General features: G+C 52.7%; 6 protein-coding genes across 13 annotated transcripts in view; 2 read left to right on the top strand and 4 right to left on the bottom strand.

Moving 5' to 3' along the window:
* Positions 1-6590, top strand: part of LOC311522635 (uncharacterized protein) — a gene marked incomplete at both ends in the record, with an annotated part of 12376 nt that extends 5786 nt beyond the window's left edge. The window contains 2 exons of the mRNA XM_084632093.1: positions 2888-3055; positions 6309-6590. Of these exons, the coding sequence (XP_084488219.1) occupies positions 2888-3055; positions 6309-6590 (450 nt within the window). The remainder of the gene's footprint in view (positions 1-2887; positions 3056-6308) is intronic.
* A 21359-nt stretch (positions 6591-27949) lies between these two features.
* On the top strand, positions 27950-32525 carry LOC311522708 (cytochrome c oxidase subunit 6A, mitochondrial-like). Its single transcript, XM_084632197.1, has 3 exons — positions 27950-28203; positions 29928-30070; positions 32366-32525. The coding sequence occupies exons 1-3, from the start codon at positions 27963-27965 to the stop codon at positions 32459-32461; spliced, it is 480 nt and encodes a 159-aa protein (XP_084488323.1). The 5' UTR covers positions 27950-27962; the 3' UTR covers positions 32462-32525.
* A 3548-nt stretch (positions 32526-36073) lies between these two features.
* On the bottom strand, positions 36074-57813 carry LOC311522659 (integrin alpha-D-like). The gene is made up of 32 exons (XM_084632118.1): positions 57735-57813; positions 55266-55398; positions 53708-53818; positions 53336-53450; positions 53083-53186; positions 52714-52778; positions 51749-51863; positions 51463-51593; positions 50950-51095; positions 50412-50565; positions 49456-49606; positions 49007-49080; positions 48532-48661; positions 48228-48376; positions 47187-47327; positions 46679-46885; positions 44522-44652; positions 44093-44250; positions 43803-43957; positions 43506-43637; positions 41296-41369; positions 40809-40950; positions 40565-40678; positions 40370-40449; positions 38517-38600; positions 38273-38351; positions 37923-38030; positions 37605-37688; positions 37314-37427; positions 37007-37099; positions 36719-36829; positions 36074-36551 (listed from the first exon to the last, which is right to left on the bottom strand). The coding sequence occupies exons 3-32, from the start codon at positions 53742-53744 to the stop codon at positions 36432-36434; spliced, it is 3498 nt and encodes a 1165-aa protein (XP_084488244.1). The 5' UTR covers positions 53745-53818; positions 55266-55398; positions 57735-57813; the 3' UTR covers positions 36074-36431.
* An 18767-nt stretch (positions 57814-76580) lies between these two features.
* LOC311522658 (integrin alpha-D-like) lies at positions 76581-125247 on the bottom strand. 2 transcript variants are annotated; one of them, XM_084632116.1, is made up of 32 exons: positions 125116-125247; positions 111048-112474; positions 103089-103201; positions 99400-99514; positions 99182-99285; positions 98703-98767; positions 97021-97135; positions 96448-96578; positions 96042-96187; positions 95504-95657; positions 93424-93574; positions 92975-93048; positions 92553-92682; positions 92249-92397; positions 90105-90245; positions 89585-89791; positions 87942-88072; positions 87492-87649; positions 87011-87165; positions 86737-86868; positions 85558-85631; positions 85232-85373; positions 84283-84396; positions 82867-82946; positions 79243-79326; positions 78917-78995; positions 78568-78675; positions 78251-78334; positions 77960-78073; positions 77646-77738; positions 77358-77468; positions 76581-77161 (listed from the first exon to the last, which is right to left on the bottom strand). In XM_084632116.1, the coding sequence occupies exons 3-32, from the start codon at positions 103150-103152 to the stop codon at positions 77060-77062; spliced, it is 3507 nt and encodes a 1168-aa protein (XP_084488242.1). In that variant the 5' UTR covers positions 103153-103201; positions 111048-112474; positions 125116-125247; the 3' UTR covers positions 76581-77059. The 2 variants fall into 2 exon arrangements, with proteins under 2 accessions (XP_084488242.1, XP_084488243.1); XM_084632117.1 differs by lacking the exon at positions 111048-112474 and having other exon boundaries at positions 125116-125150.
* Positions 125248-125696: 449 nt separating this feature from the next.
* LOC311522674 (uncharacterized protein) lies at positions 125697-129592 on the bottom strand. 5 transcript variants are annotated; one of them, XM_084632161.1, is made up of 3 exons: positions 129571-129592; positions 127328-127436; positions 125697-126757 (listed from the first exon to the last, which is right to left on the bottom strand). In XM_084632161.1, the coding sequence occupies exon 3, from the start codon at positions 126747-126749 to the stop codon at positions 125700-125702; it is 1050 nt and encodes a 349-aa protein (XP_084488287.1). In that variant the 5' UTR covers positions 126750-126757; positions 127328-127436; positions 129571-129592; the 3' UTR covers positions 125697-125699. The 5 variants fall into 5 exon arrangements, with proteins under 5 accessions (XP_084488287.1, XP_084488285.1, XP_084488286.1 ...); XM_084632159.1 differs by having other exon boundaries at positions 127328-127439; positions 129571-129588; XM_084632160.1 differs by lacking the exon at positions 129571-129592 and adding an exon at positions 128808-128828.
* A 1418-nt stretch (positions 129593-131010) lies between these two features.
* LOC311522704 (zinc finger protein 517-like) lies at positions 131011-134613 on the bottom strand. Of its 3 annotated transcripts, none has more exons than XM_084632192.1 (4): positions 134074-134612; positions 133312-133438; positions 132581-132685; positions 131011-131997 (listed from the first exon to the last, which is right to left on the bottom strand). In XM_084632192.1, the coding sequence occupies exons 2-4, from the start codon at positions 133343-133345 to the stop codon at positions 131402-131404; spliced, it is 735 nt and encodes a 244-aa protein (XP_084488318.1). In that variant the 5' UTR covers positions 133346-133438; positions 134074-134612; the 3' UTR covers positions 131011-131401. The 3 variants fall into 3 exon arrangements, with proteins under 3 accessions (XP_084488318.1, XP_084488317.1, XP_084488319.1); XM_084632191.1 differs by having other exon boundaries at positions 134136-134612; XM_084632193.1 differs by lacking the exon at positions 132581-132685 and having other exon boundaries at positions 134136-134613.
* Between the last annotated feature and the right edge of the window lie 5350 nt (positions 134614-139963).

Here is a 139963-nt window from a genome sequence, read left to right as displayed (position 1 = left end):
ACAAGGACAAGTGCAGAGTCCTGCACTTAGGACGGAAGAATCCAATGCACCGCTACAGACTAGGGACCGAATGGCTAGGCAGCAGTTCTGCAGAGAAGGACCTAGGGATGACAGTGGATGAGAAGCTGGATAGGAGTCAGCAGTGTGCCCTTGTTGCCAAGAAGGCCAATGGCATTTTGGGGTGTATAAGTAGGAGCATTGCCAGCAGATAGAGGGACGTGATTGTTCCCCTCTATTAGACATTGGTGAGGCTTCATCAGGAGTACTGTGTCCAGTTTTGGGCCCCACACTACAAGAAGGATGTGGAAAAATTGGAGAGAGTCCAGCGAAGGGCAACAAAAATGATTAGGGGACTGGAACGCATGACTTATGAGGAAAGGCTGAGGGAACTGGGATTGTTTAGTCTACGGAAGAGAAGAATGAGGGGGGATTTGATAGCTGCTTTCAACTACCTGAAAGATGGGTCCAAAAAGGATGGATCTAGACTGTTCTCAGTGATAGCAGATGACAGGACAAGCAGTAATGGTCTCAAGTTGCAGTGGGGGAGGTTTAGGTTGGATATTAGGAAAAACTTTTTCACTAGGAGGGTGTGAAACACTGGAATGTGTTACTTAGGGAGGTGGTGGAATCCCCTTCCTTAGAAGTTTTTAAGGGCAGGCTTGACAAAGCCCTGGCTGGGATGATTTAGTTGGGATTGGTCCTGCTCTGGGCAGGGGGTTGGACTAGATGGCCTCCAGAGGTCCCTTTCAACTCTGTTATTCTATGATTCTACGAGATGACACTGTGGATAAAATGGATACATGCAAATTCTCAAGGGACAGAATGAAGTTTTTAGATCAAATTATTGATGAGACGTGGTCAAAGTGGACCCAAAAAGTGTGCAAACAATAACCCAGGGTGAGCATAAGAATTTTAGAGACATACCTAGATCTTATGGACATGAATGACCCGTGCAGGGAAGTACCCTACCTAGCAGAAAGCCAAAATTCTTCACTCTGCTCTCTTGAGGAACAAAAAGATCCTGGTACTGTAGACCTATACAGAGCTAAGTACACTCAGAGATAAAATAAAGCTTGAGCACCTTGCCACATTTAGTTTTCCATAGCCCAAATAAACACCAGTTTCAGCCAATGCATTATCCTACGAACCTGATGTAGTCCTCCCTCAGGTACAGGCGCCAACTGTTTGCGGTACTGGTGGGTGCTCAGCCCCACCCCCCTGCCCTGGCCCTGCTCCGACTCCATGCCTGCCCCCAGTCCAACCCCTTCCCCGAATCCCCACCCCGGGCCCGCCTCTTCCTCGAGCGCTCCGCATTCCCCCTCCTCCTCCGTCCCTCCCAGCACTTGCTGCCGCAAAACAGCTGTTTTGTGTGGCAAGCGCTGGGATCTAGAGCCTCGGCGTGCTCAGGGGTGGAGGCGGAGGCGAGCTGGGGAGGAGTGGGGAGGGGAGCTGCCGGTGGGTGCAGAGCACCCACCAATTTTTCCCTGTGGGTGTTCCAGCCCCAGAGCACCCACGGAGTCGGTGCCTATGCCTTCAGTCTTCTATAAATATGGCACCCAGGGGGACATGCCTCACCAATACTCCCCAACACACCTGCAGTGTGGATCTCGCTTCCTCTAAAGGCTTAACCACATAGAGGTTTAACAGGTCTGCTACAGCCCCTGAGCTAACAGACATTGGTCAGGCAGCAGAGGCTCTTGCTTTTAGATGCAGAGGTTCCTGGATTCTGTTCCCCACTGCCAACAATCCACCCAGGAGCACTGCATTACAAGAGGCAGCTTGTAGTTGGCCCTGAGTTATATGGCTCCTGAAGATCAGGATGGGCTTCCCCAGCCAGAGGAATGCATAACAAGAAGTAGATGAATGCCCCCGAAAGTTATGATCCACTGCAAAAAGGGATGGGGAAAAGAATAAAAATTCAGATCATGTTATCAAGCCGTGTTGAGCACTTTCAGATGATCCTAACATAAATCAATATGTTGCTGAAGAGGCCCAGAGCAGCTATCCCGAAATCAACGCAAAAGCACATTCTCAAACTGCACGAGGACTACCGTGTTCTTCATGAGTCCTGCTTCCTAAATCTCAGTCTTTTGGTGCCGTGAATGCTGGTTCAGTGAGCTAGTCTTAAGTTTAAGAAAGAAGGCAGGCTGAGTGGATGAGAACCTGAAGTTCCTCCACACCAAGGAGAGCATCAGGTGGATTAAACAGCCAACTGCGGCTGGAATTGCTCTTTGCAGTTTTCCAAGCTCTGCACATACAGAACAGATGAGAACAAAACAGCAGACAGACAAAACAGGGAAAGAAATGTTAAATACTAAAAGAAAGAAGAGTAATTTTATAAGTAGCCCCACAAAACAGCACACATGGCCAGAATGGAGACCACAATCAGAGTCATCAAAGCAATTTTTCTTCAAATCACTGATTCCCCCCCCCATTTAAATATGAGCTTTTCCCCGTGACTTTGTTCTTTTTGCTTCAGGAAATATTTCACAAATATACTCCTTTAAATACATTTATAAATATTTCACTTGGTGATGACTCAGTGACACATTCATAAACCTCAGATTAGCAAGTTATTTAAAAAAAACCCAACCTTCACTTCCCATTAAGGTTATGACCATATATACTTCAACAAAGTGAGAGAAATTAAGAATTAAGCTGCTCCAGAAATCAGAGAAAGCACCATTTTTTTCTGACTGTTTTTATCACTTCCATCACTGGAATCACCACCTCCAGAATCTCCACTAGACCCAAGTTCCAAACAAGTAAAACAAACAACTCTATTAAGATGGAGTTAACGCTGACCTTAAGAGTGGTTTGTAATATGGCACAAGTTTCAAATTTCACAGCTTTGCCTCTTTTACTTCTCTGCTTTCCTGGCCTACAGGGTCACTTGAGGTTTCACTGCCCTGCTGATGTTAATGGGGAGAAATGTGGGAAGGAATGGTCCTATCCGGAAGTCCGTCGGAATGCTTTACTCACTGAAACAGAGCAACAGAACTTTGAAGAAAAACTTGCAAAGTTTGCAGCTAAATATTACCATGACTTCAAAGAGGTGAGCACGGATCCCTACTGCTCCTCTCCTCTTTCACACCTCTGCCTTTGTTTTATTCATGATGGCACCTTGTAGATAACAGTGAAGCTGAGCTGCTCCTGCTGGTGCTGTTGCGGCAGCTTCCATGTTGCGCCATGACAGTGATGCTACCGGTTACTGATCCAGGGCACCCCAAGGAGAAGACATCCTGTATCCAGCTGTTCCTCTGCCCAGCCTCACATAGCCCACATCCCTAACAGAGCAGGGGGACATTCAGCTTATTTATGCAGCTGGACATGTGCAGGAGATGGAGCTTAAAAAAAACCAGACAAGCCTTTGGGAAAGTTATCTTCATACACAGCAGACAGAGAACGGTCTATCTCCTGAAAGGTGACCTGCAGAGGAAAGCACTATTTCAAGGGCCTCTGTACATTCCCATTCATGGGATGGTGTGCCTGACAACTCAAGTTTCCAGAACCTTCTGGAAAGCTGTGTCCATTGGGCCTCCACAAATGCCTTCGATAGGTTGATAGATTTTGTCAGGCTTTGGTGTGCACTGTGCGTGCAGGGCTCTTAAGCCTAGAAAAACACCTGTGCTTACTCCCCTTCCATCTTCTTGGAGCTGGATTCATCTTTTCTGCCTTGGGGTGATCCATGCTCCAGCACAGTGCTCATTTGCCAGACGTTTACCCCTCAAGCTTCCTGGAATGGCAGCCAGGCCTGTCTTACTGGGGAAACCCTTAAGGCCAAGGCAGGCCCTCTTAAAGATAAAGATGCTGTGAAGGGCCCAGGACGACCCTTTTCAGCACCAACACCCATGTTCTTACAATGGGCTAAGCCATCACCTCCAGCCTTGGCGTCTGCACTGACCTCCAAGCAGCGTTCCAATGCAGGGCTATGGAAGTCTCCCTAATGTGGGAGTCCCAGGTATGGCCTGGTTCATCTCCCACTAACCCTGTCCACTTCTGCTAGGGTTCAGTGCCAAGCCTCCTTTTAAGGTCCTGACTTCACCAACGCACATGTCCTTCTGTAGGCAGAGCTGTCCCTCAGCCTTTCAGCACAGGTCTCTCTAGGTGTCTCGAATACGGACAGTTCCAGGAGTAGCTAGGGAGAAGGGTTTCAGAGCGGGAACCGTGTTAGTCTGTATCAGCAATAACAAATATGAGTTCTTGTGGCACCTTAGAGACTAAAAAATTTATTTGGGCATAAGCTTTTGTGGGCTAAAACCCACTTCATCAGATGCATGGAGTGAAAAATACAATAGGCAGTTTATATATATTACCCTGTTGCCAAGTCTGTCCGCATATCTATTCAAGGGACACCATCATAGGACCTAACCACATCAGCCACACCATCAGGGGCTCGTTCACCTGTGCATCTACCAATGTGATATCTGCCATCATGTGCCAGCAATGCCCCTCTGCCATGTACATTGGCCAGACTGGACAGTCTCTACACAAAAGAATAAATGGACACAAATCAGACATCAAGAATTGTAACATTCAAAAACCAGTTGGAGAACACTTCAGTCTCCCTGGACACTCAATAACAGACTTAAAAGTGGCCATTATTCTACAAAAAACCTGCAGTTTCAAGGAGAAACTGCAGAACTGGAATTAATTTGCAAACTTGACACCATCAAATTAGGCCTGAATAAAGACTGGGAGAGGCTGGGTCACTACAAAAAGTAATTTTCCCTCTGTTAATATTCACCCCTTCTTGTCAACTGTTGGGAATAGGCCACTTACACCTTGATTGACTTGGCCTTGTTAGCACTGAGCCCCCCAGCTTGGTAAGGCAACTCCTATCTTTTCATGTGCTGTAATATATATACCTGCCTTCTGTATTTTTCCACTCCATGCATCTGATGAAGTGGGTTTTAGCCCACAAAAGCTTATGCCCAAATAAATTTGTTAGTCTCCAAGGTGCCACAAGGACTCCCCATTGTTTTTAGGGAGAAGGGTGCACTCCTGTCAAGTAGGAGTTCACCACCACTGTTTATGGAGGCCAGGGATCTATTGCTTAATATACTGCAAGCCACTCTTCAGGACAGGATTGTCCTATATATCAGCCAGGAGCTTCTGGCTCCTGAGAAGGGGAGCTGGCTGACAGTAAGGAATGGCCGATGTAAGGAATGGCCGATGTAAGGAATGCAGCGTCTACACAGACACTGTGTCACCCTAGCTGCACCGACATAAGCCCTATGCCTTTTGTTGAGGTGGTTTTATTATGTCAACGTAGCAGGGGAGTTACATCAGCAGGAGGAGCATTTCAGTGTGTACACCTCCACTGTTTTGTCGACAAAAAAGTCAGCTTTTGTTGACAAAACTATATAGTATAGAAAAGGCCTAAGACTTGATGTTCTTGATATTTCTGTGGCAAATAATCAAAAACAATAAGTGTTTCTGGAGAGGAAAATACCCTTTCAGACCTTCATTATAAATCATAAAGAAGTCAAAAGGGCACTGTGGTGTGCGGGACTCACCCCTGCAGCACCTCCTGCCGGTCTCTCAGGGAATTAGCTCTTCCAGCCTTTGGAGCACCCTCTGCAGGCTGCTGGCCCCCACATCCTTCTTGAACCCCGGTGCCCCTTTTACCCAGGGTGCTTCCCCCTGATAGTTCCCCCACAGATCTCTGAGTCTCCCCTCCCTGGGGAACCCCCACCCACTATCCCCACCTCACCTCAGTCTTTGGCTACTGCCAGTCACCGCTGAGCCCCCGCACACTGAGGTGGACTGCAGTGTATAAGCCAATCATGACAGGCAAGGGGGTTTGGACCTGCTGCCTCTGCCTACCCATGGGCTTCCCCCCTGCAACCCCAGTACCCTTTTCAGCTTTACACTAGGCCTGCAGCCTGTGAGGTTTCCAGGCTGAAGCTCCCCAGCCCTGCTCCACCTTGGGTACCCTTGTCTGCTCCCCAGCAGCCAGGCCCATCTCCCTCCCCAGCTAGAGGTGACTGTCTGCTCCTGGCCCACTGCCCTCTTATAAGAGCCAGCTAAGCCCTGATTGGGGCGTGGCCACAGCTGAGCCTGCTTCCCCCCAGTCAGCCTGGGGACTGGTTGCTCCCAGCCACAGGCCTCTCCTGGGCTGTTTTAAGCCCTTTAAGGCTGGAGTGGGTGACCACCCTCCTGCAGGCACACACTCATCTTTATGGGTGATCTGTAAAATGGGAAGGAACTCCAGAAGTGATGTAAATACCATTTTGTGTCACTTTCTTTTGGAAAAGGATGGAGTAACATTCTCACTCACGTCTGAAATTTGTTTTTTCTCTAAGTGTCCCAATTGCAAAAGCTTTGTGGAACGCCGTGATCTGAAAAACCTGAGGGTGGTCTGTATCCTCTGCCATTCGCTGAAGGGGGACGTCTTTGAGTTCTGCTGGCAGTGCCTGAAGCCCTGGAAAGGTGCTGGAGCACCCTCTGAGAGGTGTGAAAATGAGGGATGCAAGCACCAGTCCCTGGAAGTCTTAGCAAACTGCAAGCTGAAGGATCTTCCAGGAAGTGAAATAAAAAAACTGTCCCTCCGTCCGTGCTTGTCCCACCTGTGGGAGACTCATTGAACACATAGAAAAGTGCGAATATATTGTATGTCCACAATGTCAAGTTGAATTTTGTTTCGCTTGCCTTGAAATTGCTCGTAACTGCCAAGCCAGCAAAGGTGGTGCCTATTTTAAATACTGTGCAAAGCCACTAGCTCCAAAACAAACACAAATTCCGGTATGGGCTCAGAAATAAGCAAAATTGTTCCAGCCACACAGGCCAGGGAGATTGGGAAAATGCCCCAGGGTCAGTACCCAGCTTCACGCAGTACTCCCGAATGCTACGTTATCCCTCCTGTCAAATTAAGCTTGATGGACAGATAAGAGATTGATAGAGAGTCAGGACAAGCCCATCCCCTCCAATGACATTTTTTCCAGGAAGGATAGTGTGTGTTGTGGGGGATATTATAGGTCTGCTACACCTGATATTTAAGCCATATGTGAAAAAAGAAAAATGCTTGTAATCTAAAATTTATATGCCATTTTTGTAGCTTGTTTATGATACTGGAGAACCCATGTAATTAACAGATACTTAGATTTTGCTGGTTCATAAATTCATAATCATAATTATATTTCCCCTCTCTACAAGGTGGCTAAGGCTGAACCAAACTTGAACAAAACCAAATACAAATGTTTTTGTTTTCATAGGCTTAGGATAAAGAGGTTCGATCTTGGCTTTTAAAGTATTTTGTCTAACTGAATGAAAAACCACTCTTTCTGTGCAGTCCTCCAACCTTCCCCACAGGGATAGGGGCTTGTGAAACTTGTCCAGCTTTTCACACACAGTACTGCAATCTAACACGCACAACCTGGGGAGTCCCTCTTGAACCCAGTATTAATCAATCTTACTCTTTTCATGGGTAAGAAAATTCAGGTTTGCCATTCATTGGGAATAGCGGGGGCTGGTTAAGACAAACCAAACATACCAAATTTCTAAATATAACCCATTGTGAAGCTGTGAATAAATTGGTCTATGTACAATGTGTTATGCTGGCCTCACTGTGGAAGTAAACTTATGGGTCTTCTTTATTCCAGTACAGCAATATTCTCTGTTCAGTGTTAGAAGAACGTGGTTCTTAGATATCCACTACTGTCACATTATAGTAGACTTTTCATAGTTAAGACTGTAGTTAGCATTTCCCTGCAAGACGGATTTTGGTTTGCTTTGAAACGCCAAAAAAAAATGTCTTGCTCTCAGAGGTTTAGCATTAAAGCTCATTGACAAATTAATTGACTCCTGTTCTGAAAATGTTGAATAAATTGAATTAGATCTTTGAGATTTTAAAATGACACTTCTAGGAAGTTTTGGTGAAATGTAATGTTTGTGCCCGTCTACTAGCAGAAAGCTATCTGCTCACAGTATGCTTGAAATTGTGTGAGGCAAGAGGATACGACTAGAACTGGTCAGATTTTTTTCTTCCTGTGCAAAATTTCACCACCACAAAAAAATTCATTTTTTGTCAATGTTTTCTGCTAAACATTTCATTTTGAGAAAAACTGAAAAATTAAACTTTTGAGGTTTGGGCTGAGAACGTTTTGGTTTTCAGTGAATAAGTTTGTAATTTTCCACAGAAAGCAGACACATTCCATGGAAAACTCGGGTTAGTTGAAAACCCAATTTTCTGTCAAAAAACAGTTTTGACTGAGATTTTTTGACCATTCCTAGATAACTCCAAGCCTGCTCACCATTGCTTTTGGTCCATGTACAGCACTTAGGAACACAGGAAATACAAGCTATCTACACGCAGAGAGATTGGATTTAGACAATGATTCATGCCACACGGGGATTCTAAGTGCAGGTCTAGTAAAATATTAACGGAACTCTCATTATTTGAAAATTAGAAATGATTCTCTACCGCTGTAGTCTACAGTCAAAAGGACGAACAGGATTTATTCCCATAGTCCTAGAGCTGGCAAAGTCTTTCAGGACAAAAACAAAAGAGAGTGGGGTGATGCTTTGCTTGTGCAGAGAGCACAAATCAATGACAATCAAATATACAGTCAATTTTGATGGATAGTTTTCTAACAATTTTAGAGCTTCTAGGGGCATATGGATTGTATTGTTTATAGCCAATATTAAGTTGCCACTAACTCTTACAGTGTAATGCTCTGTACGCTCCATCCAATTTGTTTAGCTCCCCATTCAGCAAAGGACTTAAGGTTGTGCTTCCTCTTATTTACAAATACTTTAATTCTTCATTTCTTTACTTTTAAGACGTCATATATCTTATATTGCTCAAATATATATCAGATCCAGTATAATAAACGTGTGTTTCAGCACAACATTGTTGTCACTTAGTATCCTTAACTTTTTAAAATCGGTTTTGTTTTAAGTAATACAGTAGTGTCACATAATGATTTTTCTCTCTCTTTTTCCGCCCACAAATTGTGCCATTTCCCAAGAAAAAAATAAACTTGATTCAAAGTGGTTATATAATTTTCTTGTAGACTTAACAGGTTTTTAGAGAAATGTGTGAATCTCAGCCGGTTTATAAATTCAGACACAAAAATACAGAAGTGTCCCAGCCACACTGTTATTGACAAATTGCTACTTTCTCAGTTTTACCAGATAATTATGAAATAAATCAACAGGAATATAACTATTGTACTTACATTTCCGCGTGTAGCATATAGAGCAGTGTAAACAAGTCGTTGTCTGTATGAAATTTTAGCTTGTCCTGACTGCGCTCGTGCTTTTTATGGAGCCTGTTGGAAAACAAGGCAAATATCCAGGTGAGTGGAGGTACCCATTCTGCAGAAAAGGACCTAGGGGTGACAGTGGACGAGAAGCTGGATATGAGTCAGCAGTGTGCCCTTGTTGCCAAGAAGGCCAATGGCATTTTGGGATGTATAAGTAGGGGCATAGCGAGCAGATCGAGGGACGTGATCGTTCCCCTCTATTCGACATTGGTGAGGCCTCATCTGGAGTACTGTGTCCAGTTTTGGGCCCCACACTTCAAGAAGGATGTGGATAAATTGGAGAGAGTCCAGCGAAGGGCAACAAAAATGATTAGGGGACTGGAACACATGAGTTATGAGGAGAGGCTGAGGGAGCTGGGATTGTTTAGCCTGCAGAAGAGAAGAATGAGGGGGGATTTGATAGCTGCTTTCAACTACCTGAAAGGGGGTTCCAAAGAGGATGGCTCTAGACTGTTCTCAATGGTAGCAGATGACAGAACGAGGAGTAATGGTCTCAAGTTGCAGTGGGGGAGGTTTAGATTGGATATTAGGAAAAACTTTTTCACTAAGAGGGTGGTGAAACACTGGAATGCGTTACCTAGGGAGGTGGTAGAATCTCCTTCCTTAGAGGTTTTTAAGGTCAGGCTTGACAAAGCCCTGGCTGGGATGATTTAACTGGGAATTGGTCCTGCTTTGAGCAGGGGGTTGGACTAGATGACCTTCTGGGGTCCCTTCCAACCCTGATATTCTATGATTCTATGATTCTATACCCCCGGAAGACCTCTGAGTATTGCCAGGGCTACACGTGCCCCTTGTTGAGAACCACTGCTGTAGTGAACGTAGACTCTTTGACCCATGCCCCCGAAGCCTGACCCCTTCTGCCCTGTCCCAGTCCTAGTCTCCACTACACCCGTGGCTCCTCGTCCCCTCTCAGTCTCCTCATTTAGCCAGCTCCAGTTTCCACTCCTGAGTTTCTGATCCCAGTCTCAATCCTCCAGATTCCTCACCCCAGTCCCAGTCTCCCCACCTTACCATTCCCAGTCCCCACTTCCACTCCCCAGCTCCTTGTCCCAGTCTTAGCCCAGCCATTTCCAGTTCTCCCCACCTATCTCAGCTCCTTGTCCGATCTGCCTCCCCTCCTGGTAGGGTCACCAGGTGTCTATGTTCCCTGTAAGCTGTGCAGTCACGGAGCAGGCTCTCAAGGGCCACGCAGGCTGGCGGGAGAGGCACCACTCCTCCGACCCAGCCTGGTCCCACCGGAGCTGCCAAGGAGAGGAGCCCCTCCCTCGGCCCAGCCCAGGCCCGCTGTAGCTGACAGGGACAGGAGCCCCACCCTCAGCCCAGCCCAGCCCCGCCATTGCTGATGTGACCGGGGAGAGGCACCTCTGACCCGGCCCCAAGCTGCTGCAGCAAGAGAGGGGTGGAGGGAGTCCTCTCTACCCACCGCAGCCCCGGGACAGCCTGCACCCCAAACCCCTGATCCCCTGCACCCTGACCCTTTGTCTCGGCCCTGAGCCCCCTCCCACACCCCAAACTCCTCATCCCCAGCCCCACCCCAGAGTCTGCATCCCCAGCCAGACCCCTCATCCCCCCGCACCCCAACCCTCTGCCCCAGCCCCAAGCCCCCTCCCACACTCCGAACGCCTCGGCCCCACCCCCACCACATGAATTTTGTTATGGGCACTGATATGAAGGTGATGAATCACACATCGCCTCCATATTGTGCACATAACAAAATTCCTTCCACACATGGATGTAAAAACCTAGAGGGAACACTGCCAGATGTCCCAATTTTATCAGGACCATCCCGATATTAGGGGCTTTGTCTTATATAGGCAACTATACCCCCCACCCTCCCAAAAAGTGTGCTGATTTTTCACACACACTTGCTTTCTGGTCATCCTACCTCCTCCAGTTCTTTCCCCCTTGGCCAATCCCCTCACCACCACTTCCCTCCCTGGCTCCCAGACAGAGTCTCGTTGCCCAACCACTCCCCATCTCTGCCCCTAACTCCAATCGCTGCCAGCCTCCCGTCCCATTTTTTTGGCAAATCAGCAGAGATCCCGACTGTGCCTTTCTCAGGCTTGCTCAGAGGTATAAATATCAGTTTCTACAGAACTTGCTGCTAACGGACCACAGATGAGTCTACAGTTGGGACAGGGGCACTATCTGAGGGCAGGGGACAATACCAGGCTATATAGGAGCCAGCACTTTGGCGAGATTAGGATCCACTGATCATCACTCCCTTTTAAGAGCCATAACCATAGCCCTGTGAGGATGCCTGCTCTCAGAGGTGTGCACACTCACTAGCAGTCGGTGTGGAGTCCCCACAGGCGGACATTTTGTGGTCCCATCGTCTCGCTGGGCTAGCGTGCACACACAGAGGCATAACTCCAACACTGCTCACTGATGGCACCTTGTCAAGGTTCCTTCCCCACTCTGAACTCTAGGGTACAGATGTGGGGACCTGCATGAAAACCTCCTAAGCTTACTTTTACCAGCTTAGGTTAAAACTTCCCCAAGGTACAAACTATTTTACCCTTTGCCCTTGGACTTCCACTGCCACCACCAAACTTTATCTGGGTTCCTGAAGAAATGTAATTTGGACACGTCTTTCCCCCCAAAATCCTCCCAACTCTTGCACCCTACTTCCTGGGGAAGGTTTGGTAAAAATCCTCACCAATTTGCATAGGTGACCACAGACCCAAACCCTTGGATCTTAAGAACAATGAAAAAGCATTCAGTTTTCTTACAAGAAGACTTTTAATAGAAGTAAAAAGGAATCACCTCTGTAAAATCAGGATGGTAGATACCTTACAGGGTAATTAGATTCAAAACATAAGAGAATCCCTCTAGGCAAAACCTTAAGTCACAAAAAAGACACACAGACAGGAATATTCATTCTATTCAGCACAGCTATTTTCTCAGCCATTTAAAGAAATCATAATCTAACACATACCTAGCTAGATTACTTGTGAGGAATCAGGCATTAGGCCCTTATCTTTGGCCTGAACAGAGAATCTCTTCCACTTTTGGATACAGACTTTTAAAGAGGACTTTTTTTCTAGATAATAAAAGAATTGCCCGGGCTTGAGAAGACCAGGTTAGGACAATGGACATGAGCATTTTATAATTCATGCTGTGAGCCGGGGAGACTCCAGAGAGGAATGGAGAACCAGGCTTCCCCCCCACTTCGGGGAAAAGGCCTGAGACAGAAACAGACACCATGGAGCTTCCTGAGAAAAACAGATGGAACTCCAGAGGATCAATGACCTATGCACTGAGAGAGACAGCACCACAATTAGACCTTGTTTTATTGCACCCCAGAACAGCCCCCTGCTTGCCAAACTTGTTGGCTTGGCTCACTGGGGACCCAAGGTAGAAACATCAGAGCAAATGGCCCCTGCATTGTCCTTTAAGTGTTGGTAGCTGGGTGACTATCTGAAGCCATTGTTTTTTGACGTGCAGACACCCTCTTCCTGGATTAACCCCATTTATTCATGCAGTAACACACCCCTTCACAATGATCAGACAAACATAGGTAAGCCAGGATACCCCATGGCTACTGAGGCACTGGGGCAAGGATCTCAGGAGCAGAGCGCATCTGCATAGATGCACCTACTCTGCCTAGGCAGTCAGCAGACAGACCTGCTTTGCCACAGCGAGGGGGGCCAATGGGAAATGGGAGGTGGTTGATTACAGCACGGAAACCACAGGAGGGCGAACATCTTGTTTTTCATGGAGAGAAATGCAGTTTATTTGGTGCGTTTAGTGAAAGGTGTTTGGTATTCAAATGGTACAAAGGCAAGCGTGAGGTATGCATACTATAGGGGACATTTGGGTTTTAAATGCTCAATACAAGCCCCTGGGCATTCTGAAGGAAAAGCTACTGTGGTTACTTTGCAAACATGAACCCTGCATAGCCCCGATGAGCCCACAGAAACCCCCCTGAGCTTCCCAGGAAGCTTGGCCTTGGCCTGGATAATTGCGTTTGTGGGCCTCAGCCCTTGGGGCTGTGTCACAGGCAGGGGAACTCCAGGCTCATGTCTCTCTACAGCCGTGTCCAAAATTAATGTTTGTTCATGGTGTCACTGTTCTGATAAACAGCTCTAATTCCTGGAAACACTGCCCCACCCAGCGGTGAAAATGAAACTTAAAACTTACTTTCATTTTTCTCTTTTTTTATTCGTAGATTAGATCTCCTTCTCCACAGTTCACCAACCAGAGCTGCATCAGGAAGAAAACAACTGGCTGTAATCAAGCACCGCTGCCTGTAGCCATGTTGCAATTTGTTTTTTAAAAAATGAGCTTTTATTCCCTAGGCCACTTTAGCAAACTCATGGAGTCCTTAGGCAAAGCTCCTCGGAAGCCAAGAGGTTATTTTTGCCTGAATACGGAGTGTAGGATTTGTCCCTGAGTGAGAAAGACTTGGCAGGGACAACAGTCACATTAAAAACTGACAGGTTTCAGAGTAACAGCCATGTTAGTCTGTATTCGCAAAAAGAAAAGGAGTACTTATGGCACCTTAGAGACTAACCAATTTATTTGAGCATGAGCTTTCGTGAGCTACAGCTCACTTCATCGGATGTATTCAGTGGAAAATACAGTGGGGAGATTTATATACACAGAGAACATGAAACAATGGGTGTTATACACACTGTAAGGAGAGCTCTTAAGGTGCCACAAGTACTCCTTTTATTAAAAACTGATCGTCTTACTTTCATTTGCAGGGGCTCAGGGCACCAGTTTCTAAAGATTGAGGGGGCAGCTGGGACAGCAGAGGAGGGAAAGACACCGGAGGCTCAAGCCTTGTCCACACTGCACAGCTGTGTCCGCAAAAGGCAGCTTTTGCCGACAAAATGGTGGAGGTGGACACGTTGCAAAGCTCCTTTTGGAGGCAAAACTCTGCTGTTTTCTGACAAAATAAAACTACCTCGATGAGAGGCATCGAGCTTTTTGCTGCAAAGTTAAAGCAACAAAGCGTCAGCGTAGACAGTGCCATTTGTTATATCGCCAGAACTGGCCTCCCTCACTATCCCACAATGCCCACCGTGACCGCTCTGCTCAGTGTTTTGAGTTCAGCTGCCCGACAGGCATGCGCCCCCTCCCCTTTCAGAGCTCCGGGAACACGGGCAGCGGGTATCCTTACATAGGCAGGGGTACGCTGTGCCTTCCCAAACAGCCTAGCGTGGCCCTGCCCACACTCCACCCCCAGGCCAGGCCCCCTCCTGCAGTTCCCAGAGCGTTCTGCCTTGGCGAGCCCAGGCTGGCTGGGGCTGGCTGGCCTGCCTCCCGCAGGGAGTCAGAGCGGCTGCTGCTGGGGCCATGCCACCCGGAGGCTGGCTGCGCCGCCCAGAGCACCGGGGCCGGGAGTGCTGCCACATGGTGCACCGGGGCTGGCTGCCCGGCGCTGGGGCCAGGGGCTGTGGTGGGGGTGCTCTGAGCTCCTGCAGGGGAGGGGGGACAGAAGGGGGGGCATATAGGGCAGGGCCTTGGGCACAAGGGGAGGGGCTGGGGGCTAGCCTTCCCCAACGGCCTTGTCACCAGCCGCCCATGAGCTCGTTTCTATTTTCCGCTGTCCTGCAAAACACGGTTCAGAACGGAGAGGGGTTTTGGTCACACTGCTTTGTCCTTTTGTGGAAAAAGTCCGAAGAGCTTAAGACCGTTTGGCTCAGCAGAGTCCTTACTTTTGCAAAACAAGGTCCTGCTGTCTTGTTAATACCAGCTCAAACCAATGCCATGCTCACGCCAATCTCAGCTAACAGCTAAAATCATATTGAAGCCTTTCACCAGTGTTAAACCTGTATCTACAGCATCACCCAGCTCTCCCCCCAAGACCAGTCCCGAGACAGCTGCCCCAGCATCCACCCCAATGACTGCTCTGGAAGACATTTCTTAATGGCTGTTTTTACGGCTCAGTAATGCAGACGTTGTTGCTTTAAAAATGCATCACAAACAGTGAAAGTGAAAGCTTCAGAGACTTGGTGGTGAGGAGAAGGGAAGGCACTGGCTCAGTTGCCAGCTGATGGAAGAGCAGTGAGGATGTCTATCGTGTTCCAGGTGTTTGTAGATGGGGTGGAGGGCAGAAGAAGCATCATAGATGTGGCAAATAAAGAGCAGGAATTCAACAATATGACCATTGACAAATTCATGGAGATGGTGGCAACCAAACTCCTGAAGAAGCCAGGTAAGTTGTAAGGAAATAAACGTACTTTAAAACTGAGCAATTATTGTTTGAGAGAGCTCACCGTCTGAGACGTATTTTGCATTTGGATAATTATACACCATCCAGCAGAACAACATTTTGGCAACGTCAGTTTCCATTATTGTAAGAGACTTGTGATTTTTTTTTAATTAGTTATTTCATCTACAGACAAGTCAAGCAGCTAGAAATCATTTTCTTATATGTTTAGTTATTTCGCTTTTTGATCCAACAGTCCAAATAAGAAATGGCAGAAAAGCAATTGTTTAGAGATCCACTGTGCTAACTCTCCCTTTATTTTATCGCCAGGTTACCAACAATTTAGTTTGCTGTACGCTAACCAACAAGTGGAAAAAGGGAAGAAATTTTCAGATTACTTCATCAGAAACAAGTCTATCTTTGTCATGGTTGTGCAGCTGCCTGGAGGAGGGGGTAAAATGTTGACTTACATGAAGGACTTGTCAGTTTTCACATAGAAAATGATGTCCATCTGTGTCTACCCTGGACTGTGGTGGGCTCCTGCATAGGCATGGGTTTGGTTATCATTTGCCTGGAAAGAAACCAGAGAGGGGAAGGGTGGTGAGCCTCCAGGGTCACTGCAACACCCAGAGCTCAGCAAACCAGTGGGGACACCTGGCCATCACGGCCAGTCCACCAAGACACCAGGTTAATAAACATGAGGATCCTGCTGTTTTTCCTTTCCCTTGTGTGTTCCTTTCCATCCCCTGCTATCTTCTGCCTGTCCTATCTCTGTGTGTGTGTGTGCGTCTTTGAGCTGATCCTTTAATCAACTGCAAGGCATGACACCAGCATAATGGCATAAGAGAGCCCACTCAGTGAAGAACTGGTGAAGAAAAGGACCTGCCCAGAACAGCCAGATGATGACCAGGACTGGGAAAGTGAGTCAGGTCCAGAGCAACAGCTATCCTGACCGACTTGCCAGCCCAGAGCATCTAGCCATGACAGATCAGCTGTCCTGTGTCCTGAAAACGCTGACACAAAGCCATATTTCTCCCACCTTACTATTGGTTCTCTTCCTCCGCTTCCTTTTGCATCCGTTTTGTTAAAAGCAGGAAAAGTAACCACAAAACTCACAGCTCTCAACAAAAGAATATTTCACAAGTATCCTCTCTGAAAAAAAGGGACTTCAAGTTTTGCTTACAATTGTTTTGCTTAACACTCACTTTCAAAATCCTTTGTTTTGTTTTGAATTATTTTCTTGTGTATCCTGCTTAATAAATTTCCAAGTTGCAGCATGAGGATTCTATTGTTTGCCAGGGGACAAAGCAGCCTGAGGTTTCCATACTCTCAACCCTGTTTAACTGTTTAACATTGTCAGAGGACAGTTCTGTGTCTCTCCGGCCCCTTTAGTACGCTGAAATTAACAAACTAGCAAGCTGTGGGGTGGGGCTGTTAGGGTCCATGCCTGGACCTAACCTCTTTTCTGCTTGCCCTCCAGGGCAGGGATGTCCTTATGATTTATGGGGCCCTATGCAGTATTCTTAAACTGGTGCCCCTTTGCCTGAGGCAGCCTGGGCTCGCATGTGGGTTTTAGATAAGGGTGGTCTTTTGAAGGATATATTTAAAAAACTATATGTCGGAAGATCCAAGCATTTAAGGCTAAAGATGAATACTCAGTTTGTGCATCCCGGACGACTGGAAAAAGGCTAATGTAGTGCCCATCTTTAAAAAAGGGAAGAAGGAGGATCCTGGGAACTACAGGCCAGTCAGCCTCACCTCAGTCCCTGGAAAAATCATGGAGCAGGTCCTCAAGGAATCAATTCTGAAGCACTTAGAGGAGAGGAAAGTGATCAGGAACAGTCAGCATGGATTCACCAAGGGTAAATCATGCCTGACTTATCTAATTGCCTTCTATGACGAGATAACTGGCTCTGTGGATGAGGGGAAAGCAGTGGACGTGTTGTTCCTTGACTTTAGCAAAGATTTTGATACGGTATCCTACAGTATTCTTGCTAGCAAGTTAAAGAACTATGGGCTGGATGAATGGACTATAAGGTGGATAGAAAGTTGGCTAGATTGTCGGGCTCAACGGGTAGTGATCAATGGCTCCATGTCTAGTTGGCAGCTGGTGGAGTGCCCCAAGTGGAGTGCCCCAAGGGTCGGCCCTGGAGCCGGTTTTGTTCAATATCTTCATAAATGATCTGGAGGATGGTGTGGATTGCACCCTCAGCAAGTTTGCAGGTGACACTAAACTGGGAGGAGTGGTAAATACGCTGGAGGGTAGGGATAGGATACAGAGGGGCCTAGACAAATTAGAGGATTGGGCCAAAAGAAAACTGATAAGGTTCAACAAGGACAAGTGCAGAGTCCTGCACTTAGGATGGAAGAATCCCATGCACCTCTACAGACTAGGGACCAAGTGACTAGGCAGCAGTTCTACAGAAAAGGACCTAGGGGTTACAGTGGACGAGAAGCTGGATAGGAGTCAACAGTGTGCCCTTGTTGCCAAGAAGGCCAATGGCATTTTGGGATGTATAAGTAGGGGCATTGCCAGCAGATCGAGGGACGTGATCATTCCCCCCTGTTAGACATTGGTGAGGTCTCATCTGGAGTACTGTGTCCAGTTTTGGGCCCCACACTACAAGAAGGATGTGGAAAAATTGGAAAACATCCAGCAGAGGGCAACAAAAATGATTAGGGGACTGGAACACATGATTTATGAGGAGAGGCTGAAGGAACTGGGATTGTTTAGTCTACGGAAGAGAAGAATGAGGGGGGATTTGGTAGCTGCTTTCAACTCCCTGAAAGGGGGTTCCAAAGAGGATGGATCTAGACTGTTCTCAGTGGTAGCAGAGGACAGAACAAGGAGTAATGGTCTCAAGTTGCAGTGGGGGAGGTTTAGGTTGGATATAAGGAAAAACTTTTTCACTAGGAGGGTGGTGAAACACTGGAATGTGTTGCCTAGGGAGATGGTGGAATCTCCTTCCTTAGAAGTTTTTAAGGTCAGGCTTGACAAAGCCCTGGCTGGGATGATTTAATTGGGGTTGGTCCTCCTTTGAGCAGGGGGTTGGACTAGATGACCTCCTGAGGTCCCTTCCAACCCTGATATTCTATGATTCTATGATCTATAAATTGATGCAAGGGTTTTTTTAGAGATGTGATTTTATCATCTTCAGCAACACACTAATGAAATATTTTTAAAGCAAATTTTAAACTAAGGTCCTGTGACTAACATGTTCTGAGTAAACACTTGATCTTAACTCGGAGGAGCTGAGTAATGCACAACTGGTTTTGTCAGTAAATTCAGAAACTGACAGTATAGACCTGGGGGTTGGCAAATGCTTGTTAAATGGCTTCATTACCACTTGACAGGTTTCAGAGTAGCAGCCCTGTTAGTCTGTATCCGCAAAAAGAAAAGGAGGACTTGTGGCACCTTAGAGACTAACAAATTTATTTGAGCATAAGCTTTCGGGAGCTACAGCTCACTTCATCGGATGCATGCAGTGGAAAAAAAACTTAAATGGCTCTTTAACAGTTTCAGTGTTGTGCTAACAGGTCTGGCAGGCTGGAGGCTTTTTCACTGTTAAGTAGCAGATCCCCTCCCCCGGAAGACTCACCAGGCTGCAGCAGCCAGCTGTGGTGGGAGCTGCAGGAAGGATCAGAACAGGGAGCGGAAAAGGTGGGAGGTTGGACACTAAGCCTCAGGGGTGCCCCAAATTTTTGGGTGCCCTACAAAGCTGTGCTGCTTCTGGGGGACGGATTTCGAAATAAGAGTCAAAGTCCAGGCTTCTGCAGTCCAGACCTAGCAGTGACTGGTCCACTTCCCGACTGGTCCCGCCCCTGCATCCACAGCTGATTGGTCCATGCCACGGCTCCTGGCCCTGGACTGGAGAGGGGTCCTGCAGGGCTGGCTCCTGGGCTTGTGTCAGCTGCAGTGACAAGGGGATCAGGCCCTGAACTGCAGCTGGTACCAGAGAGACAAATACCCCACCCACACCACAGCCAGCTCTGGAGCAGCAGGGTGGGGGTCTGTGCATCTGAGCCCTGCAGTTCCCCCCTCTCCCTGCCAGCCCAGTTAGCTTCAGGGCAGCATGGGGATGCAGGCACAGGGAGGTCAGAACCCGAATCTCAATCTTATTTACTTGCAAAACCATGGTGATCTCAGTGTTAAGCTTGCCGTGGGCTGGGGCCATCTCTTGCCCTTCCAGGATGGGGAGGCCCTCAAAGCTCTGAAAACCAGGAAACGCAGAGTTAAGGGACAGGCCCATGTAATCAAGGGTGGCAGGTTTGTATAATTTTTGGTGGTCCAAGTCCCCCCCCCCACACACACACACACCTGCCTAAGGCTCTGGGAGGGAGTTTGGGTGCGTGGTGTGGGGTCTGGGCTGGGGCAGGGGGTTGGGGTGCAGGAGGGGGTATGGGAAATGTGTTCTGGGAAGGAGTTGGGGTGTAGGCTCTGGGCTGGGGTGGGTGGTTGGGGTGTGGGAGGTGGTCTGGGGTCTGGTCTGGGGTTGGGGTGTGGGAGAGGGTGAGGGGTGCAGCTTACCGTTAGGGGGCTTATTCCTTCACCCACTTACTTCCCTGGTCCTTCTTGCATGAACAGAGAGCAACAATACCCGAAGTCCAAAGGTGCAAACAATTCGATGTTTATTGGGGTGAACTTCCAGCAAGCATGATTCCAGTTTCCTTCCTTAGTATCCTCCTTCCCAGCTCTGACACCACAGAGCCTTACACCTGTGTCCCTGATCCCATTCCTGCCCTTAGCCAAACATGATTCCAACTTCCTTACTCCCATTTCCCTGTTCCCATTTCCGCCCCCACACACCCCCACTTCCTGATTGACTGCAGACTATATAATAAAACTTGAGTTCGGCTTAGCTATACCTTAACCAATCATTTTCCTGAAATTTAACTAACCAATGCTAACATATTGTAACATGATTATGTAACCAATTATATCCCACCACCTTAATTAGTTTACACCCAGCAAAATTCATTATACAGCAGACAGGAACAATCCCAGAACCAGAGAGAGATTATACAGACAAACAATGGGGAAATGGGGACTACAGTGATAGAACAAACACAGAAATGGTGAAGCGAGCTGTAGCTCACGAAAGCTTACGCTCAGATAAATTTGTTAGCCTCTAAGGTGCCACAAGTCCTCCTCGTTCTTTTCACAGAAGCGAGGATTTCACATCCCAGCTATTGATAAGTGAGTTCTTGCCAGACAGGAGGCTATCAAACTAGGTTTCCTTTTACATCTTCTAGGCACTTCCCTTTCTCTGGAGGTGATAGGCACTATCGGGACAGGACTGTGTTCCTAACAGTCCAATAGCACCTTCTTTCAATGGGACTGCTGAGGATGTGACCGGTCGCTTCCCAGCTTATGGCTGCCTCTGTTGCTTAGCCAAAGGCCTGAGCCTAAGCACAGGGCCTCAGACTGTCCCAGTGAGAGAAGGCCCTTACACCGGCAGACAGTGATTTTGATTCTTTCTTTCATACCTCAATAACTAGCCAAGGGATAAGAATACACCTAAATTCTTAGAGTACAGGCCTTTACCGAGAGACCTGAATATCTAGAGCCTAACACTTGCCTCAGGCGGCTCCCCGCAGCTCCCATTGGCCGCAGTCGGCAGAGTGGGCGCTCTGGGTGGGGGCAGCGCGCGGAGACGCTCGCTCCCCTTTCCGCCCCCCCCCCGGGCCCGCAGGGACGTGCCGGCTGCTTCCGTAAGCGGAGCCGGGGAGCAAGAAGCCGCCTTCGTCCTGTTGCCTTGCCGGTGGTGGCGGCGGGGGCCCCGGGCCCTTTTAACTGGCCCAGGGGTGGCAGGAGGGGCTGTGGGGGACGCTCTGGGGGAGGCATGTGGGGACAGCAGGCGGGGCCGGGGGAGAGACCCAGCCCTGAACTTTGGTGGAGCCAGGCCCCCTGTTCTCATATCGGTGGAGCACGGGCACCACGGGCCCATACAACTCGCCGCCCCTGTGTGTAACCTTAATTCTGCCCCTGCGGAGCTGGGAAGAGCCCCTGAGAATGGTCTGCATGTGCTGTACTCCTTGGGCCATGTGGAGCTGTTCCCAGTGGTGATGGTGACGAGGGGATAGTTTGGTTGGGGTGTGTTTGTGATAGGAGATGTCGGGCTTGTTTGAGGAGTATCCCAAGGCTGTGATAGGAGTCAGGAGAGATTGGGGTCTGAGCCCTGCCCTCCCCCGTGTGTGTGATCATGGGGCAAGAGGGATCCAGTCCTCATCGTTTCAGCAGTGAGTTACGCAGGTCGTGTCTGTGGCATGAGGGTTGTTAGCAGTGAGGTGGGATATGTCTGCAGACGGGAAAGCAAAACGATAGCGTTCACTAGGCTCCCGTGGTGGGGTTGTGAAACTCCCATGTGGCGGGGTTGTGAAAGGGGGTGCCGAAGGGGGGAATTTTGGTCAAGTTGTTATGACACCAGTGTGGGCCTCAGTTTCCCCTCCATGCTTTGTACTGAGCGTAAAGAGCAGGAGACATGATGTATTTTGTCACATAGCTGTCTGGGAGTGTCATTAAGGACTGGCTGGGACCAACCTGTATCAATGGAGGATCTGGAAAGAACCTGGGAACCCCAAAGACTGAACACCTGACACCAGTCGATTGTCAGCCTGGCTGGGTGAAGCACAAGTGAACTCAGCGATGTTCTGCAGCAGGACAATGAGGGAAGGTGACAGCAGATGATAAGAGCTGGGCTGAGAGACGCAGGGGCTCTCACCTGGGACTTAGCCCTGGTCTTCATTTAAAATTTACATTGAGCTAGCTATGTCGCTTTGGGGTGTGTGCACCATAGTGAAGTCAGTTAACCCCAGATTCTTCCATCAATCTAGCTACCCTGCTTGGGGAGGTGGATTACCTACAGTGATGGAAAAACCCCTTCCATCAATATAGGAAGCATCTACACCAGGGGTGGGGAACGTACGGCCCATGGGCCAGATCCAGCCCATTGCTTAATTTCAACCGTGCCTCCACCTAGGGGCCAGATATGCCGGCTGCTTCCAGGAGCCGCACGGAGCCAGGGCAAGCAGGGAGCCCGGCTTAGCCCGCTGCGCCGCCGACTGAAGTAAGTGCTGCCCAGCCGGAGCCCGCACCCCACACCCCCTGCCCCAGCCCTGAGCCCACTCCCACACTCCAAACCCCTTGGCCCCCTCCTGTACCTCAATCCCCTCATCTCCAGCCCCACCCCAGAGCCTGCACCCCCCCAGCCAGAGCCCTCACCCCCTCCTGCACCCTGAACCCCTCATTTCTGGCCCCACCCCAGAGCCTGCACCCCCATCTGGAGCCCTCACCCCCTCCTGCACTCCAACCCCCTGCCCCAGCCCTGAGCCCGCTCCCACACTCCAAACCCCTTGGCCCCAGGCCAGAGGCCCTCCTGTACTTCAATCCCCTCATCCCCAGTCCCACCCCAGAGTCTGCACCTCCCCAGCCAGAGCCCTCACCCCCTCCTGCACTCCAACCCCCTGCCCCAGCCCAGTGAAAGTGAGTGAGGGTCAGGGAGAGCGAGCCACTGAGGGAGGGGGGGCAGGAGTGAGTGGGGGCATGAGGCCTTGGGGAAGCAGCAGGGCAGGGGTGTTCAGTTTTGTGCAATTAGAAAGTTGGCAACCCTAGGGGAAGCCCCGAGCCTCGGTGCCTCTCTCCCCCCCGGCAGGGCTATATGTGGCCCACAATTGATTTTTTTATTGTGGGTCAATGGCCCCTCATAGAAAAAAGTTCCCCACCCCTGATCTACGCTATAACGCTACATAGCGCCCATAGTGTAGACCTGCCGAATGTAACAGAGACAGAAGGGAAGCAAAGAGGGGTCCTACAGAAGCAGGCCTCATGGGAGCCCTGGCCTTGGCCCATCTGGCCTGTGGCTTAACCTTTGCTTCTCTGTGCTAGCCTAAGGGCTTCCCGACGTGGTCTAATAAACCCTGCTCTGCTTTGGAGCGGCTGGGTGGTGTCCCTGCAAACACCCGCTGAGGGGCGTTATTCGCTGGAGAGGGCAGACGTCTCTGAGCAGCAGTCTGTCTGAGCTGGGCTCAGCTCACCAAGAGAAACCGGGGGGGGCTGGAGCCCAGGGGCTGGGTATTGGAGGTGCTGAGGCCAAGTGGCCCAGCCGTGAGTGTGAGTGGGTTCCTTAGGGGTCTGGCCCACTGAAGGGGACTGCTGAAGGGCTGGGGCCCAGCTCAGCTCTCGTGGCTCTGTTGAAGGGTTGTTCCGTTTAACGACGGGGAGGTCGTTTCTGGGAGGCAGGCTCGGTGGCTGCGTGTAGAACGGGGGTGGGTAGCTTCTGCTCGGGGCAGCTCACTTCAGAACAAGTGACTCTGTGCTACCGTTGTCCTGCGCCCTGTCCCCTGCGTGGTGCGTATTGTCCGCACAGGCAGAGAGAACACGAGAACGGCCCTCCTGGGTCAGACCAAAGGTCCATCCAGCCCCATATCCTGTCTGCCGACAGCAGCCAATACCAGGTGCCCCAGAGGGAGTGAACAGAACCCTAACCCTAACCCTAACCCAGGTGCCCCAGAGGGAGTGAACAGAACCCTAACCCTAACCCTAACCCAGGTGCCCCAGAGGGAGTGAACAGAACCCTAACCCTAACCCTAACCCTAACCCAGGTGCCCCAGAGGGAGTGAACAGAACCCTAACCCTAACCCTAACCCAGGTGCCCCAGAGGGAGTGAACAGAACCCTAACCCTAACCCTAACCCAGGTGCCCCAGAGGGAGTGAACAGAACCCTAACCCTAACCCTAACCCAGGTGCCCCAGAGGGAGTGAACAGAACAGGGAGTCACCACGTGCTCTTCAGCGGGCACCCGCAGATCCATATGGGGGAGCGACCCCACAGAGGCGGCCAGAGCTCTGCAGGTTGGCTCCGATACGATCTGGCAGGGGCGGACCCACCCAAGTGAGAGATCCTACGAGCGTACCACCCGCGGGAAGGGCTTCAACCAGAGCTCCACCCCTGCCCAGCCTCTGAGGATCCACACTGGGGGAGCGGCCGTGTAGAGGTGGCGAATCCAGGAGCAGGTCGTGATCCACCAGAGGGTTCACGCAGGAGCGAGCCCCTGTAAATGTGCCGACTGCAGGAAGAGCTTTAGGAGTTGGTTGAATATCAGCAGGCGTCTAAGACCCACATCCAGGAACAACCCTTAGAGATTCCTCGTCTGTGGGAGAAGCTACTGCGACCACTCAGGGCTGGATAGACTCTAGAGCAGGGGGTCCCAAACTTTTCCCTGAGGTCCAGCTGTGCTGCTGTATTAGGCACTGTGGCCCGCTATTAACACGCGTCGGTCAGGGGGTACCGCGGGGCGTGCGGGGCCTCTCTCTTCAGCAGGGACCAGGGCTGGCGAGCGGGCAAAGGGGCCAGGCAGGTGTCACACCAGGCCTCTGCTGACACCCTCTGCCACAGTGGCCCGCTGAGTGCCTTGAGGAGATCACCTGGCAGCCCTGCCCCGGTCACCCACCCAGCTCCCTGGTGTGCCTCGCGGGCACCCTCTGCCCGGGAATGAGGGAAGGGCTTGGGGGCTGCCAGTGCTGGGCAGAGGCAGATGCTTAGGCCTGGCCACGAACCCTCCAGCCCCCTCCTGCCGCCCTGGGAGCTGCCCTTTCTCCTCACCCTCCGCTCAGCGGCTCTGCTTTGCCCTCTGCCACCCGCCAGGGCGCTGGACTCCTCCAGCCTTCAGCGGAGGCCATCACCGGTCACGCCTGTCTGCTTCACAACACCCCCACTTGCCCCCCACCCACAAACCTCTGCCCAGGGCTGCACTGGCCGACCACCCAGGGCTGTATCACGGCCCTCAGTTCAGGAACCCCCCTGCCCTAAAGAACCCCTGTAATGGGGAGACCCTGTAAATGCTCCCACGACGGGAAGGGTTTCTGCTTGAGCTCAGAGCACAGTAGCCACCAGAGAATCCAGCTTTGGGAGGGGTGGGGTCTAATGGGTTACGGCAGGAGATAACTGGTAGCCAGGACTCCTGGGTTCTATCTCTGGCTCTAGGAGAGGGGTGGGGTCCAGCAGCGGGAGCTGGGCTTTGGGCCTCAGGACTCCTGGGTTCCATTCCCAACTCTAACACGATTTTATAGCGTGATCCTGAGCATGATGATAACTGGGTAGCGAAGGGTTAAAGCCACCAACCTCCTAAATCCTCCTCAGCCCAGAGAGGAGCTGGCCATCCTGGGGGGGGGGGGAGTAATTACACAGGGACCTTCCTGTTTCAGCCTCCTGCACCCAGGGCTCTGAGACTGGCTGCGGGGGACGCTGGTGGCACCTAGTGCCCAAGGGGCTGGATCTGCAGGGTGCCCCTGGCACCTGCAGAGAATAAATATTGCAGCCCGAGCCATAGCTGGGAATGGAGAGGCAGCTGATCCCAGTGGGGACCCCCCAACCAAGCCAGTATTGGGGGGGAGATTGTGCAGGTGGGTCCAGCAAGGACCTCCCCCGAACCCAGCCAGCGTACCCCCCTTTCCTCCGTATGCTGCCCTTACCTGGCTGGCTGAACACATGGAGCTGCAAGCTCTAAAATAGGGATGCAGCCACCTCTGGGGTGGGGCGCGGCGGATGTTTACATAGGGATCCATCATCCAGCGCTTAGATGTAGCCACCTCTCGGGTAGGGCAAGCTGGTGCCACCAGAGCTCAGGACAAAAAGGAAGGAGTTTTTTGTATCCATTTACAGTGGGGGATGTTGAAGGCAGAACGGGGTCACGGGAGCTGGGATTTGGCCATTTCTCTCGGCTGCTGCAGGCGCTCTGGGGGCAGCATCAGGCCAAGAGCCTGCTGGATCATTGGAGCGGCTATTCCCCTGAAAGCCTGGACAGCCGGATGCTGCGAGACAAGGGGCACAATATAGCGTTCAAAGTTGGACAACTATTTTGTTTTAAACTCATCTAGTAACACCATGTGTTTTTTTAACAAGTTTGTTAATACAGTTGTGTTGCTTATTGTTCAGTTTTACACAAACCTGTGTTTTCCCTGCTTGAACGCCACCTTTTGCTCTCAGCGTTTGTTGTAAGGTGTGGTTTGAGTGACATGGCTGGGTTTCACCGATCCTGAGTGCCGGCCGCTAGGGATTTCTAGCATGACAAGCGTTGACTTTAAAATGAGAACGAAATGTGCGCATTGTCTATTGACAGTGTTATTCATTTTAATTATTACATCCAGCCAAGCTGTGGTTTCCCTCAAGGGGTGTGAATAGTGGGCTGCAGTGCCTATTCCCACTGCAGGGGCAGGCCGCAGGGAAATGTTTGGGAAGCCCTGGTGTGGGCCGGGCATCAGGACTCCTGGGTTCCATTCACAACCCTAGGACAGCCAACCCTCTATTACCATTGATCTTCCTTCAATCTCTCCTAAGTATAGCCCCTGTTCCCAGCTGGCTTGTGTTGTGTGTGTTCTTTACATGAATCATAGAATATCAGGGTTGGAAGGGACCTCAGGAGGTCATCTAGTCCCACCCCCTGACCAATCCCCAATTTTTGCCCCAGATCCCTAAATGGCCCCCTTAAGGATTGAACTCACAACCCTGGGTTTAGCAGGCCAATGCTCAAACCACTGAGCTATCCCTCCGCCCTGGGCCGATAGCTGGTACAGCAGATGTGGATAGTACAACCAGTGTTGTCAGGTTGCTGAAGGCTGGAAAGTTGTTGCCATAATAATGCTGTTTCGGTTACTCAGAGCTTCTGACCTTGGAGCAGCCGATCAGGCAGCCTGCTCATGCAGCAGACCTCGATGTTCCTCATAAAGAAAGCCCACGCGCACGGTTCGGTGACAAAGGCAGTCGGACAGGTTTCTTGTCCCCTAGGCACCGTCCCAGCGTCTGTGGTCACAGGTACCCTGGCGCATGAGTGCCTAGGAGCAGCGGGAGTTTTTGCTGTTGCCTAGCCCGCGCAAAGGGTTAAGGCGAAGTACCCTGACATTTATACAGGGAGACAAACAACTGGAATACACGACTTACACCCCACTCCACATATTGGCATCTGTTTGTTACTTCCCCTTGTTCCTGATACAGGGCACTCCATTTATAAGAATCAACCGGATACGGTGATCAAAACCACTGGGACATCACTCCTAGTTCCCTGCTTGTAAGAATCAACTGCTTTTAAGAATCAAATCATGCAGGACAGATGTGATTCTTATGCAAGGTGTGCACTGTATCCCTAATCGTTATTTCATCACGCCGTCTTAGCTTGTAGGAGATTGGGGTGTATCTGTTCGAGCCTGGAAATATATTTATGTAAATGGCTAATACCTAAAACACTAACAGCAACCCTACCAAATTCCTATACTATATAATAAATTTATAAGCCTCTACGTTAAATACATGATTCAGGCCTTAGATATGGCACCAGGTCCAGTGCTCCAGGATCTCTCTCTCTCTCTCCCCTACAACCCCTAGGAACCCAAGAGGGCTGCTGGGCACCATGCCAGGCTCAGAGAGACCTTGTCCCGGGCACGTGATGGGAGAAGAGTATTTTGGACGGAGACCCAGCCGGGCATGTTTATCCGGCTGGCCTCTGCCTCATTGGCCACGCTGGGTCAGATGAGCTCTGGGGATGGGGGGCAGGGGCGGGAGAGCTTTGGGAAGCCCCGGACCAGCCAGCAGAGGAGAGCAGAAGGAGAAGGGAAGGAGGTCACTGCTGAGTGTTCGTTTTAGACTTTGCTGGCTGGTTTTCCCTCCCCTGCTTCCTCCGAACATGAGCCTGTGGCAGAGATTGATCCCGCTGGTGGCCAAGGGGCGAAGTTTAGCCACGGCGTCGGCCAGTGCCAGGGGTCACCACGGGGACGGGACAGGAGGTGAGAGAGGAGTGAGGGTGGAGTGGGCTATGAGGCCTTTCCTTCCTCGGTGCTCATTCTGATCCAGCCCCAGGGGTCTGGCTGGGGACGGGGGGATGAGACATGGAGCCTTTCCCTAACAGGAGGTGCTGGCTCTGATCCTGTCCAACATCTTGAGTCGACCTGACGCTCGTTCAGTGGCCTTGTGAAATAAGTTTGTTGGGTCTCAGTCCCAGCGCACAAATTGCAGCCCCCCCCACTACCACTATCGAGCCACTTGGCTGGCAGTCACAACTGAGAGACCGAGGGCTGGATAGTCCAGGGCAGCAGAGCTCCCTTCTCCCTGGGGATGGGGTGGTGTGTGGAAAGGGGCTGTGTCTGTGTCAGGGTATGCAAGCAGGGGGAACCTCGCCCCAGGGCTGCCCTGCTCTGGGAGTGGGAGATCATTAGCCCCCTCGGCTGATGCTGATCCGGTCCCAGAAACAGCCAGGGCAAAGGGTTTAGTGGGGTCAAGCAGCAGAGGGCAGCTGCCAAATACTGCATAGGAGTATAACTGCAAGCTAGCCTCCCTCTAGCTTTACCGCCCCCCCTCCCCCCCCCACACTCCCATGTAATCCCTGTGCAGCCAAATCCGGCAGGGGCCCCACAACCCAGCCAGCTTCAGAGCAATGTGGACCAGGCGGGAATGTCCCACAGGGGAATGTCTCCCCATGGTGAAGCATTGGGTGCCTTAGCAGCGGGCTCCAAACCCCGTCTCTCAGCACCAGCAGGCCACCCTGACTCACCGGGGAAACGGGCCCCCACTTCCTACGGCTGGGAGGCAGCCGAGCAGCGTTATTTATTCCCCTGACAGGGGGGCGGGCGCTGCCGTTGGACTGGGCCCTGGAGCGATGCCAGAGCGTCAGGCCGGGGCTATATTTACCCACCAGGAGGAGGGGGAGGCTGCCACCGGAGCGTGACTTTGAAATTGACCTCTGCTGCTTCCCTTTGGGAACGGCCAGGAGGCCACAGGGGAGCATGGCAGGGTCTCAGTAGGGGGCGCTCTCCCCTCTGTCCATGCCGGCCCCAATGCAGCGCGAGGGGGTGCTGTGCTATGGGGGGAGATGGGGGGCTCAGTTGGGGGCATTCTCCCCTCTGTCCATGCCGACCCCAATGCAGCGCAAGGGGGTGCTGTGCTATGGGGGGTGATGGGGGTCTCAGTAGGGGGCGCTCTCCCCTCTGTCCATGCCGGCCCCAATGCAGCGCGAGGGGGTGCTGTGCTATGGGGGGCTCAGTAGGGGGCATTCTCCCCTCTGTCCATGCCGGCCCCAATGCAGCGCGAGGGGGTGCTGTGCTATCGGAGGGGGGCGGGGGGGCTCAGTAGGGGGCGCGCTCCCCTCTGTCAGTGGTGGCCCCAGTGCAGCACGAGGGGGTGCTGTGCTATGGGGGGGGAGAAATGGGGGGGACTCTCCCCTCTGTCAGTGCTGGCCCCAGTGCAGCACCGGGGGGCACTGTGCTGCAAGGAGCAGGACAGGGGGTCAATAGGGGACTCTCTCCCCTCTGTCAGTGATGTCCCCAACGCAGCACTAGGGGGCGCTGTGCTATGGGGGGAGGCTCATTAGGGGGCAGTCTGCCCTCGGTCAGTGCTGACCCCAATTTAGCATTAGGGGGCGCTGTGCTGCAGGGAGTGGGATGGGGGCTCAGTCGGGGACTCTGTCCCCAGGGCAGTGTAGGGGTCATGCACTGTGCAGTGACTGTCTCTGCAGCCAGGACATGGAAGATCCTTTCATTTACGGTGGCGCTGCCCGGCGTGGCTATCTGCATGCTGAACGCCTGGCTGCAGATGGAGAATCACCCCCACGAGCCTGAAGAGTTCGTTGCCTACCATCACCTGCGTATTCGCACCAAGGTACAAGGAACTGGGTTACACGGGCCCATGGGGCGGATCCGGGGCAGGACACAGGGGGGCGGGGGCTAGATGGGCCCATGAAGCTGATCTGGACTGTCAGGGAGGGGGCAGGATACCGGGCTAGATGGGCCTGTGGGTCTGATTTGGGCTGTCAGGGAGGGGGCAGGATACCGGGCTGGATGGGCCCATGAAGCTGATCTGGGCTGTCAGGGAGGGGGCAGGATACCGGGCTAGATGGGCCTGTGGGTCTGATTTGGGCTGTCAGGGAGGGGGCAGGATACCGGGCTAGATGGGCCCATGAAGCTGATCTGGGCTGTCAGGGAGGGGGCAGGATACCGGACTAGATGGGCCTGTGAGGCTGATTTGGGCTGTCAGGGAGGGGGCAGGATACCGGGCTGGATGGGCCCATGAAGCTGATCTGGGCTGTCAGGGAGGGGGCAGGATACCGGGCTAGATGGGCCTGTGAGGCTGATTTGGGCTGTCAGGGAGGGGGCAGCATACCAGGCTAGATGGGCCCATGAAGCTGATCTGGGCTGTCAGGGAGGGGGCAGGATACCGGGCTAGATGGGCCTGTGGGTCTGAGCTGGGCTGTCAGAAGGGTTGCCAACCCTCCCGGTTTGGCTGGGAGTCTCCCGGAATCCAGCTCTATCTCCCGGAGGCTACTCAAGCCAAACCAGGAGATTTTAGGCTGCTAAAAGTCTGGCAGCGCAGTGGGGCTGAGGCAGGCTCCCTGCCTGCCATGGCCCTGTGCCACTCCTGGAAGCGGCTGGCACGTCCCTGCGTCTGCGGCAGGGGGGAGCAGGGGGTCTTCGTGCACTGCCGCTGCCTCGACACCAACTCCCCAGCTCCCATTGGTAGGGGTGCAGGCTCTGGGAGGGGGCGGTGGGGTGGCACTTATCTGGGGCTCCTAGGCAGGGCGGGCCAGGGGGCCTCTGTGCACTGCTAACCCCAGGCACTGCCCCCCACAGCTTCCTATTGGCTCCAGGGATGCTTGGGGCAGGAGCAGCATGGGTAGACACAGACCCCCCGCCCCAGGGCCGCAGGGAAGGGCCGGCAGCCACATGGAGCGAGCAGGCAGGAAGCCGCTCAGCTGCACCGCACTGCTGGTTGTGGGTGGGGGTCCCGGGCCGTTTTAAATCGACCGGGGGCAGAAGACGGGGCCGAGGGAGAGACCCGGCCTCAAACATTGCGGGAGCCGGGCCCCTCCCAGGAATATTCCTGGTGCCCAGGTACCGCGGGCCCATAGAACGCGCCGCCCATGGCTAGGGGGGCTGCCGGTCCACCAGCTTGCTCCAACAGCCTGCTCTTCCTGCAAGCCGTGGACAAAGCAAGCGGCTGCCAAACAACCTTATAAGGGAGCATTGTGCAACTTTAAACGAGCATGTTTCCTAATTGATCAGCAACGTAACAACGAAACAACGTTAACTGGGACGCCGTTAAGTGAGGAGTTACTGTATATACAGATCTATAACGTATAGTACAAAGGTGATACAAACATATCAACAAGATGATCATCTATGGCAAATTATCACATTTTTGCAGTTATCTTACATGGCTGTGACCAGCGTCCCAGTGGGGATAGCTATGGTCACTCAGTTAGGGGGAATTGCAAAGAATGGGGCAGACAATCCCCATAAAGCTGGTGGATATTCTGATACTTATAACGTCACATACAAAAATGGTATGTGCATACAGATAGCATAATCATAACCAGCAAAACATAACCTTTTCATAGATGCCTCACTCGACAACCTGTGTACGAGGTTTGCTGCAAATCTATAACAGTGGTTGCAACAATACTCTACATGGTCATACTGTAATCAGATAATGTCACAGAGCTTGCACCCCGCACCCTCTCCTGCCCACGAACCCCCTGTCCCAGGCTCAGCCCGGAGCCCCCTCCCACATTGCGAATTCCTCGGCCCCAACCCAGAGCCCGCACCCCCTCCCGCACCCTAACCCCCTGCCCCAACCTGGTGAAAGTGAGTGAGGGTGGGGGAGAGCGAGCGATGGAGGGAGGGGGGATGGAGTGAACGGGGTGGGACCTCAGAGAAGGGATGGGCCAGGGGCCAGAGCAAGGGTGTTTGGGTTTGTGTGATTAGACAGTTGGCAACCCTAGCTGTCAGGGAGGGGGCTGGATACCAGGCTAGCTGGGCCTGTGGGTTTGAGCCACAGCAATGAAAGGATCCCTAGCTCAGAGATGCAGTGAGTTTTCTGGCCTCAGGGCAGCCAGCCCTGAGAAAGCCAAGGTGCAAAGAGACACCCCCTCTTCTGTCCCCCTCTTTTTCTTTGCAGGCGTTCCCCTGGGCTGACGGGAACCACAGCCTCTTCCACAACCCCCACACCAACCCCCTGCCCACAGGCTACGAAGAAGCAAGGGGTCATCACTGAGCCACCCTCCCTCCCTGACCAAGAGGCCCCGGGCCTAGTGACAATAAACCTGAGTGGATCTGTCTCCCAGTGGATTTATTTACAGTCTGGCCCATTCAACAGCTTGGAAAGGGACACGGAGCGGGAAACCCTGGATCCGGGATCCCCTCTGTGCCCCCAAGGCTGGGACATGCATGTGACTGTACTTTGCCACCCTGATTGCTACCCCTGAGATGGGGGCGCCAGGGGCAGAGGCTGGGAGGGAAAACAGGTTTATCCTCCAGGGGGCGACCCTGATTCCCCCCAGCTGGGCACTAGAGAGTCCCCATGGCGAGCGGGGTCCGGGCGCCCGCTATGAACCAAGAGCCTGGGGTGGGACCGGCCAACAGCCTGGGAACCTGTCTGGCTGCTGTGGGCTTAGGAGGGGACGGATGGCCAAATCCCAGCTCCAGCAATCCCATTCTGTCTCCTGAAATCCCCCACTACGGTTTCAATTGCATGCAGAGCTCCTCTTCACTTGCTGTCCTCAACTCTTTTGCAGTGTTGCTGTTAGACACCAGTTTGCCCTACCCCAGATACGGCTGCATCTCTGTGCCGGGCAAGGAATCCCTGCATAAAGACTCCCCCTGCCCCACCCCAGGGGTGGCTGTATCTAAGTGCCCTTGGAAGTATCCCTGTGTAAACAGCCGGTAGCTCAATTTATTCCCTCAACCAGCTCATGGCCACATCAGGTGGAAAGTGGGGGAGGTTCCGGCTGAGTTAGGGGTACCCTGCTGAGCCCAGCTGCACAGATCCTCCCTCCCATGCTACCCTAGAGCTGGTTAGGAGGTGGGCGGGGGGGTCCCAGGTGTGGTTCTGGCTCTGATCCCGGAAAGGGGCCGAGGGGAGGGGTGGGAACAGGAAACTCCTTGTGCTGTTACAGCTTTTGCTCCCAGCACAGAAGAGCAGGGGGGACTTAATCCTTCATTCCCCTACTAGGAGGAATTATCATCCTGCCGGACTTTCAGATTCACCGCACAGCTCTGAGCACAAAGATCGAATATCCAATAGAAAGGGTTAACCCCCCATTTCTGATCCCCGTGCCGGCGTTCCGGTGATTCTTTTTAAAAAAAAAAAATACCCATTTTAATAAGACTAAAATGAGGGTGAAGAAGCCAGGTACAAACGGAACAGGGCTCAGATCACTTTACAGCAGTGACTGAAAAAAACAGTGTCCAAAGTGGAGCTGTCAAGGCAAGGGGCAGTTAAGATTTGGGGTCTGTGCTGTGTCCCCAGTGAGCTAAGAGAGGTGTCTTGCAGCGAGGGAGGGCTTGTTACTCCACAGACAGAAATGGAGGCACAGAGACTGGAAGAGAGAATGTGGACAAGGTCACGTGACAAGATAATGTCAGGGCTGGGCATGGAGTCCTGACGCCCAGCCCTATCCACCCCCCTGCTCTAACCCACTAGACTCCATTCCCCTCCCAGAGCTGTGCATGGAACCCAGGAGTCCTGACGCCCAGCCCTATCCACCCCCCTGCTCTAACCCACTAGACCCCACTCCCCTCCCAGAGCTGGGCATCCTGATTTTGGATCCTGCTGCAGGAGCAGTCATCCCCACGTCCGCCCACCCCTCTGCTGAGCAATTAATTCTGGCCCCAGCCCCCCATAACTTCTGTTTCCTCAGCCCCCCACAGGGCTCAGCTGCACAGACACACAGCCCCCATTGTCGCCTCAGCGCTGGCTTGGGGGCGGCGGAGGGTTTCTCCTATCCCAGATTTGGGTCAGCTCCGATCCCCTCATCGTCTTCTTCCGCAGCGTGGGGCACGGAGCACTTGCAGGTTTAAACGGGTGCAAAAGGGGGATTCTCTGTCACTTGACGATTTGAGGGCTTCGGTGACTCAGCCAGAGGTTCTGGGTCTAGTGCAGGAGCGAGCGAGGTCCTGTGGCCTGCAATGTGCAGGAGGCCAGACTAGATGATCATGATGGTCCCTTCTGGCCTCCAAGCCTGAGGGTTACAAGTCCCTGCGGCCGCTTCCTCTTGGCACCGATTTCCTGTTTCTCTCCCTCCCGGGGGCCGCATCTGGCTGCTTCTCCCCTGTGCCGGGCGCCCTGCTCACGGCCGGCCAGTGATCCCCGGGGCTTACAGACATGGGGCCGGGGGACCCAGGTGTGCAGGCCACTGGGACAGGAAAGCCCCTGTGCTGTGACAGCCCCCTTACCAAACCGCTCTGGAAAATAGCCAGGCTCAGAGCTCATTGGTTTTAACCCTCTAATTCTCCAGCGCGTAGGGAAGTTCCAAACAGGGAAAGAACCTCGGAAATCCACAGCCTCCTCCCTCTGCTCTCAGACCCCTGGCCCCTGCCCCATCAAGCCGAACCTCCCTGTCTTGCTGGATCAGACCTAGCGGCCCACCCTGCCTCTGACACTGCCCGCCCTCAGGAAGGCGCGAGAACCCTGCGGTGGACACTTTGGGGATCAGCCACCCCGGGGGTAAATTTCTGCAGAGAATTGTTTTCATCGCTTCGTAGCTGTTCCGGCTGGACAACGGGCTCTAGTCTGACCTGCTGTAGAGAACAGGCTGGAGGATTTCACCCGGCCCCCCTGTATGGATCAAAGCATTTGGCTAAAGCACGCTCCAGTCTGGATTTGAAACCAGTGAGAGACGGAGAATCTATCGCTTCTTTTGGCAATTTGTCCGAAGGGTTAATCACCCTCACTGTGAAAAGGGGGGGCCTTATTTCTGGTAGGCACTTGCCAGGCTTCAGCTTCCAGCCGTCCGTTCTTGTTCTGCATTTCTCTGCGAGAGTAAAGAGCCCTGTGGTACCTGAACCTGTCTCCCTGGGGAGAGAATAATTGTCACAGACCCACACGACTCGGTGCTCTCACACGGCTCTGGAACAGTCCCTGGGAGGAGCCCCTTAGTGCGTCAGCCTTCGGGTCACGCTCTCTCACTGGGGTGAGCCCGTTGGCTTCCCCGCCTCCGGGGACCAAACTTTGGAGCCTGCAGCAGCCCTGCTTCAAACCGTGAGCTCTCTGGAGCGAGTTGGCCTGAGCTGGACACCGGAGGGAGACTTGTACCCCCAAAGGGAGCAAGGCCTCCCCACCTTCAGCATCCGCAGTGACTTTCAGCCAGCACTGTAAAAGCAGGCGGGTTCTTAGATGTCTGGAAAACAGCATAGAAACCCCGTGGTTAGCACAGAGAGCAGAAAGTTACAGCACGGTCCATCTGGGTCGGTCCAGACTCGCCCTCTGAACCCTCTTTTGTCCCAAGCCAGAAGCGTCTCCTTCTTCCTCCAGCAGCCCACACTTAACAACCTCACCTGGCCCCTCCCTAGCTCTTTGTCCTCCAGCTGGTCACACCCGGCTGGCTTCCTGCGGAGGGTTTGGCCATCCCTGGTCGTTAGTTGCTAGGTATGAAATATTCGGGCAATTGGAGTGACCATTGCCTTCTCAGGCTCCACATGGGCAAGGGGGCCAGGCCACCTATCAGTCACACCTGCAAAGAGTCTCTGCAAAGAGTAAAAACCGTTCCCCCCCACACCTAGTTAACCGTGCGCCACATAGGTGAAACTGAGGCACACACAATAGTCATCCAAAATATTATGAAAAATTCCCGCTTGGTCACAATAATACACGGCAATCACACCTCAATCTTCGTTTAATAAACTGAACACACTGAGCTCCTTAGCATCCATCGCTTTGCAAGAGGGTTCACGTCCCCTATTATTCTGATCTCGCATACCAGAGACCTCTCATCTGCTAGGGATAGAACCTAGGAGTCCTGTCTCCCAGCTTCCCCTGCCCGTTCTCACCACTAGACCCCACTCCCCTCCCAGAGCTGGGGAGAGAATTCATGAGTCCAGACTCCCAGCCCCACATGGTTGTTATAGGGCTATGTTCTGAGTGCAAGTAGGTCATCAGAATGCAGATCCAGAGCAGTCCATGGGGGGCGGATGTGCGGGAAGGCAGAAGCAGAGCATTCTGGGGCGGGGCAGGGCGGGGGGGGCTATTATTTGGGGAGGTTGGGGCTGAGGCAGACATTGGCAGAGTTGCTCTGGTCCAGCCTGGCCCCAGCACCATCCCTCGCATCCTCCATCATCTTCTTGTACTGGCGCTTGAAGAAGTTGAGCTGGTAGGAGACAGAGGGGAGAGATAGTGAGAAGCAGACGGACAGACTCACGTTGTGGGTCAGGGGGATGGGGTGTGGGACCCTCTCCCTGCCCCCACCCAGCTGGGAGAGCCACAGGCCCCGACCCCAGGGTGGTGGGGGAGGGGTCCAAGCCCTGCCCCACTCACCTTGTAGAGGGCTGCGGTGATGAGAGCCAGCAGGACCAGGCCCCCCACGCTGCTGCCCATGATGATGGGCAGGTAGTTATAGACCTCGGAGCACTCCACCAATGTCTGCACCTGGAGGAGAGGAGCTGTGAGATGGGGACCCAGGAGTCGGGGCACCATCACCCGCCCCTGCTCTAAATCCCCAGACCCCACTTCCTCCCAGAGCAGGGACAGGACTCAGGAGTCCTGGCTCCCAGCTCTAACCATTACCCAATGCTCTCTCTATCCTGGGCACAGTCACTCTGGTACCTGGCGCTGGACGAATCCCTCCTTCTGGGTGTATTTCTTCTCCTCGTATTCAATCCGGGCCTCGCTCACCAGACTCACTTTCTGCTGCTGAGTCTGGAACAGAGAAATTCACCGTCCCTGACCAGAAATGACACAAACCAGCCCGGAGCATCACCCCAGAGGGACCCAGAGCAATTTACAGGCCATTCACATAGGAGCAATCCCTTGCCCAGCACTGAGATGCAGCCACCTCTGGGGAGGGGCTCAGGGGCTGTTCACATGGGGGGATCTCTTGCCTGGGGCCAGGAGGCAGAGGCAGCTCTCGTACCTGGGAGACCCACTGGAAGCTGACGTTCCCTTTGATCATAAACTCCAGCGGCTGCTGCATTTCCAGGGAGGCGATTCTGCACCGGATCTTCTTACAGGTGGCCACAGAGCAGTCCTGGGTGCAGAAGGATATCGCCGGGTGAGGCAGGGGGCATGCAGGGGCTCAGCATGGCCATGAGGGTCTGGGTCTGTTTATAGCAGGGGTCCCTCCCCCAGCTCAGCCCCCCCCCTCGCTGTCTGTGTTAGTGCGGAGGGGAAGGGGCTGCTGGGATCCGTGCCAGCCTGTACTCACCAGCAGGGGGCGCTCGCTCATCTGCTTCACAAAGTCCTTCGAACCGGGCGTTTCAGCCTCACTGGTGCACTGAGCCAGCTGGGGCTGGGGAGGGAGAGAGACACGGTGTTAACGGGGGCGGGAAGGGGACCCAGGGCCTTTCCCCTCTATGGGGCACTGGCTCTAATCCGGCCCTAGGACAGGGGACTGGCTGGTTTAGGGGGTGGGGACAGAGTGTGTTTCCCCCGTAAGCAGCCTGTCCCAGCAGGGGGCGCTGTAGGGCCGAGCCGGCGTCACTGGGCCCATCTCACACACACAAGGGCAGGGAGAGGCAGGTACCTTGGAGGGGACGACCTCAGAGGCGTCCCACACCCGGACCCCGCTCAGCTCCACGGGGAACTGGAACGTGACCGAGATGGGGATGCTTCGCTGCCGCAGGTTCTTGACCTGAAAGAAACAGACTCGCTACAGGGCACTGCAGGAAGAGAACCCAGGAGCTCTGATCCCCAGCCCCTGATCTGACCCTCAGACCCCACTCCCCTGCCAGAGCTGGGGATAGAACCCAGGAGTCCTGGCTCCCTGCCCACCCCCACCCCTCCGTGCTCTAACCCACTAGATCCCATTAAATCGCTTCCACTCCCTCCCTCTTGCCCCATCTCCCCCCTCGCGCTCTGTGCCGCCGGCCTCACCTCGTACCCATGTGTCACTGGCACACTTGTCCCTGCCTCCTCGGCGGAGAAGTTGACGTACTTGGTGGACTCCTCGAGGCTGGGGGAGGAAAAGGACAGAAGGGACGAGGGATAGGAGTGGGTGAGAGTAATGAAGAGTGACAGGGGGGTGTCATGTCCAGAAGGGGGCGCTGTGCTGCAGGGAGCAGGGGGCTCAGTAGGGGGTGCTCTCCAACCTGTCCCCTCTGTCTCCACACGGACCAACCTGGTGAGGATGAGGAAGATGCCGTACTTGACCGGCAGCTCCGCCCGGTGAATCATGCGCTCGGTGATGGGGCCGCCATTGTCACTGGGGGGAGGGGAGGGAAAAGGGGAGAGATGTGAAGAGAAACAGCCAAGTAACTTTGCAGGGAGAATGCACCAGAGTTCACTGCCCTGCACAATACTGCCCTGCACGAACTACCCGTGCCCTGCACCCTAAATCACTGTATCGCGCCATACATCACAACTCTGGGTTACACACCACTGTCCTGCACTGCAATATATGTCACTGCAGAACGCCATATTCCATTGCACTGCACCAGACACCAGTGGTTCTCAAACCAGGGCCGCCGCTTATCCAGGGAAAGCCCCTGGCGGGCCGGGCCCGTTTGTTTACCCGCCGCGTCCGCAGGTTCAGCCGATCGCGGCTCCCACCGGCAGGGCCGCCCAGAGGATTCAGGGGGGCTGGGGTCTTCGGCGGCGGGGGCCCTTCCGCTCCGGGTCTTCCGGGCACTTCGCCGAAGACATGGAGCGGAAGGACCCCTTGCTGCCGAAGACCCGGAGCGGAAGAAGCGCCGGCGGGTCCTTCACTCCCCGTGTGTTCGGCGGCACCGAAGGACCCGCCGAATTGTCCCACTTGCCCCTCCTTCTGGGCAGCCCTGCCCACTGGCCGCGGTTCACCGCTCCAGGCCAATGGGGGCTGCAGGAAGGGCACCCAGCACATCCCTCGGCCCGTGCCGCTTCCCGCAGCCCCCATTGGCCTGGAGCGGCGAACTGCGGTCACTGGGAGCCGTGATCGGCTGAACCTGCAGACACGGCAAGTAAACAAACCGGCCCGACCCGCCGGGGCTTTCCCTGAACAAGCGGCGGCCCTAGTTTGAGAACCACTGCCATACACCATTGCCCTGACCTCCCGCATACATCACTGCACTGCACCATACTCCACTGGTCTGGGTTATGCATCACTGCACCACAGTGCAGCCTAGGTTGCAGCACTGCGCCATATGCCGCTGCCCTGCACCATACTCTGCTGCAGTGCACCAAATGCCACTGCTCTGGTTTATACCCCACTGCACCACCTTGCAGTCTACGTCAGTGAGCTGCACCATAATCCACTGCGCTGCACTGCACCATATGCCAGTGCTGTGGATTATACAGCACTGCATCACCCTGCAGTTTCCATCACTGTACTGCAACATACTCCACTGCTTTGAGTATAGATCGCTGCACCACCCTGAAGTACTGGTAATTGTACTGTGCCACCCAGCCTTTCCCTGAGCGTACAGCATTGCACAATGCCTCTCAGCATGCGTCACTGCCCTGCACCACTGCACCCTGGCTGTCTGCCGTGGGGCAGTGTACTAGCCGGCATCATCAGCCCACACGGTGCCTCATTCATTGGGCTGCATCACACTGCTCTGCCTGGCTTTATGGCATCTGCCACTCAGCAGTGCCACGCATCACCGTGCTGCACTGCCTCCTAGGCCATTGAGCGGCTGTGCCCTCCATTCAATGGCACTGTGACTGGCATCACTGCCCTGCACGGCACTGCCCCCCACACCATTGCATTTCACTGCACAGGCATTGTGGAACTGCCGTCGCACCATCCATCACTGCAATGCGCATGTATCACTGTATTGCACTGCAGCACACAGCACTGCCCTACACCTGACTGCATTTCACTGGACCATGCATCACTGCACTAACCTGCAGTCTGCACCAGGCACCACATACCATTGCCCTCCCCTACACATCAATAGACTGAACCAGGCACCACACCCCACTGCACTGCCCTACACACCTAGCCCTCTGCACTGCCTCTCACACTGCCCTCTGTGGCCTGCATGCCCCCCTCACCTGCTGGTTTTGGCTGTGATCTGCAGACTGTCCCCCAGATCGGCTTTGGGGGAGACGTCAAAGGTGGCGATGAAAATGGCCTGGAAAACACATGTGGGGTGAGAGAGAGCCAGGCTCAGGGCCTGGCAAACTGGCAGAGAAAGCAGGGGATGGGCAGTGACAGGCTACTGGGCTGAGGGGGGTGGGCAATCCTACCTTGGCCCCACTCCAGAAGATGGGGTGGTTGATGTGGCAGGTGCTGTTCCTCTGAGTCTGCTCCTCGGAGCCCACGGCCGAGCTGCACTTAATGACCATGGCCCTCCTGTTAGACTGAGCACAGGAAACCATCCAGTGAAAGACAGGGCCCACAGCACCCCCTGCTGAGCCCATGCCCACCCTCTGCACCATCCCCTGTGTCCTGCCCTCCTTGTCGGCAGTGCTTGGAGGGTTTGGATGGTACCTGGAGCAGCAGGACCCGGCGGTAGGACAGCGCGGCCGGGTAGAAGAACCGCACTGTGGTGCTGTAGGAATTCTCCCCGCGGTTCTGGATGGAGACGGTGGTGCTGAGTTCGGGGGTGACCCCCACCACCAGGGTGCTCAAGCTAAGGGGGAGAGAAAGGGGTGAGCTTCCTCAGGGAGGGCAGTGCCCCAGCATCACTGCAAGCTTCCTCAAGACAGTGCCCAGCAGGGGAAACCAGTGCTGTGAGCGCCCTATAACAGTGCCCAGATGGGAACCCCATGCAGCCCCTAATGCCGCGCTGGGGCAGTGGTGCGAGCTTCTTATAAAAGGGCTGCCAGCTTCCTATATCGGTGCCCAGTGAGATGCCACGAGGAAATATGGGGAGATCCCCCACTGGGTGTTGCAGATCTGAGGCCTGATTGAGCCGGACGGGTCCCACTGTGGAAGTTATCTGGGGGAGGAGGGGGGAGGCAGGGGGAGGACTTACCCGGAGAAACTGAAGGAAATTTGTAGCTCATCAGTGCAGATGCTGTCAGTGCCACAGTCCTTCTCAAACGGGAGCTAGGGCGAGATCCCAGGGGAGGCGGGGAAGGGAGCAGGGGTCAGGGTGGTTAGGAGGGGACAGGAGCAAAACTCAGCCAGCGTCGTCACCCATCAGATAATCTCAGTCGTCGCCACCGCCCGCAATACAGTCTGAAACAGCCTCACGAAGAACGCAACGGCTGCATTTGCCCCCCTACACTGTTACCTGCACCTTCGCATTCCCAACCCACCACCAGCACCCGAACAGTCGGAACAGACAGCGTCACCAGCACCCAAACAGTCGGAACGGACAGCGTCACCAGCACCGTCAACAGGTGCCCCACAGTCTCAACTGCAACCGGCATCAGCATCATCACAGTCTGAACTAACGCCACCGCCAGCGTTATAGAGGAAACAACCTCTGCCAGCGTACCCCCCACTACAGTCTCCACTGTCACTTCCACCACCACCGCCTGTGATAAAGGAAAGGGGGAGGTGGGGGGCAGCTCCCTTTTATGGACACCCAGCCAGCCAGTGGCGATAAACTCCCTCTTAGTAGCTGTTCTCTAATTGCTCTGCCTGTAAAGGGTTAGAAAGTCTCACTGTTATGCATAGGGAAAAGGAAGTGAGTGGCCACCTGGCCAAAAGAGCCAATGGGAAGGCTCGAACTTTTTAAAATGGAAATGACTCCCCTTTGGTCTGTCTGTTGTTGTTCTCCCAGGGAGAGGCAGACAGGACAGCAGTCAAGCTGTGAATAGCTTAGGCCAGGTATTAAAAACCATCAGTATCATACCTAGAAACTACTCATTTAAAACCCCAGATATGTAAGTGGATCAGGAATGTCTAGGAAGACGCGATCAGATTGATCCCTTTTATTTCTTTATGGCTTGTGGATTCCTCTGTGCTAACCCCAGGTGCTTTTGTTTTGCTGGTAACTTTTAAGCTGAACCTCAAGGAAGCGATTCTTGATGCTTAATTCTTGTAATTGCTCTTGTAAAAACTTGCAGTCACCTGAGTTCCCAGATGTGTTTTCTTTCTTTTTTTTATTAATAAAATTTACCTTTTTTAAGAGCAGAATTGGAATTTTGTATCTTAAGAGGTTAGTGCAGATGTTTAATTAGCCGGTGGCAACAGCTGATTTCCTTTTTTTCTTTCTCAGCGCTTCCCCGGAGATGGGGTGAAAGGGCTTGAGGGTACCCCACAAGGAGGAATTTCCCAAGTGCACCTTCCTGGGCTCTCAAAGGGGTTCTGCACTTGGGTGGGGGCAGCCTCTACCCAGCCAAGGTCAGAGAGAAGCAGTAACCTTGGAGTTTAATACCAGCCTGGAGTGGCCAGTATCCATTTTTAGAATCCTTGCGGGCCCCCACCTTCTGCACTCAAAGTGCCAGAGTGGGGAATCAGCCTTGACACCTCCCATACAGTGTCAACCAACACTGTCACGATGACATAACCACTACAACCTCAGCCAACAGTGTAACCAACACCATTACAATCTCACCAACCACCGCTACCAATAGAGTCTGAAACAACAGTTACCAACACAGCCACTGCAACTACAACTAACCCGGTAACTAATACAATTACAATCTCGACCATAATAGAGAGTCAATAGAGTCTGAAACAACAGTCACCAACCACTCACCCACAGCAACCACAAACTACACTGTCGCCAACACCACTATAACCACCGCCACCCATCAGTATCTTCTGTACCAACACCGTAACTAACAACACAACCATTACGACCTTAGCCAACACTGTCACCGGTACAATCTCAACACAATCTGCACCCCTACAAGCAACAAAGCCACAACAACCTGAACTAATACTGCCACCAAGACCATTACAGTCTGAGCCAACATCACCCATACCATAATGACTACAAACTCAAACCATACTGTCACCGAGATCACTACAATCTGAACCAACCCCTCACAAACACAGCTACTTCAACCTCAGCGAACACTGTCACCGAAACCACTGCAGTCCTAACCAACAACATCACCAATAACACAACCAATGCAACCTCACCCAATGCTGTCACCCACATCACAATTTTACCCATCACCACAGAACATCCATTCAGGCTTCTCCAGCACTGCAACCACACCCAGATCCACTACAACCAACGTTGGCGCTGTCACAAACACCATTGCCCGGCTCTGGCAGCCTTACCACACCTGAAGTCATCACGGTGGAGTCCTCGCTCAGGATGGGTCTGAGGCGATGGACAACGGCAATGGGCTCCCCCGTCAGGGTGTAGTTGAGGCGCAGGGTGATGGGGGTCAGGGTGTCCTCTGGGCAGAGCTGGGGAGACAGAGAGACATGACGGGCCCCTGAAGGGTAATGGGAGGCTGGGTGCTGGGTGGGACCCGGAGAGAGGTTTGTTCTCTGGGTGATTTGGGAGCGAGGGGCAGAGTGGGAGAGGCAGACACAGTAGGAGGGGAAGGGGTTAGGACCCCCCACACTCACAGGTAATGTTATCTGGTATGTCTCACATCTCGTCTCGATGCCGAGCTGCAGCTCCCCGCTCAGGACGGGGCCATTGGAGACGAAGGTGGCTCGGATCTTTGTCCGCCCGGGGTCCAGGGCCAGGCTGTACTGGATGGTGCTGGAGATCCTGTTGCCTACAGGGGAGGGGAAACGACGGACAGAGAGAGACTGAGAGTGGGACCATCAAGGGGAAATGGGACATGGGGGCCTTTCCCTCCGATCCAGCCCCAGGAGACTGGCTGTCTTAGGGGGGAGGGGTTTGGTCAGACCTAGGCTGTCCATGGTGCCCTTAGTGACGGTGAAGCAGATATTTGCCCTGCTGGCCTCCGTGTTGAGCTGCTCCTGCCCCTGGCAGTGGAAGACTGAGGTTGGAATCCTGGGGGGCTGGAAACTGATGGAGACCCCGACTCTGAGCACTGGCCGAGACCTGCCATGGGAGGAATAGAACCGTCACCCAGCTGCTCCCTGCAAAGGGGCCAGGCCCCTTCCCTCCCCTGAGCCTCCCACCCAGCACCCCAGGGAGATGGGATATGGACATGCAGCTCTGCTAGAGGAGATGCTGGGGGGCAGAGAAGGGAGCAGCAGAGCTGTCATTGTGCCATTCTCCAGCAGGGGGCAGCAGTCACACACACACACACATGCACTGGTGCTGTCTGTGACTGCCATGTGGAGCAGTGCAACGACACAGAGTAACTCACCTCAGCAGCAGGACCTGCCCTTGTGCCCCCACCGCGATGTCTGGCAGTCCGTCCCCCGTCAGGTCTGTCCCGCCACTGACGGCCTGGCCAAAGTAGTGCAGCCTGCTGGGAAACAGCGACCCCTCGATGCGCTGTGGGGCAGAGAGAGCAGCAAGGGGTGAGAAAGGGGTGGCTGTTCTGTACAATGGGCACTAGGGGGCAGCGGAGAGTGAGGGGTGGGAAAGGGGCGGCTGTACTGTACAATGGGCACTAGGGGGCAGCGGAGGGTGAGAGGTGGGAAAGGGGCGGCTGTTCTGTATAATGGGCACTAGGGGGCAGCGGAGGGTGAGGGATGGGAAAGGGGCGGCTGTTCTGTATAATGGGCACTGGGGGGCAGCGGAGGGTGAAAGGTGGGAAAGGGGCGGCTGTACTATATAATGGGCACTGGGGGGCAGCAGAGGGTGAGGGATGGGGAAGGGGCGGCTGTTCTGTACAATGGGCACTAGGGGGCAGCGGAGAGTGAGGGGTGGGAAAGGGGCGGCTGTACTGTACAATGGGCACTAGGGGGCAGCGGAGGGTGAGAGGTGGGAAAGGGGCGGCTGTTCTGTATAATGGGCACTGGGGGCAGCGGAGGGTGAGGGATGGGAAAGGGGCGGCTGTTCTGTATAATGGGCACTGGGGGGCAGTGGAGGGTGAAAGGTGGGAAAGGGGCGGCTGTACTATATAATGGGCACTAGGGGGCAGCAGAGGGTGAGGGATGGGGAAGGGGCGGCTGTTCTGTATTTTTTCTATTAATTTTGTATTGATTTTTTAAATATATATATAGAAATACTAACCGAAATATACACAAATTATTCATAATACATAAATGTCTCAATATATTAACCATTTGACGTCTATCATCAGCTATACTTTTAACATATAACTATATATTTTATTACTGGTTAAACTATTAATCAATTTCTTGAAATACATAATTTAGAAACAAACAAATTTGGCTTATAAAATGCAGCTGGTTAAAGAAAAATTCTTAATATAAGTTTAAAGAATAATTCAAAACAAGCAAAATTCAGAGGAGGGGGGATGGACATGGAAAGAGATGGAACTGGGGAGGAAGGGGCGGGGGAAGAATGGTTTTAATAGGATCATTCAGAGGAAAGCATCCCATATCTCGGAGAAGTTTTCTTGGATATTGCTATTACATAGATAATTCTTTCCAGGGTGGCCAAGCTTACAAGATCTATGATCCAACTTTTAATTGTTGGTCGCTTTTCGGATTGCCATTTGTGTATGACTAGTCTTTTAGCCACTGTTACTGCTCTGCTCAGACAAAGCAGATCGAGGGACGTGATCGTTCCCCTCTATTCAACATTGGTGAGGCCTCATCTGGAGTACTGTGTCCAGTTTTGGGTCCCACACTACAAGAAGGATGTGGAAAAATTGGAGAGAGTCCAGCGAAGGGCAACAAAAATGATTAGGGGACTGGAACACACGACTTATGAGGAGAGGCTGAGGGAACTGGGATTGTTTAGTCTGCAGAAGAGAAGAATGAGGGGGGATTTGATAGCTGCTTTCAACTACCAGAAAGGTGGATCCAAGGAGGATGGATCTAGACTATTCTCAGTGATAGCAGATGACAGGACAAGGAGTAATGGTCTCAAGTTGCAGTGGGGGAGGTTTAGGTTGGATATTAGGAAAAACGTTTTCTCAAGGAGGGTGGTGAAGCACTGGAATGGGTTACCTAGGGAGGTGGTGGAATCTCCTTCCTTAGAAGTTTTTAAGGTCAGGCTTGACAAAGCCCTGGCTGGGATGATTTAGTTGGGGATTGGTCCTGCTTTGAGCAGGGGGGTGGACTTGATGATCTCCTGAGGTCCCTTCCAACTCTGATATTCTATGATTCTATGAAAGTTTTTTCAGATTTATTCAACACAACTGGTAATACAATTTAATTTTTTTAGGAAAAATTAACTCTGCAATTCAGTTCTGCCCTAAACTTATGAGAATAGGAACATTCCCACAGCAAGGGCAGCTGTACTGTATAATGGGCGCTACGGGGCAGCGGAGGGTGAGAGGTGGGAAAGGGGCTAATGGCCACAAGGGGCCCCTGGGGCCCCTGGGGCCCCTGTAACAACCCTTCAGGACTGTGTGTTGACCCCACCTCACAGGGGCTGGGCTCACCTGTCTGTACTGGGGTCTGAGGCCTCTCTTTTCCCCATGGAAAATGTACAAGGCCCCGCGATTGTCATTCTCCGTGGGAGCCCCAATGGCCACATCTCTCCATCCGTCCCCGCTGATGTCCCCGATTTCCGACATGCTGGCCCCGAAGCGCCCGAACGCCTGCCCCGTCTGCCCCTGCAGTGTTCTCCTACACCTCAGCGTCACCCCCTGCAGGCGAGATCCAAAGAAGCACATGGAAAATGGATCAGCATTCACTGTGAGGGTCGGTGTCCCCTACTGAGCCTCCTCATGCCTCTCCCAGCAACAGAGCATCCTCTAGTGCTGAACTGGGGACAGCATGCACTGCTAGGTGAGCGCACCCTCTACTGAGCCCCCCACCCTGCTCCCTGGAGCACAGTCTCAGGTATCACGGTGTTTATTTTCAAAATATCCCAGCCCCACAGCAGCCCAGGTAAAACGTGACTCCCAGGCTATCCATCTTTCCCGTGGCCCCGCTTGTCTCTCCTACCTGCTGGCTGAACGAGCAGATATAGACGCGCCCTCCATTCAGAGGTGTATAGTACATGGGGGCTCCGATCAGAACCAGGTCCGTGTTCCCATCTCTGTTTAGGTCCACAGCGCACAGCGTACCCCCGAAATACGAGCCGACCTGGAGGGACAGAGAAGTCACTCCTCCATTTTAGTCACTTCCTCCTTCTTCTCCTACTGGGTCCCTCACTCCCCACCCTGCTGGGAGCAGGATTCAATCCCCATGTTCCTTCCATCCTCACCCTCACCCACCCTTTACACCCAGCAGGTGCTGCTCCCGCCGTCAGTTTTCTTTCTAAGTGGACGCACAGGCCGAGGTCGGCAGCCTCTTTCAAAGCTGCTGAATGCTCATTGTGATGCATTTCGTTTTCGAGGCCATGCTTGCACAAGTAGCCTTGATTCACTGAGCCACTCTGACTAAGTCACTGTTATAAATTCTGTTCAGCTGGAATGTACCGGCAGTTAGACCTTCGAGAAACGTGTGGCGTTAGTTGAGGGGCAAACAATCCTTTTCAGACACCGTGCATGTGATCAGCCATGTTTTAACCCTGTCTGAGTCTCTTCATAGTAGTCTTATGTGTTCTGTCTAAGGCCTGGTCTACACTAAACATTATAGCTACGTTTCTCGGGGGTGTGAAAATCCACCCCCCTGAACAACGTAATTAAAACTACCTAACCCCCAGTGTAGTCAGTGCTAGACAGAGGTGGGTTACCTATGCCAATGGGAGAAGCACTCCTGTTGGTGTAGGTAGCATCCTCACTGCCTCAGGGTTTTCAGTGGAGACAAACCGTAACTGAATGTAAGAGCAGTGGGATACTGGAGAGATGCTGACTGTCAGCTGCGGTGCAGTTCTCTAAACCAGTCAAATTTATCCCCTGCCTGAGTCTTTCTGATTGAATCGTTCCTGAAGGTGAAGCCAAACACATGGTGTCAAAACCTTACAGGCTTCCTCCAGTCCTGCACGAGTCCCCCACAACCACACCCACACATGGTCCACATTGTCTGTAATGCTCCCCACACCTGCTCCCCCTGCAGCTCCCATCTGGGTGTCCATTCCCCACCATTGGTATCCCGGCTGAACAGGACGACTTTGCCGGCGTGTTGATAGCGAGGGGCCCCGACCATGTAGCTGCTCTGCCCATTGGCTGTGATGATCTGAGACGAATAACCTCAAAGGAAGAGAGGGACGTGGGGAGGTGAGATGGGAAACAGCCCTACAACAGTGCTGCACAGAACTTTCTCAGAACTGAGATGCAGCCACCTCTGGGGTGGGGTGCGGGGGCTGTTTAAATAGGTAAGGGAAGCTCGGTGGGTTTGTTCTTACCGAGGTAAGCATCATTCATGTCAGTGGAGGTTCTGGATACGTTGATGAAGCTCGGCTGCCCGCTGCTCCCATACAGGAATATCCCGCCGGACCAGTCATAGGCTCCCACCGCTCCCAGCACAGGCCCGTCCTAAACAGACAGGCACGGCAAAGGGGACTGATTACAGGGAACGGACAGGACAGGGAATATTTAGGAGACCTCCTCACCATCTGCAAAACAGTGTGGCTTAGCATGGCACTGGGGACTGCCAGGGGAGACAGCGCCCCCGACTGAGGCCCCGGCTAGCAGGACAGCGCCACTCTCAGGCACCGTGGGAAAAGCACCGCCCACGCTGCTCCTCCAGCTCTCTGGGCTAATAAAGGGCCATCTGCCTTTCAGGGACTAACCCAGCCTGACACTACTTAGGCTGGAAGATCCATCAGGGCCCCAGGGCATGTCAGCGTGGGACACACCCCGGGGCCAGGCGTCACTCACAGGGGACAGCAAGGAGCTGAATCCTTCCTGGGACATCTCCAGCTGGAAGGAGCTGCCGCTCTGGGACTGGGTGCCTGGGGGTAGAGACAGACAGACAGATATAGGAAAGACCATCATAGATGATAAAGGCCCGATGTCCCATTTCCTGAGCCAGCCCTTCTCCCCACCTCGAGGCTGGATTGGACCCAGCACCCCCTTGAGAAAAGGACCCATGTCCCATTCCTCAACCCCTTGCACCAGCCAGTCTCCTGTCCGGGGGCCCCCGGATGAGAAAGGCATCAGGGGCATTTCTGGAGATAAATCAGTAGATATATGTTGGATGGGAAAAGAGAGGATATTTGGGGCCTATTTGAGCTCTGGATTCCCAGCAGCTCCCTGTCCCATTTCCTGTCCTGAAAACCCACTTCTAGTGCCCCAGACCAGTGCGGCCACTCCCCCATCTCTGGTACCTTCGATGGCAAAGATCTTCTCCTGCAGCTGATTCTGGATGCCCTGGAGGGCGTCAAAATTGTCCACCCGGAAGACATGCTCGTCAGTGGGCTCAGAGGCGATCTCCTGGAGCTCCCATTGGGCAGCAGCCCTGGAGAAGGCCTCGCCGACCTTCAAGGGATGGAGCAGAGTGCAGGGGAGACCAGGGCATCGGCATCAGTCACAGGCCAAGAGCCTGGGCGAATACCCTCCCGCCCCAAGCCCTGCTGGGGCCTCGAGAGACACGGTCAGCCAGCACCACGTGCCGCTCCGGGGCGTGGGCATGGGGTGCACTGGAGCTGTGCTGTGACAATCCACACTCTAAGGCCAATCATTGGTCCAATACTTCTTCCCCAATGGGATAGTAGATGCCGTGCACTAGCTGACATAAGGGTTGAGTGACAGGTCAGCTTGGGGAGGACCAGAGCCATTGTTTGAGCCCCAAGTGTGTGCAGAAAATGAAATAACAGTATTGAGAACAGGGTGATTTTGTCAAATCCTGGATCTGTGGGAGAATGTGTCCCAGCAACCCTTGGGTCAAGTCACCCCACATGTGGATCACTAACACTACCCTGCATCCCCTGGAAGCACACGAAACTTCAAGACCATTGGAGTGGGCATGTGGATTGGAGGGCAGTGAGAATATCCCACCTTTGACTAGGCAACGTTTCGCAACCTGACCAATAGTGGACACAGGGAACAGCCTTTAACGAGATACAATCGGCTGCCGCTTGGTCTGGCAAGTGAAACTCCAGCTCTGCTATAGCACCATACCCTGGCTCAGTTACAACCTGGCTTCCGTTTGCCTCCCCGGCCTCTGTGCCGGTGCTCTCCCATGCTTGATTGTACTGCCCACTGCCCCTGCCTCCCACACCACCACCATGTCCCTGGACATGGGCTCAGATCCCTACTAGTTCTCCACACAGCCACGGCTCACCCCGATGGCGTAGCGGATGATCCCAGCTCTCTCAGCCTCGGGGATGGCGTCTGAATAAGAAAGCGGGTCTTTGTATTTCTGCCCATCTGTGATCACAATGAGAATCTTGGTGGCCTCATCCCGAGCGCCTCTCCCAGAGGTGAACAGCTCCCGCCTGGAAAAGGGGGGGTGGGGAACGCCTGGGAGGATTATTGATATGTAATAACACGTAGCGCTCGTCCACTGCTTTGGCATTGCAGATCTCAAAGTCCTTCACAAAGGAGGTCAGTGTCATGTCCCCATTTTACTGATGGGGAAACTGAGACACCGGGAGGGGCTGTGACTTGCTTAAAGTCACAACACAACAGAGGCTCAGAGCTGGCAATCGAACCCCGGAGTCCTGGCTCCCAGCATCCCCACCCCACTCTAACCTACTAGTGCCCACTCGCCTCTCACAGCTGGGGTAGAACCCAGGAGTCCTGAGTCCCTATCCCTTAGCTTGCAGGTCCTTGCTGCCCATTCCCTGTGGAGTCAGCACGGGGAGCAGGGCAATACCTACACCACTTTCTGGATGGCAGTGGCAGTGTGTGTTGCTCCCGTGAGCTGTGTGACTGCCCTGACAAGGTCATCGGGGTCGCGACTCCTACTGTACTGGAAGAAGTCGAAGTGCTCTCTAAATCTGTGCGAGTACTGCATGAGGGCGAACTGCAAGAGGAGGCAGGGAAGAAGAGAGAAAAACAACCCCAGGGTGAAGGGTAAGAAAAGCAGGAGTCGGACTCAGTTAACGGCTGGGGCAGGCAGTCGGGATGTTGCTGGTTCTGCCGGAATTTTTTCCTGGTTTTGGATGCAAAATCCATTGCTGCTCCCTGCAGCACAGCGCCCCCTAGCGCCTCACTGGGGCATGGGGTCAGCACTGACTGCGAGAGGAGTGCGCCCCTTACTGAGCCCCCAGCCCTGCTCCCTGCAGCACAGCGCCCCCTAGTGCCGCACTGGGGCACTGGGGTCAGCCGTGACTGGGAGTTCGCCCTCAGGCAGTACTCAGGGTAAGTAGGGTTCAGCTTCTGCCCGTTACCTGGGTATCGGTGCTGCGGAAACGCTTCATGATCTCAGAGATGAAAGTCTGCATCTTTCTGAAGTTTTCTGGTTTGATGCTGCCCGAGCCGTCGACGAGGAGCGCTATGTCTGTGGCACGCCTGGGGCACTCTGAGAGGGACGGGAAAGAAATACGTCCTAACTCAACTCCACCAACATGGAGAAAACTCAGTGGAAAGAGCTAGACCAGATCAAAGGGCCCATTTTGCCCGGTCCCCCCCCTCAATCGGTGGCCCCTTGGGGCTGCCCCTGGGGCTGCCCCATACCTGCCAGGGTGTCCGGGATGCGCTGGAGCTGCTGGAGGCTCTGGTCCAGGAGGAAGCAGTAGCCGTTGATGTACATGTTCTCCCCACAGGCCCGGTGCACCGTGGGGCCGCAAACCTGGGGCACGAGAGAGGGATGGGGTCACTGGGCACTCCCTGAGGAGAGCACTGGGGGTGAGGGGAGTCTGCTTCCCCCATGGATATGCAGGGAAAGTCCCCACCAGGGGAAGGATCCCCATGGGGCAAACAGGACTCCAGGACCCAGCACCTGCCTCCCAGAGAGGGGAAGGGGGACATCACCTAGTTACCACGCTCCCTGCTACGGCCGTGCCCAGTCACTGTCCCCAGAGTGACATCGCCCAGTTACCCCCATCCTTCACAATGTCATCGCACAGCCACTGTCCCCATGGCGATGTCACCCGGTCACCCCCCTCCCTCACAACATGACATCTCAGTCACTATCTTCATGGCGATGGTCTCCTCCTCCCTGCTGTTCCAGTGCACCGTTCTGGGTCCCACCATCCCCCAGACAAACATCACACCCTGGCTGTATTCACCCCGTTGTTATCCTGTTACCATCTTCTGCACAAGGCCATGGCCCACCTATGCTAGTGGTTAGCACCTGCCTACACACGCATTGTCATTCATCCCTCACCATGGTAACAATGCCATGTTCCGGTGACGGTGACGTCATCCGGTGACCACTGTCACATCAGCTCTTGTTGTGGTAAGATCACCCGCTCCTGTGATATCAGCCCATCCCCTCCTGGTGACAGCAGCACACAGGCCCTCAAGTCCTGTGGTAACATGACCCATCTGGAGCGTGGTGGGTGCGCAGTCATCCCGCTCCCATTGCTGGGGGGAGGAGAATCCCGTGGAATTCTGGGGGACAGGGGCAGAGACTGACCCAGCCCCTGGGCACAACCCACAGACCGAGCCGCTTCCCCACCCCAAGGGGCGGTACCCACCAGAAGATTGGAGCCCTGGGCAGCCAGAGACAATCCGAGGGACATGTTCACGGCATCGGGGGGCCCTGAGAGGAGAAACACGCCAACACCAGGGTGAGAAACCTTGTCATTGGATATGTTTAGTCCTGCATATCTCTGAGTCATTTCGTACCCCCTCTCCTTTGTGCATCGCCCCCTACACACACTGGGGGGAAGTGATGGCAAATTGTTGCATAGAAATTAGAACCCAGGAGTCCTGATTCCCAGCCTCCCCTGCTCTAACCAGCTAGACCCTACTCCCCTCCCTGACCTGGGGACGGAACCCAGGTGTCCTAGCTCCCAGACCCCCTATGCTAGCCCACTGGACCCCACAGCACAGGGTGCCCCTACTCTGGATGGGGATCTCCTGGCAGCGTCTGGAGCCTGGGTCGCACTTGTAGACTTTGCCGATTTCATTCACGTCTCCCATCTGCAGCGGGGCCCCGACAAGCAGGCTGTGGGGGAGAGAGCAGAGGGGGCTCAGGGGATGCCCCGTCACCCCTGGATGGTGAGGCCCAGGCAGGGCAGCCCAGCCAGATGGACCTCTCGTGGGTGTATATGAGACATGTTACTGGAGGGCTCTGAGCCTGTGTTCAGCCCTTACCCCCCAGCTCCGGCACTCCCGAACTGCACCACGCTCTGCCCGAACCCCCTGGCTGCCTCCTGGAAGGTGATGGGTCCCGCCACGTCCACGCTGAATCCACAGCTCGGTGCCAGCACTGCAGGGGTTAAACAGCCACATATTAGCTTTCCCCATTGAGAAGGGGCCGCTGGTGGGGGCTGAGGGGCCAGCCCCTCCTGGCTGTGGGACTGATTCCGAGCCCCCCGCTGTAACTCCCCTCCCCTCCCAGAGCTGGGGACAGAACCCAGGAGGCCTGAGAGCCCAGATGCTCCCATGCCCCTTCCCGAAGTTTAGGCAATGAGCTGGTGCACGCAGGGCCCCAGCTTTTCCCCACCACACCGGCTGGCAACTCACCTGTGCCCAGGTAAATGAGCAGCCGCAAGGGGTGCATCCTGGGAAGCTGGAGGTGGGCTGACTGCTGGGAGCAGTGTCTTGGGAGGTTTGAGGGCACTGTTGAGGAAGCAGCTGAGTGCCGAGGAAAGAGAATTGATATCAGTGCCTTGCAAAGGGAGAAAGAGACCCGCCCTGGGGAGGGGACAGGACTCAGCTAAACTGAGTGAGACAGACACGCCACCGGCGACACTGACAGACACGGCCACGTACAAACTGCACTGAGCCAGACAGTCGCAGGGAGAGAAAGACAGACCCACACCTACACCAAGCGCTCGGCTGCAGGAGAAAGTCATTCATGACCAGGAATACATGTACACTGAGCGACAGCTAGAAGGTTACCCCTTTGATGCTGACGTAGGCAAAGTTTTTCCACCCAGCCGGCCCCTCACCTGATCCAGCCGGGCCCCTGGCCCCCCACACGCTGGGTGAGTTGAGTGCAGGGTCTCACCTCACTTGGCCCATATGCCGCTCCTAAACCAAGTGTAATCACTTGTAAACCACTGTTGTCCCCTTACGAAAGCTCGGGGGGGGGGGGGAGTGGGAGGTTGGTTGGCTAGCTCCCAGTACCAAGAGAAAGGGGAGGGGTGGATGGGAAATCAGGACCCTGAGACTGACAGTCCCCAGGAACAACGGGCAGAGGCCAATGCTCCAGGTCAGCCTTATTGACGGGGGGCCAGGTTAATCAGGGAGTCAGGAGGCTCCCGTCCTCTGTGTGAGCTGGAATTGCCTGGGTCAGACAGAGTGGGGCTGAGCCAAAGCGAGAGCAGGGGCCCAAGTTGATCTGGGGAGCAGAGCTGGGCCAGAGCCGAGGGGCCAGAGACGCAGCCCAGGGAGCTGGAGGCAGAGCAGCAGCATCAGGGCTGAGGCAGAGCGGTGGGGCTGGGGCTGGAGCAGTTCGGAGCCAGGTGCAGGGAGCAGCTGGGGAGAGAGAACCTGGGCAGCCGGTCCAGCGCAGGGAAATGCCCCCCAGGCAAGGTGCCCTGCAGGCCAGACTTGGAGGGGGATCATAACCGCGATGGGGCAGGGGCGACGCTGGGCAGAAGGGTCCTGCCACCTAGAGCCTGAGGGCGTGTGGCCACTGACAGCACAAGTGTCCGACCCGCGGCATCCCTGTAGCACAGCCAGGGCCTGGGCAGGAGGCCTGGGACTTGTGAGGAACAGACTGTGAACTTCCCCTACCTTCCAGAGACGCTGGTTGTGGTGTCCCCATGCCCCGGAGCGGGGTGACAGGTTTTCCTTTAACTTTTCCCATTTTCTCCTTATTTTTTTTAATTGGTTGCTGTTTAATTGATTGCTGTTTAATAAACTGTACTTGCTTTGAACTGTATGTAATGATCAGGGGGTCAGGGAAGCACCCAGTGCAGAGAGCATCCCGGAGTGGGGACACCCTTACAGGATACAGGCCCGTAGGCCTCTTGCTCTTGCATATAGTGCATAGATTGTGCCGCAGAATGGGAAGGGGTCAGGTCAACAGTAATTTCCCCCACAAGACTAAGCAAAGTTTGAATCAGACTCTCACCTCACTGAATGTTACAGGCAGCTCTCAGTATTCAGACTGAACTCCCTTCCTGCCTGGGACCAATCTCCCTAGTTCAAAGTCTTTATCTGCCAGACGGTCTTCCAGGTGTTGAGATGTCAGAGGAGCATGATCCCTTAATAAAGTGATTTTTTTTTTTTGTTACACAAATAGAGTTTAAGTCACTTGACAGCCCAGACAATGACATAGAACTTTTTCAATGACAGCATAATTTTGGTCAGTGGGAGTGTGAGGATAACTATAGTAGACATTGTGAGGTGTTCGGACATGATGATCATAGGGCCACGGATGCAACTTTTGTGAGTTTTGCAAAACTATGTCCCCTCTCCGCTCTAGTCATCAATCGCTGGAGCTAGGCTAATGCATGCCTCCACTTGCTCTCGCAACCCTCTGACCTTTCTCTAGCTCAAATGCATTTTGCAGAGCTCTTTGCACATCTGGCTCAGCTGCCCTTTGTGTGAGACGGGGAGCTGCTTATGTTTTCTTTTATCACCACAAACAGCTTTGGTCGGAGAGCACAAAGAGGAGGGAAGTGTCATGACCACAAACGCGATGCTGCGGATGTGCGGCATCCTGGGTTTGGAACTGGCCTCATGCATGCAGCAGATCTGCCTTCCTCAAGGGCAGAGGAAAGAGAAGTTTAAATATAGAGACCAGTTCTTGGTGTTTGTAAGAAACGAGCAAGAGCTGGTGCGAGATAGAGACTGATGGGGAGAGAAAATGAGGCTGCTACAAAAGGGGTACCAGATATAAACTCTGTTTATACTAGATCCAGCATCCGCTCCTGCCATGCCTCACCTCAGAGGTAGCTGCATTTCAGTACCAGGCATGGAATCCCTATGAACAGCTGGAGATCTCAGTTCTGGGTGATACATCCCTGTATGAACAGCCCCCACACCCCACACCAGAGAAGGCTGCATCTCATTGCCAGGCAAGGATCCCTGTATAAACAGTCCTCATGCCGCACCCCAGAGGTGGTAGCAACAGGTGGAAATTTTAAGGCAAAAGGTGGAGTTCAGACAAGGCCAGAGAGAGAGAGAGATGTAGAAATAGGAAAACGCAGAGTTCAGAAATTAGTGAGTCATCCTGGTTTAAAACTTCCCCTATTATAATCTGGAACCCAGCCCGGGGGCCATGCACCCCACTGCCCCCAGAGCCAAGTCAGCACAGCATGGAAGAAAGGGAAGTGGTAAAACCACAGATTGAGTTTTTTTGGAAGAGGATTAGGCTCTGTGGGCCCATCTTTCATATCCTCATGCCTGTCAACCTGCACAAGAACAAAGCACTTTCCAGGCTGTGCATTTATCCAGGGATCCCCCAGCCAGCACTGAAATGCAGCTGCCCCTGGGGTGGGGCACAGGGGCTTTTTATACAGGGATCCCTCGCCCAGTGCTGAGATGCAACTGGCTCAATTCAATAATTCTTTGTTGATACGCTAAGCTATACAATGGCTAGACTTGGCTTAAGCTAAAAGCATTTACGTATGCTAGGCTGTGGCATTTGACCCAGATAATGGGTCAATTTTCTAACTAGAAATTGAACCAAAGGGGCCTCCGGAAAAGTCCCGAGCTGTCCATTATATGAACCCTACCCTGCAAAAGTCCGTAGTCAAAATGCTGCCACAGCAAACTACAGATCTTGATAATAACAAGGTGTGTCAGCACTGTGCTAATTATGAAGCTGTCTTTCAATTATTCCTTATAAGGCTTTATTAATAATGCTTGAGTGGTGAAAAAAAAACTAATAAGGAAAGGCATCGTGTGGCTTGGATTTGGACCTATATAAGACTGGTGTTATAGGGGCGGGGTGAGAGAGACTAGGGTGGCACCTGCGTGTGACCATCTCTGTCTCCCTCTCCCTGCATGCTTGTATTCAATAAAAGGCCTCAGACTGTTTGAACCAAACAGATGGTGTGACTCATTTTCCACAACAATTTGGGGGGCTCGTCCGGGATCAACCCTATATCATCCATGACTAGAGGACTGCAGGCCGTTTCCCTCCAAACCCAAGGAGCCATGTGAAAGGTAAGGGACCTTTTAAATCTCTATACTGGGTTTTCGTTGGAGAACTGACTGTAGGCTCTGGAATTGGGTAAGTTGCATGCTGGATCTGAACTTTATTGTCAAACAGCTCTGACACCTTCAGGTAGGCCGGAAAAGTCACAAAGGTGGCCGCCTAGGACTTAGTTTCTCTGTGTGTGTGCCAGTGGGAAAGCAAGGGTCACAGAAAGATGCCCAGAGTCCTCTGAGAAGCTGCGGCTCGTGACCAGAGGTGACTCTAAAGCAAGCTCTGTGGCCCCAATGGAGAAGGGTGGTAAAAGCCCTGGCCAAGATGGGCCGTTTCTGCATGGCTTGACCAGCAAGATGGGCCCCGTCTGAGGCAAGGAATGCTTGTCTCTATTTTTACGTCCTTGGACATCCTATGACCCTAATTCTTTTGGCCATTGCCTACATCTCGCCTGACGTAATATGAGGCACTAGCTGATGTTCTTTGCTGAAGGGGGTTGTGAGAGGGTCGTTGACATCCTCTGTGAATCTTCCTTGTATGAGTGTGTTTTCCTCAACTTCTTTCCTCTGTTTCCCCCTTTACCGCCTAAGGGTGGTCTGATGGACTGTTGACTGGTCTGACCTCCTGAAAGAGAGTTGTGAACACCCTGAGCATAAACCTTTCCTGTAAGTCCACCCTGTGTGAAAGACCCGAAAGAGGAAGGAATGGGAGGCGGTGGGTCAAAAACGATCCCCATCCCGCCAAAAGGCATGCCTGCATTTTATATGTACAAGAATTACGGTCCTAGCACTTGCAAGTGTCTGGAGAAATGGAATTGATATATCAGGGATAATCTGGACTTACAATTTCCCTTAGAGGGGAATTTTGACCTTGATAAAGTAGTACATCTTAGGCGCATGCTGTTGACTTATAAGGTGGGCCAAGGTCAATTTAATGCATATTTTAGTTGGTATGGGGAAATGGAAAAACGGCACCGAGAATCTCAGGTAAGGAGTCTTAAGGACTCAATGAGAAACTTAAAAATTCCCAAGAACACCTTAAGACCCAATTGCAAAAGGCAAATGAAAAATTAACAGTATCCCAAACCCTATCCCAGACACCTGCTGGCCAGCAAATCCCTCTCTATATCTCCCTCCCGAGAACCTCCCCATCTGCCCCTACCCTGTCGGGTCCATCGGATGATCTTATCGATCTGTTTCTGGAAACAAGACAACCTCCTGTTGCCCCACTGCCATATATGTCAGGAAATCCTGGTCTGGGGTAACAAAGTAAAGGATCAGTGACACCCTCCTTTAACCCCAACTCCCCTGCAAATAGCTCCCAGCACACGCCAGAGTACTCCTTTGACAGCCCATCCCCAGAGGCTTCCCCTTCATCACTTATTGATTCCCCGAACAACCAACGGTCCCCAGAGACTTTGACGGCCTCCCTCCTAAACACAGTTTGTCAACTAATTACTGAGGTGTCTCACATAGGAGGTGTTCTTGGTGACCTTATTGAACCAGGTGGTCGAAGGATTCTACGTAGCCAAACCCACCCATCTACATCGAATCTTAACATGCCCTTACGCCAACTCCCCGGTATAGGTGAAGAAGGTGGGGCCTTGGTGACTGTGCATGCACCTTGGTCTCCCTCGGATTTGTATACCATCACCAGTAATTTTCCAAAAATTAGGGAAGACCCTATAAATTTTCAGGAAGAGCTAAAAACTATTATAAATTGTTATAACCCCACTTGGGCAGATCTAAATCAACTCCTCCGGGGTGTCCGGCCCAAGGAGACATTAATTCGCTTCACGCGGCGGCCAGCTGGCCTAGCACTGACCCTGGCCACCAAAACCCGGAACAAATGGCCTCCTTGAGAGAACATAGGCTAAAACTGGTGGAGGCAGTCCTCTCAGGCTGCCCCCAAAGGGCGGACTGGACAAAAATTAACATTTGTAAACAAACTAAAGGAGAAGACCCTGCTGACTATTTGCAGCGCCTTCAGCAGGTCTTTGAAAGACATTCCGGCAAAAATAATGTGGACCAAGGCGTTAACCAAGCCATAGTGGCAGCCTTTGTTCAGGGACTCTTTCCCAAATTAGAAGCCCAATTAAAATTAGGCATTATAGGATGGGAAACAAAACCTCTTGATGACATCTTGGTGGCTGCCCACCATTTTTATCGCCAATCAGAAAAGAAAAAGGATGAAACCCAGCATAAATTGTTGACCCTCCAAATTCAGAACTTTCAGGGGCCTCAGAAGAATCGTCCATTCAGCAGAAAAGGGGGAAAGTCTAACCAAGGGCACCACCATTCACCTTCCCGGAGCCCACCCAATGGTGCTTGTTATTATTGCAAGCATAGGGGGCACTGGAAAAGTGAATGTCCCTTCTGCCCTGGTCAACCAGCTTGCCCTCAGGTCCCAATCTAGAGTATCCATCCCCTACCTCCCGTGACTCCCCGGTAATATTAGTATTGCCAGGAGATTAGTGGCATCATTGCTTCGCTCGTCCCCTTGGACCAGTCTGGCCCATATGTGACTTGTATTATCAATGGTATGCCTACTTCTTGGTTGGTAGACACTGGCGCATCGCGATCCACCCTTTGCGCCGGTGATTTTCCCTCTGCCCCATTACTTCTCAAATAGTGAGTGTTGTAAGTATGAGTAATACTCCCTATTCCTCATCCCATAGCTGCACCCCTCACTATCTCCATTGATCCTCTGTCTGATCAACACGCCTTCCTCCTCAGCCCGTGTTCACCTGCTAATCTTCTGGGAATGGATTTGCTGTGTAAATTAGGCTGTAAAATCTATTGTACCCCTCATGGAGTATACTTAGACATTCCCAATCCCAACCACAATGAGGTTCTGGCAGTCTTACAAACCAATGTTCCAGAGGAGGTACTTGACCCCGGACCTTCCTTACTGCAGCAGGAACTGCTGGCTAATGTTCCTCCCTCCTTGTGGCCGGATCATGCCAAGGAGGTTGGGTGCATTGCTACTGCCCAACCTGTTAAAATTCATTTAAACCCAGCAAAGCCACTTCCCAGGGTTCAGCAATATCCTCTTTCTAGACAGGCTGAAGTAGGGATCCGACCAGTAATTGCATCCTTGATCCAACAGGGCGTTGTTGTCCATACATTCAGCCAGTGCAATACCCCCATCCTGCCCGTCAAGAAACCTGGCAAACAAACCTGGCATTTTGTCCAGGATCTCCACGCCATTAACGCCGCTGTCCTCCCTACCTCCCCTGTCGTGCCAAATCCTGCTACTATCCTATCTCATATTCCCTCGTCTGCCACCTATTTCACTGTGGTCAACTTGTGTTCGGCTTTTTTCTCCATCCCCATCCACATCCACACCGATAGCCAATTTTTGTTTGCTTTTACCTATCAAGGCCTTCAATACACCTGGACTACACTGCCCCAAGGTTACACCGAGTCTCCCACTCTGTTCTCCCAGCTCCTTAAAAAGGACCTGGACAATATCGAATTCCCTATCAGCTCCACCCTGGTCCAGTATGTGGATGACCTGCTTCTGGCATGATCTTCTTTAGATGCTTCCCTGACCGATTCCCTTGTTCTGTTACAGGCTTTAGCCTACAAGGGCCACAAAGCATCTAAATCCAAACTTCAGCTCTATCTACCAAGGGTCCACTATCTAGGACATGGTATTTCAGCTGGAGAATGACATCTATCCTCTCTGAGGATACAGGCCTTTCTCCAGGTTTCCAAACTGACTACCAGGAAGCAAATGCATGGCTTCCTGGGCATGGCCAGCTAATGTCGCCAGTGGATCCTTAGGTATGCAGCTATTGTCAAGCCCCTGCAGCAGTTAACCCTTGATAAAGTTCTCAAACCACTTCCATGGTCCCCGGAGGCAACAGAGGCTTTCCCACAGATTAAACAGGCCCTTACCAGGGCCCTGCATTGGGCTTGCCAGACAACCAGAAACCCTTTACACTTTTTGTCATGAGCGGGACGGCATTGCTTTGGGAGTCCTTACCCAGACGCATGGTGATAAGCCGTGGCGCATTGCATACTATAGTTCACCTCTCGACCCCGTGGCAGCTGGACTCCCTCCCTGCCTCCGTGCTGTGGCAGCTGCGGCTTCCCTTGTAGAAACTTCTGTCACTCTCGTCCTGGGATCCCCCTTGTGTGTTGCTGTCCCCCATGCTGTAACTGCATTACTCACAAAAAGCAAAACCCAACAACTTTACAACTCAAGACTAACAAAATATGAAATGCTGCTGTTAAATGCCTCAAATGTAATTCTCACCCGTTGTTCTGTCCTCAACCTGGCTTCTCTTCTCCCTACTTCAACAGATGGCGAACCCCATGATTGCTTCACTGTGACCACCCAACTTACTTGTCCTAGGGTTGACCTAAAGGACACCCTGCTCCAGAATCCAAATCTGCTGTTCTATGTAGACAAGTGCTGCCTCAGGAATCCTTCCGGCCAGCTTGTGGCCAGCTATGCTGTACATTCTCAATATAAAACAGTTGAAACCCACTCCCTCCCCGAAGCATGCTCGGCTCAGGTTGCAGAACCTGTCACCCTTATTCGGGCCTGCACCCTGGCCAAGGGAAAATCTGTTACCGGATACGATTCCCAATATGCTTTTGGAGTGGTCCATGACTATGGACAGCTCTGGAAATATGGGGGGTTCCTCACATCAGGAGGAAACAAAATCAGTAATGGGCCTTTTGTTGATGCTCTTCTCTCTGCCCTCCAACGTCCTTCCGCTGTGGCAATCGTAAAATGTGTTGCGCACCAGAAACCCTACAATGATGTTACCAAAGGAAATGCCTTGGCAGACCCTGCTGCCAAGCAGGCAGCCATTTCCGGGTCTCCAGCTCCCCTTTGACTTTATTTTCCTCAGTGCTCCAGCCCCCCTTGTACCTGACTCCCTCCGGGACTTAGCTCTTGTGCAAAATTCTGCCCCAGACCAGGAGAGGGATGGGCAGGGGTGGGCCGGATGCTCATTGCATCCAGATGCCTTGTGGCACTCCCCAGATGGCTGCTTGGTGGTGCCCAAGGCTTTGCTCCCCTACCTTGCCCGTGTGTCCCATGGCCAGGCACACTGGGCAAAGGGGGGATGACTGGGGGATGACTACAACCTGGGTTTGCCCCCAATTTTTCCAGTACAGCATGGCAATACTGTAATACCTGCCTCATCTGCCTAGCCCACAACAGTGGCAGGCTGATAAAAACAAAACCAGCTGCACACCCTACACCGTGGAGTCCTTTTGTCAATATCCAGATTGATTTCATCCATATGCTGAAATGTTGTTCTTATGAATATGTCCTTGTTTGCGTTTGCATGTATTCCAGATGGATTGAGGCCTAGCCGTGTGCCAAGGCTGATGCCATCACTGTGGCCAAAAGACTGTTAAAAAGACTTTATCCCTCGGTTTGGTTTACCTGTCTTTACTAATAGTGATCGAGGCATTCACTTTACAGGCCAAGTTATGCAAAACATTTGTAAGGCCCTGAACATTACCCAGTGTTTTCATTGTGCCCATCACCCCCAAAGTGCGGGGGCAGTCAAGCACAAAAACGGTGACCTGAAAAACAAAATCTCCAAGATCTATGCTGAAATCAACCTGAAATGGCCCGATGCCTTACCCCTTGCCCTCATGCACATGAGGAGCACACCCATGCGTAAACATGGCCTGTCCCCACATTAAATCCTCATGGCCCGACCCATGAGAATGCCAGTAACCCCTCCCGCATTCTCTCATCAGCTGGACCTGCAGCTAAACGACGATACTGTACTGGCATACTGTAGGAAGCTAATTCATTGTGTCAGGTCTATTCACTCACAGGCACACAGGCCCTACCAGAACCGGCTGACATTCCGTGCCACCCAGGGCCGTCCCTAGCCATTTGGGTGCCCTAGGCAGCCCCCCCACAGGCGGTCTGTTTGGGGCCCCAGGCTTCCCCCACCCCAGGGTCTTGGAGGCAGGAGCTGGGGGGCACTTTTGGGGGCCCCACAGGCCCAGAGTGGCCCAGGGGATTAGCGGGGGGCCGGGAGCAGCCCACTCTGCTTCCCTTGCCCTGGCCCCAGCTATGTCGCTTGGGGGAGGGGGGCTTGGGGGAAGGGATCCCCCCACACACACACACACACCAGCAGCAGCGGGAAGCGGAAGCCTCAGCCAGCTCTACTCTGCCAGCTCCCAGCCACGGCGCTCCGCTTCCTGCCGCTGGTGAGTGCGGCGGGCATCCATTCCCCAACCTCCCCACACTCACCGGTGGCGGGAAGTGGAGCGCTGCGGCTGGGAGCTGGTGGAGTGGAGCAGGCTGGGGCCAGGTTGCTCCGCTTCCTGCCGCTGTCGGTGAGTGCGGGGTTGCTGGGGGAAGAGGTGGAATGGGTGCGGGCCAGGGGTGGAGCAGGGGGAAAGGTAAGAGGTGGGTCGGAGGGAGTTGTGCGGGGCCCCACACCCCTCTAGGGACGGCCCTTCCCCTTGCAGTGAGCGCAGCCTGGGTCGTGGGACTGACCGAGGGATAGGGCTGGTTGCCGGGGCTGGTGCTGCTGCCTATGCAGCACGCAGCTGTCTACGGCACCATGAAATTTGGGGCAATTTGGTGCCCCAAATTTCATGGTGCGCTATGCAGCTGCGTATGCTGAAGGACGGTCCTGGTGCCACCCATTACAGCCTGGAGACTGGGTCCACGTTAAGGTGCACCAAAGAAAAACTTCCCTGGATCCTCACCGGAAGGGTCCCTACCAGGTCCTGCTGACCACCCATACTGCGGTCAAATGCCAGGGACTCACCAGTTGGATCCACGCCTCCGACTGCAAGAAAACTTCCCCTCCTTTGGGCCCAGACACTGCAAACCCTCGGCCGGCAACCGAGAGCCCAACCTCAGAACACTGCCCAGAGGAGCCTCGGCATTGCCTATGGAGGAAGAAATAGCACCTCGCTTCCAACAGCAAGGTCCTCGGTTCTCAAACAATTAACCTTTAACCTCCCGTGAACTGCCTTCACAGCCAGTTGAAAATCTGGCCCGCTGGTAAAGGAGCACAGGGAACATAAGGCCATAATAATGCCTTCCAAGCCCAGTGGTCAACTTAGCACCCACTGGCTCCTTTCGACCATGACTGAGCCAGCTGCCAGAATGAAAGAATGGGCCATAGTGCACAAGTGGCTTATGCCTTCTATCTGGTTCATATGTGTAACCATCTTATTGCTGTGATTGCTAAACTTGCGTGACACCATTATGTTCTTTTGGGCACACGACATCGCTAACACCCCTGCCACCCCTCCCCTAAGACCCCCAGGTAAGAATAGAAGTTGCCCTATCTGTCCGGGGAGGAACAAAAGGTTTACAAGGAGGCTGGGATAAAAACCTCTACCTCAATCTCAGCCAACAAGTGGCTCGGGCTGCCAATCTAACAAATTGCTGGATCTGTTCACATATGCCAGAACACCAGGCACAGGGAATCCCAGTGGTAGGGCTGCCTGCAGATATATCTGAATGGGGAATGACCGAACAAGCTGGTTACATGTCTATACAAGAAAAGGATCAGGGAAAAAGGGCCCCCGGGTCCCTACTATTCATTAAACGCATAAGTTATTGCCCCTGGCTTTTTGCCCCACTCTGCTCTAATTTTATCTATGCAGATACTTCAAAGGGACATTATGTAGAATCATACCCACACTGTCAACATACGCTTACCTATTTCCCTAACAGCAATCACAGCCAACTACTAGGGAACAATGTTACGGCCTCCAACTGCTCTGCACATAATAACAGTAAGTGGAGGCTGGATTATGTTTCCCGGGAAAGTGGACTATGCAAGACTTGGGAGTATTCTTTCCCCAAAATACCCCAGCTTGCACCCCAAACTCCACCCTGGCTTTGACCTCTGCCCCCTCCTATCTTTTATTTTTATCCAAATGGTGTAGGCATAACAAAACAGGTCAGAACATGACCGATTCCTTCCGTTCTAAGTGTAATGAAGGGACCAAGCTCATTCATGGTCTGTTTTGGCTCTGCGGGAAGTGGGCATACAAAACTCTGCCCTGGGACTGGAAAGGGATGTACACCCTCAGGTACCTTTTTCCAGGGTTTGAAAAAGGGACCACCTTTACCACACTCAAACCCACAACCTGGGCCTACACCGGGTAAGGCGCAGTTCCCCTAACCCCTTGATCCTACACCCTACTAAATTCCACCAAGATATCAGGGTGCTAATCCCTTGGCTGGGAGTCAGTGAATTGGAAAAGGCCGTTGTCAACATTTCTGCCACTATGGAACTAATGGGGAATGCGACAGTGGATGCTATTACCAATTTGCAGACTGAAATCCGTAGCATTTCCTGAATTTCCCTGCAGAATCCCATGGCCTTAGATCTACTCCTGGCCAGTCAGGGAGGTGTCTGTGTCTTGGTGAACTCCACCTGCTGTACCTACATGGATAAAAGCCAACAGGTAGTAAGTGATATACATACCATCCAACAGAAGGTAAAACTGTTCCATGGCATAGCAGAGGAGAAGACAATTTCAGATTGGGATTTGTGGTCCTGGCTTACAAGACGCTTGGGCTCGCTCGGACATCAAATCCTAAAAGGCCTCCTACTAATCATGACCCTCCTCACTGCTGTCTATATTATCTTTTCTTGCAGCAAGTGCCGTTGCCCCTGTGCAAATTATGAAGCTGTCTTTCCATTATTCCTCCCCCAAACCTGAAGGTGCTCTTCAGGTTTTGACCACATAGCTCCCAAGTGTTGCTAAACATTGTTTCCCACAGGTGCTTTTGCAAAGTTAGGTGTACATTTTAACACTTTGTGGATCTGTCTCGTGATCTAGCAAGCAGGCCTCCTCTGAGTTTCTAGAAAACATCTTTTTGTATCTGTGCACCATGGTTAACCTTTCGGCTTCTCCAATTAATGGGGTTATCTTCAGCTACCCCCACCTTCAATTAATTTTCTAAACCCTCCGTTTCTATGTGTAATTTGGCCAAAGGAAAAAGAGAAACCTGAAACCTCCTGCTAATAAAAGCTCTTCCATCCGTCCTGGCAATATGTCACCTTCTTGAATTATACTCTGCTTAACCACAGAAATCGCTGTACCTGTATCTTCCCACACAAGGTATTTCCTGGCCATCAGCATGTTTGGCTACTCTGGTTGTGGGTGTTCCCAACCTCACAATATATTTTAGCAACACATGCGTAGTCAAAACTTCATAACTTTCCATACAATAATAGCACATACAATCCAACAGGATATTAATGTTCAACAGATCAAAACTTTTAAAATGATACCTGACAAGGCATCCTTTGTAGGAAACATATCCTAATTATATGACACTGATGAATGTGCAGGGGGGTGCTGCTATGAGGTACAAAGTGTCACAGGATCTCACTAAACTGTGTGATTGGACAACAAAATGGCAGATGAAATTTAATGTAGATAAGTGCAAAGTAATGCACAATAGAAAACATAATCCCAGCTGTGCATACAAAATGATGAGATCTAAATTAGCTATCACCACCCAAGAAAGATCTTGATGTCATCGTGGAAAATTTTCTGAGAACATCCGCTCAATGTGCAGTGGTAGTCAAAAAGGCTAACAGAATGTTAGGAACCATTCAGAAAGAGAGCGATAATAAGAAAGAAAATATCATAATATCATGATATAAATACATGGTAAACCGGCACCTTGAACATTGCATGCAGTTCTGGTCACCTCATTTCAAAAAAGATATGTTAGAATTGGAAAAGATATAGAGAAGGGCAACAAAAATTATTAGGGGGATGGAACAGCTTCCATCTGAGGAGAGTTTTAAAAGACTGGGACTATTCAGCTTAGAAAAGAAACAATGAAGGGGGGATATGATCAAGGTCTATAAAATCATGAATGGTGTAGAGAAAGTGAATGGGGAAGTGTTATTTACTCCTTCACATAACACAAGAGCCAGGGGTCAGCTGATGAAATGAAAAGGCAGCAGGTTTAAAATAAACATAAGGAAGTATTTCTTCGCAAAACACACAGTCAAACTGTGGAACTCCTTGCCAGGGGATGTTGTGAAGCTCAAAAGTATAACTGGATTCAGAAAATAATTAGATAAGTTCATGGACTGGAAAAGGGCAAATGTAGTGCCAATCTATAAAAAAGGGAAATAAGCACAACCCTGGGAATTACAGACCAGTCATCTTAACTTCAGTACCCAGAAAGATAATGGAGCAAATAATTAAAAAATCAATTTGCAGACACCTAGAAGATAATAAGGTGATAAGTAACAGTCAGCATGGATTTGTCAAGAACAGATCATGTCAAACAAACCTGATAGCTTCCTTTGACAGGGTAACAAGCCTTGTGGATAGTGGGGAAGAAGTAGATGTGGTATATCTTGACTTTAGTAAGGCTTTTGATATTGTCTCACATTACCTTCTCATAAACAAACTAGGGATATACAGCCTAGATGGAACAACTATAAGGTGGGTGAAAAACTGGTTGGAAAACAGTTCCCAGAGTGTAGTTATCAGTGGTTCACAGTCATGCTGGAAGGGAATAATGAGTGGGGTCCCGCAGGGATCAGTTCTGGGTCTGGTTCTGTTCAATATCTTCATCAGTGATTTAGATAATGGCATACAGAGTACATTTATAAAGCTTGCGGATGATACCAAGCTGGGAGGGGTTGCAAGTGCTTTGGAGGATAGGATTAAAATTCAAAATTATCTCCACAAACGGAAGAAATGGTCTAAAGTAAATAGGACGAAATTCAGTAAGGACTTATGCAAATTACTCCACTTAAGAAGGAACAATCAGTTGTACGCATACAAATTGGGAAATTACTGCCTTGGAAGGAGTACTACAGAAAGGGATCTGGGGGTCATAGTGGATCACAAGATAAATATAAGTCAATTGCGTAATACTTTTGCAAAAAATATGAACATCATTCTTGGTTATATTAGCAGGAGTGTTGTAAGCAAGACACAAGAAGTAATTCTTCCACTGTACTCTGTGCGGATTGGGCCTCAGATGGAGTATTGTGTTCAGTTCTGGGCACCACATTTCAGAAAAGATGTGGACAAATTGGAGAAAGTCCAGAGAAGAGCAACAAAAATTATTAAAGGTCTAGAGAACATGACCTATCAGGGAAGATTGAAAAAAAATGGGTTTGTTTAGTCTGGAAAAGAGAAGACAGAGGGGACATGATAACAGTTTTCAAGTACATAAACGGTTGTTACAAGGAGGAGGGAGAAAAACTGTTCTTCTTAACCTCTGAGGACAGGACAAGAAGCAATGGGCTTAAATTGCAGCAAGGGCTGTTTTGGTTGGACATTAGGAAAAACTTCCTGTCAGGATAGTTAAGCACTGGAATAAATTGCCTAGGGAGGTTGTGGAATCTCCATCACTGGGGATTTTTAAGAGCAGGTTGGACAAACACCTGTCAGGGATGGTCTAGGTAATACTTAATCCTGCCTTGAGTGCAGGGGCCTAGACTAGATGAACTCTCGAGGTCCCTTCCAGTCCTATGATTCCATGATGTGTAAGAGTCCATGGCTGTTTCTCCCTGTCAGTCTTGGAGAAAGGCCCCCCTCACTGTCCCGTTGCTAGAAAGGCAGTGTGAAAAAGGAGAAATTAGCTTTCTCTGGCACTCAAGCCCTCTGAGCTGGGCTGGGCAGTAATCAGTCTCTGGGACTCAATCCCTCAGGCAGGGGGAGCCCCAAACAGTCTAGGGCTCTGGCCCTCAAGCAGGACAGAGCAGTCAATAATCTGGGATCCCAGGCCCCCAGGCAAGGCAGGGCACCAAAATGTCTAAGGTCTCTGGCCCTCAGGCAGGGCAGAGCAGTAATCAGTCTAGGAGTTTTGACGTCTTGACTCTGGCAGGCAGCAGATAAATGCAGGCCTCCTGGCTTAAGGTGGGCAGGCAGCCACCCCAGGGGTAGGATTGCCAGCAGGGGGTTACGGGAACTTGGGCCCACCCTACTCCACCGGGTCCCAGCCCTGGGCCCTGACAGTGGGGGAGTGTTCCACTATGGGGTCAGTAGGGAATCCAGCCACAATACGCTGACCTGGGATCAGGCAGCAACGCAGCTGGACTACAGTCAGCTGTTGCTGGGCTACTTCCTCCCTTCCCCTTGGGGTGTACTTGGATCCCGGGGCCATCCTCCATTTCACTGGGATATCCAGCCAACAGTAGTCCCAGCAGCTCCTTGGTGTCTGGAGTGGCTGGCAGCTCTGGAAGCTCGGGCGAGTCCTCAGTGCAACAGAGATCCTCCTCAGTGACCTCCGACAGCCGCGGGGGAGAAGTATCTGTCTCCCTCAGGAGCTCCAGCCCAAATGAGCTGCAGGGCCTGACTTTTGTACTTCTTGCCCCACTCCCATGCTTCCGGCAGGGCGGGGGTGGCCTTCCTGGCTCTGCTCACTCAGGAGAAGATGGTGGTTCCTCCCTGTCAGTCTTGGAAGGAAGCCATGCCCCCTTGCTACATTATGATTCTATGGAGGATAAGTCCATCCATGGCTATTAGCCAAGATGGTCAAGGATGCAGCCCCATGCTCTGGGTGTCCCTTAGCCTCTGACTGCCCGACGCTGGGACTGGACGACGGGGGATGGATCACTTGATAATTGCCCTGTTCTGTTCATTCCCTCTGAAGAATCTGGCATTGGCCACTGCTGGAAGACAGGACACTGGGCGAGAGGCACCATGGGTCTGACCCAGTCTGGCGGTTCTTCTGTTCTTACGCTGTTTAGTCCATGTCAAAAAATAATAAACATACAGCTGGTTGATTGAAAAGCGCTAACGCCCCCACGCTTTGGAGCAGGGGCTTGGAGAAAGGGAGGTGAGGTGGCCCTTGTGGCTTTTGCCATTCCCGTGAAAATCCACCTAAATTCGGCCCAGTTATAAGCATCGACTGCATTTATGTCTGTTCAGGCTCTGTGCTGCCCATCTGCAGTTCTAATCTGTCTGGGGTCTTTGTCCCAGCCCCTCTAGCCGCATGTGGACCAACGGACTGGGATTCCCAAGACCTGCATTCTATTTCGGGTTCCTGCTGCATGACCTTGGGAAAATCACGCCCACGCTCTGTGCCTCAGTTTCCCCTTTCGCTGTCTTGTGCCCGGCAATGTCTCTCACGCTGTGTGCGTGCAGCACCCAGCACAGGAGGGAAGCCAGACCTTACAGTCAGATGAATGGGGGGAATCTTGGTTGATCAGCACTAAACATTCTCCCAGCTGAGCTGAATTTTCGACAGACCCATGTGGGAGCGAGGCTGAGGACCACCCTCAGACACCCAAGTCACACAAGCCTCTCCCAGCTGAGCTAAATTGTGTGCCTACCCGGGGGAACCAGGAGTGGGAGTGTGGGCTTTCACGCAGCCTCCTGCTTGCTGAGCTAACGGAAAAGCTCTTTTCAGCTGCCTTTTAGCCTCTCTCAGGGAACCACAGCCACTAGAGGGCGACACGGTGGAAAACGGATGGATCCGTCCGTCAATATCACTGGTTAAAAAGATGGGGCACAGGCCCCGAGGGGAGTGGCATGGATCCAAGGGAGACACCCCAGCTCATTCTGGTTAGAGCCACAGTTACTCGGTCAGTGGGCTCGGTGTGGGGAGAGGGGAACACCGGGCTCCAGCCAGCTGGGACCTGTTATGGTGCCTCTTCCCAGCCTGGAACTGGCTGCCCCCCACCCCAATCTCTGTAGCTCTCCTTACTCCCCATCCTATGCCCCCCACCCTTATTCACAGGGACCTTCTGCCCCCCGAATCACAGGAAGGGGTCTCTGGCCTGTGCTCTGCAGAAGGTCTCGCTGGATGGTCTGCATGGCCCCTTCTGGCCTCAGCTGTCGTGAAATGTATTTTATTTGTTTTAGCTGCCTGGGAAAAAAACCTGTCACTGTCCACATCAAAGGGTCTGCTTTTTACAGAAACATAAGGTCGTTCTTGTTAAAAGCTCGGATCTGTACCCCACAAATCACCAGATTTAAACACCGAACATGTGGAGATTTGTTTTCATTGAAAAGAATATCATGAAGGTTGCATGTTTCGCATGTGCCAGTAGGTAGCGCGGGGAATGAATCTCTCTGTGTGTGCCCAGCTCTGGCAACGCCAAGGAGAGCTGCCCCCAGTCACACCCACCCAACCCTTTGCCAATCAGCCCTGCCTCCGTGTCCCCTCAAGGAGATCTGCCTGGCCTACACTTGGCATCCAGCCAATGTGCCCACCCGGCCCTGTGGGGAGAGAGCACAACAGTCTCCAGGGTCTTTCTGTGCTGGGCGCTGGGGCGCAGACTCACTGCAGAAGGAGGGGGCAGCCGGCTCTGGAGACTGAGGGCTAAACAAAGGATTGAGGAGAGACCCGGCGGGGAGTTGTTAAGTGTGGGCTGCCGGAAGCAGGAGGGTCTCCTGAACTGGGACAAAAGAGGGGTCAGAGAGCTCTGTGCTCATCAAGATGGACCGTGCTGTAACTTTCTGCTCCCTGTGCTAACCACGGAGCTTCTATGATGTGCTCCAGGCATCTAATAAACCCTGCTGCTTTTACAGTGTTGGCTGCAAGTCACTGCAGCTGCTGACGGTGGGGGTCACTGCATTGCTCCATTTGGGGGTTCAAGTCTCTCTCAGCTGTCCAACTCAGGCAGACTTGCTGCAGGGAGCTCACGGTGTGTTGCAGGGGGGCTGAAGGCTCCGCGGTTCAGTCCCAGGAGGTGGTGAAGCCCAGTGGCTCACCCTAGTGAGAGAGCGTGACCCGAAGGGGGCTGACACGTGAAGGGCTCCTCCCAGGGACTGTTCCAGAGCCGTGCGAGAGCACGGGCCCATGGATCAGTGACACCACAGGTGCCGGCTTCCTCCGGGCCCCAGGGGTGCTCGACCTCCCGCTCCACCCTAGGTCCTGTCCCCACCCCCAGCCGACCCCTTCCCCCCAAGTCCCTGCCCCGCCTCTTCCCACTCCTGCCCTGCCCCATGCCCCGCCCTAGCCCTTCTCCCAAGCCCCCACCTCGCCTCTTCCTACCCAGTTCCGCCCCCTCCCCTGAGCGTGCCCCAGCCCCGCTTCTCCCCCTCCCACCTAGCACCTCCTGCACACTGCGGAACAGCTGATCACAGCGGCTGGGAAGCGCTGGGAGGGAGCGGGAGGAGTTGATCGGTGGGGCCACTGGCGGACAGGAGGTGCTGGGGGGAAGGGAGGGAGCTGGCTGCTGGTGGGCACTAAGCACCTGCTAATTTTTTTCCGTGGCGCACCCACGGAGTCGGCGCCTATGCGTCACACCTGTGTTCTGACAAGGCTGTTTGATGTCACTGGTTTCAGACACAGGGCCCAGCCCTTGAAGGCAACAATGGCAGGGCATGATGGATAAACAGGGGAATCGTGAGTTGGAGCAGAGAGGTTATTGTTCCTCTGTATTTGGCCTTGGTGTAACCATCGCTGGAATCCCGTGTGACAGCCTCAAGTTGCTCAATGGATTTAGTTTGTAAGCAGAGTCAGGATGAGCTCTACCCCGACATCTGGTGGCGAGTCATGGTGGGTTGTGGAAAAGAACTTCAGGGGCTGATCTCATTTGCATAGGCACACCCACCCTGCCTAGATGGTCACTCTGGCTGCTGTAGGAGCCCCAGTTTCTCTGTTATTGGGGCAGGAATAAACTGTTATTATCCTGATTATGTGAATCAAGGACAGTGAAACTTTACTTGGCCTTTTGTTATGATGGGGGGACTCGCCATCAACTAAGCAGCACTCACTAGGCAAGGGTCATGGGTTCCAAGTCCCAATGAATAGAGAGGGGTCCTTCTAGTAAGGGCCTTCCTTCTCTTGCCACTGTGGAATATCAGAGCTAATTTAGATTCCATTAGGAATCTAGTTACAGGCTGCTGAGCTGAATTCACTTTAGACCAATGGTGCACCAGCACTGAGGCTCCCCTACTACAAGCTGAAATCACAAAAGAGCTAAACTTACAAAGAACTGAAATTACCGAGTGTTGTGTTAAGTAGTCGTGGAGCCTGAAGATGTATTGTGGAGTAGTTTGTGGGACGGCTGGAGCGGCTCATGGGATGGCTGGCCAAGCAGAGTGGCTGGTGGACCAGAGCAGTTTGTGGGACGCCTAGAGCAGCTCATGGGGGTGGCTGGCAGAGTGAGTGATTCATGGGATGGCTGGTAGAGCAGAGCGGAGCCCCATGGAGAGGTGTGGCAATCAGCTTTGGACCATGTAAGGTGCCCCTTAACCTCCACCCCCCATCTCCACCCAGGTTGGGAGGTAAAACTCTGCAGATAAACTTTCAAACCCTGGGGCTGCCCTGACCAGGGGGCTCTTCAGTCTAGCAGAGAAAGTTCTAACAAGAGCCAGTGGCTGGAAGTTGAAGCTAGACCAATTCAGACTGGAAATAACTGGAGTGCCCCAGGGGTCTGTCCTCGGGCTGGTTTTATTCAACATCTTCATTAATGATCTGGAGGATGGGATGGATTGCACCCTCAGCAAGTTCACGGATGACACTAAACTGGGGAGAGAGGTAGATACGCTGGAGAGTAGGGATAGGGTCCAGAATAACATAGACAAATTGGGCCAAAAGAAATCTGATGAGGTTCAACAAGGACAAGTGCAGAGTCCTGCACTTAGGATGGAAGAATCCCACACACCGCTACAGGCTGGGGACCAACTGGCTAAGCAGCCGTTCTCCAGAGAAGGACCTGGGGATTACAGTGGATGAGAAGCTAGATATGAGTCAGCAGTGTGCCCTTGTTGCTAAGAATGCTAACGGTATATTGTGCTGCATTAATAGGAGAATTGCAAGCAGATGGAGGGAAGTGATTATTCCCCTCTACTTGGCACTGGTGAGGCCACATCTGGAGTATTTTATCCAGTTTTGGGGCCCCCACTACAGAAAGGATGTGGACAAATTGGAGAGAGTCCAGCGGAGGGCAATGAAAACGATTAAGGGGCTGGGGCACATGACTTATGAAGAGAGGCTGAGGGAACTGGGCTTGTTTAGTCTGCAGAAGAGAAGAGTGAGGGGGGGATTTGATAGCAGCCTTCAACTACCTGCAGGGGGGTTCCAAAGAGGATGGAGCTCGGCTGTTCTCAGTGATGGCAGATGACAGAACAAGGAGCAATGGTCTCAAGTTGCAGTGGGGGAGGTCTAGGTTGGATATTAGGAAAAACTATTTCACTAGGAGGGTGGTGAAGCACTGGAATGGGTTCCCTCAGGAGGTGGTGGAATCTCCATCCTTAGAGGTTTTTAAGGCCCGGCTTGACAAAGTCCTGGCTGGGATGATTTAGTTGGGGTTACTCCTGCTTTGAGCAGGGGGTTGGACTAGATGACCTCCTGAGGTCTCTTCCAACCCTAATCTTCTATGATTCTATGATAAGGTATAACATTCTTAACAGGAAGAAAAGGAGTACTTGTGGCACCTTAGAGACTAACCAATTTATTTGAGCATAAGCTTTCGTGAGCTACAGCTCACTTCATTGGATAATAACTTTTGGAACAATGTACTAAAGGCCACGGTGAATTCTCTGTCACTGGCGATTTGTAACTCAAGATGGGTTGCTCTTTTCTGAGAGATCCACTGCTCTGCTTCAAACCAGGACGAATTCAGGGCAGTCCTATGGCCCGTGTTAGACAGGAGGTCAGACTAGATCAGGGCTTCTCACAACAAATTTTTTGGTGGCCTCAGCGAGTGGCCATCAACTCTTGCTGGTGGTCGCTCTGACAGTTTTTCCTAAAATATGTAATTAACTTTAGGAAAAACAAATAAATATGCTCGTACCCATGTCCAAATCACTGTAATTTATTTACGTAGGGTTATTTTTTGCAGACTCAATAATAAAAATAGTGTACAATTGTCTCTATTCTTTAGACCTAAACAGACGAGAAACACAAATAATGTGCTTTGCATGTTTTGCTTTTTCGGTTGATATTTTTTTCAGACTTGCTAGCTAGTAAGTCTGCTACTGTGAAAACTGATAGTTGTATATTTGTTAATATCACTTTTCACAGCAGACTTACTCAGCCCCAGCAAGCTAGGGGACACATTAAGCCCTAGATGGGGAGGTGGAGGGGGGCAGGGAGGATGGGGGCTGGGTAGAGGGCTGAAGGAAGCAGCGGGGGACAGAGCAATGGTGGAGGTTGAGCCCAGGGCTGGAGCCTGGGGTCTGGCTGCGCAGCTGGGGGCTGGAGTGGTGTCAGAGGCAACGTGGGGGGTGAGCCCAGGGCCAGAGCTCTTTAGAACATGGGATTTTCTCCTAACACCGCAACCGAGTGACCTCTTGATCTTCCTTTCGATAAGCCGCTTAGACTGATCGCTAGCTGCCATCACTTTGTGCTAGGGCTTGCAGCTCCTATGAAACGACCTCACACAGCTCAGGGTCTATACCAACCTCTCATTCTCCCTAACCACAGCGCTTGGCCTCCTCACGTCATGTGACAGGGAGTTCCTCAGGGTAAATCTGCTGGGGAGGGAATTTACTGTGTCCTTTTCAATCAGGGTGAAGGGACTTACTCCCCACACCGGCCCTGAGCGGGTTGAATTAGGCCAGGCAGGCCCAATTAAGTGGCAAACAGGGGAGAGATTTAGGCTACGGGGAGGCTGCTAATTGGATGCAGGCTCATTTGTGAGGGACCAGGCAGAGTTTACATCAAGCCAAGAGCCTGATACCAAAGAGAGGGCTGCAGAGTGAGGTGTGGCAGGGAAGGGAGAGGAAAGGAGGGGCAGGAATCCATGAGACCTAGGAGAGAGGGGGCTGACTAGGATGAGGGGAAGCAAGGTAGGAAGTGGTCCAGGGGTGAAAACAGTGAGGTTAGGGAAGATGTGCAGACCTTGACTGTTTGGTAAAGGGCCCTGGGGTGGAACCCAGCGAAGAGGGAAGGTCTGGGTTCCCCTGCTGGAGGGCACTGCTGGGGCAGCCAGCTAGCAGGCTGTCTGGGTCATGGCAGAAGGGACAGGGTCAGGGCAGTGGGTGCGAGGACAGTTGAGTGTGCTTTCTCTGGAGAGATCTGGAAAGTGTCCTACTCCAGCAAAGGAATCCACTTAGTGAGCTGGCCGGAGGGGCAAGTCATGAAGAGGTAGCAGCCAGCAAGAGCAGGGCCACAGACTGAGAGTGCCAGAGAGTGATGGGATGCAACCACTGGAAGGGGCATCGGCCGGGCAGAGTTAATCCCCAGAGTGGCCACGAGGAGGTGCCGTCGAGCTGCGAGCAGAGAGCTCCATGACAATACGTGGTGCGAGTGATTTCGTCCCTTTGCGTGGCCTGGAAGCCTGGCCTGGAGCCACACCACATTCCCCTTTCCCGTCCACAAACGCACCCGTTGGATTTGGGGATGGTTTGAAACGACCTGAGATATCAGGCAAGGCAGGCGAATGACTCCGAGAGCTTGGCTTTATTGGACGTTATCCAATAGCACCTCGAGACCCTGAATGAGATGGGGGCCCCGGTGCCACAAGGAGTCCAGCTGAGATCAAGGCACCCCATTACTCTGGGAGTGCCATCTTCACAGTGAGAGTCAAGCCGTGCGCCAAATAGCTCACAGTATAAATAGAAAATGGCAGGATAATTCTCCCCACGTTACAAGTGGGGAAACTGAGGTGCAGAGAGACTCAGCCCCTCCCGCTCTAATGCACTAGACCCCACTCCCCTCCCACTTCTGGGAGAGAACCCAGGAGTCCTGGCTCCAGCCCCCCTGCTCTAACCCACTAGACCCCACTCCCGTCCCACCATTGGGGATAGAACTCAGGAGTCCTGGCTCCCAGCCCCCCATGGATGCTCTGAAGGTTTGTTCCAAGTCCTGCTTGTCAGTTTGGTGTGTGGATCTGGAGCAGCCCATGGGGGGTGATGTGGGTGGAGCTATTGTTTGGGGGCACCGGGGGGAGGGGAGGCACCGCTCTGGGCCGGCTCGGCCCCATCACCCTCCATCCTCTGCTTGTACTGGCGCTTGAAGAAGCCAAACTGGAAGGAGACAGAGGGGAGAGAAGGTGAGAGCCAGCCAGCCGGAAACAGGTGGACTCATGCCTGGTGGGGGGTTGGGGTGTGGGAGCCCCCAAAGTAAATACCCTCTCCCCTTCCCCACCAGCTGGGAGAGTCACAGGCCCCACCCCCAGGGTGATGAGCTGTGTGGGAGGGGTCCAAGCCCTACCCCCCTCACCTTGTAGAGGGCTGCAGTGATGAGAGCCAGCAGGACCAGGCCCCCCACGCTGCTGCCCACGATGATGGGCAGGTAGTTATAGACCTCAGAGTGCTCCACCACCGTCTGCACCTGCGGGAGAGGAGCTGTGAGATGGGGACCCAGGAGTCCTGGCACCATCACCTGCCCCTGCTCTAAATCCCCAGACCCCACTTCAATCCAGAGCAGGGACAGGACCCAGGAGTCCTGGCTCCCAGCTCTAACCACTACCCGATGCTCTCTCTATCCCGGGCACAGTCACTCTGGTACCTGGCGCTGGATGAATCCGTCCTTCTGGGTGTATTTCCTCTCCTCGTATTCAATCTGGGCCTCGCTCACCAGACTCACTTTCTGCTGCTGAGTCTGGAACAGAGAAATTCACCGTCCCTGACCAGAAATGGCACAAACCAGGCCGGAGCAACAACCCAGAGGGACCCAGAGCAATTTACAGGCCATTCACACAGGGGCAATCCCTTGCCCGGCACTGAGATGCAGCCACCTCTGGGGAGGGGAAGAGGAGTTGTTTACACAGGGGGTAGGGGGATCCCTCATCTCGTGCCAGGAGGCAGAGGAAGCTCTCATACCTGGGAGACCCACTGGAAGCTGACGTTCCCTTTGATCATAAACTCCAGCGGCTGCTGCATTTCCAGGGAGGCGATTCTGCACCGGATCTTCTTACAGGTGGCCACAGAGCAGTCCTGGGTGCAGAAGGATATCGCCGGGTGAGGCAGGGGGCATGCAGGGGCTCAGCATGGCCATGAGGGTCTGGGTCTGTTTATAGCAGGGGTCGCTCCCCCAGCTCAGCCCCCCCACTCGCTGTCTGTGTTAGTGCGGAGGGGAAGGGGCTGCTGGGACCCGCGCCAGCCTGTACTCACCAGCAGGGGGCGCTCGCTCATCTGCTTCACAAAGTCCTTCGAACCGGGCGTGTCAGCCTCACTGGTGCACTGAGCCAGCTGGGGCTGGGGAGGGAGAGAGACACGGTGTTAACGGGGGCAGGAAGGGGACCCGGGGCCTTTCCCCTCATGGGGCACTGGCTCTAATCCGGCCCTAGGACAGGAGACTGGCTGGTTTAGGGGGTGGGGACAGGGTGTGTTTCCCCCGTAAGCAGCCTGTCCCAGCAGGGGGCGCTGTAGGGCCAAGCAGGTGTCACTGGGCCCATCTCACACACACAAGGGCAGGGAGAGGCAGGTACCTTGGAGGGGACGACCTCAGAGGCGTCCCACACCCGGACCCCGCTCAGCTCCACGGGGAACTGGAACGTGACCGAGATGGGGACGCTTCGCTGCCGCAGGTTCTTGACCTGAAAGAAACAGACTCGCTACAGGGCACTGCAGGAAGAGAACCCAGGAGCTCTGATCCCCAGCCCCCGCTCTGACCCTCAGACCCCACTCCCCTGCCAGAGCTGGGGATAGAACCCAGGAGTCCTGGCTCCCTGCCCACCCCCACCCCTCCGTGCTCTAACCTACTAGATCCCATTAAACCACTTCCACTCCCTCCCTCTTGCCCCATCTCCCCCTCGCACTCTGTGCCGCCGGCCTCACCTCGTACCCATGTGTCACTTGCACACTTGTCCCTGCCTCCTTGGCGGAGAAGTTGACGTACTTGGTCGACTCCTCGAGGCTGGGGGAGGAAAAGGACGGAAGGAAGGAGAGAGACGGGAGTGTGCTGGATGGGGCTGGAGAGTGGCGGTGGGGTGTCATGTCCAGAAGGGGGCGCTGTGCTACAGGGAAGGCCTCAATAGGGGGCGCTCTCCTCTTGCAATCAGCACTGGCGCCTATGACCCCGTGCAGCGCTAGGGGGCGCTGTGTTGCAAAGAACAGGGGGCCCAGCAGGGGGCGCTCTCCCCTCTGTCTCCGCACGGACCTACCTGTTGAGGATGACGAAGATGCCGTACTTGACCGGCAGCTCTGCCCGGTGATTCATGCGCTCGGTGATGGGGCCGCCATTGTCACTGGGGGGAGTGGAGGGCAAAGGGGAGAGACGTGAGGAGATGCAGGCAGATAACTGTGCAGGGAGGCTGCATCACGGATTCATAGATTCATAGATATTTAGGTCAGAAGGGACCATTATGATCATCTAGTCTGACCTCCTGCACAACGCAAGCCACAGAATTTCACCCACCACTCCTGCAAAAAACCTCACACCTATATCTGAGCTACTGAAGTCCTCAAATCGTAGTTTAAAGACTTCAAGGAGCAGAGAATCCTCCAGCAAGTGACCCATGCCCCATGCTACAGAGGAAGGCGAAAAACCTCCAGGGCCTCTTCAAATCTGCCCTGGAGGAAAATTCCTTCCCGACCCCAAATATGGCGATCAGCTAAACCCTGAGCATATGGGCAAGATTCATCAGCCAGATACTACAGAAAATTCTTTCCTGGGTAACTCGAATCCCACCCCATATAATATCCCATCACAGGCCATTGGGCCTATTTACCATGAATATTTAATTACCAAAACCATGTTATCCCATCATACCATCTCCTCCATAAACTTATCGAGTTTAATCTTAAAGCCAGATAGATCTTTGGCCCCACTGCTTCCCTTGGAAGGCTATTCCAAAACTTCACTCCTCTGATGGTTAGAAACCTTCGTCTAATTTCAAGTCTAAACTTCCTAGTGGCCAGTTTATATCCATTTGTTCTTGTATCCACATTGGTACTGAGCTTAAATAATTCCTCTCCCTCTCCAGTACTTATCCCTCTGATATATTTATAGAGAGCAATCATATCTCCCCTCAACCTTCTTTTAGTTAGGCTAAACAAGCCAAGCTCCCTGAGTCTCCTTTCATAAGACAAGTTTTCCATTCCTCGGATCATCCCAGTAACCCTTCTCTGTACCTGTTCCAGTTTGAATTCATCCTTCTTAAACATGGGAGACCAGAACTGCACACACTATTCCAGGTGAGGTCTCACCAGTGCCTTGTATAATGGTACTAAAACCTCCTTATCCCTACTGGAAATACCTCTCCTGATGCATTCCAAGACCGCATTAGCTTTTTTAATAGCCTTATGACATTGGCGGCTCATAGTCATCCTATGATCAACCAATACTCCAAGGTCCTTTTCCTCCTCCGTTACTTCTAATTGATGCGTCCCTAGCTTATAACTAAAATTCTTGTTATTAATCCCTAAATGCATGACCTTACACTTCTCACTGTTAAATTTCATCCTATTACTATTACTCCAATTTACAAGGTCATCCAGATCCTCCTGTAGGATATCCCAGTCCTTCTCTAAATTGGCAATACCTCCTAGCTTTGTATCATCCGCAAACTTTATTAGCACACTCCCACTTTTTGTGCTGAGGTCAGTAATAAAAAGATTAAATAAGATTGGTCCCAAAACCGATCCTTGAGGAACTCCACTGGTAACCTCCCTCCAGCCTGACAGTTCACCTTTCAGGAGGACCCGTTGTAGTCTCCCCTTTAACCAATTCCTTATCCACCTTTCAATTTTCCTATTGATCCCCATCTTATCCAATTTAACTAATAATTCCCCCTGTGGCATGATATCAAATGCCTTACTGAAATCGAGGTAAATTAGATCCACTGCGTTTCCTTTGTCTAAAAAATTTGTTACTTTCTCAAAGAAGGAGATCGGGTTGGTTTGGCACGATCTACCTTTTGTAAAACCATGTTGTATTTTGTCCCATTTACCATTGACCTCAATGTCCTTAACTACCTTCTCCTTCAAAATTTTTTCCAAGACCTTGCATACTACAGATGTCAAACTAACAGGCCTATAATTACCCGGATCACTTTTTTCCCTTTCTTAAAAATAGGAACTATGTTAGCAATTCTCCAATCATATAGTACAACCCCTGAGTTTACAGATTCATTAAAAATTCTTGCTAATGGGCTTGCAATTCCATGTGCCAATTCCTTTAATATTCTTGGATGAAGATTATCTGGGCCCCCCGATTTAGTCCCAGTAAGCTGTTTGAGTTTCGCTTCTACCTCAGATATGGTAATATCTACCTCCATATCCTCATTCCCATTTGTCATGCTACCATTATCCCTAAGATCCTCTTTAGTCTTATTAAAGACTGAGGCAAAGTATTTGTTTAGATATTGGGCCATGCCTAGATTATCCTTGACCTCCACTCCATTCTCAGTGTTTAGCAGTCCCCCTTCTTCTTTCTTTGTTTTTTTCTTATTTATATGGCGACAGAACCTTTTACTATTGATTTTAATTCCCTTTGCAAGGTCCAACTCTACTTGACTTTTAGCCTGTCTCACTTTATCCCTACATGTTCTGACCTCAATAAGGTAGCTTTCCTTGCTGATCCCTCCCATCTTCCACTTCCTGTATGCTTTCTGCTTTTTCTTAATCACCTCTCTGAGATGCTTGCTCATCCAGCTTGGTCTACAACTCCTGCCAATGAATTTGTTCCCCTTTCTTGGGATGCAGGCTTCCGATAGCTTCTGCAGCTTTGATTTTAAATAATCCCAGGCCTCCTCTACCTTTAGATCCATAAATTCTTCAGTCCAATCCACTTCCCTAACTAATTTCCTTAATTTTTGAAAGTCAGCCCTTTTGAAATCAAAAACCCTAGTTGCAGATTTATTTTTGTTAATCCTTCCGTTCAGTTTGACCTGAATTAGCTCATGATCACTTGAACCAAGATTATCCCCTACAACCATTTCTTCTATGAGGTCCTCACTATTCACCAAAACCAAATCTAAAATGGCATCCCCTCTAGTCGGTTCAGCAACTACTTGCTGAAGGAATCCATCAGCTATCGCATCTAGGAAAATCTGAGCCCTATTTTTATTACTAGCACTCGTCCTCCAGTCTATATCTAGGAAGTTAAAGTCTCCCATGATCACGCAGTTTCCATTTGTATTTACTTCATTAAAAACATTAAAGAGGGCTCTATCCATATCCAAATTAGATCCCGGCGGTCTCTAGCACACCCCAAGCACTATCCCAGGGGAGGATCTAGTAGTTTTCTTCCCAATGTGATTTTTGCCCAGACAGACTCTGTCTTATCCATTTCATCGCTTCTTATTTCTTTACGTTCTACCTCATCATTGATAGACAATGCTACTCCACCACCTTTGCCTTTATTTCGGTCTTTCCTAAACAGCACATACCCTTCAATACCTGTAGTCCAGTCATGACTCCTATTCCACCCTGTTTCTGTTATCCCTTTATCTGGTTTCACTTCCTGCACCAGTAACTCTAGTTCCTCCATTTTGTTACCTAGGCTCCTCGCACTGGTGTACAAACATCTTAATTTTTGCTGTTTGGCCTCGCTCACATTCTGTACCCGATTAGGCACGGTCATTCTACAGCCAGTATGACCTATTAGACTGGTATCCACACTGCCCTGCCTCCTTATATCCATTCTCCTACCCATGGCTGTATCCTTTCTTACTTTGTTTTCTTCCTTCTCAATGCTAAAATCCGGCCTCTGCCCTGCCCTGTTGCCTGTATGGCCCTCTCCCATTGCCCCCACCCCGCCCCCTGGCCCTGCACGGCCCCCTCACCTGCTGGCATTGGCCGTGATCTGCAGCCTGTCCCCCAGGTCGGCCTCAGAGGAGACATCGAAGGTAGCCACGAAGACGGCCTGGAAAACACACAGGGGTTGAGAGCTGCTGGGCTCAGGGCCTGGGGAACTGCCAGAGACTGCGGGGTGGGGGAGGCACAGGGGATCAGGGGGTCTGTTGTATCAACTTAGATGGTATAAATGGGCCCAGAGAGGCAAAAGTGTCAACATGACCCTGTCCCTGCCAGACAGCATTAACCCGGTTTGGGATCCAGAGACCTCAGCCGGCTCCGTGCCGTGGCCACACCCCATTCACCGTCCTTGTCTCACAGTCGCAGAAGAAATCAGCTAAGGCCTTGGCACTGTAACGTGTTCAGCAAGACTTTTATCCTCCCCCTGCCCGGCGCCTGGAGAGAGTGTTTTATCCTCCCCCCGTCGTCTGAGCGGCTCTGGACGCAATCCCTGGCCGCTGGGGGAGGAGAGGAGGTTAGTGGAGGGGCTGGAGCCGGCCTGGGCGCGGGGGTTAAAGTCCAGCCCCGGTTCCCGGTGGACAACACCGGGCAGAGGCACAAGTGGGGAGAGCAAAGAGCAGCGCAGGGAGAAAATGCCCCTTCTGCGGCCCCTGCTGCCCCTCGCCGGCAGCCTCCCTGCTGGAGAGACCCCGGAGCAGCCGCTCCGAGAGCTGGCAAGCGGGGCCAGCCTCGGGCTGGTGCGGGCGCTGGATTTCGCCGCCGTCCTGAGCCCCGGCTCCCGGCAGCGAGCACCACACACAGGCGTGGCCGGCTCAGCCAGACGCTCCTGAGACGGAGGGGAGCGAGAAGAGAAGAAAGAAGGCGGGGAAGGGAAGGAGCCCATGGGGCAGGGGTGGGGAGACAAAGTCGCCCATCCCAGGTGGTGTCTGGATCTCGCCGGGGGCAGGGGCAAGTGGGTCCCTCTCCCTGGGCCTGGCCCAGTCGGATCAGGACACCTCTCAGGATCAGGATGACGAAAGGCCCAGTGGTGTCACGCTGGGTCCGAGGGGACGGGTTTGGGGGCAGCCATGACAATGATGCTGGCTCCTTCCCTTTCCCTTGTCTTTTACTGAGCCACGGTCGCCTCCCTCCCCCCCCCACCCCGAGTCGCTTCTTTTAAGGACCCCAAATGTGGGAGGGAACAGCCCCTCCCCTCATTATTTTCTCCCCCAGTGAAGCCTGATTTCCAGCCCCCCAAGTCTGGCCCTTGGTTTGCAGCCCCAGCAGGGCCTGACCCCAGCCCCGGAGTGACCTCAGGGCTCTGTTTGCACTGACTCGCGGGCTCTCCAGGGAGCTTTCCCCAGCACATCGCTTGTCACGGGCTGGGCTGACCCCAGGGAACTGCCCCTCTCTGCTCTCAGCTGGGCTCACCCCTGGGGAGTCCACAGGCCAGGGCCCATCCCTACCTCAGCCCCGCTCCAGAAGATGGGGTGGTTGATGTGGCAGGTGCTGTTTCTCTGAGTCTGCTCCTCGGAGCCCACGGCCGAGCTGCACTTAACGGCCACGGCCCTCCTGTTAGACTGAGCACGGGAGACCAGCCAGTGAGAGATGTGGCCCACAGAGCCCCCTGCCGAGCCCCCACCTGCCCCCTGCAGCACAGCGCCCCCTGCAGAGCCCCCCGCCCACGCCCTGCAGCACAGCACCCCCTGCTGAGCCCCCTGCCTGCCCCCTGCAGCCCAGCGCCCCCTGCTGAGCCCCCTGCCCCCTGCAGCACAGCGCCCCCTGCAGAGCCCCCCGCCCACGCCCTGCAGCACAGCACCCCCTGCTGAGCCCCCTGCCTGCCCCCTGCAGCCCAGCGCCCCCTGCCCCCTGCAGCACAGCGCCCCCTGCAGAGCCCCCCGCCCATGCCCTGCAGCACAGCGCCCCCTACTGAGCCCCCTGCCTGCCCCCTGCAGCACAGCACCCCCTGCTGAGCCCCCTGCCTGCCCCCTGCAGCACAGCGCCCCCTGCTGAGCCCCCTGCCCCCTGCAGCACAGCGCCCCCTGCAGAGCCCCCCGCCCATGCCCTGCAGCATAGCGCCCCCTGCTGAGCCCCCTGCCTGCCCCCTGCAGCACAGCGGCCCCTACTGAGCCCCCTGCCCCCTGCAGCACAGCGCCCCCTGCTGAGCCCCCTGCCTGCTCCCTGCAGCACAGCGGCCCCTACTGAGCCCCCTGCCCCCTGCAGCACAGCGCCCCCTGCTGAGCCCCCCGCCCACACCCTGCAGCACAGCGCCCCCTGCTGAGCCCCCTGCCTGCCCCCTGCAGCACAGCGGCCCCTACTGAGCCCCTGCCTGCTTTCTGCACCAGCTGATCTCTCACATCCATCCCCTGTGTCCTGCCCCCCATGCCTGCAGTGTTTGGGAGGATTGGGTGGTACCTGGAGCAGCAGGACCCGGCGGTAGGACAGCGTGGCCGGGTAGAAGAACCGCACCATGGTGCTGTAGGAATTCTCCCCGCGGTTCTGGATGGAGACGGTGATGTTGAGTTCGGGGATGACCCCCACCACCAGGGTGCTCAAGCTAAGGGGGAGAGAAAGGGGTGAGCTTCCTCAGGGCAGTGCCCTAACAGCTCTGTGAGCTTCCTATAATGGTTCCCACTCAGAAGCCATATGGAAATGTGGCATGGTCTGAGGCCTGATGGAGTAGACAGGCCTCACCATGGAGTGTGGGGGAGGAAGCAGAGTGGGTGAAGAAATTCTCTTACCCTGAGAAATTGAAGGAAATTTGTAGTTCATCAGTGCAGACTTTGTCACTGCCACAGTCCTTCTCAAACGGGAGCTAGAGAGAGATCCAGGAAGGGGTTGCGGGGAGAAAGCAGGGAGCAGGGTGGGTGCGAGGGAATTGGAGTGAAACTCAGTCAACATTGTCACTCATCCTCCAATCTCAATTGTCACCACCACTACCAGTGCAGTGTGAACTAACACCGTCACCACGAACACACCCGCAATAACCTCCCGCAACACTGTCCCCACCACCACTGCATTCTCAGCCTCAACAACCGCCAGCCCCAATACTGATTTGACAGTTTCACCAGCATTGCCGCTGCCGCCACCTCTGCCAACACTATGAACCACACGACCAACTCTGCCATCACCACCACAATCAATAAAGTGTTAACCAACACCGTGACCAGCATCATAACCACTACCATCTCAGCCAACACTGTAACCAACACCGTTACAATCTCATCAGCCACCACGAAAAATGTAATCTGAAACAACACCGTTACCAACAATGCAGACACTGCCATCGCAACCAAAACCTCTATAGTCTCAACCACAACCACAATCAGTATCAATACAATCTGAACCAACACTGTCACAACAACTCACCCACTCTACCTAAGACTACACTTCCGCCAACATCACAGTCTAAACTGCAACCACCTACCAGTACAGTCCCAACATGTAACTTACAACACAGCCACAACATCCTCAACCAACATGGTCACCAACACCACTGATCTCCCCACCACCACCAATATATTCTGTACCAATGTCAGCATCTACAACACAGTCACTCCCACCGTGCCTCAGACAGTCACCAAGGTCAGTATAGTCTGAACCAGCAATGTCAACACCAACAAAACCACTATAACCTCACCTCACACTGCCATCAAGACCAGTACGGTCTAATCTAAACCAATGTCACCAACACAATCGCTCCAACCTCAGACGATAACCTCACCAAGCTCACCGCAGTCTGAATCAACAATGTCACCAACGGCACAACCCCTAAACCCTCAAACACTCGCCCGCACGACAATCGCACACATTAACACCAAGCATTGCTACAGTCTGCACCGGTGCTGTAACCAAAAGCACACCCACTAAAACCTCTGCAGACCATCACAAACCCCTTTGCCTGGCCCCGGCAGCCTTACCGAGCCTGCAGACACCCGCGTGGAGTCCTCACTCAGGATGGGTCTGAGGCGGCTGGCGGCAGTGATGGGTTCCCCCGTCAGGGTGTAGTTGAGGCGTAGGGTGATGGGGGTCAGGGTGTCCTCAGGGCAGAGCTGGAGAGACAGACACGTAGGGACCCATGAGGAAAGGTGGGATCCATAGAGAGGTTTGTTCTCTGGGTGATTTGGGAGCAAGGGACAGGGTTGGAGGGGCAGACACAGCGGGAGGGGAAGGAGCTGGGTCCCCTGTGCTCACAGGTAGCTTTATCTTATACGGATCACATTTCGTCTCAATGCCGAGCCGCAGTTCCCTGCTCAGGATGGGGCCGGTGGAGTCGAAGGCGGCTCGGATCTTCGTCCTCCCGGGGTCCAAGGACAGGCTGTACTGGATGGTGCTGGAGATCCCGTTGCCTATCACAGAGGAGAAATAAGGGTCAGAGAGACGTGAGAGCAGGATCGTTAATGGAACACAGAACAGGGGGCCTTGGCACCAGCTCCAATCTGGCCCCAGGGCAGGGACTGGCTGGCTCAGGAGGTGGGAATGGAATATGGGGCTTTTCCCCTCTAGGGGGCACTGGCTCCAATCCAATTCCAGCATGGGGCACTGGCTGGCTCAGGGGGTGGGGAATGAGACATCGGGCCTTTCCCCCCTAGAGGGCGCTGTTTCCAATCCAACCCCAGGGCAGGAGACTGTCTCTCTTAGCGGGGAGGGGAGCGGGGGGTGGGTTTGGTCTGACCTAGGCTGTCCCTGGTGCCCTTAGTGACGGTGAAGCAGATATTTGCCCTGCTGGCCTCCGTGTCAAGCTGCTCTTGCTCCTGGCAGGCGAAGGCCGAGGTTGGGATCATGGGGGGCTGGAAGCTGATGGAGACCCTGACTCTGAGCACCGGCCGGGACCTGCCATGGGAGGAACAGAATCATCACCCAGCTGCTCCCTGCAATGGGGCCAGGCCCCTTCCCTCCCCTGATCCTCCCACCCAGCCTGGATGTGCTCACAGCACCCCAGGGAGATGGGATATGGACACGCAGCTCTGCTAGAGGAGATGCTGGGGGGCAGAGAAGGGAGCAGCAGAGCTGTCATTGTGCCATTCTCCAGCAGGGGGCAGCAGTCACACACACACACACACACATGCACTGGTGCTGTCTGTGACTGCCATGTGGAGCAGCGCAACGACACAGAGTAACTCACCTCAGCAGCAGGACCTGCCCTTGTGCCCCCACCGCGATGTCTGGCAGTCCGTCCCCCGTCAGGTCTGTCCCGCCACTGGCGGCCTGGCCAAAGTAGTGCAGCCTGCTGGGAAACTGTGACCCCTCTATGCGCTGTGGGGCAGAGAGAGCAGTAAGGGGTGGGGAAGGGGCGGCTGTTCTGTATAATGGGCACTAGGGGGCAGCAGAGGGTGAGGGATGGGGAAGGGGCGGCTGTTCTGTACAATGGGCACTAGGGGGCAGCGGAGAGTGAGGGGTGGGAAAGGGGCGGCTGTTCTGTACAATGGGCACTAGGGGGCAGCGGAGGGTGAGGGGTGGGAAAGGGGCGGCTGTACTGTACAATGGGCACTAGGAGGCAGCAGAGGGTGAGGGGTGGGGAAGGGGCGGCTGTTCTGTACAATGGGCACTAGGGGGCAGCAGAGGGTGAGAGGTAGGAAAGGGGCGGCTGTACTGTACAATGGGCACTAGGAGGCAGCAGAGGGTGAGGGGTGGGAAAGGGGCGGCTGTTCTGTACAATGGGCACTAGGGGGCAGCGGAGGGTGAGAGGTAGGAAAGGGGCGGCTGTACTGTACAATGGGCACTAGGAGGCAGCAGAGGGTGAGGGGTGGGAAGGGGGTGGCTGTACTGTACAATGGGCACTAGGGGGCAGCGTAGGGTGAGGGGTGGGAAAGGGGCGGCTGTTCTGTATAATGGGCACTCGGGGTTAGCGGAGAGTGAGGGGTGGGAAAGGGGTGGCTGTACTGTACAATGGGCACTCGGGGCAGTGGAGGGAAAGGGGCGGCTGTTCTGTACAATGGGCACTAGGGGGCAGCGGAGAGTGAGGGGTGGGAAAGGGGCGGCTGTACTGTACAATGGGCACTAGGAGGCAGCAGAGGGTGAGGGGTGGGAAAGGGGCGGCTGTTCTGTACAATGGGCACTAGGGGGCAGCAGAGGGTGAGAGGTAGGAAAGGGGCGGCTGTACTGTACAATGGGCACTAGGAGGCAGCAGAGGGTGAGGGGTGGGAAAGGGGTGGCTGTACTGTACAATGGGCACTAGGGGGCAGCGTAGGGTGAGGGGTGGGAAAGGGGCGGCTGTTCTGTATAATGGGCACTCGGGGTTAGCGGAGAGTGAGGGGTGGGAAAGGGGTGGCTGTACTGTACAATGGGCACTAGGGGGCAGTGGAGGGTGAGGGGTGGGAAAGGGGCGGCTGTTCTGTACAATGGGCACTCGGGGTTAGCGGAGAGTGAGGGGTGGGAAAGGGGTGGCTGTACTGTACAATGGGCACTAGGGGGCAGCGGAGGGTGAGGGGTGGGAAAGGGGCGGCTGTTCTGTATAATGGGCACTCGGGGTTAGCGGAGAGTGAGGGGTGGGAAAGAGGTGGCTGTACTGTACAATGGGCACTAGGGGGCAGCGGAGGGTGAAGGGTGGGAAAGGGGAGGCTGTACTGTACAATGGGCACTAGGGGGCAGTGGAGGGTGAGGGGTGGGAAAGGGGTGGCTGTACTGTACAATGGGCACTTGGGGGCAGTGGAGGGTGAGGGATGGGAAAGCAGCAGCTACAGGCTAATAGGCACTAGGGGGCTATGGGGCCCCATCATGTCTCTTCGGGTCTTTGTGGTGACCCCTCCCCCCAGGAGCTGGGCTCACCTGTCTATACTGGGGATTGAGGCCTCCCTTTTCCCCATGGAAGATGTACAAGGCCCCGCTATTGTCGCTCTCCATGGGGGCCCCGATGGCCACATCCGTCTGTCCGTCCCCGCTGATGTCCCCGATTTCGGACATGCTGGCCCCAAAGCGTCCGAACGCCTGGCCCATCTGCCCCTGCAGTGTCTTGGTGCAGATCAGTGTCATCCCCTGCAGGCCCCATCGAAGGAAACACATGGGGAAAGGATCAGCACTGACTTCCAGCAGAGAGTACCCCTGCCCCTACTGACCATCTTTCCCTTGCTCTGCAGCAAAGCGCTCCTTGGCACCGCTCTGGGGCATCGTGGCCAGAACTGACTGGCAGGGAAAAGCTTCCCTGAATGATTCCCCCCCATCCTACTTCCTGGAGCACCACACCTGTTACTGCCATGCTAATTGTCCCAGCATCACAACCCCATGGCAGTGCAGGCAAAGAAGAACCCCAGGCCAGCCATCTTCCCCCTGGCTCCATCCTCTTTCTTACCGGCCAGTTAATCAGGCAGTTATAGACCCGTCCTCCATTCAGAGGTGTATGGTACATGGGGGCTCCGATTAGAACCAGGTCCGTGTTCCCATCTCTGTCGAGGTCCACAGCGCACAGTGTACCCCCAAAATATGAGCCAATCTGGAGAGGCAGATAAGTCACCCCTTTCATTTAGTCACCTCCTCCTTCTTCTCCCCCTGGGACCCTTCTCACCCTCTGGGGCTGAGGATTCAGTCCCAATCCTCATTCCATCCCCAGTCGCACCCTCTCGCTGCACAGCGGGTGGTGCTGTTGCTGAAAGGGTTCTTGCACAACGAGGCAGCTAGATCTCGGAGAGACGCTGAATGTTAGTTGTGGTGCAGTTCTTTCTAGCGGCTGTTCTAGCCCGAGTAAAGTTTATTCACTGACTGAGTCACTCTTGTAAGTTCTGTTCCGCTGGAACGTATAGGCAGTTAGATCTTGGAGAAATTCACTTCGTTAGTGTAGTGTGATCCTTTTCGAACACTGCTGCTATCACTAGTAATGTAATTTTCCTTGCCTGAGTCTCTCTAGCCCAGATCCACAAAGGTACTTATGTGCCTAACCCCCAGACTTAGGTGCACTGAGATTCACAAAACCTCTGCATGGCTGCTGCTGACCCCTTTAGGTGCCTAACCTGACTTGGTGCCTATGTTTTTGCAGTAGAAGCTCCTTATGTTGCTGCCTCAAGGGCAGGGCATGTGCACTCCTGTCTTACTCTAGGCAGCCAGTTGCCCATTTCCCACCACACCCCAGCAGGATCCACAAACTGGGGGAAGACAAACACTCCTCCACCTGTAGGGCACCATCTGGTACATGTGGTCAGAGGAGAAGGACTTGAACAGGGGTCTGCTATTTCTTAAGTCAGTGCCCTAACCCCGGAGCTGCGGGCTCCCTCGGTCTTGCCTGTTAAAGTTATTCCATTTTAATTGACTAATTAAATATCAGTTGGGCTGCACAACGTGTACAAATCACAACCACCATAAGGCCCAGTGGTCAGGGCACTCCCTGAGAGGTGGCAGAGCCCTGGTTAAATCCTTCTTCCTCATCAGGCAAAGCGGGGACTTGAACCAGTGGTCGCCTGTGACCTGATGAGGACTCTAAGCCCCAGGCTATAAGTAGGGCCCTACCAAATTCACACTCCATTTTTGTACATTTCACGGTCACAGCATTTTAAAAATCTTGACTTTCACAGTTTCAGATATTTAAATCTTAAATTTCACTGTGTATTAACAAAATATGAATATGTATTTAAAAAGGCAAAATATAAACATGCAAAGCCCTTAAGACTCAGCATTTCTCAAACTGGGGGTCCCAACCCAAAAGGGGGGTGCAAGGCTTTTATGGGGGGGCGGTCCACAGTATTGCCACATTTACTTCTGCGCTGCCTTCAGAGCTGGGTGGCCGGAGAGCAGCGGCTGCTAGCCGGGTGCCTGGCTCTGAAGGCAGCGCTGCAGCCAGCAGCAGCAGAGAATTAAGGGTGGCAATACTGTGACCCCCTTTAGGTAGGGAATCCCAGTTTGAGAAATGTTGTTTACATTTGTATACTTTTACCCTATAGTATAGGATACTTTTATAGTATAGGGTAAAAGTACACAAAAGACCAGATTTCACAGAGGAGACCAGATTTCACAGTACAAGACGTGTTTTTCACGGCCATGAATTTGCTGTAAGGGAGGCCCTCCCTCATCTCCTCCGGCTGGTTTGTGAAGATCGTGGGGGCTCTGAGCCTGCCAACTGGATGAGGGCTGATATTTGAGCTAGGTGGAAGAGCGCCTATCTTCCCCCCATTCATGGATCACTGGCAGGGGTAGGTGCCTCCCTGCAGCATCACAACGCCTAAGTCCCTTGGAGGGTCTGGGCCTCCATCGATATCCATCTTATGAGTTCTGTCTAGACTGTAAGTGAAGGTAACAGCAGTGGGATATTGGAGAGAGGCTGAATGTCAGCTGCGGTGCAATTCCCTAAACCAGTCAAGGTTATCCCCTGCCTGAGGCTCTCTGACTGAATCGTTCCTGAAAGTGAATCCAAACACAAATATTACACGATGTCAAAATCTTACAGGCTTCCTCCAGCCCTCTCTCTCTCACACCCACACTCCATATTACCAGTAACGCTCCCCATACCTGCTCTCCCAGCACCTCTGATCTGCGTGTCCATTCCCCACCCTTGGTATCTCGGAAGAACACGACGACTTTGCCGGTGTGTTGGTAGCGAGGGGCCCCGACCACGTAGCTGCTCTGCCCATTGGCTGTGATGACCTGAGACGAATAACCTCAAAGGAAGAGAGGGACGTGGGGAGGTGAGATGGGAAACAGCCCTACAACAGTGCTGCACAGAACTTTCCCAGAACTGAGATGCAGCCACCTCTGGGGCGGGGCGCGGGGGCTGTTTAAATAGGTAAGGGAAGCTCGGTGGGTTTGTTCTTACCGAGGTAAGCATCATTCATGTCAGTGGAGGTTCTGGATACGTTGATGAAGCTCGGCTGCCCGCCGCTCCCGTACAGGAATATCCCACCGGACCAGTCATAGGCTCCCACCGCTCCCAGCACAGGTCCGTCCTAAATCGACAGGGACGGCAAAGGGGATCGATTACAGGGAACAGACAGCACGGCGTGTATTTACTAGACACGGCCACCACCTGCAGCACAGCGCCCCCTAGCATCGTGCTGGGACACTGGGGTCAGTGCTGATAGCCAGGGAAGTGAGCACCCCCTACTGGGCCCCCCACACCACTCGCTGCAGCATAGAGCCCCCTAGTGTCTGCCCTGAGTGGGAGGGGGGGTGCCCCCTGCACTGCTCCCGTAGGACTCTGGGCTCCAGGGACACACCCTGGGGCCAGGCGTCACTCACAGGGGACAGCAGGGAGCTGAATCCTTCCTGGGACATCTCCAGCTGGAAGGAGCTGCCGCTCTGAGACTGGGTGCCTGGGGGGAGACACAGACAGACAGACACAGGAGAGATCATCATAGACAGTAAAGGCCCCATGTCCCATTCCCTGAGACAGCCCGTCTCCCCACCCACGAGGCTGGATTGGATCCAGGGCCTCTAGAGAAAAGGCCCCGTATCCCATTCCTCAGCCCCTTGAGCCAGCCAGTCCCCTGCCCGGGGGCCCCCGTATGAGAAAGACATCAGTGGCATTTCTGCAGATAGATCAGTAGATATATGTTGGATGGGGAAAGAGAGAATATTTGGGGCCTATTTGGGCTCTGGATTCCCAGCAGCTCCCCGTCCCATATCCGCCTTGAAAACCCATTTCTAGAGCCCCAGGGCCAGTGCGGCCCCTCCCCCAGCTCTGGTACCTTCGATGGCAAAGATCTTCTCCTGCAGCTGGTTCTGGATGCCCTGGAGGGCGTCGAAATTGTCCACCCGGAAGACGTGCTCATCAGTGGGCTCAGAGGCGATCTCCTCAAGCTCCTGGTGGGCAGCAGTGCTGGAGAAGGCATCACCGACCTTCACGGCATAGAGGGAGGTACAGGGGAGACCAGGGCATCAGCTTCAGTCATAGCCGAGAGCCCTGGGCCAACACCCACCCGCCCCGAGCCCTGCTGGGCCCCAGAGAGGCACGGCTCAGCCAGCGCCATGTGCTGCTCTGGTGAGTGGGGGGTGGCGGGCCGCTGGAGCCTGGAGTTATGGATCCTATCTCATTTCAGCACCGAGTTGTGTCGGTTATACCAGCAGCAGGGCACAGGGGTCTCCTTGCCATGGGGATTGTCAGCGCTCTGGGGCCCAGCACTACTCAACCTCCAGGGTGTAGTGAGGGGTGACTGCAGGCAATGTCTCCGGAGGCGCCTCGGGGCAAGGGGTGAAGGGCCAGGACCACTGCACTAGTCTGGGTGGGTTGTGTGCAGTCGGTTCAGAGGTGGGGTCAGGCACCTCCCGGTCGCTGGGCCCGACGTAAACAGCAGACAAAGGTCAGACAAGATCCAGTGGCTGGAAGCAGAGTTTACACCCATTCAGACTGGAAATAAGGTGTCAGGTTTAACCGTGAGGGGAATTAACCCTTGGAGCAGCTCACCACGGGCCATGGTGGATTCTCCATCCCTGGCCATTTTTATCTCAGGACTGGCTGGTTTTCTAAAAGATCTGCTCTGCTTCCAGCAAGGATTATTTGGGGCTGTTCTCTGGCCTGTACTACATGGGAGCTCAGACTAGACGATTGCAGAAGTCCCTTCTGGCCTGGGAATCTATGACTCTAAACCCGAGTTTTGCCTTGGCAAAGGGAAGGTGATGGGCCTGGCCCCGTAGTTCTCATGTGCTCTGCGCCCAGCGCTCTGTAGCATCTGTAAGGGCCAGTGTGTGTTCCTGGTGTGCTGGGCATGGCTCAAAGAGGGCAGAGTTAAGGTTGTGGGGGTGTTTGCCTTAACTGTGCATTTCATGGATTTCAGAGGCCTAAGTGCAGCCACTTTCCATGTTTGGGAAGGGCAGGAAGCAACACTGGGAAACCTTAACTCTGCATTCAGGAAGTTGATGGTATAACCCAGCTTCTATTGTTCACGCTCAGTTCTATTGTTCAGGAGACACAATTACATTTTCCTTTACTGTCTTTCATCAACCATCTGTTTAATCAATGTTGATTCCCTTGACCATACCTCTTACACAAATTCAAAGCATTCATGTGGGTTTTAGAGCACTTTTAAATATAGCTCTTCAGCTGGAAATTTTGATCTCAGGGCAAAAAAATCCAAAAATCCACTGCAGAATGCAAGGAACGTTAGCTAATAGTAGGGATCAAACCCACAGGGCCAATTCCGGGTCAATGGCAACCTGCTGTCACCTTGAGCCACATGAATACCCTCTTGCTTCAAAAGAGACCTAGATCTTGATGCTCATTTCAATCTCTTTGGCTCAGCAGTTTGGCATGTGCCATTCTAGGCAGCCAGCGTCTAAGATTAATAATCTTTTGAATACTTCTTCCCCAGAGGGGCAGTGGGTGCCGTGCACTAGTGGAGATAAACATCAAGTGACTGAGATCAGTTTGGGGAGGTTCAGAGCCACTTTTTGAGTTTCAGGTGTGTACAAAAAAGAACTGGTGATTTTGCTGGTTAACTGGGGGGCTGTATGTCAGGAACCCTTTGTTCAAGTGACCCCAAATTTGGACCACAAAACCTAACCTTTGTCCCCATGAGAAATTCCAAATTTCATGGCAATCTGAGTCAGCACGTGGACCATAGGGCACTCAGAAAACCCAACCTTTAACTAGAAAGCTCTGCTCAACCTGAACAACAGAGGAGCTCCAGCTCTCCTATAATGTCACACGTTGACCCAATTACAACCCAAGATGAGTTCTTTTCCATTATCTGATGGGAACCACACACCCCATCCCATGTCCCTGGACATGGGCTCAGATCCATACTAGTTCTCCGCACAGCTGCAGCTCACCCCGATGGCATAGCGGATGATCCCAGCACTCTCAGCCTCAGGTATGACATCTGAATAAGAAAGCGGGTCTCCAGATTTCTCCCCATCTGTGATCACAATGAGAATCTTGGTGGCCTCATCCCGAGCTCCTTTCCAAGAGGTGAACAGCTGCTGCCTGGAAAAGGGGGGTGGGGAATGCATGGGAGAGTTATTGATATGTAATAACATGTAGCGCTCGTCCACTGCTTTGGCATTGCAGATCTCAAAGTCCTTTACAAAGGAGGTTCGTGTCATGCTCCCATTTTACTGATGGGGAAACTGAGGCATGGGGCGGGGATGTGACTTGCTTAAAGTCACAACACAACAGAGGCTCAGACCTGGCACTAGAACCCCAAAGTCCTGGCTCCCAGCATCCCCACCCCACTTTAACCTACTAGTCCCCAGTCCCCTCCCACAGCTAGGGATAGAACCCAGGAGTCCTGAGTCCCTATCCCTTAGCTTGCAGGTCCTTGCAGCCCATTCCCTGTGGAGTCAGCACGGGGAGCAGGGCAATACCTACACCACTTTCCGGATGGCTGTGGCTGTGTACGTTGCTCCCGTGAGCTGCATGACCGACCTGAGGAGGCGATCGGGGTCGCGACGCTTCCTGTACTGGAAGAAGTCGAAGTGCTCTCTAAATCTGTGCGAGTACTGCATGAGGGCGAACTGCAGGAGGAGGCAGGGAAGAAGAGAAAAAAACAACCCCGGGGTGGAGGGTCAGAAAAGCAGGAATCAGACAAAGTTAATGGCAGGGGCAGGTGGTCGGGATGTCACTGGTTCTGTGGGAATTTTTTCCTGGTTTTGGATGCAAAATCCATTGCTGCTCCCTGGAGCACAGCGCCCCCTAGCACCGCACTGGGGTATTGGGGTCAGCGCTGACTGCGAGAGGCAGGGTACGTAGCCAGGGTTCAGCTTCTGCCCTTTACCTGCGTGTCGGTGCTGCGGAAACGCTTCATGATCTCAGCGAGAAACGTCTTCATCTTTGTAAAGTCATCAGGTACAATGCTGCCCGAGCCGTCCATGAGGAGCACTATGTCTGTGGCACGTCTGGGGCACTCTGAGTGGGACAGGAAAGAAATATGTCCGACTCCTGACTTAACTCCACAAACATGGAGAAAGCCCAGTAGAAAGAGCTAGACCAGACCAGTGGGTCCATCTAACCTGGTATCCTGTCCCCTCCCTGCAACCCCGGATCAGACCAGTGGGCCCCTCTGTCGCAATATCATCCCATCCCTGCCATGGAGGGGTCCTGAGCGTAGAGCATAACATGCACTGGGATGAAAAAAATACACCCCTCTCCCTCCCAGAGCTGGGACAGAACCCAGGAGTCCTGGATCCTAGCTCCCACTGACATCCTGAATCAAACGAATGGGCCCACCTAGCCTGCTATCCCAACCCATATCAGACCCATGGGCCCATCTAGACCCATCTTGTCTCCTTCCCCCCGCCCCACCCATGACCCCTGAGTGCTGGTTCCTCCCTATGGAGCTGCCCCGTACCTGCCTGGGTGTCCGGGATGCGCTGGACCTGCCGGAGGCTCTGGTCCAGGAGGAAGCAGTAGCCGTTGACGTACATGTTCTCCCCGCAGGCCCGGTGCACCGTGGGGCCGCACACCTGGGCCACGAGAGAGGGACGGGATCAGCAGGTGATGAGAACCCTGGGGGTGAAGCAGAGAGCCCAGGGCCTGCTCCCCCACATGGATATGCAAAGAAAGGCTCTGCCAGGGCAGGGGACCCCCTTGGGGCAGACGGGACCCCAGAACCCAGCACTCGGACTCCCAGAGAAGAGACAGGGGAGAGACATGGGGACATCACTTGGTTCCCATGCTCCTTGCTATGGCAGCATTCAATCACTGTTGCCATGTCAACATCACCCAGCGGGTTGCCACTCTCCCTGGTACGTCTGTGCACCATCATTACCTTCCCTGTGATGTCATTCTGCAGTTACTGTCACCATGGTGATGTCACCACCCTACCTGCCATTTCGTTGCACTGTCTGGTCTCCCGCATTCCTCCAGAACATCATCACAGTCACGGTAGTCATGGTGATGTCACTTGCTTACCGCTGCCCTCACAACACCATCGCAAGTCATTCAAGTGGCACCTGGCTACCACCACCTTACACAGCGTCCTAGGCCATTCGCCCCTTGCCATGGCAACAACGCCCCGATCATCTCCATTCAGAATGCTGCTGTGACCAGGTCACCCCCCTGTTTGCAGCCCTCCCCTGGCTCCCTCTTCTCTATCACATCAAACACGAGCTGCTGGTCTTCCCTTTCTAGGCCCTTATCGGCCTCTCCCCCCGCCCCCCGACCTAGCATCTCTCAGTCTGTGTCGAGCTGTCGAGACGCGTCTCTGATCGGCTCCTTGTGCCGGCCTCCACCGCCCAGCCGTTACATTTTCCAGCTAGCCCCTTTGTGCTGTCTCTCGTGCCACCCCTCACACTTGGGACGAGGTCCCTGGAAACGGCCACAAAACTACTGCCTTGTCTCCTGCACAACCCTCCTTCAAGCTCTCCTTTGCTGTGAGGCCTACAACGAAACTTAACAACGATCAGGCTGCTGGTGCGCTGAGCCCACTGCCGATCATAGCGACCAATATTGTCTCATTGTTCTCCTCCCATGTCCCTGCTTGTATCTAGCTGTTGCCTCGTCTTAAACTTAATTTGTAAGCCTCCTTGTATCGTGTTGTTGTTCTGTGTTTGTACAGGACCAAGGACCTGGGACTCTTGGGCGCTACCCTAATACACCCAGTAAATAATATTTTGAAAATGCACAGTTCCAGTCAGGGTGACCTCCCGCCCTTACCACCCCACACCATGACATCACCACACAGTTGCTCCAGGGGTGGTGACATCATCCATTCCTGCAATAGGAACCCATCCCCCCCCGCCAGGTGTCCCCCAGTTATCAACCGCCCTGGGACAGCGCTCAGGTGTTCACGTCCCGCGGTCACACCTTCCCATGTGATGGTAGCTCCCCAGGTGCTCATGTCTGTGATGTCACCTGGTTATCACCCACCCTGTGACATCACCGTGCTGACACTCTATCTCACAAACATTGTTGCGGGGAGGACAAGTCTGTGGAATTCTGGGCAAGTGACTGAACTTAATTCTGGGTGATACCCTGGTATAAAAAAGCCGCTCCAGACCCACCCCCAGCCCCTCTGGATGTGGTACCCACCAGGAGATTGGAGCCATGGGCAGCCAGAGACAATCCGAGGGACATGTTCACTGCATCCGGGGGCCCTGAGAGGAGAGACACACCAGCACCAGGTTGAGAAATCTTGTGGCTGGATATGTTTAGTCCATCATTTCTCTGAGTCATTCCCCACCCACACATGGCTCTTCTGACTCAATCTCCTTCCCAGATATGTGGGGGAGGAGAGGAAGTCATTGCACATACCCCTGCAATTGAATGGAAATCGAACCCGGGAGTCCTGATTCCCAGCCCCCATTGTTCTAACCCACTAAACCGCACTTCCTTCCTGGCGCTCGACACAGAACAAGCTCTGATCCCGAGCCTCCCCCCACAACACCTCTCTAACCCACTAGACCCCACTCCGCTCCCAGAAACTGGAATAGAGCCCAGGAGTCCTGGCTCCAAGTCCCCTCCCCCCCACAGCCTGCCCCACTAGACCCCATAGCAGAGGGTGGCTCTACTCTGGATGGGGATCGCCTGGCAGCTTCTGGAGCCCGGGTCGCACTTGTAGACTTTGCCGGTTTCATTCACTTCTCCTGTCTGCAGCGGGGCCCCGGCGAGCAGCCTGTGTGGGAGAGAGAAGATAGGGGCTCAGGGGCGCCCCATCATCCCTAGGGGGGGCCAAGCTGGGGCAGCCCAGTCAGACATGTGCGGCCCTGAGCCCACGTTCGGCCCTTACCCCCCGGCGCTGACACTCCCGAACTGCACCACGCTCTGCCCAAACCCCGCGGCAGCCTCCTGGAAGGTGATGGGTACCTCCACGTCCACGCTGAATCCACGGCTCGGTACCAGCACTGCAGGGGTTAAAGACCCATCCATTAGCGCTTCCCCTATGCAGAATGGGGCCAGTGGCGGGGCCTTAGGCACCAGCTCTTCCCGGCTGTGGGACTGACTCCCAGCCTCGTCTGCTCCAACCCACCAAAGTCCACTCACCTCCCAGACCAGGGGATGGAACCCAGGAGTCCTGACTCCCAGGCCCTCCCCCGCACCCTCTTTGCTCTGTGTTTGTACAGCCCCTAGCAGAGCGGGGTGGTGGTCCATGGCGGAGCCCTACAGGAATACGTAGAAAAGGAGTCTGGGGATCTGCGCGTCTGTATGCAACATGATGCGCTTTGAACGTCACATCTGATCACATCCAAAATTTCAGGGGATGTTTCAGGTCTCAAGGGGGCAAAGCCCTGTGGGTTTGGGGAAAATCAGAAAACTGGAAGGAAGGAAATGGGACACACACACACACCCCCTGGCATCTGGTTAGCAGAGCCTGCAGCTTCAGCCAGCTCGGTCTAGAACACCTGCCACCATCCCTCATCCCGGCATCGCATGGAGGGTAACCTGTGACGCCCTGAACCACTGATCAACAGAGAATGGTGAGAGAGGAGGAGGCATGTGGGAGAGAGAAGGGGACAATGGGGGTTCACACTTGATCCTGGCATGGGGGTGGAGATGGGGAAATGGAGCACCCAGAACCCTTGGCAGGTGGGGGAGATTGGGGTCCTCTTGTGTAAGCAGAGTCAGGATGAGCTCCACTCTGACATCTGGTGGTGAGGTGTGGCAAGTTGTGGAAAAGAACTTCAGGGGCCGATCTCATTTTCATAGGCACACCCACCCTGCCTTGAATGAGGCCATAGCTGCCCAAATGGTCACTTTGGCTGCTGTGGGATCCCCAGTGTCTCTGTTATTGGGGCAGGAAGAATAAATTGTTATTACCCTGATTATGGGAACTGTGCTGGGAACTGTACTTGGCCTTTTGTTATGATGGAGGGACTCACCATCAACTAAGTAGCACTCGCTAGGCAAGGGACATGGTTCCAAAACTCTGTGAATTGAGAGAGGTTTGAGATAGGTATGGGGTGTAGGTCCCAAACACCAATTGCACTGTTTGCTCTTTCTACTGTGGAATGTCAGAGCTAATTTTGGGTCTATTAAGAGTCTTGCTAGCATACTGTGCTGAATTCACTTTGGCCTTATGGTGCACCAGCCCTAAGGCTCCCACTATTATGAGCTGAAATCCCTGAGCACTGTGTCAAGTAGTGGGGAGCCAGAAGATTTAGAGTGTAGTAGTGCTGTTTGTGGATAGGCTGCTGGAGCCCTGTGGAGCAGTCAGCTTGAGGTCACGTAAGGTGCCCCTTTCCTCTTTCCCCCCACACACAGGCACATTTTTAGCCAGACTGGGGAGCAACACTCTGCAGATGAACTTTCAAACTCTGGGGCTGGACTTTTTGGACTTTGGGTGATTTTTGGATTGCTGGACTTAAGAGACGTTTGGGTTCTGGGACTCAAGAACCCGAGGGAAAGGATGTGGCACAGTTTGCTGGGGTGGGTCTTTGCTCATGGTTTGGTTGATGAACACTAGTTGTGGTGTTTCCCCAATTTAATGCTGATGTCATTTACCTCATGTTATTAAAGATTCTCTGCTACACTCAGACTCTGTGCTTGCGAGAGGGGAAGTATTGCCTCTTTGAGGCACCCAGGGGGTGTGTAAGATTTTCCTAGGTCACTGGGTTGGGGCTCGAGCCAGTTTTGCATTTGCTTTGACGAGAGGGAACCCCTGTGTACTGAACCCGGCCCTTGCTGCTATCAACTTGGCCTGGTAGAAGGGTTACACTTGTATGGAGGAAGGGGAGCGGGAAAGAGATTGTGGGGGATTGGTGAGCACAGGGGAGAAAGGAAGTAATGGGGGGCACACAGAGCCCCTGGCAGGGGATGGGGGTGGGCTTCAGGGGGTCCCCTGAAGCGAGGGGGCTGGGAGAATGTGAGGAGCCCCCAGAATATTCAATGAGCTTGGCCGAAGTGTGAGGCCTTCTTGTAAGTAACCATGACAACCCACGAAACCCCCCTCCCCTCCCAGCGCTATGGGGAGAACCCAGGAGTTCGGCACCCACCCCACCCCCTCTCCCACTCTCCTTCACTAGCCCCCACTGCTTTCCCATTGCTGGATGTAGAACCCAGGAGTCCGGGGGGGGTGGGGGAGGGGTTGGTAAGACTTTCCAGAGGAAGGAAGTATATGGTGAGTGTGTGCTTGCAGGGAGTATCCCAAGCTGTTCTGTCTCCAGGCGGGGCCCTCAGCAGGCATATTCCCTCCCCCCCACGCACACACACAAGTGCTAAAAAAGCAAATAGGGGGCCCCCTTGAGCTGCTCGGGGCTCTAAGCAATTGTTTGGTCTTCTTCTGCCTAGTGCTGGCTCTGCTAGTAGCAGACTGGCGCCCCCCACGCCTACAAGGCTCTGCAAAGCAATTGGGAAACAACCCGTCCTCTGGTGCAACCCACTTGGGAGTGGCACCAGTCAGGCGCTGCAGAGGCTGGGGAAGGGGAACCAGGGGAGGTGGTGCTGGGCTCTTGGGTTCTACCCCAGCTCTGGGAGGGGAGAGAGGTCTGCTGGTTAGAGTGGGGGTGGCGCTGGGAATCAGGACTCCTGGGTTCTATCCCCAGGCAACTGCAGGGGGTAAGTTACAATTACTTTCCTCCACCCTAGACAGCACAGCTGTGATGCCACTGGTGCTCTGAGGAAGTGAGTGGCCCAAGAGAGTTGCGTGGGGTGTGTTGGGTTGGGATGGGGTGGGGTGGGGAAGTGACTTGGACAAATGCGTCTCTGACCAAAAGTCTGGAGGGGTGGGGGATGGGAGAGCCAGGACCATCGTCTGTATTAGAGAACTCCAATTGGGAAACTTGGAGAGAGACAGTCCTTTCTATAGGGAGTGTGAGGGTCTAGTGGGTTGGAGCCAGTGGGGTTGGGAGTCAGGACTCCTGGGGTTCTCGCCCCAGCCCTGGGAGGGGAGAGGGCTGTGGTGGGTTGGAGCAGATGGGGCTGGGAGACAGGAGTTCAGTGTGAGAGAGAAGCAGAAGGACAGGTCTGTTAAAACATGTCAGTGCCAATCCACCCCCCAACTAACCCCGTTACCCTTTTCCCCACCCAAATCCCCCAACCAGCCCCCTTACAGATCTCTGGTGGGTCCCCCTGCATATCCCCTCCAGCCACTCCTGGAAATTGCTGAGTGAGATCAGCAACTCTGCACAGCCCGCACCATAGCAGACGGGGTCTGTCTGGAAGTGCTCTGACCCCACTGCTGGGGGTCCTGGGCAAAGCTACCCACCCAAACCCGCTGCCAGAGGGGCTGAGGCTCAGTGGGGGAGGAACACCGGCTCTGCACTGCACCCTCTGCACAGTCCTAAGGAAAGAACCCAGGAGTCCTGATTCCCAGCCCCTCCCTGCTCTTACCCACCAGACCCCACTCCTCTCCCAGAGCCAGGGTCAGAACCCAGGGGTCCTGACAGTCCAGCTGCTTCCATCCCCCTGCCAGAGATGTACACACTGGGCATCTTGCATGGGGGACTTCAGCTTTTCCCCATCCTGCTGGCTGGCACTCACCTGTGCACAGGTAGATGAGCAGAGGCAGGGGGCCCATCCTGGGCTGGGTGAAGGAGGGGAGCATAGGGTGCGGGGAGCCGTGTGCCAGGAGGTATGAGATTTGAGGGTGCAGCCTGCAGAATAAGCAGCAGAGTGTCAGAGTAAAGAGAAGTGCAATCAGTGTCGTGTGAAGGGAGGGTGAGACCAGCCCTGGGGAGGGGACTGGACTGGACTCAGGGGAGATGCAGGGAGAAGTGAACAAAAGAAGGGAAGAAAACTAAAGTGAATGAGACAGATGGACAGAGAGACACACCAGCAGCTGCACTGACCTAGATGGACATATGGTAGAACCTCAGCGTTACGAACACCAGAGATACAAACTGACAAGACACCCATACCTCTCCTTTGGCACCGGAAGTATGCAATCAGGCAGCAGAGAACAAAAAACAACAACACGACACTCCAGTGTTAAAGGTAAACTACTCAAAAATAAAGGGAAAGTTTAAAAGAAAATTTGACAGGCTCAGGAACCTGTTTCTGTGCTTGTTTCATTTAATTTAAGAGGGTAAAAAGCAGCATTTTTCTTCTGCATAGTAAAGGTTCAAAGCTGTATGAAGACAGTGTTCAGTTAAAAGAAAGGGAGGACTTGTGGCACCTTAGAGACTAACAAATTTATTTGAGCAGAAGTTTTCGTGAGCTACAGCTCACTTCATCGGATGCATGCAGTGGAAAATACAGTGGGGAGATTTCATATACACAGAGAACATGAAACAATGGGTGTTACCATACACACTGTAAGGAGAGTGATCACTTAAGATGAGCTATTACCAGCAGGGGCTGGGGGGGGGGAACCTTTTGTAGTGATAATCAAGGTGGGCCATTTCCAGCAGTTGACAAGAACATGTGAGGAACAGTGGGGGGTGGAGGGGGGGAATAAACATGGGGAAATAGTTTTACTTTGTGTAATGACCCATCCACTCCCAGTCTCTATTCAAGCCTAAGTTAATTGTATCCAGTTTGCAAATTAATTCCAATTCAGCAGCCTCTCATTGGAGTCTGTTTTTGAAGATGTTGTTGAAGAATTGCCACTTTTAGGTCTGAGATCGAGTGACCAAAGAGATTGAAGTGTTCTCCGACTGGTTTTTGAATGTTATAATTCTTGACGTCTGATTTGTGTCCATTTATTCTTTTACGTAGAGACTGTCCGATTTGACCAATGGACATGGCAGAGGGGCATTGCTGGCACATGATGGCATAAATCACATTGGTCGATGTGCAGGAGAACGAGCCTCTGATAGTGTGGCTGATGTGATTAGGCCCTGTAATGGGGTCCCCTGAATAGTGTTCAGTTGTAGACGTCTGAAAGAACCACCATCACATTTTGTTCAGAGTTACAACCAACCCGCGTTCCCGAGGTGTTCAGAACTCTGTGGTTCTACCATACAAAGCAGCATTGAGGCAGATACACTGCTACGCTGAGACAGGCAGAGAAGCACAAAACTACACAAAGCATAGGTGCCGACTCCGTGGGTGCTCCGGGGCTGCAGCACCCATGGGGAAAAATTAGTGGGTGCTCTGCACCTACTGGCAGCCTCACCTCCTCCTCCCCCCACCCCCAGCACACCCCGTCCCCGCTCCTCCGTCTACCTCCCAGGGCTTCTCTCCGGCGGCCGCCAAACAGCTGTTTGGCAGCATGCTTGGAGGGAGGGGGAGGATTGGGAACGTGGCACGCTCAGGGGAGGAGGTGGGGCCAGGGTGGGGATCTGGGGAAGGGGTTGGAATAGAGGCAGGGAGAAGGTGGAGTTGGGGTGGGGACTTTGGGGAAGGGGTTGGAATGGGAGTAGAGTAGGGGTGGGAAGAGGCAGGACGGGGGGGGCACATGGAAGGGGTGGAGTGGGGGCGGGGCCAGGGGCGGGGGGGGTCAAGCACCCGGGGGAAAGCGAACTACACTGACACACAATATGCCTACGTTCAGGCAGAAAGACAAGCACAGCAACACGGAGATAGTCACACACAGATATACTTGGACAGAAACACCTACAGCTACACTGAGCCAGCCACACACACACACACAACTCCATTCAGACAAAAAGCCACACAAAGCCACACTGAGACAGACACAGGCCCCCAGATACACCGAGACATACAGACAACTACACAAACACACAAACTACACTCAGACAGAGAAACACAAAGCTACGCTGAGAGACACACACACACACCCCCCGACACTGAAACAGAGACATGAAAACCTACACAGGCAGAGAAAGACAGACCCACAGCTACCCTGAGGCCCGGTCTGCAGTACAGAGTTAGATTGATGTAAGGCAGCTGACATCGATGTAATTATGTCAGTAGCCACACGGCAGCCTTGTCCTGCCGATGTAAATGCCATACTACGCTGACATCATAACTCCACCTCCGCGAGAGGCGAAGGGTTTATGTCGGGGTAGTTAGGGCGACACAGTGTCCGTGTAGACACTGCGAGTTACTTACATGGGCCGGTGGCCGTTCTTTCTGTGCTGGAGCTGTGACATGGATAAGAAAGCGGCTCAAAGTTTGGGCTGTCACCCGGGGCGGGTGGAGGGCTCTCGCTAGAACTCGCCTGCACCCCGGGCTCCCTGATCCCATCTGGGCTGCTGCCTGGGCTCCCCACTCCGAGCTGGGCTGCGCCCACCTGGCTACCCGCCAGAAGCCTGGGCGCTGCCCCGGCTCCTGGATCTCTACTGGGAGCCTGGCTGTGTCGAGGATCCCCAGTCCCCTCTGGGAGCCCAACAGCCGCCCAGAACTCCCAGTGGGGAGCCGAGAGCCTGGGTGGCTGCCGTGCTCCTGGTGGGCAGTAGGGAACTGAGAGCCCGCGGGGCAGGAGCAAGGACCTGAGAGCCCAGAGGGGTGGGCAGCTGGGCTCCTGGCCAGGAGAAACACACGTCACCCTAACTACACCGATAATAAGCCCTATGCCTCTCGTGGAGGTGGAGTTATGATGTCAACGTAGTAGGTGGGAGGGGGAGCTTGGGGCTGGGAGCTGGGCAGGGGCAGCCGGGCTCCCGGTGGGGAGCTGTGCACGGAGCCGAAGCCCCGCCACACTGCTCTTCCTACGTCAGTGGAAGTGCTCCTGGTGAGGCCGTGCACCACCGACAGAAGGACGGCAGCGTGGACATGAACCACCGCAGTAAATTACCGCGGTGGCTGTAAACGGCCCTAACATAGGGCGACTTACATTTGCAGTGTAGCCATGCCCTGAGTGCAGAAGAAAGTTATTCATGACCAGGAATACATTTACGCTCAGCTACAGCTAGAAGGTTACCCCTTTGATACTGACGTAGGCAAAGCTTTTCCACCCAGCTGCCCCTCGCCCTGATCCAGCCGGGCCCCTGGCCCCCCACATGCTGGGCGAGCTGAGTGCAGGGTCTCACTTCATTTGGCCAAAATACTGCTCCTAAACCAAGGTCAGAGCATCCACACAGGGGGGCTGGGCTGGTTTGGTTGAAATAGTTCCTGTTAAACTGTGGTAACTTGTGTGTGTTGCCAAGGCCAGCCTTACACACAGCCACAGTGAGAAAAATCCCACACAAATCCGTTGTGAGACAACTACACCCTCAGTGAGAAAATCCCACACAACCACACACAGCCACTCTGAGACAATCATACATGTTGGACCCTGAAATAGAGGGGTCTTTATGGGATGGGGGAGCAGGCAGACACAGTGTTGGTATATAATACTCTAAATGCTTTTTATGGATTACAAAACAAACCTTTCTCACTCCACATTCACACCCCAAACATACTATGCCAGAGTCTAAAGGTCAGAATGGTCCCAATGGCCAGTCAAGATTCCTTTTGATTATAAGCTCATAAGATGGGGGGAGCCAGCGAAAACCACATCTATATCACATGGGGCGCTGGATCAATAAACAGCTCCAATTTGAAGAAATCATAGGCACCCATTTATAGTCCATGACATGGCATCATCGGTTCTTTGCCTTTGTTTACTAGGCCTTCGCCCCACACAACTCCAAAGAGATAATCCTGGGCAGGCCGCCATGATCCAAGATGGGCCATTTCCTCCAATTCGTGTACAATTTTATATCAGTCCAGCCAGTGTTGTTTCCTTTTCTGATGATTTTCCATATTTTTCTAGGAACATAGGATTTGGGGTTTTTTGTAAAAATAGTTCTAACAGTCTTTGACCTTAAGTTCTTGCTTCGGTTGCTAAATTGCAACGTACGTACTCATGTCAAGCACGCATCATTCATACCAGGCCTCAATGACCTATAACATATAGTCACAATGTGTTACCAGGCCTCAATGACCTATAACATATAGTCACAATGTGTGTGTATATACACACACACCCCAACATTCCCCCCTCTTGATATATGGTTAATGCCATTAATTATTGTATCACTTTATAATTTCGCAAGCAATTCAATTTTATATATCACTTGCTCTGAAACGTCTTGTCGCTTTCTTATTCGACAGTATAAACACAGTATAATAAAGGTTAACAAAATCATTAATACAAATAATATGACAATAGGATGTAGCATTAAATTTAGAAATGCTGTGACACTGGGGGACAATTTTTTAAAAACATTATACCAATGAGAAATTTCCAGTTTTTAAAAAATATTTGAATATTTGACCATTGTGGATCAAAATGTTTATTTTTCTTAGCTGAGCAGACTTAGATAATTTTTTTGCATATTGTCTGATTTGTTTGCTCTTATTAATTAATTTTATACTGTTTTTAATGTAGTCCCAAATTAAAGGACCAGTTTAAATTTTTTTAATTTTGTTTTCCGTTTTTTCCGCCCCCCCAGTCAGGAGGGCATATGGTAATATTATTGCTTGTTTGTTATTTTTAGAAGTAACATCTTTGCTGGTTAACATCAAGGTCCATTGGGCCATCCTGGCATTTGATATTCCTTTCCCCTGCAGTTTCCCTGATAAAATATACTGCAGGGGAGAGTGAGGTGTTCATAGGTTAATAGGGACTGTGCTCGTAGTCAGAGCAAAAGTTTCAATGGCCCATACAGCAGCTTAACGTTTTTTTTCCAGATCCCAATCTGCTGCTTCATAGTGGTTAATCTTCTAGACGCGTTTGCTACTGGTATTAACTTCCTGTCAATTTCCTGCGTTAGCATTAGCACTGTTAGCACTGACATTAGCATTTGGTGGGTTGCTGCCAACTTAATCACAAATGGCTTGTTTATCTCTAGAAATTTCAATGCTGGAGCTTGCATCAAGGCTTGCTTTAAATGAAGAAATCATTTTCTTCTTCAGGCCCCCACTCCCATTCTCCTTTCTTTTTTAGTAAACGCCACAAGGGTCCAGTTTTCGCGGCAAAATTCCAGTTGTGTTTCCTTAAATAGTTAAACCCCCCCGCCCCCCCCATCACCCTCAATGCATGAGAATCCTCTGTCCTTGGTTGATTCATTAATCATAGAATATCAGGGTCGGAAGGGACCTCAGGAGGTCATCTAGTCCAACCCCCTGCTCAAAGCAGGACCAATCTCCAATTTTTGCCCCAGATCCCTAAATGGCCCCCTCAAGGATTGAACTCACAACCCTGGGTTTAGCAGGCCAATGCTCAAACCACTGAGCTATCCCTCCGTTTTTGCCTTTTGTTGGTCCACCTGAAGTCCTTGTTCCCCTGGGGTCACCCCCTAATAATTCAGTCTCCTCTGCACTTGTTGGGCTTTCTCTTCATTAGCCTTGAAACCCGTTTCCTGGATGAGTCCTTTTTAGTCCACTCAATCACCTCCTCTCCAGTGTCCCCCCACACTAATAGGTCGTCTACATCTGAGGTGACGTTCTCCTGATCCTCTTTGGATCATTGATCCAGCAGTCGCACCCCATGTTGGTGCGCAATAGCCGGATCGCCGTGTAGGCCCTGGGGAATTCTTTTAAACAAGTACTGTTGTCCCTTAAACGTAAACGCAAAGCAGGCCCAAGAATCGGGATGCAATGGCATGGTGAAAAAACAAGTTGCCAAATCTATGACAGAGAACTATTTAGGGCGCCCCTGTATTCTTGCCATCACTTGCTACCATTGGGGCCATAGCGGGGGCAGCTTTATTAATTTGTCTAAAACCCACTGTCAATCTCCAATCTTCTGAGGCTTTTAATATGGGCCAAATTGGGCGATTGTATGTGGAATTCCCCTTTTTAAACACTCCCTGTTGTTCTAATGATTCAATTATTTCCTCAATTCCTGCCTTTGCTTGCACAGGATATTTATATTGTCTCTGTGGTGGCACTTTGTCCCCCACGATTTTAACACTTGATTAAATTTTACCACATTTTGCTTCTTTTTAAATCCATACACTAGGGAATTCCTTCACCCAAATCCTGCTGATCCAGTATAATCTCCTCCACTGCTCCTGTGGTACATGTTCCTGGAATGTCCCCTGCTGTCAGGACGCTTTCCGTCCAGCCGGGCACACGTTAAATCCAAAACGAACCGATTCCTCCGCAGAAAAGGAGTCCCCAGTATTACTGGCTCAGCCGCCTGATCGATCTGAAGCATTTGTTCTTTACCACAAACATCCCCCGCCCTCTCTGGATATAGCTATTTCTACTGAATGATACATTTTTTCTGTCACTCCTTCCCCAATAAAGGAGGCTGCTGTAATAATCTCTGACACGTATCGAGTCAAATCACAACTTCTATTTACACTATTTACACCAGCCCCACTATCCAATGGGGCATCTTTGGGTCCATTATCTCCCACAGTGACAGTTGTCCTTGGCGTCCCATTTGAATCCCCTCTTAATCTAGTTACCATCTCCCACTCCTGGGGACCCATTTCCAGTGGGAGCAACCTGTCATCAGGGCTTCCCTATAGAGCAGGTTTCTCTGAAACCCTCAGCTTGCAGAGCTGCAACCTCCTGCTGCTCCTTAAACATTTCTTCTTCCATCCTCTGCATTTCTTTGATCAATTCATCAGTATGTCTCCCATCCCACTTAACCATATCTATTCCCCTCAATTTCAAATACCTCCAAGCGATATTCCGAGTCACATCTGCTCCCTTCTGAAGCTCATTTTGATAATTCCATCCTCTACCTCCTTGGGGTGGGGTGTTTTGTCCTGCACCGCGGCCTCTTCCTCTCTCACGGTATCCTGATCTATAAGCACTCTTATCTGAATATGTTTCAATCCTTCTATCCGGCTTCTCCCTCTCATCATTCGTTGGCAAACTATCCAGTGCTCCAGTGCATTCATAACAGTTAACCCCTCCTCTTGGGCTGCTTGGTTCACCAAATTAGTAGACATCGCTAATAAATTTCTCTCCAGTCCTTCAAACACATCATTCCAAAATTCCCTCTGATTCAAATCAACTGCCATCAAAGAATCAGCTGTGAGATGTCTGGTGACCTCTGCCCTGGGATTAGTCACTGGCTGTATTTCTCCAGCCAATAATCCCAATGTTATTCTCTTTAACAGGTAACCCCTGGGTGAATCTCCAGGCTTCATGTAATCTGCACTGGATAATGCCTTCATGGGTCTTTGACCTCTCTCTTTTCCTAACAGCATAATAAATAGTGGTATCAGTTGGTGGGCTTCTGGCTGCCTGTCCGAAGCATTTTTTACTTGATCTACTGCCTGTCTAATCTCTCCAGTGGTAGTTACCCTGATTAACCTATAAGATTCACTCATATTTAAATCCTCTGTTCCGCCTAACTCTGCCCACTGTACTAGCCATGTTGCTAAATTTTTTATACCCACTGGGCCTAATGATTTTACCATCAACTGTAAATCTGGCGAACTTGCAAGAATTATTTGTGTCGCCTTTGACTGCATCTCCCCCTCTGCATCCTTAATGGTTGATCTCGGTTCCATCGCTGCTACAGACTTTTCTGGCTTAGGCTCTTCCAGCAACTTTCTTATTTCTTCCGTCAACTTAGTATAAAGCCCCTCTCGAGGTTGATTAAATTCCCTTTTCTCTTGACCCTCTCGCAGATCCTCTCCTTACCAAATATCATTGGAATCAGGAATCTCTCTCTTTTTGACACACAGCTGCAACCTGCAGTTCCTGTATTTTCACTTGCTTTTTCAATGCTGTTATAGTTTTCTGGCACAGACTGTGGGAAACACTTGCAATCTCCTCTTCCTTTTCCTAGGTCAAATCTCGAATTAACTGTTTCATTCCTATCACTTGATGGTCTAATCTATCTTCGTCTGCTTTAATCTTTTCCCAATCCAGCTTTCTTTTCCCCAATTCCTATTTTGTTTCCCCATTTGTTCTCACTGAGTTTCCATTATCCATGCCTGCCTCACTTCCTGCTCCAAATTTTCCTGGCAAGTTTTAAAATTCTCTTGTACTGTTTGTAACTCTGCACAGATTTCCCCCTGACATGCAATTGCCTATTTTACAGCTTGCCACAACAGCCATACTACGGCTGTTTGCTTTTTACTGGTATTAGGCTTGTACAGCTGTACATATTTCTCAGACATGTTTTCTAAGGTATCAAATATTACATAAGGTTCCACTGCACCTTCCATACAAGGGCACATCCCAAATGCACTAATCTCCTTCTCTAATGGAGAAGGGGCTTTAACTTTAGTCCACTGGGGTGCTTCTTCCACCCACTTACATCTCTTCTTAAACAGTGTTTTAACAGTCTCCCCATGCATTGTTTTTTTTTCCTCTCAAATTTCACAAATAAGGAGTCACCCTTATTAGTCTTAAATAAGGACTCCCCCAACACTGTAAGACCCTGTCTCAAAATCCATCACTCATTAATATCTCACCCCGCTCCGCATTCTCCACCACATGTTGGACCCCGCAATAGAGGTCTCCCTACAGGATGGGGAGCAGGCAGATACTGGACACCATGTTGGTATATAATACTCTAAATGCACTTTATTCATTACAAAACAAACCTTACTCAATCCACATTCACACCCCAAACATACTGTACCAGTGTCTAAACGTCAGAATGGTCCCGATGGCCAGTCGAGTTTCTTTCCATTCATAATATCAGAAGACGCAGGGAGCCAGCGAAAACTACATCTATATCCACACGGGGCTCTGGATCAATAAACGACTCTGATTTGACGAAATCATAGGCACCCATTTACAGCCCATTCTGTTGTGTCATTGGTTCTTTGCCTTTGTTTACGAGGTCTTCTCCCCACACAATTCTAAAGAGACAATCCTGGGCGGGCCACCATGATCCAAGGCATGTCATTTCCTCCAATTCTTATACAATTTTATATCAGTCCAGCTGGTGTTGTTTCCTTTTCTGTGGATTCTCCATATTTTTCTTGGAACATAACAAAATTGATTTTGCACAAAGAGTTCTAACAGTCCTTGACTGTGTGTCCTTGCTTCTGTTGCCAACTTGCAACACACGTATTCATATCAGGCACACGTCATTCATGCCAGGCTTCACTGACCTATAACATATTACATGGAGATATGAATCACAATGGATATATATATATATATATATATATATACACACATATATATCCCTGCACACAGACAACTTTACACACTACTAAGCTAATACAACCTCACACAAATCCACAGTGGAAACACCACATTTCCCCAATGAGTCAATCATGCACAAAGCTGTACAACACAGACAGAACTGCACTGGAGAACCACATACACAAACACACACAACTATACACAACTGAACTGAGCTCCTCCCCCACCCACAACTGTCCAGAAACCAACACACACACACCCCTCTTGGGCCTGCCTCTTTCTTTTTACCCTTTAGTAACCACTGTATAGATAATCAATCATAATCACCAAACATGCATAGTCTACTGTGGACTGTTCCCACCAGCCAGAGTGACCGTGGTTGATGGTCTTGCCCCAGGCATTGTAGAGTGAAGTTCCCACATCTGGCTCAATCCTGAGAATTCACCGGGTGGGGTCAAGGTATGCACCCCTCTGCAAGTCGATGGAGAGTTGAGAACACAATATGCCGGGGTTTCCACCCATCATGGCAACATTGCTGAAGAGCATGCAATGCTCCTTGGAACGCAGGAAGGAAGGCCAGATCTTTGGGAGATTGCAACATTTCACCCAAAGTCAAACCACTTTATGGCCAGGATTTGACCCTGACAGCCGGTGTGGAATTTATCTAGCTGCTACAAGTCTGCCCATAAGAGGGTTCAGGTTTCTGACCTGTACATTAATGCAAGTAGGACACGGGTTTGATGGACCCTGAACTGGGTCTCAGTGCAGAGAAGTTTTTGCATCGATAGGCAAGACATGGCCTTCATGGCCTCCTAATTATCAGGGGGCGTCTGGTTTGCTGTGAGTGCTTGATCTCTGCGGCGGCCTAGGTAGATAAACTCATCCACTCTCTCCACAGTGCTTGACCTGACCTGCTCTGGGGGGTTCTGGTGGCCCAGCTCTGAGGTTTTGGACTTTGGTCTTCTACCACAAGACATTCAACTGGGAGTGTCTTGGAACCCTTGAAGGGCAGGGCTGAAATTCTCTGGCTTCTTCACGAGAAAGACAACATGATCAGCATGATCTTGGTTAGTGGCCACATCTTGGCCAACCTGGATTCCAGCATGTGGAGCTAGAAGTCCTAATCTCCAGGTGAAAGCTCGATGGAGTAGTGCCCTGAATAGGCACTCAGATTGTCATATCACCACCGCCACCAAAAAATCACCAAATTGAGCGAACTGTATCTCAGTGCCAGGTGAGGGATCCCTGTATAGATAGCCGTGGCACCCTGGGCAAGGGAACAGGGGGACTCCCATCACAATGGGGCCCTGATTTTGATTCTGGTAAGAAAACGTGTTGTTTTTTTTAATAAAAGTTGTCAATGTCTTCTGGTTCTCGATGCTTATTTTTATCCAGAGTGTTTCCAAAATCATTTTGATTGTTTATTTCCCTCCAGCCAGTTTTCTGCTGAGGTTTTTGATCAGCGGAGAACTGTCAGAATTGGATTAAAAATAAATGAAGAAAAAAAGAAAAAGAAAACACAGGCCTGTTTCAAACACCCCTTCCTTAAAAGCTACATAGTGAGAAGGTCTCGATCCTGCCACAAGTAGATTTCCTGCATTAAGTCTCTCTCAGCTCCTCATAATTGATTGAAATGGTTGGAGAGACAGCTCTGCATTATGACATCTCACAAAGCTGCAGGAGAAAGATCTTTGGGTTATGACAATTCATGAAGCTGTGGGAGAAAGACCTCTGGGTTATAATGTCCTGTGAAGTTGTGGGGAAAAGATCTCTCTCTTTCCTGCTAAGATGAGATCTTGCCAAACCCTTTACTTTCCCTCTCTGTGTTTATAAAGATCCCTGAAATTAAAATAGACACGCCCTCCCCTTCAAAAAGAAAAGGATAAAAATATTACTTAAAAAGGGGCGTTTTAACAGCAGTCACTTCTCTAAAGCAATCTGGGTTTCCTTTGGTTTTAGAAAAGGTTTCACCACATGAATCAAAGAAACAAATAACTGACTTAAGGACAGGGTGAGGGGTGGATGGAAGACCTGGCTAAGGAGACAGCAGGAATTCTAGCGAGTTACTTTGAAGATTCAGTGGCCACCACTGTCAAAAGCAGCGAGTGAGTAGGGGTGTCTGAGTTTTTATGGGAGTCAAATTGGGGGAGACCCCCTTACAAGGAAAGTGATTCCCCAGAAAGCGCAGAGTGCTCATCCTCTGAAAGTCAGTCTCAGACTGAGCACCCCAAACAGAGCCTCTACCCCACCCTAGAAGTGGCTGCATCTCAGGGCTGGATGAGGGATCCCTGTGTAAACAGCCCCCACGTCCCACTGCAGAGGTGGTTGCACCTCAGCACTGAGTGATGAGCCATTGTACAAATAGCTGTCACACCCCACCCCAGAGGTGGCTGCAGCTCAGTGCTGGGTGATGCATCCCTATGTGAACAGCCCCCTTACCTGACCCCAGCCATGGCTGCGTCTAGGGTGAGCAGACTGCAAGGGTGAAAAATCAGGACAGGCTGTGGGGGGGGGAGGGGGATAATAGGAGCCTATATAAGAAAATGACCCAAAACTTGGGACTGTCCCTATAAAATCGGGATATCTGGTCACCCTAGCTGCATCTCAGTGCCAGACAAAGGATCCAGGTATAAACAGTCCCCTCGCCCCACTCCAGGGGCAGCTGCATTTCAGCACTGGTGGAGATTTTAAGGCAAAATGTCCAATATTAACATGGTCAGAGAGCGAGACATATGGAAATAGGATGGGAAATACAGACAGACAAGAAATCAGTGAATCAGCATGACTTATATCTTCCTCTACTGTAATCTGGGACCCAGCTGGGGACCCACACACACCACTTCTCTGATCCAGCACAGAGAAGGGGAAGAGGTGAAGCTACAGATGGAGTCAGGAGACCCTGTTCCTCTTTGAAAATATGCAGTGAGACCATCTTTCATCTCTTCATGCCTGTAAACCTGCATGAGAGCAGAGCAATTTCCAGGCTGTGCCTTTGGACAGGGACCTCTTATCCGTTGCTGACACGCAACCGCATCTGGGGTGGAGCACAGGGGGCTGTTCATACAGGGTTCCCTCGGCCAGCGCTCAAATGGGGCTGCCTCTGGAGTGGTGCATGGGGCTTGATTACACAGGGCTCCCGCACCGAGTGCTGAGATGCAGCCACCATTAGGATGGGGGGTGGGAGCTGTTTATACTGGTTTCCCTCACCCAACCCTGAGATGCAGCTGCTTCTGGGGTGGGACGTGGCAGTTGTTACTGTACCTTGAAATTGGATGTGCAGGGTGGAGTTAGTCTTGTGATCAAGGGGGGCCTGAGATTTTTTGGGGCCTGTCCCAAAAAAACCGCTTGGCAGAGTCTACACCCCTTTTTTTGAACCGTCCTAAGGGTCAAACCTTTGCCCTGACCATGCACCAAACAGTCTCAGCTGCTCAGCGTTTAGCCTGGCACCCACCTCCCCTTTGGGGGGACCCACACTGCAAATGGCCTTTGAAAAAGTTCGGGCTCTCTAGCGAGGCACATACTTAAGACCTGTGAGTCACACCAGTTACCCAGAGCATGTGCAGGCCGAAAGCCCAAGGGATCTCCCAGCCAGCTATGACTCGTCATGGCTGAGGTTTCTCTCACCAGCCTTGTACACAACGGCACACTCCAAACATTTCACATCATGGCCAGATCCCCATCCCATGATAAAGTGTAAGCGGGGGAATAGTCCCGCTATTGTGGGGAACTTTCCTGGCTTCTACACTACCCCAGTGAAGTGGGCTAGCGAAAGGATCTGAGTCCTCGCTCCCACTTCCTTTACCCAGAGGCCTTCCTGGCCTTGAGGGCTCCCCTTCCACTCTCCTGTCTGGCAGAGTCCTCGTAACCCCAACAAGGCTGGGCCCAGGATTCCTGGCGGCTCGACCCCCCAGTCTTGTTGTGGTCACTTAGGGCAGAGGCTAGGGTGTCCTCACTCTGGGGTGCTCTCTGCACTGGACATTTCCCTGGCCCACTGATCATTACATACAGTTCAAAGCAAATGCGATGTATTAAACAGCAACTAATTAAAAAATAAAAGGAAAAAATGGGAAAGGTTAAAGGAAAACCCGTTACCCCGCTCTGGGGCACGGGGACATCACAACCAGCATCTCTGGAAGGTAGGGGAAGTTCACAGTCTATTCCTCACACCTCCCAGGCCTCCTGCTCAGCCCTGGCTGTGCGGCAGGGATGCCGCGGGTCGGACACTTACTCTGGCGGTGGCCATACGCCTCCAGGCTTTAGGTGGCAGGACCCTTCTTCCCACCGTCGCCCCCGCCCCCCACGTTGGGGTTATGATCCCCCTCCAAGTCTGGCCTGCAAGGCCTCTTGGCTGGGGGCGTCTCCCTGCACTGGGCCCACTGCCCAGGGTCCCCCTCGCTCTCTCCACACCCGGCTCCAGGGTGCTCCAGCCCCTTCTCCACTCTGCCTCCAGCGTAGCTCCTTGGGCTGCTCCTCTGACTCCCATTGGAGTGGCTCCGCTCCCCAGCTCCGCTCGGGCTCCTGCTCTCTCCTTAGCTTGGCCCCACTCTCGCTCAGGCTGCTCCAGCTCACCTTGAGGATGGGTCACACACACGCACACTCCAGCCTCCTGACTCCTCATTGGCCTGCCCTGTCAACCAGGCTAAGCTGGAGCATTGGTCTCTTCCCATTGCGCCTGGGGACTGTCAGTCTCGGGACTTGATTTCCCATCAATCCTTCCCCCTTTCTTCTGGCACTGGGAGATGGCCAACCAAAAAACCCCAAACCCTCTAAGTTTCAGTAAGGGGCCAACAGTCCCCTTATAAAAGTGAATTGGGGAGGGGCACCTGGTCTCACTTGAGGAGGCAGACGGGATCTCCCAAGGGACACATGCACCTCTTTCCTTTGGTCATCCACCCAGAGGTCAGGGAGAGGGGCTCGCACACAACCTCAGAGGGGCAGGGGCCCCCAGATTGCCTCCTCTCACAATCACCGCTCTGCCAAACCGTGCCCTCTAATGCCTCCACCATTCAAGACAGCTGCACTGAGCACAGTGAATGCAGCTGAAGTGCATGCAGATACTTCCCACTGGCTATTACCAGCTCCAGGGGGCAGAGTTAAGGTTACAGGGGCAGGTGCCTTAACTCTTCATTTCTTGGTTTTTGTTAAGTTTGATTAGCTGAACTCAATGCTCTGGAAGGGCAGGAGACCCCACGGGGCAATCATAACTCTGCATTAACAGGGTTTTTTTGTCTGGGAATCCACATGTGGGTAAGGTTACAAGCTATCTGCATAGCAACAGCACACAGGAATTGCTCACCTCGTGCTGAAATGCAGCTGCTCCTGGGGTGGGATACCATAGCTAGGTATTAGCCATGCAGCAATAACACACAAGGAGCCCTGGCTCAGCCCTGAGGTGCAGCTCTCTCTGGGTGGGGTGCAGAGGCTGTTTATTGGAGGATCCCTTGCCTGGTGCTGAAAGGCAGCTGCCTCTTGGCTGGGGCATGGCAGAGTGGCCTCTGTATGAACAGAGTTTATAACCCTTTTGCAACAGTCTGAACTTCTCACTCCATCGGTGTCGATCTGTCTCACCATCTCCTGCGCATTTCTGACACCTCTCTCGGCCTGATCTCTTTCAATCTGAATTTCCCTTTCCTCTACCCTTGAGCACAAGCCTGCCTGAAGCTGTTTCCAAACTCTGGGTGCTGGACAACTGCAGCTTTGCTTGACTGGTCATGGCACTTCTGCCTTCCAAGTTATTTCCCCAACCCCCGCCCCCAGCTCTTTGTGCTAAAAGAATGTAAACAGCCACCCCATTTGCACAAAAGGAAGCTGTGCCCAGCCCACAAAGAGCTCTGCCAAGGGCAGACAGGCGAAATAAGCGAAGGCATGTGCTTCCCAAGTGGCTGATTGCTGGAGCTGCTTAGAAAGTGGGGGAACAATTCTTCAGCACTCCAAGTTGCATCTGCGGCCCCCGCTACCCTTGTGCCATAGAGGCCACTCACAATCCTTAATGTATTTACCCTCACAAATCCATACCCATTTCACAGATGGGAACTGAGATACAGAGAAACTACCTAAGGTCACACAGGAAATGTGTAGCAGCGTAGGGAACTGAATGTATCTCATCTATATGCCAAGCGGATACCCGAAGCACTCGCCCAGCCATTCCTTGTTGTTTTGCAGGTTTTGAAACAAGCCGCATTTTAAAATGTATTTTTAACCAACTTCTTCAAATGGAATGATGTCGGATTGGAGGGAGGTGTCCAGGGGGGTTCCTTAGGGAGCTGGTCTGGGTCCAGTGATGTTTAACATAGAATCAGAGACTATCAGGGCTGGAAGGGACCTCAGGAGGTCATCTAGTCCAATCCCCTGCTCAAAGCAGAACCAATCCCCAATTTTTGCCCCAAATGGCCCACTGCTCAATCCTCAAGGATTGAACTCACAACCCTGGGCTTAGCAGGCCAATGCTCAAACCACTGAGCTATCCCTCCCCCCTTTATTAATGATCTGGATGTAGGAAGAGAGTTTACTGGTCAAGTCTGCAGATGCCTCAAAGCAAGAGGGGTTGCCAACACTTTGGAGGATAGAGTTAAAATTCAGAGGGATCTCAATACATTGGAGAACTGGGCTACGGCCAACACAATGAAATTCAACAAAGACCAACATAAGGTGCTGTACTTAGGGAAGAAAAACCAAACACACAAATACAGAATGGGGGGAAACTGGCTTGGCAGCAGCACGGCTGAGAAGGATCTGGGAATTGCGGTGGATCACAACCTCAGCATGAGTCAGCAAAGCGATGCTGTTGCAAAAAAAAATAAAATTAAATTAAATTAAATTAAGTTGCAATAACAGATGCAGAGCATGCACGTCATGGGAGGTGACAGTACCGCTCCATTCGGTGCTGGTTAGGCCTCAGCTGGACTACTGTCTCCAATTTTGGTCACCGCTGAGTAGAAAGGATGCAGAGAAACTGGAAAGGATCCAGAAGCGAGAGACAAAGACGATCAAAGAGGTGGAGCGTAAGCCATGGGAGCAAAGGCTGCAGGAACTGGGTATGTTTAAGCTTGGAAAAGAGGAGACTAAGGGGGGACACGACAGCGATCTTCAAATACTTGAAAGGCTGCCATAAAAAAGGTGGAGAAAAGTTGTTCTCTCTTGCCAGAGGGCAGGCCAAGAGGCCATGGGTTCAAACTACAGCACAGCAAAACAGATTTAGATTAAATTTCAGGAAAATCTTCCTAACTGTCAGAACAGTAGGACAACGGAACAGAGCTGCCAAGAGAGGTTGTGGAAGCTCCTTTGCTGGAGGTTTTCAAAAGGAGGCTGGACAGCCATCTGTCGTGGGTGGTTTAGACACAACAAATCCTGCCTCTTGGCAGAGGGTTAGACTAGATGACCCTTGCGGTCCCTTCTAACTGTGTGGTTCTATGATTACTGACACTTTCACGAACCAAAACCCTCAACCGCGAACTGGCTTTTGATACATAAAAAAAAGTAAACGCTTTTGGAAACGACCTTGATAAAAATAAGTCACAGAAGACAGAAAACATTGACAGCTTTTACCAAAGCTTTCCATTTTTCTTTCCGGAATCAAAATCAGGGCCCAATTGTGCTGCAAAGTCCCTTTACCCACATCCATCTATCCACGGTCTGTTTTAAAAGGCAGCAACAATTGTTAAGGTTTCCTGACAATCCCTATTAAAAATCCCAATCCCTGTTTTCAGTGACTTATAACTTTCCCAAACTTTAATCATTTTGGGGTGAAACTGGATGGCCTCTGGATTCACCCTCAAATTAGTGCTGGCTGAAAAATGGAATTTTCATTTTGTTGAAAAGGTTGTGATTTGTGGAGTTTTGTTTTATCCTGACTTGAGACAAAAAGCTATATTTTTTAAATGTTACACTAGACCAAAATACCCAGAAAATTTTGTGTCCACAACATCGAAAGGGTCAGTTTTAATGATTTGACACATTTTGATTTGAAAAAATGTCCAAATGAAATGTTTTGAGTCAAAAATGTCAAACCTAAAATGCTTTGACCTTTGTCATCTTGGAAGATGAAGGCCACTAGTGGTCATTTTGATTTCTAATTCCACTGCTACACTGCAGAAAAAGGAGGGTAGGAATACGCCGGGGGAGGGGTGGGGGGGGGGGGGAAATGACATGGTAAAGTTGAAAAGAAACAGGAAACTCGGAATGAAATCCTAATGTCAGAATGAAGTGAAACAGTGAAGTAAAAAAATGAAATAAAAGAGCCATTTAAAAAATTGTTCTGATATAAATTTGTTGAAAATTTTGTCAGCATTGACAAAAATTAATTACAATTTTTAGTTTTGACAAATTGGTAATTTTTGACAAAAAAATTCATTGGACAATTCCCTACCAGTTCTGTTTCAGATGTCCTTAATAATTCACTTAAGGTAGGAAGACTCTTTTCATCCAATGAAGTGAGCTGTAGCTCACAAAAGCTTATGCTCAAATTAATTGGTTAGTCTCTAAGGTGCCACAAGTCCTCCTGTTCTTTTTGCAGATACAGACTAACACAGGTGCTACTCTGAAATCTTTTCTTTCTTTGACTTACGGGATAATTTTGCCACTCACTAAAGTACTGAGTTGTCAGTCCTCAGCTTCTGCTTCTAAGAAGAACCTTCAACTTCCAGTCTAGGCTTTCAATCTGAACATTTGTTTGTAGCTACCTACTGTGGAGGGATTTACCCCTGTTATTTTTAACTTCAAACTCTCACTCAAATTCTATTCTCCTGCAGTTTCACTTTCTGTCCCTGTCTTCAAGGAATCTTTCCGTCTTCCTCCAGGCCCCAACTCAAATCTGTCTTCTTGAAACTAGATCTTTTCTCTTCTTCTCTGTCCTGCAAAACAGGACGCTATTCAGAGCCACAAAGAATCTTCTCACAAGACAGCTGTTTCTTCTGGGTAAGGTGCGAAAATGGCCTTGTTTTATCTCACAATATTCCACACAGCACACACCTTATTTTTAACACAGGACAAGCTCATACTCCTTGTTAGTGCAAAGGGGTATACTCTAATTCCCTGACCCATCTGAGCCAGCCAGTCTGGAACTTATAGATTCATAGATATTTAGGTCAGAAGGGACCATTATGATCATCTAGTCTGACCTCCTGCACAACGCAGGCCACAGAATTTCACCCACCACTCCTGCAAAAAACCTCACACCTATATCTGTGCTATTGAAATCCTCAAATCGTAGTTTAAAGACTTCAAGGAGCAGAAAATCCTCCAGCAAGTGACCCGTGCCCCATGCTACAGAGGAAGGAGAAAAACCTCCAGGACCTGGAGGAAAATCTGCCCTGGAGGAAAATTCCTTCCCGACCCCATATATGGCGATCAGCTAAACCCTGAGCATATGGGCAAGATTCATCAGCCAGATACTACTACTATCTGCTTTATACCTTATAAATGAACGACCCCATATCCCGTTCCTTGCCCTCCCCGAGTCAGTCATGGCAAGCTTGTCTTGAAGCTGGTGTTCCCTAGAAAGGCAAGGCCCCATATCCCATTCCCTACTCCCTACGCCAGCCAGTCCATATCTCATTCCCCACCCTCTGAGTCCCCGCACATTGGGTCCAGACCAGAGCTGGCACCCCTAGAAAGGAAGGGCCTCATGTCCCATTCCCCATCTCCTTGAGCCAGCCAGCTCCCTTCCTGTTTCAATATATTTACTGCTGTTTTAGTTACAAACCAGAATAATGACAGACACTGAGAGAAGCAGAAATACGGTGTGTTGCCTCTACAAACAGACAAGCTGAACATGGGGTTGGAAGATTGTCCCTCAGTTGGGATCAGGTTGGGTGAATTAGCAATTCTCCTCTGCACTGGTCCCAGAAAGGACAAGATATTGGCCAAACAATGAACCAGGTTTATGACCAGAAACAGTATTCCAGGGCATTACTGCATCAGCTCAGAAAATGGACCCATATGACCCAGTATCCTGCCTCCTTGCTGCCCGAGATCAGACCCATGGGCCCATCTAGCCTGATATTTCACCTGCTCCCTGTCACTCTGGATCAGACCAATGGACTATCTCGCCCAGCATCCTGTCTCCAGCAGCGGCCACCATCAGCTGCTTCCAAGGAAGATGCAAGAAGCCCTGTCCTGGGCCATTATAAAATAAATTACCCACTGTGAAAGTTTCTTCCTCACTCTGCTACATTAGTGCCTGCCTTATGCCCAGAGCTATGATGGCTTAGATCTCTTATACATTTTTGTTTCATACAGTGGTTTTCAACCTTTTTTCATTTGTAGATATCTAAAAAAATTTCAAATGGAGATATGGACTCCTTTGAAAATCTTAGAAGTAGTCTGCAGACCCCCAGGGGTCCGCAGACCACAGACTGAAAACTACTGTTTTATGGTAACAAGCTTTCACTGACCCCTTAGAAATAGTTTGCGGACTGACCACGGGTTGAAAACCACTGGTCTAGTAGAGATGCTCATGTTCCATATAAATCCTTTTCCCTCAATCCTACCGAAGTCTCAGCCTCCATTATATCATGTGGCAGGGAGTTCCAATGGCTGATTAAACATCATGTTTTTCAAAAAGCATTTAAAGTTGACCAATGGGAAACATGCACAAACAAAAACAGAGCAAAACAAACAACACCCCCCCCCCCTCATTCTTAGACACATGAAAGGCAGTTACGCTGGAAATTTAATACAGACAAATATGACCCGTGTTCGCTGCTTGGGACACAGACAGAGATGTGTGGTTTGTGGGTAATTCTACCACAAGCAGGTGAAATGCCAAGACACAAAAGGCGGGTGGATCGCACAATGTGGGTTTATACCACCCTCTTGTGGCTAGAGCTGAGCAAAGACTTATGAGTCTATTTCCTCTAATATACAGCACAAGCAAAAGAGGCTCATTTTGTTCTGAACCGGAAGTCCCCAAATTCAGTTGCCCAAAGATAAGTCAGAAAAAGGGCCCCAACATTTCAGGCAAGTTGCAGATGGCCCTAGATAACACAGACACTCCATTGAATCACCCAGTCAGAGCCCATAAGGAAAGTGAGATCAGCTTTTGAAATGGGATTGCTTGGACCTCCCTTCTAAAGCTGGGTCTGAAGGGGACTGTGCATTAATGATTCTTGCAGAGCAAGGGGTAAAGGGGGAAATTAACCTGACTTGAGGCACTGCACCTCCCCCTACTCCAAGGAGCATTTAGACATCTCTTTATTAGGGCCCTACCAAATTCACGGTCCATTCTTGCAAATTTCACAGCCACAGGATTTTAAAAATCTTGACTGTCACAGTTTCAGATATTGAAATCTTGAATTTCACGGTGCTGTAACGAAACATGAATACGCATTTGAAAATGGCAAAAGAAACACACGAAGCCCTTAAGACTCAGCATTTCTCAAACTGGGGTCCCAGTCCAAGAGGGGGTTGCAAGGCTATTGTAGGGGGGTCACGGTATTGCCACCTTTACTTCTGTGCTGCCTTCAGAGCTGGCCAGCAGAAGTGCAGAAGGGTGGCAATACTGTGACCCCCCCCCCCCCCCACAACAGACTTGCGACCCCCTTTTTGGATCAGGACCCGCAGTTTGAGAAATTCTGTGTACTTTTACCGTATAGGGTACTTTTATAGTACAGGATAAAAGTAAATAAAATACCAGATTTCAGAGGGGAGACCAGATTTCATGGTCCATGATATGGCATGAATTTGGTAGGACCCTACTCTTTATATTCCACCAATTGTCCGTAAAAGCATAGATCCCTTTAGGGGTTGCCTCGGCTTCTGGTTCCTTCCTCCCTTCCCCCTGCCCCCACCTACATGTTCCCCGAGAAATAAACAGAACACCTCCTACAGAATACCTGCTGCTTCTGTATTTCCTCCCCTTTTCAATCCTCATTGTCAAATTTCCTAACCCACTTACTTATTCTGCAAGGTAAAAATACTCAGTCATCTATGGACAGGTTTGCAAAAGTCCAGAAACAGCCTCAAGCCTTCCAGGAAACCAGAATTGATGCAGGATTCCTCTCTAGTTAATGGTGGTGTAAAGCTGGAGCGACCATCTTCCCCCATGACCATCTCCCCACACTGAAGTTAAGGCAGTTAGGGCTGGATTCTGATCTCAGAGACCTCAGTGTAAATCCAGAGGGACCTACTGATGTTAATGAAATCAAGGCATAGTCTGATCTCAATGGCCCTCGTATGAATCTGGAATGACCCCGCTGTCATCCATGGAAGATGAGTTACAGCTGGATTCTGATCTCAGTGACCCTGGTGTAAATCTGGAGTGACCTCACTGACGTCAGTCGAATTACACTGATGTAAAATGGCCATGTAAGTGAGAGCAGGATCAGGTTCCTGGCTTCAATGCCCCTAGAAAGAAGAGCTAATGATGGAGACATTGGGGTGAATCCTCACCTGCTGTATCTCACTAGAACTCCATTCACTGCAATGAAACCATGCCAATTCACACCATCTGAGGATCTGACCATTGTATCCCGTCCTCAAGGGGAGTATTGGTCACCCTAGAATCAAACTGCCCTGGGAGAAGAGAGTTGACTCTATTTGAGGCAATGTATCAACTCACCCAAAGTCGTTAGGATGGACCTGAGTGGAGACACTGTATGACACTGACCTTAGTCTAGATACCACCTGGGAAAAACTGGCACTCTTGGATACAGTTGTATCAAATCAACCGGGACAGAAGAATTGACAACGGTGGAAACATTGTACCAAGTTCAGTGACTCTATTGGAGACAACGTATCAATGCACCCAAGGAAAGAGACTGGATCTCAGTGCAGACACTGCATCAAGCGGACCCTGGCCTAGGCACCTCCAGGGAAGAATCGACTCTCTTGGAAACATTGAATCAAATTATTTCGGGAAAGGAGAAATGACCCTGCTGGAAACATTGTATCAAATGTGCCAGGTAAGGGGGGGTGACCCCACTGGAAACACGGAATCAGATGGACCCTGCAGGAGACATTGTTTCAAATCCTCCAGGAGAAGAGCATCAAGGACTCTACTCGCAACACTGTTAATCAGGCTGACCCTGGACAACACACTGTATGAAATCCTCCAAGGGACCAGCCGTGACTAGTGGCACCACCAATCCAAGCTGACCCCGAGGGAGATACTGGGTCAAGTTCCCCAGGAGGCCACGTTGGGATTCCTGGTCCGTGACTGGGGAGCTGAAGGCCCCTCCCTCTGCCCCAGGCTCACAGCGTCTCCCTGGTGTGTGTGCGCCAGTGTTTGACCAGGGTGGAGCTGCGCCCGAAGTCCTTGCCGCACTGGGTGCAGTGGAAGGGTTTCTCACGGCGGTGGCTCCGCTGGTGGTCCGTGTAGTGGGCGTTCTGGGAGAAGCTGCGCCCGCAGTCGGGGCAGACGTAGGGCCGCTCGCCCGTGTGGGTGCGCTGGTGGCGGATGAGGTTGGAGCTGCGGCTGAACTTCTTCCCGCACTCGGGGCACTGGTAGGGCTTCTCGCCGCGCTGGGTGCGCTGGTGCTGGAAGAGGTCAGAGCTGCGGCTGAAGCCCTTCCCGCAGTCGGGGCAGATGTAGGGCCGCTCCCCGGTGTGGACGCGCTGGTGCTTGATGAGGTCCGAGCTGCGGCTGAAGCTCTGACCGCAGTCGGGGCACTGGTAGGGGCGCTCCCCGGTGTGGACGCGCTGGTGCTTCACCAGGTCGGAGCGCTGGCTGAAGCCCTTCCCGCACTCGGGGCACGTGTTGGGCCGCTCCCCGGTGTGGGTCCTCCAGTGCTGGATGAGGGTGGAGCTGCGGCTGAAGCTTTTCCCGCACTCGGTGCACTGGTAGGGGCGCTCCCCCGTGTGCACCCGCTGATGCTGGGCCAGCAGGGAGCTCCGGGTGAAGCTCTTCCCGCACTCGCTGCAGATGGTCGGGGGGGCCTCGCGGCAAGGGGGCTTCCTGGGGGCTCGTCTGGGCTGGGTGGGTGCCAATGGGAGAGGCAGCCCTGGGGGCTTTTCCCACTGAGATTCCAGGGCTGAAGGGGTTGGTGAGCCAGGAGAGCGCTCGGAGGTTCGCCGCAGGGCTGGAACCTGGGATAAAGTCTCATCAGACAACGCCCCATCTGGGTCCTCTTCTACGGACTCATTCCGATCAGACATTACCCCATCTGGGTTTTCTTCTATGGACTCGTTCCCACCAGGCAGCGTCCCATGTGGATCTTCTCCCATGGAAACATCCTCATCAGGTGATGCCCCATCTGGATCTGCTCCCACTGGCCCATGCTGCCGGGGACTCTCCTCATCCATCCTGCCACCTGCAGGGAGAGAGAGAATCTAGCCAGGGCTCATTCCCTGGGGTTGCCAGGTGTCCAGTTTTCAACCAAACACCTGGTCGAAAAGGGACCCTCGCTGGTGTGGTGAAAATGAGCACGTGCGTGAGGGTGGAGGGAGCAGGGTGGGATTTCGGAGAAGGGGCAGGGCCTCCGAAAAGGGGCGGGGCAAGGGTGTTCCTGTTTGTTGGGTCAGAAAGTTGGTCTGCTCAGTTGATAAACTCCCCGGGGGTGGCAAAGGGGTTTGTCACTGAGCAGGGGTTTGTCACCTGAGGAGCGGGAAGTCAATTCCCCTAAACACTTTCCCAGTAAGGAGAGGACAGGCTGGTTCTGCCCCAATAGCCCAGCTGAGCCCTCAGAGAAAGGCTGGGGGAGGGGAGGGCTCCTGCCAGGCTGGGAGCCAGGAATGGCACCTGCCATGAGGACAGGGCATCTGCTGGGGATGATACTGAGTGTGACGAGACAGAACTGGGGGGCTCCCGGTGGCTTTGCTGGGACCCCAGCTGTTCTCTTCACTCCTGGCCACTCTTGGAACCAGTGTCACTCATTGCTCACCTTTGTGGACACCTTTCAGGCTCTCCTGTTCCTCAAGCACCCCGGAGATCCGGGACACATGGCTCTTCCTCTCCCTGCATCTCGGTGATCACGGCAGGGATGGGGAATCCTGCTGGCAGGGAAGGAAATGGGTGAGTTTGTTACATCTCCCCTGAGGGCTCAGTAGAAAAGGCTGCTGCCTGATTGTAAACCTGGCCCTGTTCTGTGCACACAGGTGGGGGCAGATCCAAGCGGAGGTGACATTTCACAAGGGCACTTTTGGGCTCTTCCATAGAGAAGCAGTGATCAAGCCATAATGACAGAGGAGTCCTGCTGTACCTACCTCCCAACCCTCCCCCTGCTGTAACCCCCCAGACCCTACTCCCCTCCCAGAGCTGGGGAGAGAACCCAGCAGCCCTGGCTCCCAGCCCTCCCCCTCCTGTATTCCCCAAACCCTACTCCCCTCCCAGAGCTGGGCAGAGAACCCAGGAGTCCTGGCTCCCAGCCCTCCCCCTCCTGTATTCCCCCAAACCCTACTCCCCTCCCAGAGCTGGGCAGAGAACCCAGGAGTCCTGGCTCCCAGCCCACCCTCTCCTGTAGCCCCCCCAGACCCTACTCCCCTCCCAGAGCTGGGGAGAGAACCCAGGAGTCCTGGCTCCCAGCCCTCCCCCTCCTGTACCCCCCCGACCCTACTCCCCTCCCAGAGCTGGGGAGAGAACCCAGGAGTCCTGGCTCCCAGCCCTCCCCCTCCTGTATTCCCCCGACCCTACTCCCCTCCCAGAGCTGGGGAGAGAACCCAGGAGTCCTGGCTCCCAGCCCTCCCCCTCCTGTACCCCCCCGACCCCACCCCCTCCCTTTGGCGGTGCTCGGGGTTATTTGAAAGCCACATCCCTGCAGCTCAGCTGCTCTCTACCCCCCATCCGGGGCACAGGGCTCCGCCTGCGGGACTCCCGACGGAGGCGAACCCCTGCCCGGAGGGGCAGAAGCTCCGTCCGCCGGGGTCCGGGCCGAGGAGCCGCTCACCCGGCTGCCAGCCGCAGCTCAGCGGGGACAGGATGCGGTGCGCCGGCAACCCGGTCCCCAGGAAATCTTCCCGGCCCCACCGTTCCTGCTGCCCGGGAACGAGCCCGGACCCCCGGGTTCTCGCCCCAGCTCTGCGAGGGGAGCCCGGACCCCCGGGTTCTCGCCCCAGCTCTGCGAGGGGAGCCCGGACCCCCGGGTTCTCGCCCCAGCTCTGCGAGGGGAGCCCGGACCCCCGGGTTCTCGCCCCAGCTCTGCGAGGGGAGCCCGGACCCCCGGGTTCTCGCCCCAGCTCTGCGAGGGGAGCCCGGACCCCCGGGTTCTCGCCCCAGCTCTGCGAGGGGAGTGGGGGCTGGGAGCCAGGACCCCTGGGTTCTCTCTTGTAAAAAATGACCTGATTTAATAATGTCTGGGGTTATAGGAACAGGGGCAGGGAATTTTTGTTTAATGCCTGCTTTTTAAAAAAAATAAGAAAATGCACCTTTTATAGTTTTCTCTGCCTCTTGTGGCTGGTCCACATGGAAGATAACAGCCTTCTACAGCTGCATGCTAATACTCCTTTATCTCAAGCAGTAGAGGCCCATGCTGTGGACTTTAAGGGCCTAGCTTCCAATCCTGCTGATAAGTGAGCGGGGGAAGCTTTGTTAAACTTGCATTGTTTGCAACCCAGAGATTGCAGCATTATGTCAGAGCCTGGAAGTGAAATGGATTAGAAACAAAAAGGAAATTGACTGGACCCGATTCATTGCCTCACCTGCATGAAATGCAAAAAGGAAAGCATGCAGCCGGCATGAATCCCTCCTGCCCTGTATGTTGTGTTGCGACTTATTCCTGTTGCAAAGCGAATTTAAAATGCCCCCACGGGGGTGAGTGGTGGATTCTGACCTGTTGTGTTTTTGACTCACTTTGCCCAAATGTGGAAAAAGATATGAGGTCGTGGAGAGTCTCTTCTAATTAGGCCAGTTCAGCCATGTCAGATCCCACACTCAGGTATGTTTACTGTGTGTGGAGTAATAATAGATTAATACATTTTAAGGCAAGAAAGGGCCATTAGGATCATCTTAATCTGACCTGCTAACACAGGCCCGAACATTTCTCTTAGTAGCTCCTGCATCCATCTCATAACTGCTGGTGGAGCTAGATCGTTTGAAGAGAAATGTCCAGTCTTGATTTCGAGTGATAAAAGAATCCACCACATTCCCAGATAAATTACGGTTAATCCCCTTGAGTGTTAAAAATCAGACCTTTATTTCCTGTTGGAATTCACCTCCTCTCAGCTCCCAGCCTTTCGATCGTGCTATACAGTTGCCTGCTAATATTTAATGATCTCAACGACTGTGTTTATTTAACAGAAATAATTCCACTGAGCTCGGTTGAAAATGGTCGAAGGAAGGCAAAGGCATTCTTATCCAGAGCCACTCCACCCCAAAGGATTACATCATCAGAACAGGCACTCATTGGTGATCGGATCCCAAAGACAGGGGGAGGTTTCTGTAGGTGCTCAGAGAGGGAGCATTTTCTCCCTTCTCTGGGATGAGATGCCCTGTTGCAATGAATATGCACAAGATAGGGAAGTGCCAATATTTCTCCAGAGACCTGCTGGGGATGACACTGAGTGAGGGGAGACAGAAGTGGGGGGCTCCCGCTGGCTTGGCTGGGACCCCAGCTTCCCCCTTCACTCCGAGCCGGTGTCCCTCATTCCTCTTAACTCTGGATTTCCTGGGATTATTAGTTATTAAAATAATCAGTTTTACCAAGACATCAGTGCCTTGCAAATTTTTAACGGTGAGGGGAATTAACCAGTGGAACAATTTACCAATGGCTGTGGTGGATTCTCCATCCCTGGCAATTTTTAAATCCAGATTGGAAGTTTTTCTAAAAGATCTGCTCTTGTTCAAACAGGGATTAATTCACGAAAGTTGTATGGCTTGTGTTATACAGGAGATCAGAGGAGATGATCTAATGGTCCCTTACAGTCTATGAATCCTTACAGTTTATTCCAGTAGTGTCTAGTGATCCCAGTTTCACTCAGGGCCCTTGTTGTGCTGAAAAGAGGGGCCCCAGGTCCAGAAAGGGGGGCTCCAGGTCCAACAAGGGGTAAGATTAAACCCCTCATTCAACACTAAAGAGTTGAAAGCGGTCTGGGCTTTCATGTCAAATTACTGCTGACTTAATCCCATAGTAACAATAACCAAATCTCTTTATCCTAGTGTGGAAGTAGAGAAAAGGATAAAGGGAATTTGAACGCAGATATCTTGACTTCTAGGAATAAAGTTAAGAGTCAGGCTAACACTAGCTCTAATAATGTGAGATTTCAGGCAGGCCCTGGGCGAGTGGAACAAGAAAACCGGTAAGAGATGCTGTTTTTCGACCTTGTGTTAGATAAGAATGGAATACACACTGCTGAGAAAAGGAAGACGTCAGAAGGAATATGTATAAACAGGATGTGGTTGTTGATCATTATTGTTGGTAACAAAAGGTACAAATGCTTGCCCTAATTGTTTATCTAACGGAGACCTGCCCAGGGAGAGGAATCCCTGCCCATCTGTATTCTCCTATGCAACTGCTCATAATAAAGCTGCCTCTGGCTTGTTGCTTCCAAGTCAGAGTGAGGACATTGTTTTCTTCCACACTCGTATTAAAGATACACAAAAAGAAGGAAAACCAGTGAAGGCTGTGAAAAGTAAAGTCTTAAGTAAGGCTTTTATTTTTTACAGTCACCCTTATTCCCTTTCCTTTGAGCTGTAAGGTTTCTCTTTAAGCTTGTCTGACAGTCTTTTGGTGGCCAAGAGGTGGTGGCAGCCCCGTCTAATTATCATCAACCAATCACAACACATTTTGCTGCCTGCAGCCAGTGACTTTCCCTGGAGCTTTGCAGAAGCCTCCGCGGGACCCCACTGCAGCAGAGGGCCCGGCCCTGGCGCTCCAGCATCACATTGGAGGCAATACCCAACCCGGGAATGGCAGCGTCCCACCCCCAGCGCATGGTGCAGCCCTGATCTCTACGGCCGGGGCGGCCCCCATGGGGGAGCACTGCAGCAGCCTCCTCCTCGGTGTGTCCCTGGTGGTGCCGGGTCAGCCGGTGCTTGCGGCAGAAGCTCCTCCCGCACCGGGCGTGGAGGTAGGGCCGCTCCCCCGCATGGAGGCGCCGGGGCTGCGCCAGGTTGGAGCGGAGAGGCAGACGCCTTTCCCGCCGTCGAGGCCGCGGACGGGGGTCTCGCCAGTGCGGGCACGCCGGTGCTCGATCCGGTTGGAGCTCTGGCCGAAGGCAGCGCACAGGTAGGGCCGCTGGCTCGTGCGGGTGCACAGGTGGGTGGCCAAGTGCGGCTTCTGCCGGAAGCTCTTGTCGCACTCGGTGCAGCCGTCGGGCCTCCCGGAGCCCTTGCTGCGCTCAGGGGCCCTCCCGTGGTCCCTGGGCCGAGGCGGCCTCGCCGCGGCCGAGGGCTCGAAGAGGATGCCCAGTAGCCGGCCGAAGCCTCGCTCCTGGCGGCTGGATGTAGCAGATCTGCCAGGCGGGGGTGCCCCGGGCTGGCTCCCCCAAGCCCTGCCCTGGCTGGGGTTCTGCATGGCCCACTTCCGGGCTATCCCTGGGAAGGTCTGCTGGGGCTGCAGCCTCTTGAGGCTTCCCTGGATGGGATTCTCCTGGCTCTGCCTCCAGCGCCTCTCGCCTCCTGGGAAAGGAAGAGAGATTCAGAGATGAAGGTGTAAATGGGCAGAGCCCCATTACTGACTCCAGGGGAGCACTGCTGATTTACACCCTCTGGGGATCTGGCCCCACGGACTCCAGCAGAGCAACACTGATTTACACCCTCCAGGGATCTGGCCCCACTGACTCCAGGCCAGAAGGGGACCATAACATGATCATGGAGTTTGATGTCCTTCAAGGAACACATTGAGAAAATTTCACGGAGTAATTCCTCAAGAGAATACAGCCGGGACTCGTTCCCTGCGCCAGTGAGAGAGGGGTCAGCAAAAGGGTTTGTCACTGAGCAGAAAACCTGATGGGCAGGAAGCAAATCCCCCCAAAACCCTTCCTCGGGGCTGCCCCAACATCCCAGCTAAGCCCTCAGAGAAAGGCTGGGGGAGGGAAGGGCTCTTGCCAGGGGTGGGATCCAGGAGTGACACCTGCCGTGAGGACACAGACCTGCTGGGGATGACACTGAGTGAGGGGAGACAGAAGTGGGGGGCTCCCGCTGGCTTGGCTGGAACCCCAGCTTCCCCCTTCACTCCAAGCCGGTGTCCCTCATTCCTCACCTGTGAGGGTGATCTCCCTTTCCTCAGAGCCCTGGAAAGCCGGGACCCTCGGCTCTTCCCCTCGCTCCATCCAGGAGATCACAGCCAGGTCGGGGACAGGGAATCCTGCTCGGGGGAAGGAAACAGGCGAGACGGGGCTCGCTGAAATCTCCCCCAAGGGCTCGGTGCAGAGAATTCACCCTGATTTTAATCCCAGCCCCGCTCTCTGTGGGGGGACACGGGATCAGAGTGGAGGGGGAAAGTTCACAGGGACCCTTTGGGGGCAGGGAGATGCCTGTGGGCAGGTGGGCTGTGCCCCCTGTGAGGGAGACAGGGCTCTGCATTATGCTCCATGGGGCACGGATTGTCTCTGCTCTGGGTCTGTGCAGCACCGAGCACAGTGGGGGCCTGGGCCCATGACTGGGTTTCTTAGGCATTACTGTAATACACCTAATAAATAATGTACAGTGCCCAGCAAAATGCGGTCCTGGCCCATGACTGGGGTTCCTAGGGATTACCATAATACACTTAATATATAATATACAGCACCCAGCACAGTGCCGTGGCTGAGGCTCAGAGGTGCTAGAGCCATATAAATACAATACATCCCAGTGGTCAGAGGTGGAGGTCTGGGGGCTTCAGGGGCCACTCCCCCAGAAATCTATAGGGCTCGGGAAGAGTCATGAGCTGAAGCCTCCCTGGGTGCATAAGCCCCCCCAAATCCCCAGGGAGCAGGGGCAGTGCCGGCTCACCCAGTGAGATGAGAGCCTGGTAGTTCTCCTGCATGACGTCCCTGTAGAGCTGCCTCTGCCCTTCGTCCAGGAGCCCCCACTCCTCCCGGGAGAAACACACGGCCACCTCCTCGAACCCCACCGGCACCTGGCGAGTGATTCCAGGGCAGACAGTGAAAACAACGCTGTTCACATTCTCCATTGTGTAACTCCCCAAATGCCACTGCAGCGACCATGGATAGTCCCCAACCGGATCTATCCCGTCCCCCCTGCCCTGAGCCAGCCAGTCCCCCTGCCCTGGGGCTGGACCAGAGCCGGCGCCCCCTAGAGGGGAAAGACCCCCTTCCCCATCCCCCTTGAGCCAGCCAGTCCCCCTGCCCTGGGGCTGGACCAGAGCCGGCACCCCCTAGAGGGGAAAGACCCCCCCTCCCCATCCCCCTTGAGCCAGCCAGTCCCCCTGCCCTGGGGCTGGACCAGAGCCGGCGCCCCCTAGAGGGGAAAGACCCCCTTCCCCATCCCCCTTGAGCCAGCCAGTCCCCCTGCCCTGGGGCTGGACCAGAGCCGGCGCCCCCTAGAGGGGAAAGACCCCCTTCCCCATCCCCCTTGAGCCAGCCAGTCCCCCTGCCCTGGGGCTGGACCAGAGTCGGCGCCCCCTAGAGGGGAAAGGCCTTGTGCCCCATTTCCCACTGTCCCCCTGCTCCGAATTAGCCGCCCCCCCCCCGCCCGAAGATCGGTTCTGATTCCCCAGTAGGGTTAGGGAACATTTCTAACCCCACTACATACTTCTTATTAACCGGGTTTGTTACAGTAGCGCCCAAGGGCAGAGCTCAGGGAGTGTTTCCTACCGGGGCTGCCATCCCCCCCCCCCCAGCTGTCTGGGTCTCCTGCTGGGGGTGGGGGGGGTCCTTCTCCCCTCTCCTCCTCACTCTCCCTGCCTCCTGCTCCGCCGATCTTCCTCTCCGCTCCCTTCCTCCGCATCTGCTCCCCGGCCGGGACACACCGGGGGCCCAGCCCGCCTCTGTCCCTGGGGGGCAGCCCTAGGAGCCTGGCTCCTACAGCAGGGCAGGCTAGACGAGCACAGCGCTCCCTCCCGTCTGGCCTCTCCCCTGAGGACCCAGGAGTCCGGGCAATCAGCACCGTTATAAACACCATCCCTGGGGAAACATCCCAGCCTCTGCTGGTTCCTGCCGCAGACTAGCTCCGGCTCCAGCGCCGCCCGGGACAGATCGGCTCCGTGCCCCGGGCCCCCCTGCACCCGGAGCCAGCCGCGGCGTGGGGGCAGGGGGCTGGGGGCGCTGCGCTGCTGGGCTAGCCGGGCTGGAGTCTCCGGAGGCGCCCGGGTGCCCAGAGGAAGGATTTCCCGGGGACACCCAGCCCAGAGGCTCCCACTTTGGATCCCATCATCCCGGGGAATCCTTAGCCCAATGCCCTGCGGGCCCCCCCCCCCCCCAGTTAGCAGCCTCCGGGCGGGCGGGGAGCGGGAGGGTGCTAGTTTACCGGGGGGGGGGGGGAGCAGGGAATCAGGACTCCTGGGTTCTAACCCCAGCTCTGGGTGAGCGGGGTTGAATGGGTGAGATTCAGGACCAGGGGGATCCAGTGGGTTTGAGCAGGGGGAGTCAGCAGGACTCCTGGGTTCTATCGCTGTGTTGGGGGCTGTCGTGGGTTACCGCAGAGGCTGGGAGTCAGGACGCCGGGGTTCTGCTCCGGGTGGGGAGGGGGTGGGGGTGTAAAGGGTGAGAGCCGAGGCTGGGAGTCAGGACTCCTGGCTTTTATTCCCTGTTTCTATTCCCTTTGTTCCCTGCAAGGGGCACTGCCCCTCCCCCCAGAAATCTCACTGCCTCCAGGGGACCCCTTGAACATTTCCCCCTGCTTAGATCCAACATCCCTCCACTACAGAGAACGGGGCTGGGGTTAAAATCAGGGCACGGTCTCTGTACCGAGCCCTCAGGGGAGATTTCACCAAGCGCCCTCTCCCTCGCCTGTTTCCTTCCCCACCAGCCGGATTCCCTGAGGGGCCCATAATCTCCCGCATGGAGCCAGGGGAAGAGCCGAGGGTCCCAGATCTCCAGGGCTCCCAGGAAAGGGAGATCCCCAGAGGTGCCCACACCGGCGAGGAATCAGCAGCACTGGCTCGGAGTGAAGGGGAAAGCTGCGGTCCCAGCAAAGCCGCCGGGAGCCCCCCCCCCCCCCCAATTCTGTCACATCTCATTCAGTCTCATCCCCAGCAGGTGCCTTGTCCTCCTGGCAGGTGTCATCCCTGGATCTCCCAGGTCTACGCTGTTGGGTCTGATGGCCTCTACTCATCTATCTTTGAAATTGTGGCTCAGGGACACTTTCATCGACAGAGGGTCGAGGGTTCTGCTCCCACCCCCGGGATGTGGCTGCAGCCTGAACAAAGTTCTGTAAGATATTGAGTTTTCAGGACCACAGTCTTAGCTGGGGTCAATCCACTGTAACACCACACGTGGATCACGGGTCACTAACTCTAGGACCGTTGGATCTCACAGCCTGAGACACGAATATCTGAGCAAAAACATTTTCGCTCATAAACCTTTTACTTCACCCAGCCACTAGAGGGTGATAAAGGCCTGCACTGTTTAATCATGGTGGATTACACCCACAGCAGCTGCTCTTCTATCCCTTCATTTCATCTTTAGGCTGCAGTGGGAATCATTTAGGCTGAAGGTGAAATCAATGGGCAGAAGCAAGCTTCCCATGACGGTTGGTTGGGAATTTCTTTCTGACAATTCCCCCCACCCAAAAAAAAAAACAACCCACCAAATCCTCAAAACTGAAACTATTTGCGGGCAAGGGTGGGTTTTAATGAACTTCCCCACTAGGGAAGAGCGTAGAACATCTTGAAAAAGTCCCCCTTTGACATTGTTTAGGGTAAAAAGGTTTGGGTATTTTGGGTTCCAAATGACTTCACAGAATTTAAAACTTAAAATAAAAAAAGGAAAAATAAGGTCCAAATTGAAACAAAAGGTTTCAAAATGACTTTGAAACCTGAACAAATTTATTTTTCAGTTTGTCAATTTGCAGACAGCTTTGAGATTTCAATTTTTTGTCCCTATTCAGGACAGGAAAGTTTTTCAAAATCTTGAACATTTTGGCTGGACAGAAAAACCATTTTCTACTCAGCCCGACTTCTGATAGCGCACACCCAGAATGCTTTCTGAGGATTTCTCATCGACAGACATGGCTATTGCATGCACCTGGGTCTTTACTTTCTTTTTGTGTCTGTTTTTGCCAGCATGAATCAGTGTTTTTTATTGACATGATTCCTACTAAAATATAACCGTTGCATTTTTTTTTAAAAGGGGAGAGAGGTCTTTTTTTTCCCGCACTGTGATAAATTTTACTAGGGCTCCATTTCAACCAGGGAAGTCATTAAAGGTTATAATAAAACTTAGTGAAAGCTAGATCTGGGTTCTAGAATCTGTCTATCCATTCGTATACACATCCATCCATCCCTGTACACATCTATCTAATCTAATCTATCTATCAATCCATCCCCATACACCCCCTCTATCTATCTATCTCTCTTCTTCTTTAGATCCTCATTTGCTGATCCAGCTAATTTATCCAATCTGTCTAATACTGATAAATCCTGAATGCTAGGATCTATCTTTCTATCCATCCATCTCCCTTTACACACCCACCGATCTACAGATGAAACGTGCTATATAAGAGTTGGGTATTCTCTCTCTCGTACACATCTCTCTCTCTCTCTAAGACTTTCCTCACTGTGGTCTCTGAACACCTCATTACCCCAGTATTTTGATTTTTAAACACCCCACCTCTCCCCGGCACAGGGAATGAGCCCTGGCTGGATTCTCTCGCTCTCTCACAGCAGGTGCTGGGACGGCAGAGGAGAATCCCCAGCAGGAAGGGCTGGCAGGAGTGGAGCCGCACGAGATGTCCCAGAGCGGGAGACCCCCTGGGGGAGAGACCCACTCAGCAGGGATGAGGCTCCTGGGAAGACAAGCCAGGCGAAAAACCCTACACGTGCTCCTGCTGTGGAAGAGCTTCAGCTGGCTCTCCCACCTGGCCATCCACCAGCACCCTCACCAATGCACCAAGTACGGGAAGAGCTTTGGCCAGAGCACTGCGCCGATCCAGCACCAGGGCACCTACACGGGCGAGCGGCTCTACGAGTGCGCAGAGTGTGGGGAAAACTTCATCCAGAGCACCGTGCTGATCCAGCACCAAGGCACCCACATATTCCAGGTGCCATTTGGGATTTAACTGGTAGAGGTGGCAATGTCATCCGGGTCCCCCTCTGTGGCCTGGCCAGGACATCTTTCAGGATCAAGACGACGAAGGTCCAGGGTACGAGGAGACGGTGAGGGTGGCATCTATCATGGCGAAGCACCTCCTTCGCCTTCTCTTGTCTTGCTGTCAGCCAGCATCATGGTGGGCAGCTTTTCCCAAAAATCTTTTCTCTTTAAGGACCCCAGAAGGAGAGTGATGGATGGAGCAGCCCATCTTCTCATTGTTTTGCCCACCAGTTAGGCCTAATTTCTGAGATACCAATTTGGTCCATTGATTTCCGGTCCCTCACACCTCTTTCTTACCAGACATGATCATAACACAGTGCTTGAGTTATAGCAACAGGCCTTTCTGTGTTTGGACTAACTCAGCCTTTCCACCTCTCTTTTGTACCTTTCCCCCTCCGCATTTGTCATTGTGCATCTTTCTGACCTTTTATAAACTGTCACTCGCTTTTTACAGATGAGCTCACAATTAGGGTACATTTACAGGCCCAGTTATCACCACAGGAATTAACCACTGGACCAACTTACCAAGGACCGTGGTGGATTCGCCATCGCTAGCAATTTTTAAATCGAGACTGGATACGTCATTCTAAAAGGTCGGCTCTGGTTCAAACAGGGATTCACTCAGAGACGTTCTCTGGCCTGTGTTACACAGGAGATCAGACCAGATGATCACAGTGGTCCCTCCTGGCCTTGGACTCAATATTAGCACAGGACTAACCTAGGCTGTAACTCGGTTTGTGCCCCATCCACACACACACACCCTGTCACCTGAGTCTAGTGCTGCTTCCAACCCAGGCTGGATGGCCCAGCTGGGGCTATGGCTTGAAGCTCTGGTGAAGCTTTCACTGAGGCTGGTCACCAGCCCACTTTGCAGTGAGGCCACAGGATACACCCACCAAGTGCTGATAATCCTCCAGTGCCTTCCCACAACTCCCTCGTGTGCGCGGAAGCACGGACAAGTTCTCCCACGGTGCACTGGGAAAGAATCCTAGCGTGGCTCAGCTTAGTGCAGCCCAAAGCACCATGGGACGTGCCCCCCAAAAGTCCGAGTCGCACGCATGGAGGAAGGCAGCACAGGAAAGGATGCAGTAACTTGGGCAGGGCTTTGCAATGTGGGGGGAATCCCTGTGCACCCCAGAGGCGGTTGCATCTCAGTGCTGGGTGAGGGACCTTGGTGCGTACAGTGCTGGGTCTTCCATGGAGCTGGAAGGCAGTAGGGAAGGACCCAGGCTTAGCGGTAGTGCTGAGCTGGCCAGGTGGTTTTGTCTTTTGGAGAAGCATCAAGGGAAGGCGCTGAAGGCAGATGGATGAAATGACACTGCTTTTAAAGCAGGAGGTCTCCACCTGGCTGGAAAGAGCCAGCTGTCCCCATTCAAACTGGTTTTCCCCGTCACAGATCCACAGGATCGGTGCTATGGTCCCTGCTTTAGAACAGTCTCTAGGAGGATCCCTTCAGTGAGCCAGACACCCAGTGGTCTCACTCTTCCTCCAGGCTAAGCCATGTGACTTCACCGCCCCCTTAGGCTGGTCCTCTGGGCCTCAGCTCTCCTGCTTCACACCATCAGCCCACTGAGACAGACCCCTGAAGGAGACTTGTACAGGTACAATCTGAGGGAGCAATGCACCTCCGCCAGCATCTGCAGGGACACTCAGCCAGCATTGTCACACGGCAGGGTTTTAGTCAGCTGGAGCATGGCATAGGAAGTCCGTGGTTAGCAGAGAGAAGTGAAAGTTAAAGCATAGGCCATTCTGGGTAGCCAGAACCCAGCCAAGCTGTACTGACCCCCATCGTTCAAATTGTGTCTGTCCCTGCATCAGATCGTCTTTGTTAGACTTCCAGATGTGCCCCCGACTGCTTCCGGCAGCCCACACTTGACTTCCACCTCACCCCCCCAGTCCTCTGTTCCCAAGCTGGGGAGATGCGGCTCAGACCCCTGCTGAGAGGCAGGGAAGTCCATATCTCTCTGGGTCTTTGGTAGCCAGGTTTCAATGTCCCAGGGATTGGATCTGCCATGGTCTTCTCAAGAGCTGCATTCACGTGGGATCTAATGCCTCAGCCAATGAGGCACCATTCACACCCAGGTCGGAGCCTGTCCCAAGAGCAAACAGTCCCTTTTCACCCACTAGGTAACAATGCAGCAGATAGGGGAAACTGAGGCACACATAGGTGTCATAAAAACATTACAAAAATTCCCACTTTTTCACACATCCCTTTGCCAGTGGAAAACCTGGTATCTGAGAGCCCCCCACAGGCCTTGAAGATGCGGAAGGTGAAAAGAGCCTGGGATTTCATTCAAGTAAAGACCCTGTCCTCTGTTCAGATTAAAGTATGTGGGGGCTGGGAGCCAGGACTCCTAGGTTCTATCCCTACCTCTGGGATCTAGTGGATTAGG

This window comes from Lepidochelys olivacea, assembly GCF_965140295.1.
Source record: "Lepidochelys olivacea isolate rLepOli2 genome assembly, chromosome: 6".
In the NCBI taxonomy this organism is placed as follows: Eukaryota; Metazoa; Chordata; order Testudines; family Cheloniidae; genus Lepidochelys; species Lepidochelys olivacea.
The sequence above is the reverse complement of the archived record's forward strand: the minus strand, read 5'-3'. Positions and strand labels throughout refer to the sequence as shown.

Bases quoted from the DNA above. Each gene is read 5' to 3' on its own strand.
- LOC311522708 (XM_084632197.1), top strand. From the start codon at position 27,963: ATGGGGGGCAGGGGCGGGAGAGCTTTGGGAAGCCCCGGACCAGCCAGC. The intron at 28,204-29,927 runs GTGAGAGAGGAG...CTGTCTCTGCAG, and splicing joins CCACGGGGACGGGACAGGAG to CCAGGACATGGAAGATCCTT. The intron at 30,071-32,365 runs GTACAAGGAACT...TTTTCTTTGCAG, and splicing joins ACCTGCGTATTCGCACCAAG to GCGTTCCCCTGGGCTGACGG.
- LOC311522659 (XM_084632118.1), bottom strand. From the start codon at position 53,744: ATGCACCCCTTGCGGCTGCTCATTTACCTGGGCACAG. The intron at 41,370-43,505 runs GTAAGGCTGCCA...ATCTCGCCCTAG, and splicing joins CCGTGATGACTTCAGGTGTG to CTCCCGTTTGAGAAGGACTG. The intron at 38,352-38,516 runs GTTGGTCCGTGT...TTCCTCCCCCAG, and splicing joins ATCTTCCTCATCCTCACCAG to CCTCGAGGAGTCCACCAAGT.
- LOC311522658 (XM_084632116.1), bottom strand. From the start codon at position 103,152: ATGCTCCCCTCCTTCACCCAGCCCAGGATGGGCCCCCTGCCTCTGCTC. The intron at 99,286-99,399 runs GTAAGGGCCGAA...TCTCCCACACAG, and splicing joins GGGAGTGTCAGCGCCGGGGG to GCTGCTCGCCGGGGCCCCGC. The intron at 98,768-99,181 runs GTAGAGCCACCC...CTCTCCTCTCAG, and splicing joins CCAGGCGATCCCCATCCAGA to GGCCCCCGGATGCAGTGAAC.
- LOC311522674 (XM_084632161.1), bottom strand. From the start codon at position 126,749: ATGGATGAGGAGAGTCCCCGGCAGCATGGGCCAGTGGGAGCAGATCCA.
- LOC311522704 (XM_084632191.1), bottom strand. The intron at 132,686-133,311 runs GTGAGCCGGCAC...TCCCCCGAGCAG, and splicing joins CCAGGCTCTCATCTCACTGG to GATTCCCTGTCCCCGACCTG. The intron at 131,998-132,580 runs GTGAGGAATGAG...TTCCTTTCCCAG, and splicing joins AAGGGAGATCACCCTCACAG to GAGGCGAGAGGCGCTGGAGG.